This window comes from Molothrus aeneus, chromosome 7 (genome assembly GCF_037042795.1).
Source record: "Molothrus aeneus isolate 106 chromosome 7, BPBGC_Maene_1.0, whole genome shotgun sequence".
NCBI lineage: Eukaryota > Metazoa > Chordata > Aves > Passeriformes > Icteridae > Molothrus > Molothrus aeneus.
In genome coordinates, this window is record NC_089652.1 from 12235867 (window position 1) to 12380045 (window position 144179).

The 144179-nt window shown below is 43.3% G+C and overlaps 3 protein-coding genes across 8 annotated transcripts in view; 2 read left to right on the top strand and 1 right to left on the bottom strand.

Annotated features, from left to right (window-relative positions):
• Positions 1–284: 284 nt before the first annotated feature.
• On the bottom strand, positions 285–37293 carry ALS2 (alsin Rho guanine nucleotide exchange factor ALS2). Of its 2 annotated transcripts, none has more exons than XM_066553416.1 (34): positions 37244–37293; positions 33006–33095; positions 30934–31088; positions 29542–30458; positions 26852–27212; positions 25826–25994; positions 25265–25361; positions 24787–24864; positions 23657–23833; positions 21901–22072; positions 21340–21520; positions 19584–19649; positions 16975–17137; positions 16053–16184; positions 15690–15818; positions 15320–15390; positions 14903–14969; positions 14412–14614; positions 14208–14273; positions 12710–12808; positions 12044–12208; positions 9809–9920; positions 9435–9512; positions 9189–9322; positions 7105–7272; positions 6725–6842; positions 6036–6193; positions 5178–5300; positions 4503–4679; positions 4075–4120; positions 3507–3568; positions 2745–2894; positions 2392–2488; positions 285–1024 (listed from the first exon to the last, which is right to left on the bottom strand). In XM_066553416.1, exons 2-34 carry the CDS (start codon positions 33023–33025, stop codon positions 986–988), a joined length of 4950 nt encoding a protein of 1649 aa, XP_066409513.1. In that variant the 5' UTR covers positions 33026–33095; positions 37244–37293; the 3' UTR covers positions 285–985. The 2 variants fall into 2 exon arrangements, with proteins under 2 accessions (XP_066409513.1, XP_066409512.1); XM_066553415.1 differs by having other exon boundaries at positions 7105–7293.
• Positions 37294–38842: 1549 nt separating this feature from the next.
• Positions 38843–73034, top strand: CDK15 (cyclin dependent kinase 15). The gene is made up of 13 exons (XM_066553747.1): positions 38843–38953; positions 39817–39966; positions 40115–40212; positions 40778–40857; positions 44059–44153; positions 44941–45003; positions 46991–47114; positions 47680–47800; positions 52743–52836; positions 57768–57831; positions 64835–64883; positions 67491–67630; positions 72925–73034. The coding sequence occupies exons 1-13, from the start codon at positions 38843–38845 to the stop codon at positions 73032–73034; spliced, it is 1299 nt and encodes a 432-aa protein (XP_066409844.1).
• A 66315-nt stretch (positions 73035–139349) lies between these two features.
• The window catches only part of FZD7 (frizzled class receptor 7), a 10745-nt gene continuing 5915 nt past the window's right edge, over positions 139350–144179 (top strand). For 2 of the 5 annotated variants that reach the window (XM_066553428.1, XM_066553430.1), the window contains exons 1-2: positions 139350–141629; positions 142061–142140. In XM_066553428.1, coding sequence (XP_066409525.1) covers positions 139925–141629; positions 142061–142101 — 1746 coding nt within the window. In that variant the 5' untranslated portion in view covers positions 139350–139924 and the 3' untranslated portion in view covers positions 142102–142140. Of the gene's footprint in view, positions 141630–142060; positions 143561–144179 lie in introns of those variants that run through there. The other 3 variants (XM_066553425.1, XM_066553426.1, XM_066553427.1) reach the window with 2 other exon arrangements.

A 144179-nucleotide genomic window follows, 5' to 3' on the forward strand; every position in this document is an offset into this window, starting at 1 on the left:
AGAGCTTGGCATTGGTGCCAGGAGTTCGCTTCTGAGGCAACAGCTCTGCATGCTAAGCTCTGCTTCCCAGGAAGGGACCGGACATCACCTGCTGCTGAGGAGGGGAGTGAGAGAGGAGCCTGGTGGGCACTTGGTGTTAACCAAGGCCAACTCAGCAGATCTGTGTAAGAGCACCCTTCACCCTTCTCACCTCTCCCTCAGCCCACAAGGGCTGACAGAGACAGCGTCTGTCCTCAGGGTAAGCAAACTGAACACTGCACAGCATTTCATTCAGTGCCAAAATCTGAAGTGGTCGGTGCCTTTTATTTATTTCATAAACAGAAAGAATGGTAAATGCCTGTATATTTACAATTCTAGTAAATAGGGAAGTCCATAACAGTGTGATTATTTCCACAACAGCACATGAATACTGCATTCAGCAATGCTGTTCAACACAGATACCTCAAAACCGTTATCGCCAAACAGACTATAGGTACCCATTATAAATACTAACATATTTCTATTTTCTTAAATAAACAAACATACAACTTAATTCAGGAAGACCAAATGGTTCCGTGATGCAATTCATTCCCTTTAAACATTTCTGCTGACAAACCAGGAATAATAAAAACAAACCCACTGCTTTGGAAGCCATGCGGCCCAGACTCTCACATGTGTTCTATGTAGGTGCCATGCCTTTGTGCAGCATGGTTAATGTAAAAGGAGTAAATTATCTTTCTGTTAGAATAGGAAAGTATTTCTTCTTGGTAGGTACTTGACAAACCAAGTCTTTAACTTCATCACCACTTCACAGAAAGCTTCTGGCTGCAGTCTTGATTCAGTTGAATCTTAGAACTGTGAGTTCAGAAGAAATAACTGAATATTTTCATCTGTAGCAGCAAAACTATAACCAAGGAATTTCTAAGGGCCATTTCAGGAAAGAAGTGGTTATTAGTGAAGTTCCACTGAGCAGATTATCCCACAGAGGCAGGTTGTGAATGATGGTCTAGGTAAGCTTTTCGTGTTGAATCTGGTAGTAACATGCCTGAATTAAAACAAAGTTCAGATTAGCACAATTGCCAGTTCACAGCAAAGCATCACACACAAAAAGGTTGATTTTTTTTCTATGCAAGAAAACGGAGGACAAGGCTCTCTACAAGCAGTGATGCTACAGTGGCACTCAACACATGAGAACCTTCTGATACGTGAGCTAGCAAAATGAGCAACAAGAGACTAAGTTACAAATTACATCCAACACCTAATCAAGCAAGATAGCATGATTTGGGACTTAATACTTTCACAGCTCCCACTATGCCAAGATGAAAGCATATTTTTGGTTACAAGTCTCTCTTTGCCCTTTGACAGAAGGACTCAAAAATAGAAAATATTTTTTACAGGACCAGGATGCAGGGATGAAGCATTTCAAAAGCACTCAGAGTGAAAAGCAAACGTTTCCATCACCCTGACTGCCTGTTGAGAGTTATTCACTTCTTAATGCTGGCTCAAATATGCACTGGCTCAGGTCAGCCAGGATCAGAAACTTAATATAATGTCTCAGACAACATTTGCACTCATGGCAAATTAGATTCTACTTTGGCTTCCACCATGTAGGTTCCTTAGTAAATTTGAACCAATGCAAACCTTCCTTTTTGGTCACATTATGAAACTAATAGGTCTTTAAAAAAATCCTCTGGAACTCAACTTTTTTGAGTTTGCACAGACAGAAAATACAATCATGATAACCTAACACTTCAGTTTAAGATTTTTCCTTAAACTTGAGATTAACAGCCTCCCTCCAAAACAACACCACTAAAAGGCTCCACACTGCTGACTTGTCCCAAGATCCACGTGATAAACAGTTTTGAGGTACCAAAACAATGTATTTCTATTATGAATGTCTTAGTGTATAAGAGGATCTTCTTCCAAACACACTCTCTTTCTTTTCCCATACTTAAAAAGATAAGAATACTTAAAAAATGTGGAGAGTGACAGAGTGGTTTTTTTCCCCCTAAAACTGCATTCTTGGAAAGTCTTGATGTAATGTTAGACTTAAACTTTAATGGAATGGCTAATCTCCAAAGAAACACTTCATTTAAATTTTTATAGGGAGAGTAAGGCTTGTTAAGTTGCAGGGGAATGACAAGTGAGCATTTAGAACACTCCAACAGTAACCAATATTATTTTTGAGTAATCCACATTTGCACATTACACCATTTTTCTTAGAGGTACCTGCAATTAGGAGGTTAGCCAAAACTTTACATTAAATTTCCTTGCCTATCCTAGTAAAAAATTTCAAATAAAACCGAAGAAGTTAAAGCCTAATGTTCATATAATTGTCCTAAGCTGATCTTCATTGCTAAAAGCTGATTATTTCCAAAGAAAGCCTTTAATAACTCTGAATAATTTTCATACCTTCAAGGTAGTGAACATGATGCCTTGCTCCCCATGCTGGAGATAGGGATCCATCAGGTCTTCAATTAAGTGCACCTCAGACCCCAAATTCCTTATCCTGCCACATGTGAGAGTGGGAAAGTGAACATGGGAACACAAGTTGCCAGTATAATGCTTCTTAATTCTGAATTCAGGGCCTTTTCACAATAAAGACTGTTCAAGACTTTTTCAGACCAAAGCAAACAGTGAAATTGGAGAATTTATAGTTACAAAAAGCCAGTAACTAATCCTATAACAAGCAGCAGGAGGGTTTAACACAGAAGTCCTTGTCCTGCCTATGCTCACTTATGACTGATGCCACCCTTGGTGCCTACCTGGCTCGTAGCACCACATAGAGGAAAACAGGAAATAAGTCATCCATGGACCACAGAAAATCTTCCTGAAGGGTCTCAAGTACACTCTGGGAGATCTCTTCAAAAGTCTGCTGGATCACCTTCAGTTTGTCAGCTGGGGTAAATGTGGTACTGTTTGGAGAGCAAAAGCAAATCAGGATAACAGTAAGAAGTGAGAGATCTGCATCTAAATTAGGAAGGGCTTGCTGGCCAGCGTGGCCCTCCCTGTGCTCATGGAGGTCAGTCAGACATTGACACTGCAGCAGCCAGGGCTGCCAAGGCTGCACAGGACCCACGTTACAAGCACCACACCAAGGCAAACTACTGCAAGGGAGACTCTCTTCACACTTTTATGGTGTTTTAATATAGTAGTAAAAGGGGAAAAATTCCTTTCTAAAATATTCCTAATTTCTTAAATTCTTGCAGAGCAGACAGAGAAAAGCCTCCCATGCTCAGGTCACTTGACCACAGCTTTTTGGAAATTCACATGTGTCTTTGATAGACATCCTTATGCCTTTGATTCTAAATGGTGCCCTACACACCACTTTCAGTCATGTTCATGAGGCAACACTTCATTCCCCAGCAGGAGAAATTGCATCTTTACTCAGAACTGGAAAATGTCTTAGTGACTTCTTTTACAAAGGTGAACAAAAAAGGGTGACATGTAAAGGATCCCAGTCAATAAACCAGATGCTACTGTAGCAGGAACAGTGAAACACTGAAAGACAAATGACAAAGAATTACCTGATTTGCTGTAAACATTCAACAGCAGAGGCAAAGCAGGCATCTTTTGTGTTTGATGATACCTGTGTAATCATGGTAAGACTTATCAGACAGGTTCAGCACCCCCACTGTTCAGTGTTGAGCCTCTTTCAACAAGATAATGATTAAGAATGTAAACTATACATTTTTTCTAATTAGAAAGTATATAATGATATAACTGTCTTAATTAAGCAGCTTGAAAATCTCCTAGCTAGACTTTCATTCTCACACTTTCATAACTGGAGACCAAGCAAAGGTCTCTTGAATTCATTACCAAGTCAGTGAGTGAGTGACAAAGCTGGCCTGATGGCCACTGTAAGAAATCACAGAATGGCTGGGGCTGGAAGGGACCTCTGGAGATCATCCAGTCCAGTGTCCCTCCTAAGTCATTACTATAGTATTTAAATAGTAGGCAAACTTAAGGGAAATATAATAACATGACATATCTTAAGCAAAGAGCCTGGCAAAAAATTCTTTGATCACTTTGATGATTTCAGTTTCTTGAAAGAAGCACCGGGCAAAACATGTAAACAAGGCCCAATGAACATACCTTTCTACTCTCTCCAAGGATGGACACAGTTCCTGGCCAAAACTTCCTGCAAAAAACCGAACAGAGTCCACTGAGAAAATGTAGTCTTAATGTATTTTTCGCATTACAGGAATGAAGTCATCATGTTCTGAGACACAACAGCCCTTCCTCCAGGATCAACTACACCTCCCACAGGTACCCAGGAAGCTGTAATTTGAAATGTCTCTGATTTTGGAGCAACGTCAATCTTTACCTCTTCTCATCCCTTCCACCTCCCTGTTTTGGAAGAGGGAAGGTCTGATTCACTGTCAACCCTTCTAATTAGCTTGAAGATGTGTCTAGATGCATTTAAATCAGAGAAAATACTTGAGAAAGCTGGGGCTTTGTTTTAGTTGCTTTACCTAATAACGTGCCATAACCTGTTCCAGTTTCTGTTTTGCTGTACTCACGCTTGCACCCCCAGGAAGCTGAGAAGAGCCAGATCAGTTTGTTTGTTTAGGCGCAAAACGCATTCCCAGTAAATGTCCTCCTCACGCTCGTTGTCCAAGGCATACAGCATAAACAGAGGGGGATAGAGGCGTGGCAGTAAAACAGGGAGCAGCAAGCCAAAACTGGTTACCACATAGCTGCAACAAAAAAACCACAAGGGGTGGTTTGCAAAGGAAGACATAAAAAACCTAATTATCTATAAAAATTGAATGAAAATCATTGGAACAAATCTTTCATATAGCACAAGCCTATTCTATGAGGGATAAGAGTAAAAAAATAAGTACAAATCCATCAAATAGCAACTCTGATAAGATTGTAAATTATCTCCAGTGCTCTTATCCAAAATGCTTTTCTGAAGCCCAGGCCCAAGCCTTAACTTACTTACCCATAACAGACAAAAGCAAATTTTGTTTTAGGTAAAGAACCACTGCACGGACAAACGTGAAATGCTTATTACAATCATAACATGGAAGTTTGCTTATCAGAATCTGTCATCAGAACCCAAGGGGAAGAAAAACCACTGCTTAGATCCATCAGTTGAATTATTGTTTATCTTTCTTCCCCCAAAGATGAAAAAAAAGGCAACAAATAAAATAAAGGCTTTGTTAGTTTTTATTTGTTTTTCCTTTATGTACCCTGGCTCAGGAGATTCTGATCTGGAATCAGATTTCCCACTGCAAAACGATCGCCTTCCTTTTGGCTCCGTTGTCAGAAATGGAATTGTGCTGCCCTCTTCCGGGAGATCAGGAAACAAGAACCTAAAAGGCAACACACGTACAAGCATTTGAGGTCACATCAACACGTTTCCACAGATCTCAGCACACAGGCAAGACTGGAGAGAAAAAAGACAGCAAAAATAATATATGGTGGGCTAAGACAGCACAGGTAACACACACAGAGTACCAGCCTCCTGGAGGAAAACGTAGGAAGGCCAACCCCTACAAGGACACCTTTCCTACATTAACATCACTTCCCTCCAGATGAGGCTTCTAATTGTTAGTAATTTGGAGTATTTCTGCTTTCAGATTGGCAGGACACAATTAAAGCTGTAATTATTCTCAAGAATCTAAGCCAGCTCTTCATAGGAAGACTGTTCTGTCATTGTTAAGAACTGTAATGCCATATTGGTAACAACTTCATGGAATACACTGGGATTCCCTATCCTCACTAGTGTTCTATACCCTTTGAACACTGTCTTTGCACAGCACCAATATCCACAGACACTAAACTGTAAATCCATACTCCAGGTGAGCTGCTTACAGCCACATTTTGAAATACAATGTACGATGTAACACACTAGGTGTAAAGAGTTTAGTTTTTCCATTTTCGACAAAATATTCAAGACTCCTTAGAAAGATAGGAAAATACAAGCAACCCTCAAAATAAAGTAACAATGCCAGCACCTTTGAACTGTACAACACTAGACAGCTTCAGTACATGGGGCAGCTTTCATGAATTCAGCAGCAGTTTGACTTGGAAATGAGTCTCATTACCTGACCAACTGGAAGATGCGTTTGAGGTAGGACTTGATCTCCCTTACAGCCTCCTGCAGCAGTCGTCGATTGGCTCCTACACCAACATAGGTCATTCTGTAGACAGCCACCAGAGTTTCCACCAGCTTGCCCAAGGGATGCAGAGGAGTATCACAAGCCTGAGACAATGAATATTAATTGGCCAGTCACATAGGTCAATGGCAAACAGGTTAAAAAAAATGGAATCCAAGACAGATGGGTAAAAGATCCAACAACAGGCTTTTAAGAAAATATTACAAGTATCTCAAAAATGAGCTATATTTAACAAATTGTCATTTGGATTATAAAATTTCTGTGTCATCTAAACACAATTTATAGAAGTCAAGGCAGTACAAGAACTTGTGCTACTACTTGGACTAGTCATCTGCCCAGTACTCTTAAAATCAACATGCAAAAATTAGCAAGTATTTCAAGATGCTTTGCTGGGATCCAACATTAAAGAATGAAAACAGTAACTGAACAGAAAGTGACTTTAAGAGATCATTCATTAGGTATTCAATTATTTTAGTCTTAGTTGTGGACTTCAATACATTAAGTGATGAGCAAACATGAACTATGGATTACAAGAGTGCAAATATGGAAGTAATTAGAAAAGCTATTACAAAATGAGCTTGTCATGCCTTATTATGTGAGCATTTCAGTCACAATACCTTTATCAAATATTTTTTAATATTTTCATATTTTTCCAGGGTGAAGGCACCAATGTGTTGTGGAATGAACTCCAAACTTTCCAGTGTCTGAGTATGTGAGCGGCTCAGTAATTCTGGGCTGCAGTTTAAAAAGACAGACATTGTACAGGTTGAGACACACAATGGGGAAAAACCCCTGACATTAACAACTCAACTAGTAATAAACATCAGCATGTCCCTCAAAGGGTTTGTAGTGCAGAGCAGTAAGGTTATGATTTCACTTGGGATTTGCTGCTGTTTCAACTAAAACTTTACAGCCAGTTTCAAGTTTAGAGCTGAGTGCAATTGCAGTTTCCCTGTCCATCCTCTTTTGCTTGGTGACACATTCTCTAGGAGCCAACCTGTCTTTGTGCTGCCGTCGGTTGGTGGTCAGAGCCACCGCAATGTTGTCCCAAGCCTTCCATCTGTCCCCCTGGCCAGGGCTCTCACAGCCAAGCTGGTTCCAGCACTCTTCAAATACTGCCTTCCATTTCTCATCAGGGGACACTGCCAGGATCCCAAGTTTCCGCCTAATAAAATGACCAGTGGGTCTGTTAAAATCAAATAGCAATGAAACAGCACATTGAGCTTGAAAACCACCCATGGCTAATGTCAATCTCATCTCTCACACTGTTTTACCAAAAGCTGAGAAACTTAACAGACTCTACTGTGAACCAAGTTTTATCACTAATAATAAACTTAGAGCCTACTACTAATACCTACATTAGAGGACAGCTATGAACCTTGTTAGTTTTACTCTTTCTTGCAGCCTTCCAGGAAATGGTACAACAAAGGGCTGGTGCTTATCTTTATCACTGGTATTCATTCAGAAGTCTCAGGACACATTTGTACAGCAAGGACACACACAAGTAAGTCCCAAGTATCTCTCTGTCCTGGAGTGTACAAGTAGCACAGCTACCCACATAAATACCAAAGATGGCTACACAGCTTCTGACCCTAGAGTAGTAGCTACACATAATGCTGCAGGGCATGTTAGGGATGTGCTGACAGAGAGCAAAACCAGCTCAGGCATCCTTTCACTGCCAGACAATGCTCAGGGATCATCTATAGCCAGAAGAAAACAAGAGCTCTTCTTTGCATGTATATAAAGATATCTCAGACATATAATGAAATTTACGGCTTTGAAAAGCTTTCTTGAAACAAGTGCTGTCAGGGTTAACAGGTCTATCTTGATTTAAATCCAGTGTCAGAAATTGTCAGATCTCTCATTAATATTTCTTCCAGCATATTTGAGATGAGAACTAGCAACACAGGTAATTTCCCCATGCTGCCAGTTTCACAAAGCAGAAAAAGTAGGCTCTAAGCCTTTTCAGAAATTATACCAGAAGATTTTCAACTTGAAGACAGTCAGAAGAGGATAGATGAAACCCTTATTTCACAAGCAATCCTCAAAAATATGTATATACATTTATTCATAGACTCCCTACTGGGGTAAAAAGCAGACAGCTGCAAAAGCTGCAAGTGTTCAGTTCAGCAGGGAGGCCTGCTTAACTTGCATGCTGTTGTAGGTGTCAGCACTGTCAGAAGAAATTACCAGTGAAAGCTTCAGGAAGCCAACTGACAAGTAATCTATGTAAAAATATTAGAGCTGTGTTTCCCATTTTAATCTGAAATTTCAGAGCATGTTTCCAAGACACTGAATCCCATACAGCAATTGCTAAACCATTACATGGTGCTACCACATAGCAACATCTCACCATCAACTCTTTACTTTGCTTTCTTTTACTCAAAGATATATCAATTAGAACTTCAACATGTTTTGGTTTTTTCCCCCAGAAATAATTAAGCAAATTGCCCTAAGGCATCTGCTATACAGAGGGGTTTATGGATACTTTTCAAAGTGATCTTTGCCACGGTATTAAAATGCTCTTCAGCAAATCAGCAACCTTCTATTTTCTTACACACTGTTTGGAAGAGGTGGAGGATCTAGTCAATTCTGTCCAAATATATCCCCACTGGCATTGTAAATGACACACTTAATTCATTAATTTGCTAACTAAGTAAGTGGCAGAAGGCAGGGAGGTCTGTGATTAACTTAACCATTCTAATGGAACTTAAGTCTTTCTCAGGAGCTCAGAAGTCAGCAGCAGCTGTGAACTCAGGTTCTATCAGTCAGCTCCAACACAAACAAAAAAAATTTAGACTCCTACAGCACAGTAGCAGCACATCAGCTGTCCTGTAATTTCATGCCACCATTTGCATATTCAAGTAGTAATTAAAACAAGAATAACTATAACAATATGTTTATCTTACTTTATTTCTTGAGCAGCAAGAAAGAGGAAAAATGTTTTCATAATGTTTTCACTGTTTCTTTGGAAGAAGTATTTTTGACCGGTCTTTGAAAAAAGACAATTGTTCTGTTCCTAAGTAATACTGAACCATATTTATTATTTAAAATAATAATTATTTATTATTCAACACTCACAGTGCTTTAGGCTTGTCCTTCTCATTCTCATACAAACTAGGTTTGAAGTAGGTTCCTGTGATTTTTATTCCAGATCCCCACTCTCCACTGAAGAGACCTTCAATATAATCTCCATTTGGCAAGGTCAGTGTTCCCTTGAGAAAAGATAATACAAAAATTTAACTAAAATCCATTTGGGAACCAAATGCCAACCTTTTTATTTTCTTGGATGGTTAACAGTTTACAAGTGACAACTGTAATACTGACCTTTCCACTCAGAGTCCAGTTATCTGAAAATTCCCCCTCATAGACTGTATCATCCTCAGAAAGCAGAATTCCAGTCCCCTACAAAAAGAATCACAAAGAACACAAAGCAGTAATTATAACAGAAGGGCAGACCACAGATCTAAAGATGCACTTTAGAAAACCTGTTATTAATTCTTAGCAAATGGTAATTTTTAAGCTCTTTCTGAAGTAGTCCTAGGTAAGAGCAGGGACAATAAAGGCAATTCTAAAAGCATGGGCAATAGAAGATTAGAAGAACAGAAAGCTTCCACAGCCTAACACACGCTTGTGTGCCTCAGAAAGCTGCCACACTTAGAGGAGAAGTCCCTAAGCCCAGGGTCTGGTATCCAACTCACCATCATTTTGTTGCTGCTGAAGGCTCCTTCGTAATACAGTCCAAACTGAGTAACCACAACACCATTGCCTTGGCAAACATCATCTTGCCACATTCCCATATACTTTTCTCCTCTGAAGAAAAATGAAGTGGGAAAAACAGAGCCTAAATAGTACATCTCTAGTCTTTCTTTGGCTTTACAGCCACAATGACCATTACAGAAATCATCAGAAGAGCATCATAGAGCACTTGCTTTGGGTCTGTCAGTTGAGGTTCACCAGACTCTTTTTGATACAAATAAATTAGTGTGAACTTTCTTTCCCAATTCACATTTCAAATTGGCCATATCCAAGCAAGCTGATAAGCTGAAACAGTGCTGCAGCCCTGTTAAGCCCACTGCACGCCCCAAGGAACTTGAGCAGCTTGTTTTGCCAAAGTCTTTATTTCTTTTACCTAAAGTTTGATGGCTCAAACTAAAGAGAATAAAAAAATCAAAAGAAACCAAGCTATTCTTCTTGGGGAATAGGAGGGAGACCTAGAAAGTCATTTTGAAATATTAAGAGGACAAATATTGTAAAGAAACACATCATATTGTACCAAGTTTCTATATAACAGCCTAACAAAGGTCACAACATAAAAAAATTATTATACAATTAAAGATTGCTTACAAATAAACATCATACTCTTTCAGACTATTTAAAATACTTTTTTTTTCTTTATAAGTGCATAGATGTCAGGCTAGAGTTGTTTGAAACTTAGTGCAAGTCTCAAATATTTCCAAACAACCTATTTTTCCAGTTGTTCTGAAAGAGAATGTGACATTTTCCCCATGCAATTAATAAAAAATTAACTTCTCAAGGCCTTTTTTTCTGCTTTTAGAGGGAAACTAGTCATTGATTTGATACAATTCTGCTTGTTACCAAGCATTTTCCTTTAAATGTACCCAGGAAAAACTATGTTTATAGTAAAGAGAGTAAGCCAACTATTACACTAAGCTCAGGAGTGCTTCCCAGCTGACTGGCCCCATAGGGTGGCAGGAAGCTTCTCTGATGATTCATCCTGCCAGCTACAGAGGCCTCTGCTGGGTGAAGGCCCCTTGGAGAGATTCTGCATGCTCAGCTACTGGGATGGAAACTCAAAGTCCCACTTGTTCAAATAACTGTTTTGCAAAAATGACAGCAGGCAATAGTGTCTGCAGATATTCCTTTTTTGTCTGGGCTGCAGAACAAGTGCAGAAAACAAATCCTGAGGACACAAAGATACACAGATTACCTCCCTGAGACCAGAAGCAAAACTACATCAGGGCAGCTCACTCATGTTTGAGTAGTTCTGGAGTGAAAAGCAAATGCCACACTCCTCCTTCACCATGAACTAACATTGCATTTACAAATTCTGGAGGTGAGAGGATTTGCAAGAAAAGCTGGTATCTATTTGTCCTAGGAAAATAAATGACTAAAGAAAGTACGCAGACACGTCTTGGCACCACAGAATAAGAACAACCACCAGCCCTGAGCAAGACTAAGTGCAAAACCAACATGAGGAAATACCTACAGATGTTACAACAGCTCTGTTCCAGAAAAACATCTCCCCTTTACACTCCAGACTTTTGCCTGCTTGGGTTTTCAAGTGGGCATTCAGTTAACCAACAACAGTTCCCTGGGCATTCACCAAAAGCTCTTTCCAGAAAAACAACCATTAAATTGGTGACAGAAAGACAGATTATATTGATGTGTACTCAGGGTTCATTTACTGCACATATTTAGTGCAAGTCTGTCTCTGAGACCATCATTTCAGTAATCTGCCCTGAGAGGAAGCATCTTCCCTCCACTGCATTGGCAGAATAAGCCAATGGAAAACTTGAGCATGAGTTGAAGTTCATGAGCACCATTATCTGCCACTGAACAACCCAGTCTCATAGGCCTGAGATGAAAGAATACTCCTCACGTGAATTCTTAACACTTTCAGCACATGCACAACACAATGCCTCAATAAGACACCATACTCAGAGCTAGTTTTCAGGCAGGAGTACGAGAGAAAACAAGACAGAAAAAAACAGTGCAATCCCTCCACCACTCACTCCAAAAGCAGCACCTAAAAGCAGTTCCTAGACTCATTTCTTTATACCATCAGCCCAGAAAGCCCAGCAATTAGGAAGAAAGAAAAAGACACGCAGTATTCCTGGTAGTCACAAATCAAATCCTTTCCTACTCTTTTTGCAATTGCATACCCGAGTTTTAAGGATTTCCAGAAGCATTACCTTGTGATATCATCAAAAACTCCATAACCACTCTTCTTGTCCATTATCCACTGTCCAATGAACATACTGGGAGAAGAAGAGGTCAGCTTCCCACTGCGCAGCAGCCCGTGCCCGTGCCGCATGTTATCCTGGAAACACCCTTCATACACCTCACCCGTGGCATAGCTGCAACAGCAACAACACAGCAACAGCTAAGAGTCCTTCAACTACTGCTCTGCTGGGGGGCTGGTTTGGGAGTTCTTGGGTGCTTCCTTCCCCCAAACAGATAAACCCTCTCTTTTTCCTTCTAGGAATTACATTACATCCACACCAAACAGCAACTACAGTTAAAGTATGTTTGGGATAAAAGTGATCCTTGAATACAAGTCTTTGGATGCTTTATTGTTTTAAAGCCACTCTCTGCCCAACAAGCAAGGCCACTGGAGGTGACACTTATCTCTCAGAGTAAAGAATCCTCTCTTATTGCCAGGTGGCAGCAACATTAGAGCAGACATTAATAACTGACCACTGTACAAGTTGCATTTGTGAGCAAAGCAGAACATAAGCTACACTAACTACAACCACAAGTCTGCAACGTCAGAAAGCTACACACAGAGCCTTGGTCAGGGCATCAGCCCTGCTCTCCTGCAGCCATGCAGTGCCAGCAACACACGTGCCACAAGTTACCTGTACACTCCGTGCCCACACATTTTGCCTTCTTTCCAGTATCCCACATAATGGTCCTCTTTATTCAGTGCTTTGTTAGGCACTCTGTACTCCCCATACCTGCCAGGGCAGAGATGGAACACAAGCAGCTGTAACACCAGCACATTTCATTAACAGAGCAGATACACATCACAGAGCCATTCTAAAATCAGAACGCTCTCTCTCATTTTTATGCATCTTTAACTACAGCAGTCACAGATGATAGTTTTTGACAAGAGAAAGTAAGAATTCAGCATCACTAGATAGTCAATTTAGTCCATACTGCTCTCTCCTGTTTGATTGTGACATGTTATAAATACTGCTCTCACAGCCACAATGCAGTGTTTTTCTCAGGCCATGAGTCTTTTCAAATCATAAGACTGCTTCTACCTTTATTATTTTCTTCAGCTCTTGATAATTCGAGTACACTCTATTCCAGGGAAAGATAAGGGCATGTATTACTATAGAAAAGATTTTTTCAAAATATGCTAGCTTCCAATAATGCTCAGTGACAAGGAATATTCACAGTTTCAGTATACCTGAAAAGAATGAGATACACAACTGTATTTATTGATTTTCATCTCCTGAGGAGATCAAAATCCAGTTCTGAAGGTTCTCCTCAGAATATGTCCTCCCAGTATGACACTGCTGTTAACTGCTGGGACTATAACATGCATGCTGAAATACAAGTATATACATTTGATAATTTCAGCAATTACAGCTAAATACTAATCCATTTCTTTCTGGCTGGGGCTTGTTTGCAGTATTTCCATCTCCAACAACCCTAAAATCTCCAGGATTAGTTACTTAGTTACAAATGACCAAAGCTCTAATCTTGTTTTATAGTTTGCCATTACACCAATAGGCCAGAGGAATTTTAAAAAGCAGTCTGCAGTCAGACCCCATTTCAATTTCCCCTCCAACCCAGTATTTTGAAAATACATCTCAAAGTCAGTAAGACTTCTCACATATTTTTATCCTGCCCAATACAGGCATGTCTGCTCACTAGATGCATATAAAATTGCCTTTGGAAATAAATTAATCTCTCAGCCTCAACGGTGTTCTGAGCAGATTCTTAGCAATGAAGTCCACAGATTAATTCAAAGCTGTGTAATATATTGAGTTATTTTCAAGTGGTTTTATTTGTTTCACCAGATAACATGATAATGTTCAGACCTTCCATTCAGCCTATTTTTAGTCTCCTCTGTACTAGTTATCTTCATCATCAAGATCACATACTCTCATTAGTTTTCACCCAAACCCTGAAGTCTCAATTCAAGATTTTGTCTCTTTGCTAAATTACTAAACCTTTGCTCTACCAGAAATATAGCAAAGAAAACACTAGAGAAGATGCATCACTATGTTGTAAGACAGGCCAGTAAGATTCACTGCAAAACCTTTAATTAAAAAGGTTTTTTTGTTTGCTCCTAAAACAAAAAGTATTTCTTGCTTGGCTCCACAAGTACTTAGGATATCTTACCCATCCTCCAGCCCAGTCCGGAAAGTCCCAGAGTACATTCGCCCATCTGCCCATTTTAGGATCCCTCTGAAATACAAACCCATGCAAATATGTAAGATAATCTGTTCATTTTGCACTTTACAGATACCTTCTGTGAGTGAGCCTACTTATTGCTACAGCAACCACTTCATTTTGGTTTCAACAGCTCCATTCCAAAGCTTTTACCTTCCATGGGGTTTTCCTGAAAGCCACCTCCCATCATAAACAGCATCCTTGAATCGAGGGTCCTTGTAGAAGGTGTATTTGGCACTACGAGAAATAGGAGGTTCCTGTCTTGGCACATTCCCACCAGCTCCATACAGGATCATGTCAGAAGTCCCTCTAAGGGCCTGATCCACTGCTTGGCTTATTGCCCTCAGCCACTTGGTCTGAAACAGAAAGTGGTTCATGACAGAATTTAGGTAGCACCTGTCTTTGCACCGGCTCTCACTTTCACAGCAAGCACAATCATGCCACTGGCACTGCTCAGCACAGTGCTGTGCACTGTAACAACTGCTACACTCAGGCACCATGTACAGCCAGCCTGCACACTCGGCTGCAGAAACATTTCATTACTGGGGAATACTCAGGCAATCCTTCTCCAAGTTTGATTTCACAGCAGGGGAAAAAGCCTCATCTGTATCACTAAAGCTGTGTTAAATTGTAGAAATGCCCACCTTTTCCTGCGGAGTTGAAGAAACAAGAACAAATTGCTCTTCAGGTGTTGTAATCTTCAACCCGTTCCTACACAGGGAAAAAGTACTTTAATCTGTGAAATTCCATCCTGAAACCCCAACGTTTCTTAGAGCATTGATATTGTGTTTTCTCTTCCCTACCCCAGCTAGCATTCCCTTTAAGTTAGCAATAAAAAGAAGCAAGCAGAAAGAAGACTTGCTTCCTTCTCGACCACCTTATTCTTTCTGATGTTTACACAACTTTAAGACACAGAAATACATTTTCTGAAACAAGAAAAAAGGGTAGATATGGCTGCAATCACTGCATTCCACTCCAAGTTCACAGTAATTGATTACAAAATGCTCATCTTCTCTCCCAAAAGATCAGACTGTTTCAGTATCACAAGCAAGAATACTCACACATTACCAGCCTCTTCTGAAAGAGCTTCTACCCAGAGTGTGGACAAAGGAAAGATATGGTGTGTTGAGAACTGTAGGAAAGGAGAAGGGAAACATCACCAGTTACTGATCCATTAACCCGGCCCCATTTTTTTCCAAATGATTTATTTTTTCCCCTTTGTTTGAGAACTAGGAAAAACTGAGCATTAGGGACTCTTTCCACCACTTTGCTTCAAGCAACAGCCAACAGAAACCATGCCAGCCACACCACAGAGCAATGCAATCAAATGTTAAAAAGACACATAATGTCAGATTTATTTTTACACTGGAAAAACTTCACTATATGAAAAATATGTGGTGTTGTTTTGTTGCTGGCTGCAAGCTGGCTCACCTGAGCATGTACCAGAGCATCATTGAAGAGGATGAACCAGTTCACAGAGAACCTTCCTGCGTGCTGCAGGGACAGGGCCCGATTGCTGCTCTCACAGATCAAACGCCGCTCTGGCTTCCGCAAGGAGTCCTGCAGGGAGGTCAACACAAAGTGACACAATCCCACTCCTCACTGACTGTGAGTGAAGCTGGTGCTTTAGTCTTTCACAGTAAAGCTTTCCAAACCTTTCCAAAGTAAAGAGCACTACAGCAACACCAGCTGGAAAACACAGCAAGTGCAACTGGGACAGAAGCATCACTAATAGACACAGGCACTAAGAGCAAGAGATTCAAGCTGCAGATGGACCGGAAATCATCACCATACCGTCATTTTCCCAGGAAAGGTCTTCCAGAAGCCAAGGGTGTATTCTGCTTCTTTCATTTTTCTGCTAAGATGGACAGCAAGGTTCTCATAACACGAACTAGAATCCTGCAGCTTCTGGTATTCTGGAGATGCCTGTAGGGCACAAGGTAAGGCAGAGCTGAGGGTGCTGCTGATCGCCTGTACCAGCACCACCAACCAAGCTGCAGCACAACTGCTAATTTTATTAAATCTGCACTAAGGGCATGACAGTTGGTCTGGGTAATAAGCAGAGCAGACAGTGATTTTTTTGGTCACGTGTTCTGTTAGTGTCCTGATAGTTTTTAAAAATCACAAGAAGGTCCCTGAATGTTACAAGGAGAATGATTAATACACAATTACATGATCTACTTTCTTGCAGCTTAACAACCTGTCCCAGAAGTAGTGCTCATAATTGCAGGAAAAATACTCCAAATTACTAATTACAATATTGGGCTAAATGTACAAGTAGTTACTGTGCCTGTTTAGTCATCTTTTATTTCAAAACAAAGTAATTATACACATCTAAATGGGTGGTAAAAGTCTACCTAATATATATGTAGTGTTTTTTGTAGAGTATTACAGCCAAGGGTAGCTGCAATGATGCCAGATGAAACTGAAAAGCAACAGGCAAACATCAAAACAATGTATTTGCAATTAAGCACTCAGGCACACAAACAAGCTCTGGCAGAATAACAAGTTTCTACCTGTCATGTGATTTGTGCAGGTGGTGTAAGATTATGCAAATAAATCTACAAGATCTTCCCTGCAGCAAATACAAGTTTGAAGTAGCTCCTCTGAGGAATAAACTGGTTTTAATTACCTGGCATTTGCTTCACACAGTTACTTCCAAGCTATAAGTTTCATGTGTTTATTTATTGCACTATAGATAGAAAAACCATCCTACCACTTCAAAACACGTGGCAAGCTTTAGCAAAGTTCTGGCATAATTATGAAGTCGTCCAAATGGCATGAAAAACAGAGCATTCAAAACTTCTACTAGCTGGAGGTTTTCCTCATTCTTCTCAGACAGTTTCTGTAACAGCTCCTGGTTTTTACTCAAGAAGTCCCTAAATGATGGGACCATTGGGAAACAGAGGGATGAGAGAAGAAAAAAGACATTAAGACATCAGTGATGTTTTATGTAAATGAGCGCAGATTGCCCCTTTTTAAATTATCATAAACCAATAAAAATTGTAAGGGCAAATGCACGCTGCTTATTCATCTATTTACAATTTAGTTTGAGGAAGTACAGCAGTAAAGATATGTAGCTAAAACTGCAACACAAGACTTGTTTTTTACTTCTAATTTCATATGCTCAGTCATCAAACTAGCTGAAGGAAGTTGACTATGTTGCTCACTTGGAGTATAACCAATTGCCTTTTTCCTCTTTACCACTTGATGAGTAAAGAACAAACAGGTGGGAAAGACATCCCCATTGTTTTTAGAGTAGTAAGTTTCTAACGCTCTTGATTCATGCAAGAAGGCCTGAAAGAATCCTAACTTTGCTCTGGTGCACTTCCCTGAATGTACTGAAATAATTTCTTCTCCCTCTGTTGTTCAAGGCAACTGAGCAGTTCTTCCCCTAACTACAGAAATTACATCCTTCCCTCAGAGAAAGACAGGAAATCTGTTCAATCCTCAGTCTGATTTCCAAGAGGGAGAACTAATCTAGTTCAGATAAGAAGAGGGAAATGATTCTGAAGACAATACATTAGCACACAAACCCAGGATTTCCTCATTAAAAGGAAAGCACACCTATTTTTCCCTCTCCTTTGCTGTAGGTGTGTGCTCACCAGTGCTGGCACACAGGACAGGTGCACTGAAACACATCCAGCTGGGAAACAGTTAAACCACAAGTAGCAAGAATCAGGTGAGGCTGAGAAAGCAGGCCCCAGGGACAGCAAAACAGATCAGAGTTCACAGCAGATTCCCTAAGAATGCTACATGATTAGTGAGATGCCATCTCACACTAACTACTGTGCCTTGTCCAGGTCTGCTAGTGGTACTTAAAAACTCTGTTACTGAACAAGCCTTAGGAACAAAGTCCTCCTTTGAGAAAAGACTGTTTTTCCTAATTTTAAATTTATGCCTCTGGACAGCTTGCTATTTTTAATTTTGAGATCCTCACATGGAGGTTTCTCTGTTGAAAAGCATCAAATAATAACAGACAACACTCATTGCAGCTTGTCTACTCTTTTAGAGGACTTCTCAAAAACCTGCCAACTATGGAGGCTTCCATTGAAGCTGGCACCTTTTTTAAAGTCAGGACTACATCTAATGCATTCATGCTGCAGAACATCCGTAAAAGATGGGCTGACACCATTAACCATTTACTTAAGACAGTACCCCTCAGGGAAGGAGTGGCGGGAAATTCATCATTAGCAGCAAAAATATTCTTAACTTTCCTTTGCAAGAAGCAGGACAAAACTTGCACACATCTCTTTCCTGAAATGTTATTTACCTAATGAGACCCTGGTTGCAGTAGGAGAAGCTGTGACACCCAGCAGTGACAACTGATGTGATGAATTCAGCACTGGGTGATTTCAGTATGAATTATAAACAAGCTTATACTTGAACTAAGATTTCCTCTAAGTCACCCTTAATTCCTGACCAATGAAAAAAGATTCTCAGTGTCTCTCAGCAGGGTGATTCTGTATTTAGACTTTGCAGAATCTTCTTTGTCCTAGGTACCAGCATTTCCAGTAACTTCCAGTCCCATAATTTACACTGCATTCAAAGCGCTCCATTCAAAGCACTAACTGAATTAGTCCCCGTTACAGAATTTGTGAAGGAAAGGCAGCAATTCCACAGACAAATTAAAAATTACCCTCCGTACAACTTCTTCAAAGCACTAGGGTGAGAGACCCAGCGTGATTACTTTATTTCCTAGGCAAAAACTCTACAGAAATAAGAAAAAAGCTTCAGGATCTGGAAACCTCAACTGTACTGTCTCAGGCCTTAAAATACAATTCCTTCCTCACATTTACAGCATCTATGCATGAAATAGGGCAAAGAAACCTTGAGAGGCAGAGAAGATGCACATGCAGAAATATTTTTGCATCATTTTAAAGCACTTCCATAAACTTAAAGAATTCAAATGAAATTAATTCATCTAATCTACTGGAGCTAATTTTCTTTGGTATTTTCTTGACAGCAACATTTGAAAGAATAAACACTAACACTGAATAATGATGAACATTTAACCTCATTTATCTAAAGTTTTAAAAAATCATGATCTGAACTCTGTTTCTTTGAAGGACCTCCCAATAACAAGCTTGTTTTTCCTCCTTTCTCCACCTTCAAGATGAACTAAATGAACTCAGCAGCATTTTAACCTAAATTCTTTATCACAGTTAAGAGGAGGTAGCTTTCTCTTTATTTGAAGGAAAAGGAATTAGTGTACTTAAGTATGCTGAGAGCAAGTCTCTGCATGGTCATTACTACACACATACACTCTCCATTCTTTACAGTTAATTGATAAAAATGTTCAAAAAATGGTAAAGGTTTGCTTACATTGCTGGCTTTGCAAGGAGCATAAATCCTCCCATTACGAGGAAGTTTGTTACTGAAGTACAATACCTAATATAGGGAAGAAAAAGATTTTCAATTAGAAAGTGAAAACATCCCAGAAAGCAGCAACTGTTGAAATGTTTATGATGACCTCTGTAATATCTTTTACTATACAAGTTACAGAGTACTTGAGCAATACTCTGTTACTGAACACTTGGCATTCACCTTCCACATGGAGCACTGAACAGGCACTACTACACATTTCTGCTGCCATTAGCACAATGCAGAGGGCTTACTTGAATTTTATTTTTGTTTCTCTCAGATTTGTGTGTGTACAGAATAAACTACCTGTTTGAACCATTTAGTACTACTAGCTTCTAATTACAGTCAGGATTGAAATTTCAAGAGAGGAATTTTCTCTTTTCCTGCTATTCAACATTCTATGACTTCTCTCCACCACCATTAGAAAAACAAAACAAAACCACCTTTCTCCAAGGGAAGAGGTCTTTGCTTAGCCCATTTAACAGATTATACTTGTGTTGCCTGACTGATCCTTGAAAGATACTCATGGTGTAACACCAAGGCTCTGATGCCATACACATAAAAACATGTAAGCAATAGGGAGCAAAGGGGGAGAGCAGAAGACAAGCAGTAATGAGAACAGAGATTAGGTACTTCAGTCTTTGAGGAAGAAAAAATTAAAACCTTCTATTCTGAGTAATGAGAACCAATTTTGAAAATCTAGGTTACAAGAAAAATTCAAGTTGAAGACTAAGTAAGAAAATGAGAAAACACATATTTAGAATTATGAACAATCTATATGATAAAGATGGAAGCTTCTTTTAGGGTGATACAGCATAAGTTTGTCACTGACCTAGCAAAAATGTTCTTGGTTGTGTCTGTGTTCAAAAAAAGTGCAATTAGTTGTCCATCAAACTGGTACTGCATAACAAAGTTGACAACTACTGCATAACAACTGAAGTAGATAATCTCAAAATTTTGTTTCCTTAGATATTTTCAGATATCTGGTAACCAAGGCTACATTCAGATACAACACTTTTAGACTTTCTGTTAAACCATTATTTTTCACAAAAAACTGTAATTATTAAGTATGATGAGGCTTCTGTCACATTTAAATAAAATTGTCCAGAAACTAGAAGTTACTGACGGGAAAGACAGAGAACAGGCTGACTGCACAGATCTTCTCTCCCAAATGCATTAAGCCAATAAAAACAATAACTAGGAAAATCCAGACTTAATTCTCAGTACTAAAGCAGCTCCAGCTTTTGGGTGACAGGTGTAATGTCAGCTGTTTAGCAGGCATGAGGACAGAAGAATTTTCGTCTGGAAGACAATCTTTAGTTAATGACTATTGAAAAAGCATTTTGTAACCTCAATAAACCCCCACAGGTAGCTTGAATTAGCAGCCTAGCAATGGTAAGTCTTATCACATTATACTACAAGGTTCTTAATAAGAGATGAATATTTAGGCTTATAGGCAGCAACCAAAGAAGAGTCTGTACCCAGAGTTTTACACAAAGGAAGGTGATGCTGTTCATGTGCTCCACTGGTGAAGACTGGGAAATACATCTCACTACAAAATGAATCCATTTGTGTAAAACTCCACACATTTCTAAATCACAACAATGCAACAGTCACATAGCTTTCCTTGTGACCTACTTTCCCTTAACTCAGGGCTTGTTGCAGTCAGTAGATTAAGCCTGCAGAGACTCAAGATGAGAGGGAATTGGATACTTGCTCAGTGTAACTATCCAAAAAGAGACTGGAATGCTTCAGGATGGCCAAGCTCCTGGCTTCTTTTACTCCATGAAGAAAACTACTTAAAGAAGCTCCATGTTGACCAATGAGATAGCACAGCTTGCTGAACCTGCTTGCCATTTCCTGCAACAACTGGATTGTATTTGCATTGCCCAAATTATCTGTAACAGACCAGAAAGCAATTTAGCTTACCTTATGAAAGAGCAGCACCCATTAACAGAGAGAATCTCAACATGGTGCTGTTTAAATGTTTTATCAACACTTTCATCTCATGGATACATTATCCAGAACCAGAAATTCAACAGTTTTGGACTAAATACAGATCAAATAATGAAGGTATTTCAGGTGAAACCATCAGGAAAGTGCAAATTTTAACAGAATGAACACTGTCAAAATGCAACTGTCTTTCACCTCTTCATCCAAACAGGGGAGAAAGCAAGAGCTTAGTTTTGTCTTGAAAATATCTTATTAGGTTTAAATTTTGCATAACAGAAGCTGTAGGGGGAACAATATTAAGGAAAACATTAAAATAAGGTCTTACCTAAACCTAAAAGAGGTCTAAGAACCTGAGATTTGATCTCACTCAGTCTGAAATAAAACCTTCTCTCAGTAGCAGCCAACTCATGCAAACTGGCAATATATCCCATTACATTTTTGTCAACTAAGGCCAGACAGTTGTCACCACCAGCTATCACATTGCTTATGTACCCTATCTGAAAGATGAAAAAGAGAAAAGAAAAAACAGCAGCTTTAATGTTTTTCTTTTTACACCCCAATTTAAAAATAGAGTAATGCAAATAAAGCATATTTTGAAGAGCTAAGTGGTAGTAATTGATGGTAAGCATTAATTACCTTCAGTGACAAACAACCCATTCAATACAGGAATGACAAAAGTTGAAGATACATTTATAGCCACTGCTGTTCATTTTTCTGACTCTGACAAAACCAAAAGACAATAAATACATAAATCACCTTTTAAGGTGGCTCATACAACCATTCCATGTTTAAGAGACAGTGACCTTCAATTCAGTACATCATACATTTCTTCTATTAAATACGAAGAATACAATTTATTAGAACTATGACTGTGCTCTAGACAGGTCCTTTCTGGACCCAGAATATGCCAATTTATTGACAAGAGTCCAGTTTATTGATACTGCAATATTCCTAACAGTAGTACTTGCTTTCCACAGTAGTTCAAAGCAGAATTCTTATCTAAGGTCAGCACAAGTGCCACTGATGCATTGTGGTGCCTCATGAATTTTGGCTCACATGCAAAAGTGAGTAATTCAGAGTTTGAGCTCTACTTTTATTTCCTTGATTGCTAAATAGAGGATTCCTTTGACTCCTGAGCCAAAGAAACACTGAGCCAAAGTTGTTCTACAGGCAACCAATTCTTATATGCAAGAGCCTACCAGTCACCCTTGAAGAGAAGGGAATGGCTAGCAACAATCTTACAGAAGGCATACAGGTGTGTGTGTCTGCATGCACAGACATAGACCCGGTGTCTAAGTCTCTGTCCCTCCTCAAAACACTTCCCAAACAGCTTTTCTGCTCAGTTTAGGGAAATAGCAGTCATACCCAGAGGAGCTAAGGCAGAGACACTTTCTACCCTCACAATTCCCTTTTTGTTATCTTAAACTCATGTTGGTTTGAAACCATACACAAACTGGAAGAGGACATGTAATCACAGTTCACACTGCTACCTCATGCCAACCTCAAGGCACAGGTAAGATTCAGCTTCATGAAAAAAGCTGTGAGGGGCACCTCCTGTCTCCCATTGACATCAAATGCACATTTTTGCTCAGATTCCCCTTTGCACTCATGTGAAAGGGAAGGGTAGGGAAGGAGAAGGCACAGAATTCATGGGGACCTTCTGCCCAGTCACAAACAAGAGGCAGAATGGAGTTACAGAACAGAGCAGCCCACGGCCTCAGCCAGTTGAGAGACAAGCAAGTGAAGAGCAGTAGCAGTGAAGCCTGGACACAAAGACTGGTGAAGCAGAGCACAATAAAAGTGTGCATTTCTGCAGCACACACAGACGGAAGGAAATGGATTAACACACTAGAAACACCTCCTTGTCCTTCACACAGAAGGGAAGGCCAAGAAACAGGCAGGGGAGAGAACAATACTAACTCAACCTCCCCTCTGCCCCCCATCCAATGTGCTCCTCGTTTGACTACTAGGAACCAACCATGTGGCTTGACACCCTTACAGCTCATCAAGCCACCCGCACCGTGCTGTTTCCTAAGAGCATCAAGTATGATCTGTACTGACTTAAAGGAAATAACACTCACCTTACTACAAGCTACTAACAAAACTGGACTCTTAGTACAGCTATTTTCATTCAAATTATTTTCTGTTGATGTCTCCTGGCCACAGTAATATAATCCAGGCTGGAAGTCTTTCTCATCTGCTAAGAAGAGAGAATAATCTAGTCCTGCTGCTGTAGTCCAAATACCATCACCGCACACCTAAAATTCAGGAGGAAGGAAGACATTAAAAATCATCACTCAAAGCTGGAAGGAGAGAAAAGTATGTAACTCTTCTAGTCACACATGTACATAATACACCTGCCAAGACAAACTACTGCAATAACCAGCCAATTTTTCAGCTTCAGTGTCTCATAACAAATAAACTCTTAGCACATATACTGAAAACTCTTTCCAGTTTTCTTTCTAATGGCTGATTTTTTTTGCCTTTCAGTTACAAATCAGTTTTATTTTTAAATGAGCATCAAGTCAGTTTGATTAAAGTGGAGCACTATTCTCCCCTCTACATTTAAGTGGGATATCTATATAAACTTGGGAGACAGTCTGCTGTACATTAATTTCCATTAAGCCTAAGCAGAAAAATTATGCAGCTAGCTTTCCATTAAGATGAGCACTAGAAAACATGGGAAAGGCTGTGGTCTAACCCAAAAATTGTTATTTTGCTATTCACTCAATATGGTGAAAAGTGCAAAACAAAGAGAAAACCCACTGCCAAAATTCTGCAAAGCTCCAGAAATAAGGAAACGAACAACAAATGGGGCTGTGGTCCAGCCAAGCTAAAAACACTAGAAACGACTGTTTAGAATAAAAACAGAGTTCTGAAGTATTCAGAAGTTTCAACACTGCAACATCAATATCAGAGAAATCAAATACAAGGTAAAAGTGAAATCTGATAGGAAGATACAACAGTCACATTTCTCAGTTCTAGAACTTCACTGTGGTCAAAAACCAGAGGAAGTCTGTGAAAATGATTTCCTGGGTAGATTTTCACAAGCTCACCTAAAGATCATTTCACAGCATAAGCCAAAGAAAATCAAGGGCTCTATTATTAAATAGCACATAGATCCATGAACAGGTCCTTCTCAAAATTATTCTGCATTCACTTGTACAAGAGACCCTAAACTGAAAGAAGAAAACCACAGAAAACAAAGTACCTTTGCAAGACGAGGGACGGTTGTTGGGGAGTTCAAGTGACCAAGCTGGCCAGAGATATTACTGCCCCAGGAATACACCTGCAAGAAGCAGTGCTGAACATCAGAATGTACATTTCTATACATGGAAACATACTGAACTGTGGTAGTATAACACATCAAGTGCAAACACACAAGTCAAGGCTATAGGAGTCATGTACTGAGAAGCATTTCCTTCATTTTCACTGCCTTCCTACATTCTGAGATTGTCTTCTCACATTCAGAAATAGAATGCATCAAATCAACTCACAGCAATCTTTAAACATAATGTTGATGGTACATGCAGAACTTGGGCAGAAATACAATTTACATTCCACAACACTTCCATGCTGCCTCCCACAAACAGGAACAAAAGTTTAGAAGCAAAAGAAACTAAAAACTAGAAAAGACCAAACATGATAATTATGTCAGAGAAACAATAAATGGTAACAGTGACTTGTACCTGGGATTTGGCAGTGAGTGCTAAGGAATGATGGCCACCAGCAGAGAGGTGAATCACTTCCTTACCATCAAGGCTTTTCACACACAGTGGCTGAAGCCTGTCATTCCCCAGAACCCATAAGGTGAGGGAAGAGGGGTAGAATGTGGGAAAAAGAAAAAATATTATCAGAGGTCCTGTTAATGTGGAAACACTCAAGGTTTTATTTCCTTCCCCAAAACAAATTAGAAAAAACAAAGATATATGGAACCTTCTGGCAATAAACCAGCTTAGTCAAAATGATCAGGAAGGGCAAAAGTTGATGACAGACCTCACCCCAATTTGGACAAAGCCAAAATATCACCAAAACTGTTACTGATTACAAAGGGTAAAATTGGAATTGATTGATGCTCAGTAACAATACAGCATAAAACATGTGACTTGGAGAAACTTAGATCACAACACCTGAAAGAACAAGCAGACACTGCATGGCAGATGTTTAAATTTGAGATGCTGAGAGTGTTCAATACTCAAAATTTTCTAGCAATCTACTGAATAAAAAAATATTTTTCAAAGAAATCTCACCTTGGCAGAACATCACCATGCCCTAGCTGTCCTTCCTTGCCCTTCCCCCAGCTCCACACTTCTGTTCTTAGAGAGGGCAAAAGAGCATCAGCTTCACCACTGTAGGTTGGAGTCAGAGCCACAGTCCTCATTTTTGCCCGTCCTACCTTCCGTAAGAGCCTTGGGGAAACTGAGCAGAGGCAAGAATGAGAAAAATTTCTGATCATTTTGGTAAATGTATCACTCAGATTGTGCATTATACTGTAACAGCACTACTTAATAGCAAGTGACCAAAACTTCTTGAAGCAGTTTTAATTCAAGCCTGAGAACAAAGGTTGACAGGTAAGACAACAGGTTATGGATACAAAGAGGTACCACAGGTGCTAAAACCAGGTAGATATCAAGTAGTTTTTACCATCTTCAAAAGTATAGCAGACATATGAAAACCATGCAGTTATAATGAAGCAAAGGAACCAAAACAAACTATACATTAAAGTGTTCTGAAAAAAAAGATATCCTTGGAGTGAACAGAAGACTTCAATCCTTCCTAAACCTCCCCTCAAATCCAAGATCAATATAGAACTAAACCATATATGCATTCAGAGCAATTAACAGCACTAAATTCTGTGAGGGAACAAAGTCATTAACTTTGAAGTTCAGCAGTGGGAACTGGAATACTTACAGGTCTCTGGCTCAAAACCAGCTCAGTGCAGTGCAGATTACAGACCACAGATTTTTATCTTTGGCTACAAAACCACCATGAAAGATCATTTGGCAATATGACTCCTCCAATGTGCTCACTTTACCTTATTTTAACAAGAAAGACTATTTGTAGACCCACTGTTTTTGGTTTTTTTAGCATGCAGTATCTGCTAGTCTTCACTCTCTCCACTGCTTTCAAGCCTTAAGGTATCATTTAGAATTTCATACACACCTTTGAGAGATCATTGGATTTGTGTTTAATAAATATTTGGGGTTTTTTTCACTTACAAACCTCCACATTATTATAAGTTTTCCAGTGTTTTTTCCCCCAACATGCTTGTTTACCTTGTGACAACAAGCCAGGCAGGGAAAGCCTTCGACTCCCTCCTTCAGATTCCTCTTCTCTAATATCTACTAAACTGGAACTCTTCTTCCCCTGCATGGATTCCAGCCTGACTTGCTCTTCTCGACTGTCCTTCAGAGCTTCAGGCCCCGGGGATCTGCTGCCCGACTGAGATCCTGGCTCACTCGAGGATGTGCCATAGAAGTTCATGACTTTCTTCAGGGACAAGGCTCCAGCCTCGTAGGTGGCAGCAACTCTCACCCCAACTGCTGAGGCACACGAGGCCACCAGGCTGTTCAGGGTGGATGTGCTGCTACCCGGGGGGCCAGGGATACAAGCACTGAGCTGCTCCTCTTGAGATGGCTAAAACCAAAGGGAAGTGGGAAACTATCAGAGCAGGCAGCACAGTAGGATGATGATACACATGCACTCTTCAAACCATGGGCCAGACTGAACACCATATAGTATCTATTATTACTGTAAATTATAGATGTATTTTAACTGTATATAATATAAATTATCTAGTTTTTTTGTGTTTAGGTGTACATCTATTGCTCAGAATGATTTCTTAAAGGTAGCACCAAGCACCATTTCTTAAAGGACTCAGCTTTGTCTGTTGCACCTGCCTTGTAGCTCATCTGTAAGAGACTGTAAGTCTGGGGTTTTTAAATACCAACAAAAAAAGGATCTTTGCACACAAATCTAAGAAGGGATATAATTTTAAGCTTACTACCAACTTCTCTGCCCCCAATGAAAGAGCATCCGTGAGCACGCTCCATTTTGAGAGATACAAGTTCTCTTTTCAATAGGGTAAAAGGTAAACAGCAATTCATGGATTCATTTTGCAAGGCCTATCTTAAAACCAAACTGGGCTGTGTCTCCTTACACCGTTGTTGTATCTATATAAAGCTTAGTCAATAACCATCAGGTCACACAAGGGACAAACTGACTGAAGGCAATTATTAGCCCCAGCACACCTGTAATTGCCTGACCCACCAAATAAACAATGCCCAAAATGACCTCTGACAAATAGTTTGAATATTAAAACAAAGACAGCAAAGTCCCATTTTCCCATCTAATACACAGTGGAAAATGGTATTATTGCAAGTACTACAGCTCATTTTCTTCTGCCAAAATAAAAACAATCTTTGGCTTTAAAGTTTAGGTTGAAGGACTGAGATTGGTTCTATTTACTTCATTCTATTTCTAAAAGGCATACCTAAGCAAAACAGGAAGGAAAACTTCTTTTGTGTAGGAAAGCAAAGAAAAATGAAGGATTTCACTAATGCCGAAACGATACATTAGACCTCATCTCTGCTCTTCACCTTTATGCCAATAGTGGAAGATTCAGTGAATCAATTCCAGTCTTGATTCCTGAAACTGTGCAAGGAAAACAGTGCTCTGGAAATATGCCAGGAATAAGGAACTGAGAAAGGAAGCATGAAACTATGTGTTTCAGTCATTTCTCAATGCTGGAGCTCTTGCAAGAGTCTGAGGAGCCCACAACTGCTAGAATGCATTCATAATAGCAAAAAGCAAAAGAAATAGCAAATGTATTTACACAACATTCATTTCCCTAAAGGAAGTTTTCCTCAGAGTAAAAATGCATAATTTGCTGAACTACTAAGTTACTGGACAGATTTTAAAACTATGTTGTTTTTTTTGCCATCAGAGGCAGTAACAAAAATCAATTATTTTTTAGGTATTGTGAAATTTATTTCCCAGAACCACTGTGGAGAATACTTTACTGCAACTACTAAAAAAATAAATAAATTTATGTCTGCACAACACTTTAAATGACAAAAGAAGTTTTCAGTGTCAGTTTTGCAAATTAGGCCACAGAGCAGCAGGGCTCCTCACAGGACAGCAGTTAAGTAAGGACTGCCAGACTGCACTGCGAGATTCTGGATTAGTTTTCTGTCTAGTAACTTTTGGGTTCTATCTTCTTCCTTTTGCCCCTAATTACACTTTCTATTTTTTTCCCCTCTCTAAAAACCAGAAAACAGTATTTTGTTAGGGAGCCACAAAGCCCTTAAACCATCATGTCAAGCATTTTCTGAAGCTTACTAAGAGATGAGTACTTGACTGTTCTGCTATAGCATCAAAACAGTGTTGTTAAATCATTTTCCACACTACAGAGTAGTACTTACACATCTCCCACCACTTTTTACGAGTTTGTGCCGCCCTTACATTATTACCATTAGAAATCTTTTGGTCAAACCTTTTAGCAATCTGCAATCCAGAATTTTAAACTGATTGAGAAATTAGATGGATTTGTGAGGGATTTGTTCCAGGTACAGAAATTAAACCTTTACCTTAAAGGTAAATTGGATGAGTACCAGTAAGATCCACTGAATCTTTCTGCCCCATACAAATGGAAACCTACGTATTAGGAAACAGAGCATGGAAATTGGCTTATGTGGTTCTGGTACTGCAGACCATGAAGAGGAGAGATTAAAACACTGCCAAGGCTGCCCACAATGAAGGCTCACAATTGAACAACAGTGGAGAACAAAAAAATCTTCCACTTAAAAGCTGAGGACCATCAGTGAAAAATCCACTTGGAAACTATAAAAACACCATAGCTATATTAAAGTAAATTTTTCAATTGTAAAAAGAGTAATGTTGTCACACATGCAAGAGAAGTTATTGCAAATTATAACTGTGGTGTGATTTGTGATTAGGTACCAACCTGTTCAGGCTCTGTGGAGGTGTTTTTATTCAGGCTCTCATTTAATGAGTTATCTGACAAACCAATTAAGTACTCTTTCCCTTCTTTTTTGTCCGAGAACAGAGTATTTCCCGAACTTGAAATTCCACTATCTTCCCGTCCATTGCTGCTGGAAAGGCCACTTGGTCCATCAGATTCTAAATCCACAAGCCTGTGTTGTTCCACAAGTTGTTTCTGACAGTTTTCACTTTGGCCAGCTGTTACACTTTTGCCTCCAGGGGTGTCCGATGAGGGACAGAAAATGTGGTTTTCTGGCTGGTTATCAGACAGTGCTACACCCAGTGGGCAGCAGTGACTATCTGAAATGATGACATGATCTTCCTTGTCTGTCATGGTAATGAGAGGTTGACTGCAGTGATTGCATCTCTCTGGGATAGGCTTCATTTCCTGCACGGGGAGACATTGTACCAGAGCCAGGCTGTGGTAGGCTCCACAAGCAATCTGGAGCACCACACGTCCTGCCAGGTGCTCTACCTTCTGTGGCTTTGTCACTGGGAAAGTTGTTGTTATGAGGCCGAGCTGGCAGCCACTCCCCCAGGCCCATATCTCTCTGCTCAGTGACAGTGCCAGCGTGTGCTCCTCTCCACATGCCAGCTGCAAAATCCGCACGGACAGCAGAGGGCTGGTTTCAGAGTCACAGATACTGACCAGCTGGGGCTGGGGCACACAGGGCTGATTGGCAGCTGCACACTGGCCAGCAGAGTTGTCCCCCCACATGTACACCACGCCGCTCTCTGTCACCGCTCCATTGTGGAAGCTGCCGGCTGCCACTGTAATTATACGATGGCCAAGCAAAGTACTCTCCAAGACAGGACTGTTAACACATTCCTCAGGTCCTGATCTCCAAGGCAGCTTTCCAAAACTGTAGACCTCTCCACCTGGGAGGGTGGAGAAAAGAAAAACAAATCCTAGTATGAGTGTGAAACCAATTGTTAAACCAATGCAAAAATATGAAGACTGCTTCAGACAAACAGACATGAATTCCTAGCTTAGTCCAGGCTCGGCAAAACTATAGCTATTGATATAAGAAGGCTGCTGGTTGCTCTCTGCAATTGCTGCTGTTAAGTTCTACACCTCACATTAATGTTACCCTGTGCATGCATGCACTGTTAAAGTAAGTAATGCTTTTCTGCAAAAAATTCGATTATACTCCAGTCAAGTGAGTTAAGTGGTTTCGTTGGTCCTTTCTAATTTAAGAACATACTGAAGGACATACAAACGCGTATGAAAAGTATAAAGTACAGTCCTCATCTTTCCAAACACAGATCTAGTATCACTTCTAAAAGAAAAAAAACTTGACAATAACTGAAGATTGTTACTGCCCCAGATCATTACAATTAAGGTGTTTATTACCTTCTGTTAGAAGTAACCCATGATGGATTCCAAGGGCTGCCTGTAACACTGTCTTTCCACTGAGGCCTGGAAGCCTTTCTGGAGTCACAGAGCAGGAACCAGCCTTCCAAACATAGACCAGGCCTCTCTCTTTGGCTCCTTCTGCCTCTTCAGAGCTACAAAGATTGCATGAAATTGGAACACAATCAGGATGAAATTTTCTATGGTTCAGTAATGCCTCTGTAGGAAAGGCTTGGTAGTTCAGACATTAGCTTTACTTTCAAGCCAACATACTTAAATTACTATTATCAAATTGTAAAGTAAATGCTATTTAAATGAAAAGGTGTCTTCTGTTTGAAACCACAAGCTTTTTTCTCATTTGTACTTGACCATGTACCAATTGCTCCCATTAATAGTGTGTTTAAAACATTACACCTGTAGGAGCTCATCCTTTATACACTTTCATTTCTACCTCTAGAGATAAAAACGAGGTTTTGATTGTTTGGGTTTTTTTTCCTTCTTTGTAAATACTTAATGAGTGTCTCAGATTCAAATGAGCCAGCTATTCAAATCAACTGAATCATGAAAAAACAAATATCCTGAAATAGTGTGCAATTATCAGGGCTTGTAGGAGTGACTGAAACTATGCAAACTTCAACACACTGTGGCTTGAATGCTCAGTCAGCAACTTCTCCAACTCAGTACAAAGAAATTCCTCAGAATTTTGACAAGCCCACAGTTTTAACAATTTGCAGAATGCCTTGATTTAAATACAAAAAGTTATGTTAAGCATCAATATAGACTTGCTTAAATTAAGACTAGACTTAAACTTAAATTGAGTCATGCTTAATTCCTTAGAATTTTATACAGACTAGACTGTTATCTACTCAGAAAGAAAATAATAGGTTTAGATCCTAATTAGACAACAGCCAAGTCACTCACTCCCTGCATAAATCAGCTCTTGCACCTTGACGTGAACTTGTGGAATTAAATATATTAAGATGGCAAGGGAAGCTTTGACAGAATTAAAGTCTTTGTCTAGAAGAAAAGGCACAAGAAATAAAATGTACTCCAAACCTGTAGCAAACCCATAAAAAAGCTATTCTGATACACCACACTGCAGGCAAACTCATGCAAGTAGCCTTATTCCTGCAGGCCATGGATTTGTTAAACTATGTATTTTGTTAACTGTGGTGCACAGGATGAACATCTTTATACAATCTGCCTCTGAAACATTCAAGTTAAGAATAGCTAAGAAACCAAATTATCTCTCCTAGTTCCAGTGTCCATCCCAAATATCTTTATTTCTCTATAAAATAGAAAGAAAAGAAAGAAAAAAATTGAAAAGGTGACAGTCTAGAACTCTTCTAGAATTCAAGTAAATAGTCCATAAAGCAAACAGATTTAAAATGCAGAGTCCACCTTGCACTTCAAATACATAGGACTTGTGTTTAGAACAGAAGTAAATTTAAAAGGAACCAATCAAGGAATATATACACAAAGAAAAAAAAAGGTTAAAAGTTTTAATTACAATATAAGGATATTTCACCTAAGATAAAAATACAGATTTTACACAGATGAGCAAAGCACTCCAAAGGACACAAAATTATAATATTGAGAATTTTCATTGACATGTTGTACATCAGATCAGTTCAACACCCGATATTGGTGCTTTTATCCGTTTAACAGGTCTTCAGAAAACAGTGTAAAACAAATCTGGACAAAAATATCTGACCTCTACCAAGTATCTCAGTGCAAGAAAAGTCTACTGGAGGGCTACTGATCCAGAATCAAAATTCACAGGGGCAGGTACCAGACAGGGTGTACTGTTCACTTGGGACTGTTACTTTCAAGTTTGTAGCCTATGGCTATGGCTCCAGAAATTACAACCATCAGCTTAAAAAAGAAGTTGCTGTTGTAGCAACTTTAGTGTTCCAGACACAACTGAATCTAAGATAATAATCTTCCCTTTAGTGGAAGTTTCAGTACAAGTTACATAAAGAGTATGCTGATATCACCTAATTTTCCAGGATGGCCATGAGCTGCTCTATTCCAGGGAGCCTCTATGGTTTCACCTAGCTGCTCATTCTCACCTTCTTTCCTGTGAGTCCATCTGTCAGTGGCAGCACTCCATCACCACCAAATTGCTCCTCTTTCAAAAGGAACAATATAATTTTCACAAACTGAAAAACATAAAAACCAGCTATTTAATCACAAAGAACATAAAACAATAACAACAACAAACCCCCAAAAACCTCCAAAGGTTTAGCTCCTGCATTCAATAAATAAACACTTCCACACTGCCAGAGCAGTTCAAGTATTTATATTTAGTTCACTCACACTGAGTTGGCAGACAGAAGCTAAACAGCCAGACTTGTCCTAACTACTCAGCTCACAATGGCTCTATTGTAAGGACAGAATGAACAAAACCTTATTCAAAGGCAAAAATTCACATCAATCTCTCTATACAATTCTCATTACACTACTCAAAAAACACCAAATTGATTCATTTTCAGTCATAAGACAGAATTCAATACTCAGCTAAATTTAAGGTGAACAGATTTGAATGAGCAGAAAATGATTAGGAGTTGAATTTGTAACTTAATTCCTGAACCAAATCACACATCACCATTAGCAGGTGCAATAGTGCCTGGGCAGAAATGCAGACAGCAGAGTCCAAAACATTTCTTCATGCAAACTGGTAGCAGAGTGCCCACGGACATAAAGACAACCGTGGACGGCAAGGGGAAAAAAGTGGCTGCTCTAGCTACAATTTCATCCTTTCAGATTTTGCATTTTGCAAGTTCACCATCGCACCTTTCCATCCTCATGAAGATAACTTTGTACTACTTTTCTTGGAATAAAACAAAGCTACAGTTAATCTTTGTTTCCTATGAGCTGTTTGGTTTCTTTTAGTATTAAAAGAACTGTGATTTGTCTTGATCTACTGCCTTACTATATGAAGTATTTCAAATTTTAGTTACGTTAATGCATGTGTATAATCACATTTATCCAAAGTTTCACATATAAATGCTTTAGAGCTGTTGCTTTATTATAGTTGTGCCTGATATACACTGTAACAAAATCAGAAAACAAATAACTTAGTATAAGAATTAAGACCCAGAATAAGTCATCTGAAGCTTTTGTATGCAGAAATATATATGGCCAGTCATGAATGCAACAGACAAAACATATTCAGACCTGTAACTCTCATACAGAAGTTTCAGAGCACACTTGGAAACAGTAATCATCAAGTTGATAAATAATTAAAATAATTAACAAAACCAACACTTTCAGTGGAGTGCTGTGAATAATGAATTACCAAGGAGACCTTTACATATAGAAACAACACAGCATACAAACAATTCCAGTCCTTCAGATATAGGACCCTAAAAAGAGTGATTTGGGCTTCAGAGCTGGCAAAGAACAGACCTCAAAAAGATAAAGACTTGATAACATGGTATTGTAATAAGTCATATGCACCCTGCTCTAAAAAAACCCCAAAAACCAGAGCATACTTTCTAGGAACACAGACACACGAGTCACCAGAAAGGTACTGCTTTCAAGACAGCCTCTCCTTCCTCAACTACAAAACCACTTACAATTGTAAAAGTTAACTTTTAAAATATTAACAAAGGAGTCTCACAAATACAAGGGAACTGTCTTGTGATGCTTCAGCAGCAGAGGTGTTGATGAAACATCAAAGGAAAATGGAAGTGAATTTGGAACCATAATGTGTTCTTGCTCAGAGCAAGTAAATTTAGGGTTTTCTTTAGCCTACTCAAAACCACCTAACTCTACAATTCATTCTCTTGAAAATGCTACACCTCACCTTTGTGAAGGACTCTAGCTTCAAATAAAATGACTCAGTGGATCACTGAATCAAAGAGATGAACATTTGATAGAGTAATTGAAGTATCAACAAATATACCATTTACATTGCATATAGTTATTTGAGGTTAAGGAACTTGAGGCCTAAAATTCTTGACTTCTAGAATTTATGGACTTTGTTAAGGACTCAAAGAATTTTTTTCATTTTCATGAGCCTCAGCTGCAAAAAAAAATGTATTGTAGCTGTCATGAAACCTTCTGACTGTAACAAAATAAAGTTAAAGACAGGCATTTGATTAGCTGTTATGCAAGATCTCCCTTCAAAGCTAAATTGAAAAACTATTTACATAATTCTTAAGTAAGAAAGCTGCAACAGTGGCAAATTAGAAACTAAGAGCATGATAGATATTCTTTTCTTTACAGAAGCTCATACTTCGGGTTGCATTACCAAGCATTTCTGCATATAAGGGAAAACAAGAGTCAAACTGTCTTCTTTCCACAAATGCAACATATTTAAGGCATTTTGAAATCACTTTCGAGTTCAGTTCAAGTTCTTATTCACTCCTAGGACAGCACAACATTATTCCCATTTCACAGCTAATGCAAAATGCAAGTTGCTTTGCCACAGCTACAAACTAAGTAAAGTAATTGTAATAGACGGTTTCTTCCTCCCAACAGAAACATGTCGTTTTCCTTGTTTACTCTCACATCACTTCTACATTGTTTCCTTTCCACTGGGTTTACCTGAATTGTTATTAGCTGTAGCACTCATGGAGGTGAACACCCAGGCACAAAACAACCCTGGTGCACAGAAGCTCAGTGTGATACCAGCACCTTTACTGCTCGGCCCATACTTTTACTGTTACATTTTTCTTTCAACGCTGCAAGTGGAAAGCAGCAAGGAGTGCCAATTACGAAATGGATTTGTGCTACAGACAGATGGTCGCTGGCATGACACTGATGTCATACTCTCCACTTCCAAAGTTAAAGGCTAATTCTCCAGAAATCCAACGCTGCCACATCATACCAACTGCCACGGTTGGGAATGATGTGGAGCAAACACTTCTCTCATTATCATGAACTGCGCTCTTCGCTGACCAGTTTTAAGCAAGCACCACAGATATGAAGGTAACCTCACATTCACTGCTGAACAGCAACAGCTGGTATGCCCCTGACTTTGAGCAACACTAGAACTCTCATGAGCCTCATGTGCTTATTTGCCTTCTAGCCAATAAACACTGCAAATATTTCTACAGCTTTCATACATGTTTACTTACGTATTTCCAAGCACATTTTTAATACATTTGTTGCATCACATTTAGCAATAACTTGCAGGACCAAGACTGCACGTTTGTCATACAGAATTACCTACTCAGGCTCTGAAGAGGTGATGTCCAAGCTTCCTCATTCAAAACAGAGTTGTCAACATTATTTACTGTTGGCAACTGTGGCTTACATACAACGTGTGACTAGTTAAAGAAGCCCTTGTGTTTTGGTCAGCATTAACCACTGCTTTTAACATTGTGTGATTAAGATCTGCTCAGAACAAAACAGAACAACTGGCTACTGAGAGACAGTAGAGATCCCTTTGGATGAGGGTGAGGGTGCAAAGCTTTTAACGCCAGGTCCAGCGAATACAGGATGGTAGCAAAATAAAGCAGTAAAGGAGCCGGGGAAAAAAAAAAAACTAACACAGGTGAAAATTATCTGCTACAGTATGCAATTAAAAATTTAAAATTTACCACACTCGTAAAGAGACAAAAAAAAAATCTGAATTTCCTTCTGCCCCTTTTTCTTTTGAAATTATACCTTAATTTTGCACATTCCCATGTGCTTCCCTGTCTGAAGACGGTTCACTGTGCAGAAACTGAAAGTGGTAAGTACAGCTACTTTACATAAGCTGCTGCCCTACAACAGCAGTGATTAACTACAAACCATCTCCGACCATTCCGGTTGCTCCCTGTTTTCGTTCTGGAAGAGGAGGCCTGTGACAGTGCCAGGACACCATGTCACCTGTACAGGATGCTGCAGCCGCAGCAGTACCATCACCCAATACACTCCAAAAGCCGAACTGCATTAACCCCCGAGCAAGCAAGGCACGCATAGGGACAGGACCTTTAAACGCAAGTGGGAGGAGATGAAGGGCATGTCAGTTACAGTTCGGAGTCTCTTTCCACCAAGAGGGAGGGGACCTTTCAGACCCGACAGAAATACACCTCGATATCTGTGCTGTACCAGCCCATCACAGCGCGGTTGGAGTTGGACACCCAGGGTCGGTCAGAGTTGCTCTTCGGCTTCTCCCCAAGTCTCAGGGCGCAGCCGGGGCAGTGCAGGGCCTGTCCCATGTGTCTACGGTGCCGCCGGCCGCTCCTGTCCCGCAGCGCAGGTGCGGCAGGCGCGGGGAGCGCGGCCGCCCTCACGCGCGGCTCCCCCCCCAGGCGCGGCTCCCGCGCGCAGCCCCGCGCGCAGCCCCGCGCGCAGCCCCGCGCGCAGCCCGCACCTGTTGCCGCTGCGCTGCCCGCAGCCGCGCGCTGCCCGCAGCCCCTCGCGCCGCCCGGCTGACTCACGCGGGGGCGCACGACGCGCAGGGGGCGGGGCCAGCGCTGCGCGAACGCCGACGGGTGCCTGCCCGGGACAAAACAGGCAGAGACCGGAGCGACACGTGGTTGTGTGTCGGAAAATATTCGAGGCGCAAATAAAGAGCCCGGGGCCGGCCCATGCGGGATCGGTGACAGTGACAGCGCCCGCCTAGCCCTCCCTGCTCTGCAAACCCGCCCGACACCGCTGCTTTAGCGGGGAGCGGGTCTGCGTCACAGCTGCCCCAGGCCCAACGTGGAGCGGCCAGGTGTGAATAGCTGTGCTGCCACGTGTTTGTGCGAGCCATGCACACACGCCTAGGTATGCTTTTCTATAAACATAGATTGCACAGAATACATTTAAATATGCACACATAAATAGACCAATACCTGTATATATGCCTATGTGTGTATATACACACATGCTATATATATATACACTTTTTTTTTAATAACAACAATCAGCAAGTATGAGCATGCTTTCTTCATTTATCATCTCTGGCTACCTGTCAAAAGTTGGATTGCTTGTCTTTGTGACAGTATTTCCACTCTATTACCCAACTTGCAAAGGCTGGGTGGTTTGGTTGCAACAAGACACAGGAATTGTTCCTGCCTTCCCAAGACATTTTCACTTTAAAGAAATAATTGTGCTAAAGCAAAAAGTGTTATTCTTGGACATCTAAACAGTGAAGCAAAGGGAAGATTTCATGTGATACATTCAAATGAAAACTGAAGGACCTAATAGGTCAGCATAAAAATACCACAGGACGATGTCTGCTCCCTCAGCCCTTGTCATTTTCCCTGTGTGGGTTGGGTGTTAGTCCTAGGAAGCTGCAGAGTGAGTCCTGCTCATGCAGGACCATAAGAAGGGGATTTTTGGCCATCCACATCCAGAGTAAATCCACTGTGCATTCCCTGCTCTACAGTGGGCAGGATTGATCACTTTGCTCTGGTTATTCTGACATATGGATGAGACCATCAGCTACAGCTCATTGCATCCCTTGGATGCATAATCCAGCAGGGACAGACAGGTCCCCATGCTGATGGAAATGCCAAAGCAAGGGCAGTCAATGTACAGCTCCTGCAGAAAGCACAGCTCAGCCACATTGCTCAGAAAGCTCACCCAAGACCCCAGAAGCTGAAGTCTGAAGCCTAGAACTGCTACAGGCAGGGAGGGAAGTCAAGGTCTGCTCCTGTGTGAAACCTATCCCTTCATTATCCAACTCACTACACTGAGAGTTGCTTAACTGAAAGAAATGTGTACAAGCAGAAAGTTTGGATTTATTAATTCTCCATCTGCAGGTATGAAAAATGTTGGCTGTTTTTGGAGGGCATGTACCAAAGGAACTGAAATCAATGGAACTACTGCAGAGGTGCATTTGGACTTTCAGAAATCACAAGACTCTTTGAGGCAGAGACCTCATGCGAGTCATATGAGCTGTTATTACAGACACAGAGGGATGAGGAGGAACAAGGAGAAAAAAAGAGATACAGTTTAATTTAAACAGGACAACATGGGAGACATGCTGTGTGTAAGTGCTGTCAGACCAGGATGCAGCAGCTGCTGTTCAGAGGGAAGGAGCTCCCAACAAATCCAAGGCCTTCAGCACATGGAAGCAGTGACTACAGCAGAGGTATTTATGCCATATTTTCATACTTCTGCATTGAGATAGGGTAAGCCTGGGTGCTTCCACTTGTGGGAGTGCAAAGCTGTCACATTTGCTTTTAGCCAGACAGCATCAAACTTTGCAGCTTCAGGCTTGTGAAGCTAAATCTACCTTAGATGACAATAAGTGCCTTTGATGTGATGAGCAGGGAGAGAAGATTGCACTCCAGCAAATTCTATGCCAATGAGAGATTGTACAACAGGGAGGCAGCCAACAACCTACAGTTCTGGAGGAGGCAGCATGCCACAGATTGCAAATCCTGTGTTGACAAATTATAATCCATTCAATAGAGCTGCTTGGGAGAGCTTGAAGCCTGCTTGCCATTCACTGCTACCTTTTTATGGTTGAGTAGTGTACAGCACTGTTATGCTGTGTGGGCCAAATTAACAGGCTGTGTAAATTATACAGTGGTGAGGAAGGAGGTGAGGGGTGAGGGATTAAGGGGGAGGAGAATACATAAATGTAAACTTCCTGAAATTTCACTCCTGCGTTTGAGTTTTGGTCCCTGCCCTAACCGGTTATTTAGAGATGAATTAATGCAGGGTGAGGGGGAATAACATGCATTTAGCATGATGCTGGCAGAAGTACCCTCTGCAGTTAAGGCAGCTTTATCTTTGTGTGTTCTGAGTGGGTGCTACCATCTACCAGCACAGGAACACACAGACAGTTGCTCCCCTTACAGCCAGTACTGGAGATCTATGACTGATAGAGAGAGAGATGAAAATGATGTGTATTGCTCAAAGTCACTGCAGTCAAGGAGAAAGAAAAGAAACTCATCAGTAGAATGGAGCTTGCCAGTGACACAGTTTTGTCCCCTTTTCCTATGCCAGCTGTTAGATGTAACCAGAGCATCCCTTTCTCTACCTCCTCTGCAGCCCCTGCAGCTCCACAGCCTCCAGAGCTGGAGGTACAGCACACAGGGACCTTGGAGTTACACTGATTCTTTCCAGGAGCAGGATGTTGTGGAGGGGTTCAAATGGGTGGGGTGCAGCATCCACAGAGCCAGAAAGGAGATATTTTATCCAATGGTTATTCCAGCCATTAATCAGTCCTCAATTACTGAATGACATGCTGGTAGCTTCTTGTTGTACCCAGCAATCTAAAACACATACCAATTTCTTCATGAAGCAGAGACAAGGCATCCCATTTGGAGCTGCCACATCCTATATACATCTAGAGAAGCTATGTGAAGGATCCTGTGCAACTGTGTACAAGGGGATCAGCAGGTGAGCAATACTGCCTTCCCAGTGCTTGCTGAAAACACCTCCTATGGCAGACAAAGGCAAATCAAAAGTCCAGTTTTGCCTTTAACATGATATTTGCAAAGCCTCATCCCCATTTTCAGGAACTCCTCCACTGCAGCCATGGAGGCATCACAAAGACTCTTTGATCCATAGCATTGTGCCAGGAGATTGTCTGGCTGAACCAGGGAGGGAGTAAAGGTTTTCCTTGAAGTGAGTGATCTCTGCATAGTTGAAAAATTGGGCATGAGCTCATGCTGGCATCACAGAGGGACAGGAAAGCTGTGAAAAGGTGGAGTGGGGCCACTGCTCAAAGCCATGCTCTAGCAATACCTGGACAACAGCACAGTGCTCCTTTAGCCAGGTGGGCTGGCTCTCAGCTCACTGCTAAGGAACACAGGATGGAGGAGGTCTGTAATTACCTTTGAGTTTGGCCTGGGTGGGTCAGCAAGCCCCAGAAATTTTGCTTGGGTGTTTGCTTGGGAGGTGGTTAGTGTTACCATGCCAAGCACTGAGAAGCTTCATGTGACTTTCTACTATGACCTGACAGGATCAACAGCCAGGTAGTGGCACTGAAAGTGATCAAGCTGGAGGCAGAGGAGGGAGTGCCCTTTACAGCCATTCGGGAAGGTAAGACATAGAGGAACATCACTCTTGAAGAGCATTTGTTTTAACCTGGAAAAGCTCCATGATGTCTCCCTCAGTCCTTTCTTGCTTATTCAATGTGCCAGCTGTCCTTCTCCCAAAATTCTCAGTTTCCTTATCCTCTCCATGAAGACATGGAGGATGTCTTCATGCTGGGCTGGACAGGCATGCAAAGGACAGAGACGGAATCTCTAGTGTATGCACTTGTGAGAGATGCACCCATGTCTGTGATAAGCAAAGTGCCAGCTGCAGCCAGAGCATATTCTTTCTAGCAGTGTCAGGGCCCCCTTGCACCTTCTGCTTGCTGCCTCCTTTTCACAGCTGCTTTCTCTCTCCCTCTAGAAACTACACAGCCTTTGCCACTGCTGCACTGGGCAGTTATAGACTTGTTACTACTGCCATAACATTTTCCTAGCCAATTCCTGGAGCATCACAGATCCCAGTCTGAAGAGAGATACTTTCAATAAAACTGATGTGTAATAACATCTGTTGTTTCAGTCCAATGAGAAATTCTTCTTATCAGTCAACTTTGTAGAGCACTGGGCAGATTTCTCAATTTCTTGGAGAAAGAAATGCTTTTGTGCAAGTACTTGATTTTGGCTGAAAGTATTTACATTTCCCTACAGAATAAGTTCACAAGCCTGCTTGACTGAGGCTTCTATTTTCATCTGCTGTACAATCCCAAGAAGACCATAATCTGTTTTCTTCCATGCACAGAAATATGCAACTTTGTGCCAGTCTGTTTTATGGTATTAGTGAAAGCTATCCATGTAGGATGACACACATTAAGGTTTTTTCATTTCTTACTGCACTTGTGAAACTAGGGTTAATCTTGTGACAGGGATGAAGAGTCAGGGACCAGAAGTGCCAGCTTTCACAGAGCAGCACCAGCACAGGAGGACTCTCATAGCAGTCAACTCAGAATAATGAGAGAGGTTACTGAATCCACTCCAGGTTTATAACTGTAATTAAGACAAGAAAGTCCTTAGTCCAATTCTGTGTGAAAGCAGAGACACACCTAAATATGCCTATTTAAAAAATGGCTTGTGTTACGTTTCCTCATTTGCTGTGGTGCTTTTGCTCTGCATTTACACTTGTAGCTCACCAGTAAAATAAACCTTAAAAGCTTTATCTGCATTGAACTAATGATGCACCAAAGATCAGTACCCCTTTAACATGCTCTACTGGGCAGGCTGAGAGTCTTAACTTCATTCATTATGGGAGGAAACAAGGGTGATCCTATGAAGGGTCTGCTTTAAGTAGGTCTTTTGTGCGCTGCTGAGCTTAGCAGCATCTGACACCTCAAATTTACAATGTAAGTCAGTAGCAAAAACAAAGCACAAGATTTATTAAGGCGGCGCATTCTCTGCTACCCGGGAGGAATGTGCTCCCCTGTCAAAGAGACGCTTCACCCCAGGAAGCCCCGCAGAGACAAAATGCGTTTAAAGCTCGGTTCTGGCAGTAGCACCTGACACCCCAGCAGGGGGTTGTAGAAGCAACAAAGTGAGGAGCAGTTCCCAGAAGCCTGATTGAGGCACAGGCGCTGAATCCTCCATTTTACTGTGGACCCTCTGTGCTGCCCCTCTGGAGCAATAACTCCGGTCATATGGAATTTTTGAGGTATCACAGAGTCAGATTATCATGTTCTGTAGCAGATGGCTCTAGCCAGAGTCTTTTTACTAGATTCATAGGCAAGTGTGAAGCATGTTTAAGGTCCATACTGCTATGCACTGGGAACATACTGGTAGTAGCTAAATGGACTAATATCAGTGGCAGAGGCAGTTTAGCTGCAGCAACACCAAGCTCTGTGCAAGAACTACTTTGCAATCCAGTAGTGGTGCTGAATCAGGCATCCCTTACTGCTCAGTAGTCTCAGCAGTGACACAGGCTTGGGCCACAGCTGTGTCACACAGCGTAACTCTGGCAGTAGGGCTTTTAGAACCAGGTGCGATTGTTACAGTCACAAAAGTCAAAGTGCTAATCCAGTATAAATTTGTTTTGCCTGCATGAAACTCTTAAAATATCTCATCTTGTGTGAAAAACAAAAAAGCAGCTTTTAATTGTGACCAAAACTATGCCTCCCACAGCTGGCCCATGCTCTGTATTGTGTGCTCCAGCTAATTCAGCTGAAACAAGATTGTATGCCGTGCCTTATTTGAATGAAATTTGTAGCACTGCGTGGTCTGACAGCAAACTAATTTGGTTTTAATCAGCAGCAAAAAGTGGGTCTGGAATAGCTCTGAGGCTATTCTGCTATGTCAGAAGCAGAACTAAAATCTCAAGTCAGGGACATCTGCTTTTTCGGAGCTTTGGGGCTTCTCTCTGTGTAGTTTGTGTTCCCTGTCTGTGAACAGCTGGGTCAGATTATTCAGTTGTGCCAGTGACCTACAGGCAAAGTAATCCCAGCTTCACCTCTTCCCCACATTCCTCCTCTGTACAGTTACAGCTATATTGTCTCACCCCTAAGGTAGCAAATGATTAAGCTGTGCACCCTGAGAAGCTGAGTTTCTGCTGAGAAGCTCCTTTCATACGTGTTCTGCCTGGAGCCTGCTCTAACATAGCAAGCCCAATGCACGGCCAAAAGGCCCAGAAGGCTGCAGCTCCTGCCTTAGCACAAGTCAGTGCTCTGTGGTCTATATGGGGCCAGAGACTCTTCCAAGTGCTGCCCCCATCCACACCCTGGATGTGACAAGGCTTGGCAAAGGCATGTCAGGACCTAAGGACCAGGGACACACAGTTGCAATGATGCTTTTGATAGTTAGGCTGAAAGAAAAATGTGCCTAAGTTTTATAAATACATACAAGTTACTATTCACTCAGTAACTTCATTCTGCTGCATTCTGGCTCTGGGAACTCCCAGGTCCTCCCTCTCAGCATTTGCCTTGAAAAAATTACATCTCCTCAACTTATAAGCTGACACATGGGAACTGTTACCTGCTCTTTCTGACAGAGGCAAGATCCCACCTCTGAGAGATGGATGGGCTTCTGCCAAGCCTGGAGCACGGATGCTTGCTTCTCTGCAGAGCTGTTCCATCCTCCTTCAGGCTCAGTAGCTGCCACTTATTACAGAACTGCCAAGTCTGGACTATTGCTCCCCAGTTGTTTTATTTTTCCTGCCTTGTTTTGTGCACAATCTCCTTCCACTTCCAGCAGCAGTAAAGTTGATCTTCCTTTTGTATTTTCCCAGCTTCTCTTCTCAAGTGTTTGAAACATGCCAACATTGTACTGCTTCATGACATTATCCAGATGAAGGAGACACTAACATTTGTCTTTGAGTACATGGTGAGTTCATGTTTTTCTAGCTTCCTGTGGAGCTAGTACTGGGAAGTATTGGGAAGTGGCTGCAGAATGAATTTACTGCTCTATGAGACATCTACAAAGAAACAAGTTGTAATGCTGTAGTGCAATGATTGATTTTCCTTCTTGATCTCCTGCTTTCCAGCCACACAGCCTTAGTCTTTTCTTTCTGCATACACAACAGCTGTATGCAAAAATAATTCCATGTCTTGTGTCCACTGGGGTGACAGACATTATTTACCTCCATTTCTGCCTTGCCAACACAATAAAAGTACTGTTTTTCAGCCACAGCAAGGATAGGAAATAATGATATGAGCTCACATCCCAGCTGGGGTCAGATTTGGCACTGACCCCTGTGGCTTACCATGACCAAGCTGTGGATTGCTCTCATGGGGAGACCAGGATACCAATAAAATTCTCCGCTTGAATCTTGCTACTTCTCCTGCTTTTGCAGATAGTCGAACAAATGATAAAGAAAATAGAGAGGCTATGTCTTCTTATTGCAGCTTTATGGTTAGTTCTGGCACAAGTATGAATTCTGTTTACCAGCAGCTTCAGGTCACAAGTGCTGGGTGAGATAACAGGTCAGCCAGGTCACTGGTGTGGCCCAGAAATTAAGCACATGCTTGTGGGCTGCATCAGACCAGATGTTCACCCACGTGAAATACGCAGCTTTCTAGCAGTTGCATGTTTTTCCTTTTACAGAAGAGGCATTGTTGGTAGAGGCATTTTACAGCAGAAGCTTTGCCTCAAGTTTTTCTCTTTTATTTAGCACACAGATCTAGCACAGTACATGGGCCAGCATCCTGGAGGACTCCATTCATGCAATGTTATGGTGAGTTCCTTAGAAGACTTGTATCCCTTAAGGCATGAGGAAGAGTTATTTTCCACTATGTATGGTCACTGTAAATTACTTACTAATATTTGTTACATGTATGACAAAAACTTGGGAGAAAATCTACCTTTGATGATATAACAAGCTCCCTCTCAGTCTCCAAACCTTTTTTCAGTTAGCTCCTCTTCCTATTTTCTGTGCCAACAAGCAGGCATTCAGCTTTTGAGAACAACGACATCTTGTGGCAAAGAAACCTCTCTCTACACAATTTTTTGTCCTTTTATCGTTACAACACATTATTCATCTCTCTAATTAAAAACTCTCATATCTCACTCTCTTCTCATTTGGAAATATCTTCATATTTGCAGTCATTTAAGTCCCTTTTGTATCTCCCATACCTTTTGTGATTGACTGGATCTGAACACAGCCAAACATGTACCCTTACTTTATAGACTGATGTTATAATAGTCTCCTGCTCTCCCTTGTATGCATCTTCACATTTAATTAACTTTCAGGACTGCTGCTGCACGCTGGCTTAAGGTTTCAGTGCAGATGTCCTCAGTGAATGCCTGGGCCCTTTTCCTGAGCAGCTTCAGTTAATTTATCTTACAGCTGTCAACAATAACTTTGTATCTTATCAAACTGCCTATTCATTTGGCTTTGTCAGATCTCTCTGAAGTTCCTCACTGTCACTTGTTATCACAACTAATCTAAATACTTCTGTCATCTTCAAATGTTGCCACATTGTTCACATCTTTTTCCAGATAGTTGTTAAGCAACACCAATTCTGATGAAGTTTTTTGGGGCCTCAGATTTTAAACATCCTTAAAGCTCAGCTACATCTGAGATGCAGTGTAGTAGTTTTGGCACAGTTCTCAAGGGTTCTGCTACCAGACATGCTCATAAAGCACATGGAGCACATGGCTGTAAGATGTACTCCCTGGCATTTCTGTGAATAAACACTAGCCAGCTGCTCTGCTTTCCTGTCCGGAATACTCACTGTCAGCAGGAACTGAACTGCAAATTATTTACTCTTCCTTCAGGAGGGTCATCTAGCTTGCTTCATTTTTGCTGGCAAATGCAGTTTGTTTTTTCTGAGTGATTCCTATGGAATATAAGTATGCAGTATGTTACAGGGACAATTGTCTGGTACAAAAATGACCTATGGGTGTCACTGTTTTTCCTCCTCTTCAGGTTAAACCTCTGGTGAAAAATATCTTTTCTCTCATGAAGTCTTACTACTTTTGCTTTCTATCCACTGTCAAACTTCATACCTTGTTTCAGCCCAACTTATTTTACCCCAGGCTTATTGAGACTACCATGATGGTGGGGGTTAGATATTTATTTCTTGGCTTCCTTTCTTCCTTGGTTTCCTTCTTCCTTGCTTGCTTTGTTCATCATATCTGATTTGCTGTATTTTTAAAATCAGGTCCTCATGTTATCTCCCAGCTTGAAGCCAACAGTTCCCATTGCCAGGTCAGTCAGTTCCCTGCTCCACTGCTGGCATGTGCAGTGGCCATGGAACCCAGTCAGCTGGTGCCATCTGGCTCAAGGGGGCAAACCTTCAGCTCCTTAGGTTTTCATTTTGTTTGGCTGTGTGTCTTTGTGTCTTTGTCTTGAGCACTGCAACCAGCACAGCTGCTGTTCTGAAAGCTGGGGTCTGTGTTTTGGCAAGCTGACCTCGTTCCTGCAATCAACAGTCCATTTCTAAAGAAAAGTTAAATTTCCAAAATGAGCATTTATGGACCGCAGTTAAACTGCCCTCCTGGCCAAATATTCCACCCTGAAAACCTCAGAAAGCTGTAGGGCAGTCATAACCCACCACAATTTTCTCCTCCTCAGCCAGCTCTACTCATTTTTGGGATTTTTACTGGTTTCTTACTTGCTTTGTCTCTGCTTTGTTCCAGGGTTCTCCTAAAGTTCAGAGTTAATGTATCAATGCAAAGTCACACAAAATCATTTCAGTTTTTTTGTTGGCTTTTTCCAGCTCTTCATGTTCCAGCTTTTGCGTGGCCTGGCTTACATCCACCAACAACACATTCTTCACCGAGATCTGAAACCCCAGAACTTGCTCATCAGTTGCCTCGGTGAGCTCAAATTAGCCGACTTTGGTGAGTCACAGTTTGGATACAGCTGTATATCTGCTCAGACCAAAGCTGTAGCATGCATATAGATCTGTATCCACAGCCAATTAAGGCAGAGAAACATAACCTTTGCTTGAACTTCAGGAAACTATTTCTGTGGTCAGTCCAGCTTTTCTTGTATTTATACTGATAGGTGCAGGGATTAAACTCATTTAAGTCAGAGCAATTACTGCCATGTAAAACTCATTCAAGAGAACAAAGAATCAGCCCCTCTCTGTTCAGAAAATAATGTAATGTGTGGAGTCCACAGCAATATGTGACCCAAAAAGCTTTCTTGGCATTGGTTTGGGATAGCTGCTTCAGTCTGAAATGATAAAGCCCTGCAAAACACAGCCTATTACTTGATTTGATCTGCCCCAGAGGTATATTCAAGAAACACTTTCTTTGTCAATTGCTTGTAAGCTGCATTGAGATTACTTGTGTTTAAAGAGAAAATGATGTCCTGTTTCAAATTATTATCATCTATTCACTCTACAGGTAGAAGGACTGTCCTAACACATTTTTTGTTGGTTTGTTGGGGATTTTTTTGCAGGCCTTGCTCGTGCCCAGTCCATCCCCAGACAGACATATTCCTCTGAAGTTGTGACACTCTGGTACCGTCCTCCTGATGTGTTGCTTGGAGCTACAGCTTATTCTTCTGATATAGATATCTGGTACTGACCAATATCAAAGCTCTGGGGTTCCCTAGGAAAAAATATTTTTATCTGAATTAAATTAAATCAGCCAAAGTTACACTAGTTACGGTTGTAAGTAGAGGAATTAACACTTCTGAGCAGTAAATTTGTGAGCAGTGTGGAGTTTTGTAGAAGTTTCATAGAGGGTTCATAGAAGTTTTTGGGAATTATGTCACTACATCTCAGCTATGGATTGATACAAACCTCATCTGATAATATTTATGAAAGATATGCATCTTGTCTGGTAACATGTATGAAGCATTTTTGGGTCTTGCAACAGAACATTTTGCTCAATACAAGTGTATCTATGTAGTCAGCTGAGCCAGTAGTAACTCTCTGCAGAAATGGCTTTGTGTGAAAACAATGGATCCACAACTGGACCATCAATTACTTAGGCCTTGGTAACAGAATGTGGCATTAAAGGGTTTCTCGATGAGTATGGAGATAGAAAGGTGTCTGAGATTTTAATTATTTCTCTGATACTGTGTCCTTCTTCTCAAAGACCATGTCTCAGATGCAGTCTGTATTTCACTCAGGAGAAGGGCTGTGTCTGTTAAAGCCTTGTTTCCTTGTGAGCTCTACCCAAAAATCTTGATGTGTTTGGGAATCAAAAGGAAACAAGCTGCACATTCATAGATGGGAGAGGAGTCTCTGAGAGTGGGCAGAAAATAGCAGGATGAAGGCTTTGCAGGGTTCCAGTGGTCTTTTGGACTGCCTTGGATGGTAGCTGGGCTAACTGTAAGGTTCATCAACCTTCTGGCTTACTTCTGCACCACCTGAGCCCACTTCCAACAACACAGTCCTGACATGCTCATGGGCAGCGTGCAACTCATGAAGTTGCAGGAGACCTTCCTTATTCTGGCAATTTTACATCTGTAGATGGTATTGCTGCTTCATCCTTTCTTCAGACAGTTAATCTTCTGCTTGTACCTGTCCCACCAGGACTTACTCTTAACTACTGCAGAGTCAAAGGCTGGGAAAGGGTAGGAGTGCAGCAGGCTGAAGAATGTGCAAGATGGCTGGCTAAGTTTACAAACAGCAAAGCTCCAGGTCTTCACAGGCTGTATCTCCCTCCAGAGGTCTGCAGCTTATCAGACACTCCAGTGACCCAAGTCTGGAGGGTAGGTCAGGGAAACGGAAGTTTTTAGATTGTTTACTTCCCTAGGACTGCTGCTAATTTAATTATTTAAAGACTTCTCTAAGGAGGAAAACCTTGCTAAATTCTAATGGCTTCCAGCTGCTAAGCCAGTCTAAATAGTCCTGTCTACTACCCCCACTACCTGTCATTTTTCCCTCCAGACAGTCTCTCAGAAATGTCTGCTGAGTTTGAAGAACATGTCTGCCTAGCAGATTAGAGGGCTTGTATCAGGCATAAGCCTGTTGGTTTTTTTCCCTGAAAGCTGACCCCTGTCCAAAGGCAACTATGCACAGAAAACATGTCATTTCTGCCTATGCAAAACCAACATCCTCACTGCATAACTGTGCTCTGGTGTAATGAATAGCAACGTAGGAGTGGTGTACAAAGATCCCAGCCCTAGCAGCACAGTGCTCTCCGTCTCACTGAACTACATCCACACTATGGGCACCTTTGTTATAACGCCTCCTTATAATAACAACATTCCAAGTGTTTGCCCTGAAGAAAGATGTCACGCTGAGAGAATAGAGACTACTTCAGTGAGCTCTATTCAGTAACTTCCTCTAACAAGAGTCATTTATTATCTTGATGTACGCTGCATTTAAGTTCAATTTTTGTCTATTAGGAAATAATGTGAATTCACACAGATGTTACTTGTCTATTGGGAAGAAAGGAAAAAAAAAAACTATGTCCTTTGGATGCTGCAATTTACATGAAGGCAGGTCAGAATGCCCTTGGTAATGGCATGAGACAGTGGGTGTCAAAGCCTTGGTTTAAAGAAACCAATTATAACAAAATAAAACATTATTGCAATTCATGCATAGTGTGCTTGAGCAGCAATACTGTCAGTGGGAGGCACATGGGAAGTGAATGAGGCCTTGAATAGATGAAGAGATATAGAAGGAGACTTGGTCGCTCTTGGACTAACTAGAAAAGCTGCTTTAATCTCTCTGTATCTCTTTTCTCTTTCTTTCTCCCTCACTATCTCTTCAGGACTTTAGAAGATTCAATTAAGGGATTTCAGGGAGATTACACTGCATATCAGAAGGACTTTTCTTTCTTTTTTTGAAAAACACCAAGTGCTTTATATACAGCCACATTAATGGCTGCAAACATCATGAGTGCCTTAAAATGTCTTTTCAGTCAGTCTTTCCTTGTATAATCTTCCATTAAAAAAAAAAGAGAGAAAAAAAAAACCACAGTGGTCTTCCCTGGTAGATTCATGTAGAATAGGAGTTTACATGCAGTCATTTAACATGGACCTGCCAGGCTCACTACAGCCTTCTCCTCAGCCTGGTCCACAGCGCCCCACTATGGCAAACTGGGAGATATTGGCTAAGGGCTCCACTGTACAGAGCAGGCTTGGTGATGAACAAGAGGAACAATATATTTCTGGTTGAATATAAAATTGCCATCTCCTAGTGCCAACAAAAACTCCCAAACATGGAGGGGGAGCTGTGGGATGCTGTAGAGATATCTCAAATCTTAATCCTGATGAGCACCTTTCCGCTGTGTGATGCAGCACTGCGGACTGAGGGCAAGGTGCAGTGTTCAGACCTTCCCCAGGGATTGCAGGTGGATACAACTGTACTGTCTGAATCAGCTCTGCTTATGCTCCCTGAATATCTCTGTAACTTCTCCTACTACTTTAACTGTCACTGTTTTGATTCATGTGCATATCTGGCACTTGCTAAAATATCATGTCTAGGCCTCTTCCCAAAAGACCCCTCCCTCTGCCCTATCTCTTCCCAAGGCAGTTTTATAGAACTGAGACCCTCTTAAAAACTTATAGACTGGAAGGAGTAAGAAGACTTGAGAAATTAATATTAGAGGAGAAAGAAGGAAAAGGGGAAAGCAAAACAACCCCAGGTCTAAGTATTTAGAAACATTTAAAATTAAATGCTTTTGAATCATCCTCATTATCAGAAGGACCCTCATAATGCCATCAGAGCTGTAACTGTCACTCTCAGAGGGAAAGCTGAGGCCTCTACTGCAAGGCTAATATGAGTACCATTACTTTCCAAAGTTCCTGCTCTTGCCAGTCTAATGGCCCTTTCTAGCTAGGATATCAGAATGCAAACTGTGGTAGAACATCAGCATCACTTGTTCCAAAAACACAGACAGTTGTTTCTCTTCCCCCTCCAAATCAAGAGTACCCAAATTGCTTTGACCATGCACAGTTGAACTTGTGCAATGCAATCGGCCGATTACAGCAGCCCCTGGGGTTGCAAAATAGGGTGAGCCACTTGGACACATCCATCAGCTGTGAAAACAGTCTTGGTATGCCACTGGGCTCAGTAGAATCTATCTGTGGGCTCCAAAGTAATGTCTAATCATGTGGTAGTGCTGTGAAACACCAGGAAAACTCTTTGTTGCAAAAGCTGTGGATTTAAGTTTCATGATGCCTGGACTCTGTAAGAGGATATTAGACAAGCAAAGAAGCTCATCTCACAAGTCTTGCCAAGGTTAGAGCACAGGAAGCTAAGGGAAAATGCAGCAGAGATGTTTATGAAAACAGTGTTAGATATGGATCTGCAAACAGGCTTGGCACCACCTGGTGTGCAAAGATGACCAAAATAAATACCACAGATGAATTCCGTGCCAGGGTTTCAACTGACCACAGCCAGGTGGGAAAAGCAACTACAGTATTGCAAAAATAAGGTGCAAAGGGTAACACAGGAGTACAGGCGACCAGAACAGATTAGCAGTTATTGCTAAGCAAGTGAAAATAATACTTTCAGAGCTTGTAAGACAAAGCTGGGTTGTCAAGAGTTGAGCCTAAAGGACTCAAATATGATATAACCAAAGAAGAATGAGACTGAAACCTGAAGAGTTCAATGGAGCTTAGTGAAAAGACAGAAAACGTAGAAAAAAATTGAAGGAAATTATTAAAAAGTAAATGAGTGCAGTTTTACACCATATAGTAAGTGATGAGAATAGTTGCAAATAGGCAATTCTACCTTGATCACAACTATTTCATCTTCAATGCCATGAGGACTAATCCACCTTAGCAAAACGAAGCAATTTGGCAGGTGTTGGGTTTTTTTAAGCTGTCTGGTTTGTTTTAGAGCAAGTGTAGAGCAGGGGATGACATAAAAATAAGAATATTTTAACTTGCTGTTATGACCAGGTTTTTTTTGCTATGAAATCTTACCTTCAGCTTTCCAATGAAGAGCTAATTGCTTCTGAAGGAAAATGGCTATAGTAGTGAGTGCCTCTCAGTTCTTTCTGCATCTAATATATCCTTCAAGCCCATGAAATGTGTAGTACCTCCCTGTTTATCTTTCCTACTGTAAGTACTCCAATTTTGTACCCTTTTCTTATGGAAAGTCCATGCACAGGCTTCTGCCACGATCCTTTTTTCACATAGTTTGTAACAGGATTAATGGACAGAGACCTGAAACCATGTTTTGATACTGGAAAAGAAAGATAGTGCTTAGTGGGCTTCTTTTCCAAGGATATCACCTGTCTTGTCTTGATGGTGAAAAGTGAATTTATTTTTTTTTAGTGGGTGGTGCTGATGAGAAAAAGGAGATGGAAACAGACATGTATGGAACCTTGACCCCTTTGGGTTTTGAAATCCTGGAGGCATGTGAATGTAACTTATCTTTGGTCTGCTCCCTTCCTGTTTCTCTTGTGCACTTGTATCAAGATTTCTGCATTTACAAATCAGAATTCCTAAATTTCCATTCCAACAATTATCTCTGCCTCTCTCCCTGCCCATCCTAACAATCATAATATATATATCATTTATGTGAATGAGCTAATACCTTGGGTTTCTTGCAGGAGTGCAGGCTGTATATTTGTGGAAATGATCCAGGGTCAGCCAATATTTGCAGCAACTTCTGGTACTCATGAACAACTGGAGAAGATCTGGGCGGTGAGTAAAATACACTCTGAAATGGAAGAGAAAAGGAATCCATTGCTCCAGCCTAGTTAATTTTGAAGTCCTAAGCATAGATCCTGTGAATAGCAGAAATAATTTTGTCTAATCTGCCAAATTCATAGCAGACTTTGTAACCCATTTTAATTTGTCAACTTTCTTACAGACTCAGGAGTAAATCAAATTACTTCCTTTTGATGTTTGTCATCTCATCAAAAATTTAAAGCCAATTAAAGTGACATCAAATTGGAAAAGGCATAAAAGGTGTGCAGGTACTGCAAATTCTGTTGCTTCTTTTTAAATCCTTTTCTTACTGTAGGATACAGCACACCACATTCTCTAATACTGCTCCAGAATTACCTTGAAAATAGCAAGACCCTGAGGTTTGTCAGAGATCCTTCTTCATTTTAACTTGGCACATTTTGTATCGTCCAGTTCATGGTACGGCTCTAGAGACTGATTTGGCATAATGGAAAGCGTGAAATTACTTTATAAAGGTAGCAGTGAGTGAGAGCAACATATTTGGGACCTTCCTAAGTCGTTTTCCCTGCTGGGGAAGCAGCAACACAGAGGCACATTCCGAGGGCAGGTGGCAGAACTGAGGCAGTCAGCAGCACTGACAGGTTCTGTGCACTCCTGGCCACTCGTGCTGACCCTGTTACTGACTCAACAGCGAGGTCATCCTAAGCATTCATCTTAGGTCTTGCTGTAGCTATCACTTGGTCTGCTCAGCCTGGACAAGAGGAGTCTGAGGGGAGACCTCACTGCAGTCACAACTTCCCTGTGAGGGGAAGAGGAGGGGCAGGCACTGATGTCTGCTCTGTAGTGACCAGTGACAGGACCAGAGGGAATGGCCTGGAGTTATGTCAGGGGAGGTTTAGGTTGGATATTACAAAAAGGCTCTTCACCCAGAGGGTGGCTGGGCACTGGAACAGGCTCTCCAGGGAAGTGGCTGCAGCCAAGACTGCCAGAGCTCAAGAAGTTTTTGGACCACACTGTCAAGCACACAATGGAATTCTTGAGGTGTCCTGTGCAGGGCCAGGAATTGGACTCAATGATCATTGTGTTTCTGAAACATGGGTTTTTAAAGGAGAAAGTACAGAAAAAATAAAATTCATTAAAATAATGAGAAATTACTTCATAGCCATTAGACTGCATAAGTCAGATTTTTAGACTTGAGTTCAGTCCATTTAAATAAATGCTGAATTTCTCTTTCATAGAGAGTGGGGGGGAAAAAGAATTATTGGGGGGGGGGGGAATCCATACTTGGCCAACTAACAAGGTTCAAAGCCAGGGCAGGGTCCAGCTTCTCAGAGTGTGAATGAAGGCTATCCTTACACTTATGTCTGTGAAATCTCTGGATACATTTCCTGTGGGTTTGCATTAGAGGATTATAGCATTATCGTAATTTCTCTGGTATTATAACTAATACCATGATTAACAGGATTTGTGCCACAGAAGGCAAAAAAACCCCTTATTTAAAAGTCCTGAGGAAGTTTAAAGAGCTATGAAATAATTAGTGCTTTTCACAGGAGGTTTTATGATATTATACAGCCTGGAATGAGGCTCTGTGTTAGACCAAGATTTCAAAGCTCCTTAGAGGCTTTCGATGTCTAGCATGAGAAATTTTGCTGAGTGTGAGGTTCAGAATGGAGATTCCTACTGTTTTCTCATAGTCAGCTCCTTTCATGTACTACTAGTAGAGGCACCCTGCACTGGTAGAGAGACCATCTGCATTTATGTGCATGAGTCTCTATCACCCAGTATGCTCATCTCCATGTGGGACTGTTGGTTTACACACCATATAGATACATGGTTGGAAAATCCCCATTCTGTGAAATGTGTTTGTCCTGTTGAATCATCAGGACTGACTGGCCGTCATTTTACCAAAAATTGTTCTAGAGGCAAGTGCCACCTAAAGCAGTCTCCATCTCCCATCTCTATCCCTGGCTGCTCATTGCTGGTCTGTGTCACCTCTCACTTGTGGGGCTACATGAACTAGGGACCCTGCAACTTTGTTTTCTGCCTGGCTTACTCTAAATGAGAACAGCTTCTTTGCCCTTCTCATCCTCTGGCTGCACAAACAGTAGCCCTAATGAGCACTGGTACTCATGAAGGCATGGCCCAGGAGCAGGGCCAAATGTGAAGACAAGGCTGGCAGTGTTGGTTATAGAAGTGTGGCATGAGTGAACAGGAACTCCAGCATCTCCAGTTTGCTCATGGCATGGAGAGCAAGCAAACCTGACCAACTCAAGATTCATTATTCAAATTTTAAGAGGCCGGGCATAGGATTTGCATGCAAAAGCTCCATCTTATTGATTAACATCATGCTGAGCTGGACTTCATGAGGGCTGGATTAGGCTACAGAATGGCACCAGGGTGCTTCTGCTGCTGAGCCAAACATTGTGCCAAATGAATGACTACAAGGCTCCTCAACACAAAACATACAATAAGACTTCCCAACAAAATTAAACAAAATCAGCTAGGTTGATTCCTTCAGCTAAGTCATCACAAGAGAAGCAAGCAGTTAGAGGGCAGAGAGAAAGAACAATGATTTACACCATCTTAAAGCTCTTGCTGAAATACAAGCACTGTAAAAATGTTTCTGGCTCAAAACTCTTTCTTCCCCAGTGGTCTGAACTGACCTGCACCAAGACCTTTCACTATAGAGTGTAGAGAAGTTGTTTTGTTTTTTCTGATGACATGGACAAGAGAGTTAACATCTAGATTTAGGGTGGATACACAACAGATAAAACAATTGTCAGAGTATAATTAATTTCAAATAAATAATTGTAACACATTGTCTGATTTGGTAAGGAATCTCACTAAAGGTCCAGGGTGGGAAAAAAGAGAAGAGAAGAGAAGAGAAGAGAAGAGAAGAGAAGAGAAGAGAAGAGAAGAGAAGAGAAGAGAAGAGAAGAGAAGAGAAGAGAAGAGAAGAGAAATGAAATCACTTGCCCCATTTGTTTTCCATTGGAAAACAAAAAGAGATGCAAGTTTACAGGTTGGAAAAGTATCTTTTGTAATGAAAAGGATCAGAAAATGCAAATATACATTCATATGGCATTGAGTGATTGGTGCTCTGAACACTTTCACTCCCCAATGCAGTAAAATGTAACATTTGCTGTAATCCTTATGTAGAAAAGTATAAGCACACGCAAATAATTATTTGTTTAAACTCTTCACCAAAAGAATCAGAATGCTGAGCTGACCCTGTCAAGTATGATTTTACCATGCACTGAACTTACCCAGTTTCCTCTGATGCCTGTAGAACTGATGTTTGACAGCTCACAAGAAACCTTGAAGAATGAGGGCCCACTGAGCAGGGCTTCCTGGAAAGCTAACAGGATAGCAAAAAGAAAGCAATTTCTGGATTCAAGTTCAAATTCCAACTCTCTCTTTCCCGTGCATACAGAGTTTGCTTTGGGCAGACTTGTCCTAGTCACATAATATACCAGTCAAAAAGGCATCCTCACCCAGGGCTGCCAAATTACCCATGGTGCAAACCAGCTTCCAACGTCCCTAGTTGGCTGAACGCTGCACGACACCTTCTCTTTGGGGAGCTTTCAAGCTTCCAAGGTGATTTTACAGGTGAGAAGAGACAAGGATCATCCCCCTTAGTCTTTGCTGTGGCAGACTGAGCCCATGAACAGTTTGAAACCGTGGGCCACAGCAACTGCACGCCGTGCTAACGTGTGCCAGTGATGAGATGCACACCCTGTTTGTGGCTGTCTTCTCCAGGCAGCTGCAATTGTCACAGCTGCTTCCCAGCTGTGAGTGAGAAAAATAATCAACTACCTGATGCTTTACAACTGCCACAAGCTGGCTTTATAGTTCTTCCTTCTTTAATGTGTTTTTTCACTGATGCCTGTTTTCTTGCAATCTTAATACAAATTTTGGGGAGGCCAAGTTCCCCATGTCATATATCTCAGCTCACACTTTAAGAAACAGGAATTGTCTATCATATGCAAAGGGTAACTAATGTGAGACAAATCTAGTGTTGGAGAATAGAAAGTAAATAAAAACCCTGAGACTTTTCATGTTAAAATTTCACTGCTTTTTAAGGAAACCTGATAATTCTGGGTGTTGTCTGGATGAAAGCTTTGAATGCTTGGAGCTAGCAGTACTGATTTATACTACCAAGGCACATGCTGTGAATTCTTCTTAAATATTTGGCTTTACTGCTTTAGCACACATCATCAATAGGCACAGGGCACTTTGCATGCATTAACTAATAATAATAACAACACTAAACATCTGCAATTGCAGAAATTTGGATATGTCACACATTTCAGCAACTAAAATGAACTTGAAGGAGGCTTTACTGGCCCAGACTTTGCTCAGTGAGCAGCTGCTGCTGGAGCCCACAATCCTCAATAAAAGCCAAAGACACTGCTGAAGCTCTGTATCCTTCAGAGTGAGGCTCTGCACCGCTTTCTAGCTCCAGCTACTAGACCTGTCTGCCAGCTTTACTTTTTTACCTCAGAAGGCAAGGGTTTCTCTCAGAGCTCAGAGCCTGTGCTGCTGCTGAACATACCAGCTGCTGCCAGTGCAAGTGGGCACAGTAAGTCCCCAGTGCAGCTCTGGTGTGGCAGGACACCTTCAGCACTGAAAAAGGCTCAACAGTGTGACCCCTGGGCTGGCAAACACAGGCAGCAGTGACACCTGGCAGTGAAGCTGCATATGCCTTCACTGATGTTCCCAGGAGCAAGAGCATTCAATCTCAGCAGGAGCCTTTCTGCTACATAATCAAGTGCTAAAATGTCAGTGCCCTTTATGCACAGTGGTAGATCCAGCACCAGCCAGGGCAGTGTGATTCTGCTTTACAGGGAAGGCCAGTCACTCTCCACTGAGAATGATTCCTCCAACTCCACACCAAGGCCAAAATGGGCAAAAAGAGGTCATTGCTCTTCTCACTCCTTTTGCAGGTATTGGGGGTCCCAACTGAAGACACCTGGCCAGGATTTTCCAAGCTCCCCAACTACAACCCAGGTAGGATTTAACTCATGAGAAGGCCAGCTTTTTCTCAGAGCCACTAGCTACTCCATTGTTGGGTCAGTAATTCTTATTATGAAAAATCCTGTGCTTCGGTGTTACTAAATCCCTTGAGCTACGTAATGACAGTGGTGTAGGACCTACAAAAGGACTGGGACTGGCTTAGTTTACAAACAGAGGTATGTGTGTGCCAAAATTGCTTCACTGAGTGCTGGTGTGTGTAAGTCTAATGGAAGATTTCATTGCTCCAAGTCTTACAGTGTATTTAGTCTCCACTCCTCAGTGGAGTGGAGCAAAGGACTAATGTCTCCTGGTTTAGACTGGAAAAGTTTACAGGCACCTGGAGATACAGTTTATCTGAACTTTCCTTATTTTTATGGAGATTGGTTTGGGGACCTTTAAACCTCAGCTTTAAAGGTCACTGTCCCTGATTTTGATGTCGGCAAGGTGAGAAATCTGTGTGATTTACAAAGCTGGATTCTTTTATTTCCACATGAGCTGGTAGAGAAGTCTGTGTCCTGAACTTCAAAGGGCCAGTTGTCTCTTATTTTGATGTGGGCAGGTTGAGAAGTATGCTTTGAAAAGCTAGCTCAGTCACTCTCCCTCTCCCTCTCTCTCTCTCTCCCTTTCTCTCTTTCTCTTTTTGTTTAATGTTTTCTCCTGGGAAAATATATTCAAGTGTCAGTGAGGGGAAAATGATGAGCACTGATTCTCAGCCTCTCAGCAGGATCATTCTGTAAGAGAAATATTAAAGTGAAATATTAAAAACCCTAGAATGTGAAATTCAGCCATCCAAATCTAGCCATTCTCACTCACTTATACCATAGGAGAGTGGTGGGGGGAGCCTGTCTATCTGGACAGGGAAAAAAAGAACAGGGGGGAGAGGAGGAGGGAGAAGACGTGCTTTGAGCAAGAGGTTTACAGGTTTAGTAGAGCATAGTAACATCTTTTCAAAGAAGTGGGTGTTGCTCTGTGACCCAGTCCAAGATGCCCCTCCTTTGATTCTGGTGCATGAACACTAAACAGCCCCCATTTTCACATGGTAGCCGAGATTGGCTGAACAATAACCTGGTCTCACAGTCGAAAGAACTGGAATCTTTCACACAATTAGCTGAGACACATTAATCAAACCAGCGTGAAATGGGAATGTGTCGCTGTCCACAGCAAGTTTAATTTGGATAGCAAGCAAGCACAGAGCAGACAGCTGGAGGAAGCATTTTCTTCTCTAAGTTGTAGAAGGCCTGGCTGGATAGTCTACAAGTTGAGAAGAGTAGTCTGGGAGATACAGAAATGCTCATGTGTGGGAGGAACTAATCACGAAGAAGTTTTTTATGCCAGCCATCTGCTAATACAAAGCCTCACACATACAAACTCTGAGTGATGATGGTTAGGTATCCTGGTGCTAGGTAGAGGCACAACCTGGAAATGCAAGCATTAAGGCTATGTTACCAAAGAAACTTGCACAGACAACAAAGAATGTGAAAGCCTAGAACTGCTCTGAGTAGTGATTCCCTCAGCTCTGTTTTGTCTGAGTAGCAGTGCTGTCCTCTGCTGCTCTGGAGGGTGCCAATGGCAGGGCTGGGAAGGAGAGGACAGGCACCTGGACAGCAGGGCAACAACCCCAGTGAAGCTGAGACATCATAAGCAGTTTTCAAGCCTGACTTGCTTTCAGACTTTATAGAAAGTTTCCCTAGAGGACTCCAGAGGGCCAGAATTGACCTCTGCTGTGCTGTGATACTGGAATGCTGGTGCCTTTGTGGCAGGACCAGGCAGAAATGCAGGACTCAGAGGACACTTCTGTTGGAGCACCCCACGGAGCTGGCAAACACATGGAAGATGCTCTGTCAGTGTTAGGGGCAACAGCTGTGTTAGCTGGAGAGGCAATATCCCTTTCCCCTCTTGAGAGCCTAAGGGGCTGCGAGCTGTTCCAGCCACATATGGGAGCCAAGCACTTGGCTCACACCTGGATTACACAAGCCAGTCTGGAAGAGGAAGGCTAGTCTGAAGTTGGATTATTTGCCCTACTCATGAACTAAATCAATTCACTTTTTGATGAGACTGCTGGTAAAAAGACAATTAGTCTCTTTGTTTAAAGTTGAATGCCATTTATATGCTTCTGGGCACTTCCCCTCTCTTCCCTGAAGCACAAATGCTGTTCCCCCCCCAGGACATGCTCAGCCCCAATACCGTCTGTGGAGTCAGCCTGAGCAAACCTTCTCTCCTGAGGTTTTTCCCAGACCATTTGTGCGAATCTGGGTGCCTGGGTTGGTTCAGATAAGCAAACAAACTTTGGAGCTCTTCTCCAAATCTGATGGTTTGAATTCTTTTAGCTAGTCCTATTGATGTTCACACTGAGCACAGGCAGCAAACAAACAAACAGGTTCCTGCCCGCGGCAAGGAATGAACACGGGCAAAACAAAGCACTGAGGTGTGATCCTATTCTCATTGAAGTTGATGGTAAAACTCCCACTGGATTCAGCAGCAGTAGGCGCAGCCCCAGACTGAGACTGTTACTGGAAGGGTTCCTGGGCCAGGTGGGTTAGTAGGAATCTTTGAAATGAAAGCTGGAAATCTTTAGATGTTTTTCTGTCACTGCTGTGGGCTTGAGCACATCCTGCTGCAGTCTGGAAAGGATAGAGCATGGGCTCTGTGAGTCAGGCACACACAGGGCAGCTGGAGGAAAAGCAGCTCCTCTGCCTCCTCTATGGGCAGCTGGCAAGGGATGGAATGTGCAAAGGCGTTTTTGACTGCCCTGTGCCCTGGTGTCTTGCACAACGTTCAAGAACACCCTCATGCCCATTCCCTACAGTTTGCCAAAGTCTCAACCTGACTCCAGGTGAATGGGAAGGATGGGTGAGTAACCTGTTTGTGGCCAGCCCTACAGCTTGTGATGTCACCTTCTCTCTGCAGGAGTGGCACTTGGGATAGGGAATTATGTGCAGTCATAGGGCCTGCAAGCAGGTTGGAGAGCCATTCCCTGGAGAACAGGAAGGACTGGGAGAGCTCCTGCCCCACATCTCAGCACAGTCGCTGCCTGTCTCCCTGGCTCCCCGGGCTTACCAGCCCTACCCATAGTGACAAGGCTTTGCCCTGTGCTTGTTCATTTGTTCTGTTCCCTCATTTTGCTTCCCCTGAAAGAGGCAGTTGCAGCTCTGTTAACACTATTTTTGAAAGCTCTCATGCTGAGTGAGCTCAAATCCTTGCATTAATCTACTGCTGTGTTCATTTCACTGCGCTGAAAAGCAGTGAGTTTAAATCCCCTCTAAACACCATTGGTGACACCAGAAGGCCAGTGTTTTGATCCAGCCCCATTAATGGTTACAAGTTTGAATCTAGACAGCAGGGGTCAAGGGCAGGAAAGGATTAGGAATCACAGCCCATGACATTAAGCTAGTGCTTTTGCCAACCTGGGAATGCTGGAGCGCCCAATGTACCAAGTTAGTTTTTATTTCCTTTTCCTGAAATTTGGATTCCAAAGAATGGGAAGCAGTGCATACCTATCTATAACATGATGAACTGAGAGTGAGCTTTACTCCTTGATTTGTTGCACAGGCTGAATGATGAACTTGCCTGTGCCAGGTAATATCACCTCACAGAGCAGATGCAGATTTCACACAAGGCCTTTTCAGATGCATCAATGACTTTCAAATAAAACCTAGTTTTTCATTTTTCTGCCGGCTTTGGTATGCTGAATGAGATTTAGAAGCTTTCCAGAGTCAACTTGTGCTCCCAGGTATGTTTTCAGTATCTGCTGCGTTTCCAAAATGTCACCAGCAGATGGAGGCAACAAGCAGCACGCCCTGAAATACAAACTTCCCATGTCATTTGTGAAAATGCAGATGAAGTCTGCATTCCGAGTGCTTTGGGGTTTTTTTGTAATCTCACTTTTTATGTTGATGTTTCATTTAACACATGGGATGGTTGAAAACTGAATTCTAAAACGATAAAATTTTTATTGTCATAATAAACTGCATGTGGCTTTGATCTCAAAGGGAAGAGCAGCACTGTAACTAATGTGCAATGTATGCTAGCCAGGGTGTAGGGAAACTTCCCATCTGTGTGGCAATGGGCACAGCCTGCAGTTTCCAGCCTGCCACACAGACAGAGCTCTGCTCCTGTCCTGAAGCCACAGAGATTTCACTAATGAGAGGAATTTTCTCTGTGAGCCTGCAACCCCACTGCCTTCATCCAGCAGCACTTGGCATCCCTTTTCTCTCTCTTCATCAATTAGGAAAGTTTAACTTTTGTCCTCTGGCTTGCTTGCCTCATTATCAGTTCATTAGCCACTTCCACCTGGGTTTTCAAATAGGAAGGTATTTCCTCATTAGCACACTCTACCTTGCATAAGGATAGAAAATAACAAACCCACCGTGCTACCTTTCAGATCTACTCATACTGTTAAAAAAGCCAATCAGCCCTACACAATCGCATCATTTTATGTCTACATCATCACTGTGAGATGATTAAATCAGAAGTTCATCCACTTTTTTGAATGATCTAAATATTCTTTATCTCTTACCTTTATGGAGTAGCTGTTTACAGTGTTTTACAATTTTAGATTGCTCTTAATCTTACAGTAGGGAAAATATTTACAGTCCTGTTTTTACCCTGCTCAACACAATGGGGCCTCGGCATTCTCTAAGGATTTGTCTATATGGGGTCAGTCAGGAGATTAATCTGAACTGATTTAAACTGCATTAGTTAACTGCATTAAGTCCTTGAGCAGAGACACACAGTTTTCTTACCCATATCTTCCATTTATAATCAAAGCTCTGTATACTCAAAGTGGCAAATTTGGCAGTCCTCACTCAAGCTGAATTCTTCACTGAGAGATGAGTTTGGACAGAGACAGGAGTAGTTGGCTCGCTGGCTCTTACACTACCCCTTGCAGATAATTATTAATCTCCAGGTTACATAAAAGATAAATTTAAGTCAAGAGGCTTGCTCAAGACAGCAAACTCTAATTCAGGTATTCCTTCCAGTTCCCAGTAAGCAAGCTGATATTTCTATTTCTAAGACACCTCTATTTCCAAGACACCTCTATTTCCTTTTTGGAATGTTAATCCTGAAAATACACTCTGCAAAAACAAAGCGACATTTCACTAAGATATCATTGAAACGTTTTGCCCTGCCGTTACCAACTCAACATGCATTTTTAAAATTCTGTGTTAAACTCATTAAAGAATATGAATGTTAAAAGATTTCAGTACAGTACTTAAATAATCTTGACATTTTTACTAATATTTAATGAAATTGATATATTGTCATAAAATGTTTTTATCTCACAAATCAAATTTTTCTGACAGAAAGTTACCACATCTGAAAGTTTTTGGCCAGCTCTGTGAAGAGATAAAAATTTCTACCTCACACAGAAAAATTTTTTGCCTTTCCAAACCACTTTTAAAATTGTTTTTCTTCTATTCTGTCTGGAAACTTTACATGGGTAATTTATTTTTACACTTTTGTTACAGTCAAGGGGGCAAAAAAAAAGGAAAGATGATCAGTGAAAATGTTACTAGTGATCCAAGAGCAATGTTCTGCCAGTCCTGGTGACTTATTTAGGAAGGGAGTATTCAAGATGCTAATATATAACTTCTATATATTGGTGATATTCCAGTGCTGTGGCACATAAACAGCCATAAATCTCATCCTAAGTTATATTCCCATTTACTGCTCTAGAAATTACCTTAGTATTTGGGTGTAGGAGAACAATTCAATTCTGAACTGTTACTTACCCTGTGAGAGGTTTAACAACCTGGCTTGCCTGGTTTAATGGTGCAAGATTGCTGCTGGAAAGGTCAAGGGCTGGAAGTTCAGTCATTTGCACTTTTTCAAGTTGTCTGTGCATCAAGTCAGACATAGGGTCTGGCACTCTGGAAATGGCCGTGCAGGCAAAAGCAGAGGGGACTCCCACCTGGACTGCAGCAGGCAGCTCCTGTCCCTGAATGAAGTGCCTGCTGCTTCCTGGCAGGCAGGGAGGGCAGATGCTCTGGAAAGGTGCAGCATTAACCCCAGCCAAGCTCTGAGGCTGCTGGCAGCAGATCAGTGGTGCTTGCCTCCTGGTGGTCTCCCTGCTGTGGGGAATGCTTGTCCAGGCTGAGCTGGAAGAGAGGTGGACACCACCCATCCTGTTCTCCTTCCCATGACTAGAGTGCCACTGTTCATTCTCTGCTGTCAGAAACAGTGCTCAGGAAAATGTAGGTGGGTAGAAATTGCAGCCTTTCTGATTGCAAAAAAAATCTCTCTGTTCATCATCTCCACGGGGAAATTTTCCAGGCTTAAGCCATTCATTCGTATCTAAGCCTGAGAAAACTCATGCTTTACAATAAAGCATTTGAGGAATGTATTCCTCTATATTTACCACAATGTTTAGAAATATGTCCTTGAAAAATATCAATTACACAGACTTCACAAAACTGCAAACTCTGCTAAGTTCCAGTCTAATAGAGATCACAATAATCGTGAGTACAAAGCCTCCATGAGCATGGTTAACTGGGCAAACAACAAACACAGTGAGGGCTGTGGGCAAGAAGAGAGTGGGATCAAAGTGCTTCATGTCCATCCCCAGTGTTACTGCTGCATCCATGTAGAAAAGCCCCATGTACCCATGGGGGCAATATGTGAAGCTCAGCAGCCCCTTGGAAAGTCAAGACAATTGACTGGGGATTCAGGCCTGCAAACTTCTTTTTGCTTCCTTTGTGTGAAGGCTTTAGGGACTGATACTGCTTTTATTGATGTCAAAGCTAAGACTCACACTGTAACAGGAGGAGGTCCAAGGCCTATACTCACAGATATATGAAAGGGTTCCAGAACTGGAACAGCCTTATTAAGATCAATGCAGGTATTCAAGTCCTATAGGAATAATGTATATTTATAAACAATAAGATGATAGATTCTATAGGGCCCTTTGAAATTCTGAGCACATTTTTTGTAGGGGCTCAGAGAATGGGTTTTGGCTTGATTTTCATTTAATCTTGTGGTTGCATATTACACTTTCTAGAACTGGTTGCTTCCAGGAGACCTCAGAGACTCCGAGTCATCTGTGACAGGTAAGCTACCTATAACAGCAATGTCAAAATTGCCTCTGGGTTTATTTGTTTCTTTGTGCAATCATTTAACTTGAAATGAGCTCTTTTGGCAAGCTCAGGAAGAGCAGGGTGGCTCTGTAGTAACAAGCAGATCTAACATCAGTTAAGCAACTGATTTTGAGAGATCTCAGCAAAGGTAGACACATAGTGGGTTTATTATTCTCAGAGGAGTAGTGATTATTCTGAGATAAGCAGTGATTCAGTGACTTTGTGTGCAGCTTTCTGTGGGGCACAGTTCGATTGAGAAGGTCATACTTTCCCAGGCCCTCTTGCCCAGACTGAGGACAGACTTCACACTGTCCCAATTTTCATTTTTGAAAACAGACTGTAGGAATGTTGCTCAACAGCAGTAAGGAAGACATGCTAGGACAGCATTTTTATGAGACAATGAAATAATCTTGTGATTAGCTAGGAGGGGGAAAATCACATTCTTAGTGGCCAAAGCTATGAGATGAAGGCCATGGTTACACACACAGCTTGACCAGAGACACCAGCACTACTGAATCACTCCCTAGTGTGCTCAGGGAAAGGAGTGTTTTTTCAGGCACACACACACACACACACACACAGAATGTATATATGTATCACTGAAAGAAATTTATAATCAGACAAAGTGCCCTAACCTAGCTAAAGGGAGTCATTCAAATCAAATCCCCCTAAACTGACTTTGAGGCACACAGCAGGTTTTATAGATATGTAGGAAAAGACAAGACAGGATTTGTCCTCAAGGTTGTGTACATGAAGATGCCAATAATCAAATATCCTTTGAGGACATAACCACATGTTTCATTGCTGTTTATTATCTGTTCAGCTGATTGCTTGGGCTCCAGCCCTGCTAGGAGGGAAGTGTGCTGCTCTTCAGAGCAGGATTTCCCAGATGCTGTTCTAAATGGCTGAACAAACATGCTAAAGTTTTCAGCAAAGCACAGGTTACTGAAATGCCAGCCATTGTCACGCACAGCTTGAGAAACACAGAAAGCTCAATATGTCCCAAACCCTTATAATGCAGGTCCTGGAACAGAAGAAATTCTCTCTCAGCCTGAACAAAGAAATAAGTATATTCCTTGTGACTGTGCTATACTGCACTTCTGCTTTTTGGCCATAATCCCTTGACAGACCCCATTTCAGGTCAAACCAAGGGGCTGGCCTAGCACCTCCATGGCAGAGCTGTGGGCTGAATATGGGCCAGCTCCAGCTCTGCCTTAGAGTCCTGGTGCTGCCATGGCCAAATAACTGCCTTGGAATGCTCAGCTTGGGAGAAGGAAAGAGCTGCTTCATACAGACTGCTCAGCCATGACTCTCCATGGACAATTAAAAAATCAAAAGGGAGCTCTCCACAGAGCTTGGCCACCACCAGGAAGCCTGAGCCATGGTGGGAGGCACAGAACTGTGTTGCTGCCCAGAGTGGGAGCTGCAGCAGCAGAGACCAGGGGGCAGAAGGTCTCCAGCAAGACCCTGCCAGGGCAAGGGCAGCCTGTCATGCACTCTAGCAAGAGGCCTCAGACAGGATGCTTTGGCTCCCTGTCCCATCCCCGGTCCCCAAGGAAGGGGAACTTGAGTTGTTTTTCTGGAGGTGAAAATTCAGCAATTATCTACCACAGTGAGGCCAGATACCTTCTACAAATTTGTTTCTCAGGATCTCTTTTTCTCCTTCTGTCTTGGTGTTTTTTCCTCTTCTTTTATATTTTACATTTTATCTCCTCAAAACAAAAATGTCAGCATGTCAAATGTCCTGTATAGGGAGGGGGAGTGCAGGAGCAGGGGGATCCCAGCTCCTGATGTCACTTGGAGGGGAAGCACCGCTGGGGGCAAGGGAGGAAGCACAACAGGCCATGCTCTGAAGCTGAAATGTGATCAGAACAAACAAACAAAGTAAAAGCTGTAAAACTAAATGACTATTTTTATTTGTTTCCTTGTTGGTTTGTTTTTGCTCTTCCACTTCCTTGTCCCCAGCTGTGTGCTCCTCTAGGGAGCAGCCACTTGGCATTGGTGTTTGCTGGGCATGGAGCATATGTGTATTACATTTATTTTAAGCACTCATTCTGAGAAACAGATTCTTCTCTGTGAATCCCCAACACAATTTACAACCAGCTGCACTACTGGTACTGGGGTAGGAGAAGAGGAAATGGTATTTTCTTTAGGTTTATTAGGTTTGACCTCTAGTCTTCTCATTGGGCCAGTCACGTTATTTTTTTACAATTGTATTGTCACTGTAAACTGATACCACCAAACTCTGATATTACAGTTACAACATGTAAAATATAGTCTCCTCAGCATCATTTCCCCTTTCACTTACAACCTTCTTTTTAAAAACCAGAAATTGGTTTTCAAAATTTGTCTGTAAACATGAGTTTGAGCTGAAATCCTGGATGCATATGCCCCAACGTAGTCAAACTCAGATGGAAAAGCAAATGTCCTGCAAAGCTGTGTAGCTGGGGTGGGTTTATCCAGCTCCCCTGTGTCCCTCCACTATCTTCGCCTCAAGCTGAGAAGGGCTGGGTCATGCTCTGGTGCCAGCTTTCTGGCTCATCCTCATCTCCTGTGCTATTTTTTCTTCTGTTTCCCTAGGATGAGCAGGGTGCCAGCAGCAGAGAATTTGGCCTCCAGGATGCTCACAGCCTTCCCTCGAGGCCGAATCTCTGCACAAGATGCGCTTCTTCATAGCTTCTTCAGCCCTCTGCCTCCTCATCTCTACCAGGTTCCTGCTGGTAAGTTAACTCTCTATTTCATCTCACCAAGAAAGAGCTGCTGCACGTGCTATTTACTGTTTCCTCTCTATTTTTGAAAGTCTCTGTCATTCACCTGGATGTCTCTCTTTTCTGCCTGCACTCCCTCCCCACTCCTATAAGCTGCAAAGTTTACATCCTGTGCCAAATTTGACAACTTGTTTTTCTGTTTTCTTCTACTTGACCACTGTGTTAATACTAGAAGGAGACCTTGATGGGCTGCTACCATGGTGCTCTGCAAAGCAGAGGTGTATATGCTTTGACAGGTTATCTCTCCCCCATTCTGTAACCCCAAGGGCCTGGACATTTCTCAGCTCACACTGTGTGTTCAGTGTAACTCACCCGCTGGTCCCTCCTGATGTCCTGAATTCCCATCTGCTCAGCATGGTGTGCTAGCCCCAATTCCCTTGGACTGCTCCTCCCACTCCCTTTTGATGTTGAGACAGCTGTTCCTTGTACCCTGTCACACCAGCTCTCCCTCAGTTTTACCTTGCTCCCTTCTCTTAAGCACACAGCTGCACACACAGCTGTGCCTCTCCTGGCCTGAGCTGACAAAAAATACAGGGTCTCCAAGCTGCAGTTCTGCTCCTCACGAGGGAAAGCAAGGTCCAAAGGGACCTTGCATTCCCAGTTGCCTCCTGGGCACTCTGTACACTAGTTACTTTGGTGGTGTTTTTAAAGATAGGGGCAATTAAGAAAAAGCCTTCATGGACTGTGTTGTCAAGCTATTGGAAAACCAAATTTCTGGCTCCTGCGACACATCCCAAGTGGAGAAGCAGCCAGCTAGCATCTCTCCCAGTCCCCCAAACTGCTGCCCTTCAGAAGGTGCTCTGTGTGTGTATGTGCTTGAGTGAGAGACATCTGCATTCCTTTTCTGTTCACCCAGCCACAGAGCACAAATCTACTTTGACACTTTTAGAAAAATGAAAAGATGGAATCTCACAGGAGCCTGCCTGTGCCGGGGGGGGAGGAGGGGAGCACGCACAGCAGGAGGGAAGTTGACTTTTCTTTATACATATAGGGTTTTTTCCATGCAGAGTTTAAATTATGCCTGATAAAAGGAGTTTCGTGGATGTTTCAGTTCTTTCAAACCCTCCTGGCTTCCTCCCAATTAAATGAGGTTTGTCAAAGCCACAGGGCTCTGCTGCTGCCAGAGAGGCGGACAAGCACTTCCCGCAGTGACATCTCCAATCCCCAAGGGAGAAGATGAAAGTGTCAGTGCTGAGAGAGAGAGAAAGAGGGAGAGAGAGAGAGAGAGGAAAAAAACAGGTACAGAGACAGACAGTGTGAGAGAAAGGGAGAGAGTGAGGAGAAAGAGAAGGAATGAGAAAACAGATTGGCATAATGTGTCAGTCTCTCCAATATGCTGCCAGTGAGGGGACAGATTCCTTTCACCTGGGTTTAGGCACCGTCCCATATTTATTATCCCCCATATTGCAGCAAGAAGTGTCGTGCGGACAGGAAACTGCATGGTGTTATCATAGCAACCAATGTGCTGAGAACAGAATCAAAGTGCACAGGGCTGAAACAAGTACAGTACGATCATGCAAGACCATATTCATGAGTGACTCATTAAGCCTGTAAAATTTAGGCTATTCTGAATAATTCCCCATGTAGCCATTCCTATTGCCATAATTGTTTAAGACATTTGCTCTCTTGTGTCACTTTGGCATAACACTCTTTTGGAATTTAACTGTATCATTTTAAAATTCTTGTTGCTATGATAACAGTGCAGATTTTAAATATATTCTGTTCGACTTTGTTCTGGAGGATGCTGGCTACTAGTTGCCATCCTCTGAAAGGGAAAGTTAAAGCAGAAGGCAGAATGTGATCTGGAGATGAAAGGTGAAAGAAGAGGGGTTTAATCCCAAGGTGTGTAAGAGAGTAAGAGGGAAACAAGGTTAGAAAAAATAAAAGATTCTCTTAAAAAATTATTCTCTGTTTTTATGAAATAATTGTATCCATAACTGTCCTTTATATAAGTTGTTATGACAAGCTGGAAGCTAGAGGATGTTTTTCAAAGGTCAGTTCCTGGGAAAAAAATAATTGGAGAAATCACTGTTTCGAAGTTAAGTACCCCTCCAAATAGCAGGTTTCTGATTCCTAGGGAGAATGTTAATGGTGAGGCTGGCTGCTGCCCCTGGGAATAGGGAGAGGGAGCACAGGGCTCTTTGCTTCCTCGAGAGCAGCTCCTACAGAGTGGAACAGGTTGCTGTTGCTATGCTCATCTGAGCACAAAGTGCTGGGAAAAAAGAGTAGCCCGTGCTCTAAGGGAAGAAGAAGGTTCTCTGTCCTCTGAGTGGGACTGGCCCACAGATGGGCCTCTCCCACAGCTGCTCATTCCTGTGCCTGTAGCTCTAGGAGGGGATTCCTGAGGTCCAGGTTCAAACCTTGCTCATCATCTCGGTGGCCTTAATTCTACATGTGCCACCAGCACCTCTGCATATAAAAAGAGAGAGAGGTGCAGGGGTTTCTTCAGCTTCCTTTCCTTTAGGCTAGTAGCCTAAGGGGTGGCAGTGATGACCTTTGTAAAACCAGAGCATTTGCTGTCCTTTTTCTGGCCAGAGCCAATCCTGAGACAATTATCTTTGTGCAGTGCAGCCCTGCATTGCAGCAGCTCTGATAAAACTTCATTCTAACCCTTTGCCGCCTGCTAAAGCAGAATGTTTTCTGTCCAATTAATCCCTCCTGGAAGAAAGATGAGATCCTTGAATCAAGAAAGCATGAGCAGTGCTCTCAACTCAGTGTCAGTCCTGAAGTGCAAAAGGGCCTTCTGAGGAGCTATCTCACTCTGTTGTCAGACAGGTCAGACACAGTAACAACTGCAGCCTATTATTCTTAGTTATAGATTAGGTTTATTTTCCCTCTCTTTTTCCCTCCAATGCTTTAGAGCAGACTTGCAAGAAGGGAAGGTAAGCAGTGGGATTTGGGGTTATCAACAATGCACTCCCAAGAAAACACACTGCAAGAAGAGCTCTGGCCAAACCTCACAGGCACAGGGGCCAGGGAGGCCTGAGCTGGCAGCTCAGATCCTTTCCCCACCAGACCAATGCCCAGTCTCACGAGAGACCTTTCTCTCAGTGTAGGAGATGCTCAACCCTGGCTGTACCCTCGGCACCACAGTCAGTAAATTCCAGTACATGCTCCATCAGGACTGTGTGTTGCATGGATGGGATCTCGGCTTTGACTAGGAGGTACTTGCTCTTTTGGGTGCAATTGGTCTCTAATTGTTATCGCCCCCAGCAACACAAAATCAGTGCACCAGGTGATGAGGACACTATACCATTTCTCCTGAAACAGCCCACTATTCAGCCTTTCAGGGACAAGGAGGAGGAGGAGGGAGGCTTGATGTTGACAGTCATTTTAATGTCTGTTGCATCTAAACTAAGACAAAGCAAGTCAGTAAGTTTGGGCAATGAGGAGGTTAAGGCTGCAAGCCATTGCCTACTAAAAATCCCATTACTGTTGGGATTAGCCAGCACTGGGAAATGTTATCGCAGGGGACATATAAAGAAGAGCTGGCTTTCATCATCTCTTGTTTGGGTTGGCTGGTTTCCCTTGGTTCTCCTACATAGCTAAAAGGTTCATACAGTTCATACTTGATTTTTTTTACCACTTTGCTTTGTGACCTCTGTACACAGCAAACAGATATCCTTCACTGTACGTCAGATACAGACACCTAGAAAGTTCCTACCAGGTGGATGAGTCTGGTTTATAATGTGTCTTAATATGGGAATAAACCAAAGCTGGTGATGAGCAGGAAATCAGCTGCCCCTCCTAAGCCAGAAGCATTCTTATCTGTGAGGTGATAAAACAAATCTTCACTTAACTCAGGAAACCACCCCCCTTCACCTGGTGTGATCCCCACAGTGGAAGATGTGCTTGCCTTCATACTGACAGGACATGAAAGTTTTGTATTGTGTCATTAAGCCACCACCCTAGGAAAGCTGTTGCAACATCACAGCAGATGCTTGCCAAGTGCACAGGGCCCTGGACATGTTGCCCTGTTGAAGCTTTTCCCTGCATGCTGTCCTGGGGCAGCCATTGTGTTGGACACTGTTTAGGAGCACAGAGCAAAGGGGAAGATGGGAAAAGGAAAATTTCCTTTGCTCACTCCCCAGCTCCTGCTCTTGCAAAAGCAACTGGCGCAAAGTTTGGCCCACATGACTTGTGGAAACAAAGTCCTACAGACATGGATCAAATGCTCTGACTCCCATTGATCTCAGGCCAGAGAATCTCTATAAAGGTCTTATTGTTCAGGGAGACAAACCACTCTTGGGGGGAGTGCTGTTAATACCGTTCGTGGAGGCAGACACTATTGCATCAGAGGTTAGCAGATGTTTTTCTGTGTTTTGTCTAATTGCAAGTTATAGCTGAGGTTTCTTTAACTTCCATTTTCCCTTTAACACTCTTAAATGCAAATCTGAAAAGATTTAGTTGTCTTGTTTGCTGTGAAAAGACATCCAGACTGGAAGTCTCACATAGTAATTTCCCATCCTCAGGTGCACTTGTGACTTCACCCAGTTATCAGCAGAAAAGAGTAAATAGGGAGGTAGTGATCAGATTTCTAAGGCACAAAAGTTAAAGCTAAGTTTAAGATTGTGACAGCAAGCAACCATGAGCATAGGAACTCAATTAGCCTGAAAGACAACTATCTCATTATCTTTCCTAAAATGATATAAATACATAAGAATATAAAAATTTAAAATAAACTCTCTATTGACTGTCTAGATGACTGAATTTCACTGCTCAATTTCTTTAAACACCCACTTTAGTATTTATTTATTCTAAGCGTGAAGCAGCTACGATAATTAGACTGTCAGATTTGGTAAGTTAATGAGGAGTCACTGGAGTGGAAGGTTTTGCATTTGTGAGATTGCTGAAGGAGAGAAGCTCTGTGCCTTCGCTCTATCTCTTTTTTCTTTTTCTTTTTTTCCCCTCTGCTGGGTGGGAAGGAGAGAGCTTGGCAGTGCGCAGATCCATTTGAATCCTTTTGATTAGTGGGTTGCCTTCCTACCACTGTTCTACCAAATAGTATTTTGCTGGTTGCTCCAAGAAAAAGAAAAAGAAAAAAGAAAAGAAACTGCAGATGAGATTTCTAGAGAAGAGTGTCTAGATTAAAGAAATAATTTTCCAAAAACAATCAGAAGGAATGCAGCTGTAAGAAATGAATTCGTTTATATTGCAGCTAATGTCACAGGAGAGCATTAAGAAAGTAGCATAATGAAGGAAAAGGACCCTTTTGCAGCTTTCTCTTTAACCTGATTTTTCCACAGGACAATCAGTGCTCACAGTTCCAGGGGTGAGACTGCAACCTGAAATCTGTGACCTGTTTGCTTCTTATGGAAAAGGCCGTGTCTCAGGAGGTCTGAGCAAGTTTTGGTAGAAACCATGGATGATTGAATAATTGTTGGGTAAGCATGTAGTTGCCATTGTCAAAGCAGCTGCCATCACCCTTAGGGCATTAATTCCTTCGTGTATTGAAGGTGGGAAAACAGATTTGATACTCAGGGCTGGCTCCATGATCACATCCAGAGTGAAAACAAAGTGGGAAATCTCATATTCAGAGAGAAGAGATCAGCAAGCCAATGGCTCCCAATGGACAATGTTCAGTGGTATCATGGGAGGTTTGGATTTGTTTTGTCATATTGCCAAGTCTCTGCCCTTTCCTCCAATGCCTCTCCAGTCAAAGTATTGCTTCATTTCCCCATTGCTTAAACTGACCAAATTGCTTTGTTCTCCTTTGTCCTTGCCTACTGAGTTCATATTTCATACCTTACTTGTTTTGATTTCACACACATTGGAACTTGAGTGGAGCTAGGCAAAATCTCCTTATCTTGTAATATCTTTGGTTTTAATTAATCACTATTTTAATGTCAGGTTTCAAAATTATGCTTCAGCATCAAATTTTTCATCTTTTTGTTACAGAAGACCTAAAGGTCACTTAAAATCACTGTTATTAAAAGAAATTACCAGAAAATATCCTTTTATTATATCCTGTCTCTTTGTTTACTTTGTGCATTTGTTAGCAGCATGTGTCCTGTCAGTGCCACTGCTGGGTCTGTGCTTGCAGGGCAGACCTGGAAACTGATTTTGAGGCCAAATTAGTTTGACTGTGTTATTGTCTGCCAAGCTAAGAGGCAGCCTTAGGATAGCAGGACACACCTCAGCTACCCATCTGTGCTTTCAAATGCATGTAGATGCTGTACCTGCTATAGGATCAGGTCCCAGCACACAGTGCCTGGTCTCACAGCCTCTCTACCCCTTCTGCCCACACCATGTAGACAACAGCAGGCAGAGGGGCCAGCCTGGAATCCTTTGAAGAAAGACCTGACATTGCCAGTGCTGTGACCAGATTGTGTTTTGGAAGCAGCTTGAATGCCTTCCCTGCTCACCTGCTCAACTGAGTGCAGACAGGATGGCTTTTCCCTCTCTGTGATCAGAGAGGAACTAATCCTGCCAGAAAAGCTGGCTGTCAGTTCCACTAAGGCTTCTGGGGCAACTCACTTGAGGAGGGCACTCATGCATCAATGTTCTATGAACTTGGATTTGGCCCATTTTAAATGATTTAGAGAGCATTTCACAAATATATCATTTAAAATAGTGAAAGCTTGCAATAGTAGGAGAAACTCTTAACATTTTTTGTTATATATTAACCTGTCCTCAAAATGATTGTGTCCCTTTTTTAGCTGCTTACAAAGCATGCTAGACAAGCTTAAATGTCAACTCAAGTTTTCTTCTGCAGTTCATTGCAGGAAAACATTCTATTTGTGATGGTGTTCATATTATTAATTCTCTTTTTAAAAAAGGTATCTAGATTCAGACATGCAAGCAAGGTTACAGTATTTTTTTTCTGTCATTTTAATAGGCTACCAATGGAAAGTGGGGGCTTCTGTATGCTTTTTCAAATCTAATGAGAGGCAGATAGGCATCTAAAGCACAACAGCCTCACGCTGGCACATGAGAGAATGGAATTTCCTGGGAACATAATGAAATTGGCCAGCCTTCCTTCCTTTGCCAACCTAACTTAAGTTACAAAAATAGACAAAACCAAAAAACTAAACATACTGGGCTCCATCTTGAATCCATGGGCCCTGAGCAACACACACAACGGACTAAACATCATCACAGACTCCTCCTTGTTCTCCTTCTGGTTTCAGGAAAAGATGAGATACTGTCAGTTGTCTATCCCAGGGTGATATATACTCCATGCCAACACTCCACCCATTTTCTGCCCTATTCCACCCACCACTTTCCCTCTACCTGCTGAGGAGGAACATATGGGTCATTGGAATCTGCTACTGCTCTCGTTCTGCCTCTCAAAATAAATATTCAGATATCTAATGCTGCACCTCCTACATGTGTGTGATACTGTACCAGCTAAGTGTAGTTGAATCTACAGGAAGAGAAAAGCCTGTTTTAAACCAACTGTTGACAAGCAGAATAACTGAAGGCACTAGCCCTGCAGAATATTTGTAATTGGGATTTATTTTTCTTTTTGATTCAGGACTTAGGCCATGGATCTTTCCCCTCATGGAGTTAGTTCCTCTGCAATAGGGGCAGACTGTACCCTCCCTTACACCAAAGACCTTTGAAATAACTCCTTATGTTGAGAAAATGAAGAAAAGTCTTTGAGATTATAAAACAAGGACACAGTTTGAGGGGTGGGGTGTGTGTTTTTCAAAAGTCACCTTTCAGTAGAAGGGAATGAAATTGTGCAGATGTCCTGCCTTTTGTTTTTCAGAAAGCAATGTCAGAAGGATTGACTTGGCAACGAAGAAGCAACAGCACAGTCTGGACACTGGACTTGCAGAATATACTCAGCCATGTGTCACTTAATAGAGAGCTCCCTGGACCAGAAGATCGATGTACAAACAGGACAGATGGGGACTGACAATTGAAAGAATGTAGAGGCTCATCCAAGGCTTACAGAGACCTGTCATTCCTGGGGTATGCCTACAATCTCCTTCAACAAAAGAGCTCCTGAGGGAAGGAGGGGATTAGTCAAAAGTTGAGTGAAGTCTCCAGGGAAGATGGTTTCTTGGATAGAGTTGTCAACAAAAGGAATTGTTTAAGACTATTTGTGATAATTTCCTAGAGGGAGCTTCTGCCATTACTAACAGGATTACCAGCATACTGGTTCCACACCAGCAGAGCATTAGACATGTGCATTGCAGACTGGTTGCTTAGAGCTGAATTCAGGGGTCTTATACAGCATCCCAAATGTGTGCAGGTGTTGATGAGCAGAGGGGAGATGGCAGAGAATTAAGATGCAGCCAAATGCAGTCCATTTTTGGTCCAGCTGTTGCAGAGAGTCCTGGCTCATTAATGAGTTTCCACAGTGTTTTAATCTCCTTGATCTCAAGGCTGCTGACAGACCATAAGAAGGAAAGCTAATCTGAGGTGAGTGCTGATGGGGATACATGGGGAAATCGGAGACCTCTTTCCCAACTGCAGTTACTGTGAAATTTCTCATAGAATTCTTCCTGGAAGAATTGGGAAAGCAAGTAATTTACTGTGTTCAAGTACTAGTCTGCTTGGTTTCAGTTTTCTCAGATACTTTTTCTTAGCTCTGGGACATAGAAACCAGTAGCCTTGGTGTAACCTCACAGTACATCTGGGAAGAAAAGGAAGACAAAGATAAATCGCTGAGGTGCAGACATATAAACCTTCTTGAATATTTTTATTCATCTAAGTAGTGTCACTGGCATGGCTGGAAGAACTCTGAGCAAGAATTATGTAGAGCTTTGAGGCACTGGAACAAAACCAGTCAAGGAGCCATGAGTGGCAGCCATAGAAACAGCTGAAAGGTGAAAAGCTGAAAGGAGCTTTTAGTTAAGAGAGCTGCATCTCCAGCCCCACTCCAGTCCATCGTTTATCAAACACACACTGCAGATCTGGGCAGGAAGCATCACAACAGTTTATGTTCCCCTTTGCCCTTGCTACAGGAATGTATAGATTAGCTATATTAAGGGGGACATAGACTGTCTGCAGGCACTGCTCAGTTAAGAGGACAAAATTTTCCTTAGGTTATGTTCCTTAAAATTCTCTGCCTTGATGCAAAGGCAAGCTATGTCCCAAAAGTCTTTCTACCTGTAGATTGCATGGACTTGGATCTCCCAAACTTGGATCAGCCACTCTCAATGACCTGACCTCTCTTTGCAATACTGAACAGAGCAGCTGTACATGATGCCCAAGTTGGGATAGAGGTTGTTTTACATTGCTTTCGCATTCTTGGAGATGTCTGGACTAAGAGCAGTGAAGAAGCAGGGTCTCCATGGTCTGCACTGGGCTGGTTGTGGCTGGATGTCTGCTCCTAATTGAGAGCAACTAAATGTTCAAGATATGTTAAATGAAAGGATTTGTTATGCATGGGCAGTGAGGGATCTAATGATGAGAACTGAGTCACTTTTCCTCATGGCCTATCCAGAGCATCAATTGTAAATTTCTTCTGCCCTGAAGCAGTGGGACAGAATGGCTTTGCTGTTTTACATAGCTGCCACCCCATAATGGCCATGCCATTGCTAAATTTAGCCATATGCTAAATTGCCAAAGAGTCAAATGATACCTTATAATTCTGTATCTAGAGGGGCAGAAAGCAAGAATCACCCTGGATATGCTGCAACCCAGCAGTCTTCTGTTCATTAACTCAACATTGTAGGCCCAATGCCTAAAATATGCCAGATCAGACAGAAACTGACCCCAAACTACTCCTCTCCTCAACTAATGAGAATACTATTTACATCAGGAGTACTGTCTCAGTAGATTTTCCATCCCCTGGCCTGCACAATCTCAGGGGCAACAGCCTTTGGGGAAAATGGCTGTAGTGTTGTAATGAGTCAGAAAGAGTAGGAAACAAGAAACATGTCTGAGTCCATGTACCCAGTTGGTGCCACCCAAAAAGGCACTTCTGCTTCCCCCGTTTCCCTCCCTGCTTCAAGCTTTACAGTCTTTCTCTTTTTCTCTCTGTCACCTTTGTAAGCCCTTGAAGAACTGATTTAATTCACTAAACAGATGGAAGACTATGAACTCTTTTGCTGAGTTAGTTTTTCATTGTTTTAGTGAGCTGAATCAGATTATGCAGGGAGGAAAGTACGAGACTTAATCATGGATGAGTGGGGAGTCAGAAAGGAGGAGGTGGAAAAATCCATAAAGTTCATATTCTCTTATCTCCAACCTGCTCACATCTAGTTCCTGTGGTGTGATCATCCCCTGTCACATTTGAATGTCTGATGTTGTTTTGAGACAACTGAATGGGTTCTGGCAAGTAAGTGCTCAGTACTGCTGTCATTTATGTGGGCCTACCTCAAATCCAAATGTTTGCTGTTGAATACCTCACAAGAAGTCCCAGACATTAGCAGAGAGGTGCAGGACTGACCTTTACCTTTTTTTTTTTTTTTCCCCAGAAAATATTTTCTTTTGGCAGGGGCAAGATGCTTTGGTAAAGCAGGTGAGAGTTTATAAAGTGCATGTAAATGGAGATCATTGTGCTTAAGGGTCATCAAACTGTTCCTTCTCATCACCTAATAAAAACCCAAAAACAAATCTGAGGTTTTTGAGAAATCCTTTAACATCCTCCTTTATGTTAAGAGAATTTAACATCAGACTTAAATATTTGGTTTAAAAACATCTGGAATTAAATGAAATAACTTCTTTCCCAGGCAAGGATTCTGTTTTGTTTCAGCCTGGAGCAAGTTTGTTGGCCAGATTATATATGTCCAAGAAAAGATCCAAGGGCTTTAAAACTAGCAAACCCCTGTCTGCAATGGTGCAAGTGGGCAATGCTCTTTAAAGTGTGTGCGGGGGAGGGAAATGCCAGGAAAATCCCCCTCACAAGCCAGAACTGCATTTGGGGAGCCCAGATGAAAGCTCTGATGCAGGTCATGTGACAGGTGTCACTTCAGTAATGATATTGGGGCAGAGATAAAAGTGCTCGCCGGCTGGTCATGTGACATCGCTTCATTACTGGCACAGCAGGTGGTCGGAGAGACTCAATGCCTTTATTTTTTATTATTTTTTAATTTTTTTTTATTCTGTGATAATGAGAAAATGTTTAAACTTCCATCCCCGTGTTTAAACACTTCTTCATGCTGACAGCAGCAGGAGATCCCTTGATCAGCTGTCAGATGGGAAAGTGCAATTTTTCTGGAAAGTAAACAGCGTGTTTGCCAGTTGGAAATCATTTTCTGTTTGTTGGGACTGCTAGTCGTGGTGTGATGGAGCCATGTCACAGCATCTGACAACTCGGGAGTGGGGAATAGAAAACAGGCTGAGAAATGGAGTTTAGACTCTGCCTCTGATAACAGCAGCTTGAGATTTTTGACACTTCGTTATTGTTATTGTGTGGAAAAAAACACAACTTACGGTTGCTATGAAACTTCTAAAGCAGCAGCTCAGTGCCAGTGTGAATGTGTGGGACCTCCTAAAAGAAGCTCCTGCATTTTAATAGAAACTTTCCTAGGAGAAAAGCAAAAAGGACACAAAGGAGATGAGTAGGTGTGGAGATGTGTGGGGGTGAAGGTGGTCAGATCTCATTCCTGGCTTGCAAGAAGAAGCAAAAAAAAAGTCTTATTAGAAAACCTGACATGGTTCTGATGTCAAGTAGGCTTGGGTAACCCACTGGGAATTCCAGGTACGAAAAGGAAGGCAAATGTGGTCACAGGGTCATGCAAAAGAGCTCAACCCCACCCTGAGCCTAGCTGAAGTCAGAGGCGTTATGGTCTCTTTCGGAAGTATCCTGGAACCCACTAAGTAACTTTAAATGCTAATCACATTTTGTAAAATTTTCCTGTTAGGCAAATACCCTCTCAAAATCAATTCCTGTTGTGAAAAAGGAGATACAGATATTATACACATAATTCTAATTAAAATTAGAATTATGTGTATAATTAAAATTGAATGTGCCTATGCAGAGCCATACGCAATATTTTTCCTAGGCAAACAGAGACAACATCTTATGTGCAGAATCAACAAATCAACCTGATTTCAACACCGGGAAAGTTAATTACTCATAGCACGGCTTGAATCACTAAAAAATATTTGCAGCAATTATGTTACATGAAATCCTTGGTAGCCTCCCAACAAATGCTTTCCTCTGCTGGCTGCACTGCAGCATCCTGCCTCTTCCTAGAGATGCCAAATAAATCTTCCTGCCTGTTACACCGGCCGGTGGCTCACCCGTACCCCAAAAGGCTGCCCTGGAGCCTCAGTGCCCGGCTGTAGCTCCGCTGGGGCCAGTGGGGCTGGGGGCCAGGCTGCAATCAGGGACTGGGCCCGACCAGCAGCAAAAACCATCCCAAGCGAAAAGATCAGATCAGAATCTGGCCCCCGTTGTTAGCAGTCATTAAAAAACATTGCACTTTTAATAGGAGCTTATTCAATTAGCAGACTAACAGGCTCCATCAGATAAGCTGGGGATTTCCCCGGGAATCTGAGTCACATACGCTGAAGCTGCTCTGCACTGTATGATTAACCCTCTCCATGCAGAGCCAGCATGAAGAGACCAAATCCCAGGAAAGGGATTATTTTTGGGTTTTTAAAGGAGAGAAGGAGCCCTCCACTGCGCCTCGCAGCCCCCGGAGGTGCCAGTGCCGAGTGAGTCACACACGCTGCAAGGACCCAGGAGGATCACGGCACCAAACTCGCTGCTGCAGACAGGAGACTCGCCTGATCTCCGATAAACACGCTGACATTTGGCAGCCTGACAGCTTCACAGTCCCATAAGAGGCTTCCTAATTAGAGCCTGGGTGAGAAATAATCCACAACTTGAAGTTTGTCTCTAGCTTCCTTGCTGTACTTTTTTTCTCCTCCCTTTTTGTGCCTCTTTTCCCTTTTCAGTGTTTTCTCTCACACATTCTCAATACATCCCCTCCCCGCAGGCGGAAGCTGTTTGAAACACCAAGCAGGATAAAGGGTCACTTTTGCCTGTCCTCTCAGCTCAGAACAGCTCCCAGCAAAAGCACCCCTCTTACATTCCAGCTTTGCCCTTGAAGGAGACGGAGAGATAAGGCAGGGGAAAGGACAGTGCATGGTGAAGTTTATAATGAGGCAAAGTAAAACCCATCTGGAAGAAAACCAAACCAGTCCCATTCATTCCTAGTCAAGCAAGTAAGCCAAAACTAGCACTCCTGGCGGAAGGAAAATAGGGACTCTGGGGCTCTCTGGATCCAACCCTGAACTTTGCTTTTCTCTTCAGCAAGTGCCCCAAACAGCAAGTCATGGCATCCTGAGCCCTCCAGCAGGAGCCAGGATCTGAATTTAGCACTGTCTTCAAAATGTACAGTACCACAATGCTGCTGTATCAGGGTAAGACATCCAACCAGCTGGTCATACAATGAAAAACACTTTTTAGCAATATGTACTGGTACACAGCCTGACCTTTTAAAGGTAAATCATATTCTACTCATTTACCCCATCACATGTATGTTCTCTGAATAATTCCAGAATAGTTCTTCAAATGAAATACCCTATGGAATTGAGATTATATCAATATTGGCTAAGAAAGACAAGTATGACTCTTTTACTGTATTTATCTCTTAGAGGAATATTTGCTGATAGGGGATTGTTCTCTATTTAATATTCCAAAGTCTTTTCCAGGGTAGTGAGACAGAGTAGCCAGGCTCTTAAAATACAAGTCATTGTATACACTGCAACAGTTTGAATGCGGATACAAACATCAGAATTCACTTTTTATTAGGAGGTTGTTCTCCATATGCCCTGGATAGCCACCAGAAACAGGCAGAAACTTGGGATTCTCCATTCTTGGCCATACTTTACATCAGACAGCTCTGTATGTTACTGGTCAACAGGATTCTGGATGATGGCATGGGAAAAATACCTACAGGTAGTTGGCCATTAGCTCTCTCCAGAGCAAACAGACTTCATTCAAAATATGCAGTTGAAGCTATTTCCAGGACAAACATATTTAATGCTGAGATACACTGGAAGTTCTCCATCTAGCATCACTAGAGTTCAAAATGCGTCTTACCCAGAGGACTGGGGGTCCCTGGGGAGTACCTTTCCTTGAAGTTTCACTTTGGGGGTTTGATTATGATTGCTGATGCTCAAGTGCTTCATGTATTGCAGATGTCTATGTATGGTGCAGCTGTGAGAAAAGAACTGTGGTCCCACACCTTTGTACTAGGGAGAGCAACCCTGCACAAAGACCAAAAGGACCATATGATCATCTTCACCTGTAACATCTGTACTGCTATAGTGCTGAGGCTGAGAAAATTGTTTATCAGAATGGTATTTCCAACAAACAGATGTTTGTGAAGTAAGCAGAGATACCTCCTGAGGTTTTAATATTAATAAATTCTCGGAACAGATTGTAGTTGTGTGTTTTCTACCATCCCTCCCTATAAAATGAAGCTTGGATCAGTATTTATAGATCCCAGCCCACCCACTTGCTTAGAACACCTCTGAAGCTGTGGGAGATGTTGCTGCATTCACAATCAAATGCCATCTCCAGGGTCAACACAGCATCATGGCAGAATTCTGCCTTTCAGCATGGTAGAAACCATGGAAAACATTAGATGATGTACTGGACCTAAAATATCTGGCTCCATTCCTGCCCTGATATTTTTTGCATGACAAATGAGTATAGACAAGAAGAAGGAAGAGAGCATAGAAAAGGGGAAAGCTGTCTTGGAGGATTGAGTGAGGAGGAGATGAGGCAGAGCTGTCCCTGAGTGACTTGTTCCTTGGGTACATGTATTTCCTTGTGGCTGCAAAGTGGGCACAGGGGTCAAAAGAACAGCATTATATATACACATGCCTGTTTGAGATGGACCATTTTAAAATTCAGGAGAATCAGATGTCAAGAGCAGGTGTAGTAGCACAGGAGAAAAGAAAAACTGTGATTCTTTCCAATTAAACCTCATATTTCCTGGGTTTAGAATCTCAGTCATTTAAATCTATTTTAGACTAAGTCTTAGAAATAGAAGTTGGCAGCCTGGAGGAATTAAATTTTTAATAATTTTATTTTAAGAGATTAACTCAAGTTGATAGATTTAGAGCATATTTTAAGTTTGTTGGTTTCAGATGTTTAAAAAGAAATTTAAAATAAACAAACAAATTCTAGTAGAAAATTTGGCAAGGGCTGAATCCTTTGGGCAAAATTTTCCCAGGAGAAACATAGATCTCTGATAAGCAACAGAGGAGATGCTGTATTTCACAGCTGCAGTGCAGATCTGAGGCCTCTCCAGAGACTCCCACACGCTAAACAGGGATTTCTTTAGTTTAAATGCCAGATCCACTTTGGTCCCAGTGAAACTCCAGAGGGGCATTATCTAGGAAAATGGGGCATGCTTAATCCACTTTATCATTAATGCAAAGAATAGTCTCAATATTTGTGAAAATCAAAACCATGTGTTATGGAAGGTCCTTCATATTTTGAGTGGATTAGGCCCTATGTGCCAGCCTTGGCTGGGCAGCTGGGCCATAGTTTGTCTGTTTGCAGTGTCTCACGGCAGAGTCTGTAACGAGGCAAGCATAAGCCAGATTGCTGGCCTGACTGGGCACTTCCCTGAAGGATGTGCTGGAAAATTTATTTCAGTGACTAAGGCTGGAAGTGTCACAGCTGCCAGAGGAAAACAACAACTCTTAGCAATGCAGTCTCACTTTGGTTTCACCCTTCTCATCAGTAATAGCTGTTGCATTTTTTTTGCAGAATTTTCTCTGCTAATTAAATCTGGACCATTTCACACTTTGACTGGATTTAAAACAAAAAGGTTGAAAAAAAGTATGTCTCTGAACAGAGCTCTTGAGTTTATCACCATGTGACAGTAGTGCCAAGGTCAACTAACCCCATGATGAAGTCTGGGAACAATTCTTACGAGCCAAACATGATGCTGCTGCACAGATCACCATGAGATACTGGTGAGCTGAGGGCTGAGCTGCAGGACCTGCATGCTGCTGTTGGTGAAAAGCCCCTAGATAAACCACATCATGCTTCAATGGGAAAATGCTGGAGGCTTCCCACTTGATTAGATGTCTGTTTTATACAAAACCCTCTCAGAGCCATTCAGCTGGACACAGACCTGAAAGATTTAATGACATTGAAAGAACATGGTCTGCAAGAGACCTGGGAGCAGGGATGCTGACCATCCATTGCAGATCCTGTGCAAAAAGAGATGAAAGATGATTGGAGATAGCTGTGACCCCCAAGCTTGGGACCATGTTTGAGGCTCCTGGAAGCAGAATAAGGATGCCTTGGGGGCTGAGTGAGGAGGCAATCTGAGAATGTCTTTGAAGGTGGCAGAGAGAAACCCAGGAAAGCAGCTGCCCCACTGGCAGAGGAGGAACCTCTATCATTTGGACATGACCAACGCAGGCAGTCAGGTTGCTAGCCATCACCATGTCTTCAGGGAGCTGCCTGCATGTGCCAGGCTGCATCACAGTCTCTGCCAGGGCAGGCTTGCTCCCTTAATACAGGTGAGGAAAAAATGGGAGGCCTGGAGAGAAGCAGTCCATGAGCAGTGAGGGTTGGACCCTTCACATCCAGCAGTGCCTGAGGCAACTGCAGAGACAGGACCCTGAAGGGGCTACTCCGGGGCCGTGGCCTGGGGGGGAAACAGCCCCTTTGACCCCAACCTTTAGTACCCTTTCATAGCAGGCACTGCTATGCCAAGTCCCCTTTGGTTTGTAAAGTGAGGGAGAGAGAACTTAGCTTCATCTTACAGATTTCCACCTGCCTGCCCTGTGGCTCCAGATGAAGTTTTGGAGGGAAGTGGAGCAGAGAAACCTCCCCAGTCGTGAGCGTCTCTGGGCAATGCTCTCTTTTGCAAGGGGTGCAGAACTTCTGCAAATCTGCACATCTTTCAGAAGGAAAAGCCACATCATCCCCTTCAGCTGAACATTCTGCTTCCTTCAGACAGACCCAGCTGACACTGAAAGGCAGCCTTAGGCGGCTTTTGAACCCACCCAGCATGATCACCACATTTATCAGGCCTCCAAACTGCTTTCAAGGGTCTGAAGATATCTTCCATTGCTAGTATGATTACAGCTCTAATGAGATTAGGAGCAAGCTGTTTCTTCTAAACAATGGTGCTATCTCATTCTAACCCATTTAGATTATAATCTGCTCTTCCAGATATTAATGTTTTCATATTAATGTAGATCCTTTTATCCCTGTAGCTTAGCACTGGTTTCTGATTTATTAAATAGCTGGCTCCCTCTGGACTAGAGGAGCAGGATGCTGTGTTGTGATGAGCTTAATAACTCCCTGCTCCCTATTAGTAAATCACAGTCTAGTGCTTCAAATTTGCAGAGAGAATTGGGTTGACTTTCCCCTCAGTCCTTGAAGCATCTTAGTCCTGTTGTGCAAAACTACCTACTAATGATCTTTCTTAAATGAGCCAAGTGCTCTAATATGGGTTCAGCCCACTCGACTGAACTTTTACCAGCAATCTGGGGAGTGAGGGCAAGAGCAGAGTTAACAGATTTCACTGGCTTTTCCCATCAAATGGTGCCAGGGCACTTTTCTGGAGGCACTAGCAATATAACATCCAGCAGAATTAGAGTATTTATTATTTTAGAAGAGCTCATGTTTTTTTAATATCTCCAGGTTTGGAGAAAAGGTTGAAAGTAAGGGCAACCTATTTGCATTGTGAATAAAGTTATCTGCCTCCTCCACCCCTGCCTCTGCATCCCTGACTGGAATATGCAGAAATAAATGCCTTCTAATGATCCCTGGGGGGCTGAAGCTTTGATATGGATCTTGCCAGGGGTATAGTGGTTGGGAGAAGTTCTGCCAGACTGAAACCCACATGGAGTGGGGGAGCAGGCAGTCTTCCTCTGAGTGGGAAAGAAGGGAAATTGGATTATCTTGCTAGCAGTTGGTGTTTTTCTGTCTGCAAGAATTTACAGATGAGAGGCCCCAGCTGGGAAGTTAAACTCAGCCCTCTGCAGACAGCAATGTGTGTTTTCCTCATCTAAATAAAAGAGATGATCCCATCCAAGTTTTGGAAAGGTTTTTTTTCCTGCTTTGGCTGTGTGCAGGGCAGGTGGGTAGAGAAGCAAAATTGCAGGATTTGAATTTCAGTTTGGTGGCTGTTGAAAATGTAGAGTATGTGTGGCCATGTGTTTGTAAACACAGATTACTCTTTGGATGTGACATCTTGCTTTCAAGGAGCTCCCACAGTAGGCAGAATCACAGGAGTACAGACTTCAGTTCCCTCAGACAAATCTATTGTAGGACACTATTTTGCAGTTTACAGCACACTGAATAAGCTCAAAAAAACCCAAATGCAGCTGAAGCCTGTTAATAGAGAAAACCTGTTTAAATGGGCTGCTTTCTGGGAACAAATTGTTGAATAAAAAGAACACCCTGGCAATGGGAAAGTTTTCTGTGTTGCCAAGAGGTTCCATAAAAAGACTATTTTAGAGCATTAACCCATTCCCTGTAGAAGGCAGAGCACAGCAGAGGATCACATGCTGCCTGGGAAGGGGCAGCCCAGAGATGGGATACAGCAGCCAGACAGGGCTCACAGCCCCGGGCTGCGGCTCAGGTGGGCTGGTGCCTGGGGAGGATGCCAGACCAAGCAGCTTTTCCCCTGGGCTGTAGGCACAACACCTTCCTAACAGAGGGGATACCAGGAATGTGAGCAAGCTCCCAGGCACACAGGATGTGCCAGGGAAGGAGCAAAGGGAAATACCAGATTTTTTTCCTCACAGAGAATGACAGGATTCTTCAAGAGAGCTATTATAGACAGAAAGGAACCAAGACAAAGTGCTGCTGTTGTTTTTCAGTTTTAGGATGCCTCACAGTAAGTTTCCTAAGGCTCCAGCATCCTTATGCATCAACTGCAAAACCCCAGTGGCAGCATTTTGGGATGATTTGCACTGATTACTCGAGAATTGCTGAAGGGGTTTTGAGAGAGGCATTTATTCCCCTTGCTCCTTCTGTGCAAACTGTAGGTCAGGCCTGGCACACAGGAGAACACTGGGCAGGCTGTGGTTGTGTTTTTGGAATCAGGGCTACTTACATCATTTTAAGCTATCCTGCTCCCCTTCCACTCCCCGTTGCTTCCTTGCCATACCCTGCACCACCAGCTATGCCAGCATGCTGTCTGTGTAGCACATGGTGAATGAGACCAGAGAACTCATCCAGATAAAAAACAACTCTAGGGAAAAAAATGTTTATTTTTCAGCTGTATTGGTTCATGCCCTGGGTCACTGCACAGCAGGGAGACTCAGGGATGAGAGCAAGTGCTGAGGATGGGATCTGTAAACTGTCAGTCAGTAAAGGTCCCCACCATCACTGCAGCTTTCTACTCCTCTATGTGGTGGATTACAGTTCATTTTACTTAGGGCCTTTTCTTTCACCCAAGTTTAGTTTTCTAACAGTTGCAGATATGTGATTCAAACTACAACAAGAGCTTGAGAGTCTTCTTATCTCACATAACAACCTTGGAGTGTCAAGCTACATCTCACTGTGTGGCTTGCTGCAAGAATCCCCAGGATCCCAAAAACTTAAAAAATTCTGGGGGGGATTTGGACTATATGGCCTTTAAAGGTCCCTTCCAACCCAAACTATTCTGTGGTTCTATGTGCCACCATCTAGCAGCACTGTGTGTGTAAATCCAGTCACAGGAACAATAGAGCCTTCTTATTAGCATGCTGTACAATCCATACATAGCTCTTTCCTTTTCAGCTTGGTTTCTGGTCACAGGGATGCAGCAGCTCTGCTCCCAGCTCTGGGATTAGTGACTTCTGGCAGTGAGTGTAAGGGTCTGCCCCATTCTCTGCTGCAGGCAGAAAAACCCCAGTCAGATCTCAAGAGGCACCTTCTCACCAGGCTGCACGAGACTTGTCTGCCTTCCATTGCAGTGGGCTACTTTTAGCACCAACTGCTTCAGTACCAAAAGGTGTCATGGAATTTTAATGGCCACAGATGGCCACAGCTTCTGTTTTACGTCTTATCTGAGCCTCAAAGCAGCACCACAGCAGCTCCTCTTGGGAGAGGATGGGGAGAGAGTGGACTCAGGTGGGTGGGAGCTGCCAGTTCAACATCTCTGCTGCCTGCAGCTCAGCCTGGATTTTCCTTTCCTAATACAGAACCTGTTGGCTACATGCAAATATGATGGAGTCAGGCAACAGAAAACTGTAGGTGAATATCAAATAAAATAGTTTTGATCCATCTCCTCGAAAACATTCCAAATCCATGTCCTTAGGGTCTTTGAGGCACATATTAGCTTGAACACCTTCTTTTTGTACTGTATGATTAGATTCCCACATTTTTCTGTAGGCAAAGGAAGCATGCCCAGATACAGTTCATAGCAACTGTGCAAATTCATTTTAAGTCATGGCCAGATGTTGGCAAGAAGAGACTGAAGAAAAGCTCATGCTATTTTCTCATTTAAGTATATAGGAAAATGGATCCTCCTATCCAGCTGTGAGCTTTTCCAGAATACACCCCAGAGTGCAGCTGATGAATGTGCCTCCCACAGCACATAGGGTTTGATGCTGTTCCAGACATGCTTCATGGGGAGTATTCCATTCCAAATAATTATCAACTTGAATAGAGTAAGTACCAATCTATGCAAAACCCACTTCGTCTGTTGCCTGGGAAGAGATTACAAAGCACATTTGGCTATTGTGTGCATGCTTGTAAATTTTAAAGTCCTGGGTGAGATCTCTGTATCTGGAGAGCATCAGAGGATCTTGAGAGCACTAAGGAAATGTGGAACCCAAGTCTTTCTACTTCTTCCTCCCAAAGGAGTCCCAGACTGTATTCAGTAGAAGTCACCATCTTCAGTAACTCCTAATAAATCCTACACTGGCTTTAGATTTGGAGAACCCACACAGGAAAAACCTGCTCCCAAACTCTCATCTCCCATCTTGGTTACATTAATTTCTCCTTGCTGTCCTTCCCTGACATCCATAAGGCTCCACCTCCAGCCCGGACAGATCAGTGTAGTGCAGATGTGACTCACACAGAATCGCCACTCCCTTGCTCCCAGTCCCTCCTCTGTGGCACCACTTTCATCACACCATGGCAGGGCCTTCAGGCTCCTCACTAACCATGCTTTCTTTTGTTCTCCCAAGAGATCTTCTGTTCCACTGCCAGTGGGATGCAGCTTTGCTTCTCCAGTGCTAGTTGCTTATTTTCCTCATTGGCCCTGGACTTCCAGCCACGGTGTTCTAGTTTCCAGCTGCAACTCCTCCTCTCAGCACAGGCCTTGGAAGGTCTGCACAACAGCACCTTCTTAGATACCAGTATCCTTTGCAGTGACCATAACAATCTGCCTAAATTAGTCCCAGGCTTCTATACTTCACTTTGCCAGAGGTTTTCCTTAAAAGAACTGGAACAGTGGCTTTTGAGGTGCATCTCAGTTTTAAAGACCCTGAAGGCAAATGAGACAACAACCTATGTGTAGTTTAAGCCCACAACAGACTCATCGAAGACACAGCAGGCTGGAAAAGTCCCCACTGCGCTCTGAACATGCTGCCAGCTGAGTTGCAAGTACAGATTCCCCACACGTGGTTGAGGTCTGCAGCCTGGGCCACAAAGTTTCAAGCTTTAGGCTGCGGTTTGATTAGAAAATAAATCTGACTTGGGGGTTCCTGTATTGATCAAAAATGCCACAGCCATATGACATGAAACATGGATCTAGCACTCCAGCAAGTTAAACACATTCAGAAAATTTAGACCAGTCAGTTTTTTCACCACAAGGTGTTGGAGTAGACCAGTTCCTACACCACACGACCGTCCTGCCAAATCAGCTAAAAACTGTCTACCACAAGTAGACATAACAGCATAAAGTTGCATAAATTCTGTGTTGTGTGCTTAGACTTCTTTGACAGAAATGCACTTGTGTGTATGGGATTGACCCAGGTTAACTGGGGACTGCTGGGTGATATGTCAGATCCCACATCCACAGTGCTGGTAAAACTTCATCCTTAAGAGCATTGTGGGGTTATTTCTTGCAGGACAAGGCATGATTTTCAGTGTTTGCAGCTGCATAGCTAATCCTGCTGCAAAAGCTGATGCAAAGAGGTTTGTGTGGGCTGTAGGCAACTTTGAGATTCCAATAGGGATACTGGAGATGGCAGCTGTTAACATTGAGAAACCTCCTTCTGAGATGAAAACTCTTTGCAGGCAGACTGGCTGCTCTAAAGCACGTCACATACTGTGAGTGAACTGTGCAGTCTGCAACAAGAATATTGTAACCAGTCACAAATACAGGCAAAGGTGAGAGGAAACAAGCAGGAAACAGGCACAAGCAGGAAACTTGTTTCCTTGTGCCAGGAAATGAGCACAAGCAGCAGAAGGGGATGTGTTTTAAGGATGGGAAGGTGAGTTGGGAGGAAGTGCCCGAAGCAAGGGATGTTGGCGTGGGTGGGGTAGTCGGAGGAAGTGGGGCAGCCAGGCAGAATGGGCACTCAGCTAGGATGGGATGCACAGGAATATGGGGTTCCAGGATAGGATTGAGCACTCAGGAGGTCTGGGGCTGCCCAGAGGGGATGGGGTGCTCCTCCTCCTTTCCCTGGCAGCCTGGGAGAGGGCTGCAGAACTGCGGAGGCAGCACTTATGTCTGCAGGGAAAGGAAAGGGTTAACTGGATTCAGATACCTCCTTCTCTGTTGAACTCATTGATTCATTTTCTCTGTTCCTATTTCTTTCTCTCACTTTCTTCTTCTCTCTCTTGCAGACTGATTAAAAACTCTTTGAGTTTGAAGGTTTTTGTGTCAAAACAGCTCAGATGCCAGCTGGGTGCCAAGCAGTGAATATTCATGGTATTTAAATGTGACAGTGCGGTGGGGGCTAAAGGACGGGCTAGTTAGCTCTTTTTAGATGGAGATTAGCTGCCTCTTTGCTCCTAATCACCACTGTTGTTGAAATATTACAGCTTCTGTTACAACTATTAATGTCCTAAATGAAGAACAGGCTCCTCTGAATAACATCAAACACAAAATGGTCACTTCCAATTTTAGCCTGTTTCTCTCCTCTTAGTTAATGTGTGTTTTCATTTCTGTCTGGGGACCTGTCTTGGTACCATACGGTGGGTCAGCTTCAAACCTTGCAGGAGAGGAGCTAGCCTGGCCTGAGGAGCTGCTGGAAACCAAAGGAGCATTCATGTCTCCGGAGAGGTCAGTAGCTGGCCAGAGGCTGTTATTTAGCTCATGAGGATGGGGGCTGGTTGGAGTTGGGAATGGGCACCCAGCTGCAGGTCAGTCCTACATGGACAGCCATTCAGCATCTTCAGGTGAAGCCCCTGTTCCCTGCACAGGATGGATGAAAGTTATTTTCCTGCACTAAACAAGAGTGCAGGGAAGTGTGAGTTGAGGCCCATCACTGGAGTGGTGTGCAGGAGGGCACCGTGCTGTATTGCTCTCAGGGCTGGTGTTTGCCAGGGCCAAAATGAAACCCTCAGCCCTAGCTTCCACCAGGAACATTGTAAATGGTGAGGTAAGCCAGGCTCCTATTTGAGCTGTACTCAGATAAAACTCCCACTAAAGTCAGAGGCTGGATAAAATCTGTGACAGGGTGGTGTGAGTTGGTCCTTTCATGGCAATATCTGGAGGGAAGCCTGATGGAAAATACTTTGCAGCAAAAGCTGCCCAGATGTCCAGTGTGTGTTTGGCCATTTGGAACCTCTCTGCATTCATCCCCAAGAACTGCCTGCCGTTATCCGAGAGCATGCCTGGCAGTGTGACGAAGAGGAGGGAAAACCCATGTGTGGTCCTTAGGCTCTGGCAAGAAATAGCAGAGCAGAACACCAGGCTATTGATTTCATGTTTGCTTTAAAAACAACCTAAGTGCATTCCTGGAGCAAGGCTGGCCTGGAAGCCTAAATAAAATAATATTCTTCAGCCTTGAAAACTGACACTAGACTTCAATGGGTGCTTTAAAGTCCTGCCCCCAGACTAAGACTTGCACATTTCCTAAGCTCTTGTCTACACACAAAAATGGTGCTACTTTAACTAGATCAGTGTAGCTAAAGCAACACATCTCTCCTCCTTTCCATCCCTTTCTCTTCCATGCGTGAAAACTGTTAAAAAGCATCCTTATTTGACAAAACCTTCCGTATTAGAGGGAAATATCTTTTTACGAATACAAAATTTATTAGTGTCAGCACATCTAAGTAGGACTAGAGATAGCATTACTGTTTTGGTAGCAAAAAATGACATCCATAAACAGCATGCTTAGTCTGTCTCAGAAGGGATGCACAGAACAAGCCTACAGAAAAAGGCAAGCAAAATTGCTCTAACCCATCTTCCCTATGTCCTGCACTCCACAAAGTGCAAATGATCCCATCTGAGATAGTCAGGGACTTCTGGGACTCTAACGAGGCTGTACAGTATCTGGATAAAATGTGTGCACAGTATTTATAATGTACAGGCAACACCACCGAGCTCAGACCTTCCACAGCATAAGCAGATCAACAGGAACTGCATGTTAGCTAGGCTCACTAGAAAGCAAACAAGAAATCCCCTAACAACCAAACAGAGGCCACAATGCCACAATGCATTCACAGACACAAAAAACAGATTTGCACTCTGGTCTGTCAGAAATGCTAATTTCCATGGATGGTATCAGAAATATGTGGACCTGACCCTTTGAAATTTTTTCCTTATAGGAAAATTGCATTGGCTACCAGTGGGCTCCTGAAGAAAAAGAAAAAAAACCCCAACATATAGGATATAATACATTCCCTTCTAAAAGAACATCAGGACTATGGATTTCAACAAATTGGATTTGATATTCAAGACACTTTTGAGCAATGCAGTAGTACAGGAAAACCAATATGATTTCTCATTGGTACCTTTGTAAAGGCAGACTGGTAATAATAATAAGAAGCATCATCATCATCAAACTTCTAACTTTTCTCTTGATGCTCTCAGGATTTTCCTGCATCAACCCTATTCCCACTCCAGCTGAGCAACTTCGCAAATTTCTAAACACTGTTATTCAAGATTCGCCAGTTCTGATATCCTCAGTAATAATATCAAAGTTCAGGTGCCCTATCCATTGAAGTTAGCATGACCTGAATGGCATTAGATTTCCCTTTCAACAGTGGTTGTTTCATACTTTAGGAGTAAATCAGATGGTACTTAGCACATAATCCTGGTGGAAGAAAAAACTAAAGACAGATGGATGTGGCTCCCAACAGGCAGCAGTTTGAAAACATGACCAAATACATCAATGGTCCCAGTCTGCTCTCTGACGGAGAGTCAGAGTGCAGAGTCGGAGTGCCTGAACATGCATATCCACATCTTTCTTTCACTACAGCCATGTAATCTCCTCTCTCCCCATTTTCTAGTTCACCCAAACCACACAGTTGTCTTCTTTGCTTCTTTACAAGTCTCATCTTCCCTCTCTCCACTCCATCTGTTCTTCTTCAAGACTTCAACTGCTGACCCCATGCCCTGTTCAGTGCCTTCGCCTTCCTGCTCCCTGGCTTCCTTTGTGTCCTTTCAGCAATTCCGTCTTTATCATGCTGATCTCCCCTCCACAGCAGAGTGCTACAAAGCCTTCCCCAGCTCCTCCAGGGGCACCACTCTTTAAAGCAATCCCTTCTCATTGCCAGGCTCTCTCTTTATCAAATGCCTCTTGAGCGTTTGTTTCACCTGCCTGAATTGATAGGTGCAGACCAATGTCCAAATTTGATTTCTGGAAAGATTAATAATGAGGAATTTTTTTTTATAATGTGTGTGGGTGTACATTACAACAGACACTCACAATTATGAAGCTGTCTCAGGCCCCACTGTCTCCTGGTGTTCCAGGTAGCCCAGCTAACAGAGCCTTTCCTGTTCTGTTTGGCTGGGAGGTACATGTCTTTTCTTTCTGCTTTGAAGCTGGCTTCAGGCTGGGTACTTGCCCTGCACACTGCAAGCTCACTTGGCTGTTGGCTGAAGCAAAACTCAGTTTAGCTGGGAGAACTCACACAGAGATCCCTGAGCTCATGGTGCTCCTGCACTGAGCAAGCTGCGAACGGGCTCTGCGGAATATCTGAAGATTAATCTCATTAAGTCCTTAAAGACCATCTCCTTTATTTTCCAACTTCCAGAAGCAAAAAAAACACTTGTCTGTTAACAGCTGCTGGACTACTTTAACATTGGGCTGATGCAAGTTAAAGCAAGGGCTGAGGCCACATGATACAGGAAAGTTTCTCATGAAAAAAGCTGGAGGTAATCCATCTCCTCCTAAGTGAAAGCTGAGAATAGGTGGTAAATATACAAGCATCTCTCTCCTTTACTCACAGCTCAAAGCATCCAGTTGCCTGCATTCCTGCTCATCCTGGCATCATGCCTTCTCCATATGCATCTCCAATGACCCTGCTTCCAAGAATGCTGTACAAACTGATCTACTGTTCATGCACTCATTTTTAGAAGTATTTTCATGAAAAATCAGAGAATAGAGGCTACATGAATGAATATTTCCAATCATTCACCCCCCACCATATTTTAATTTTCTTGCCTTAATCACTCCTTTTTGGCTGTCTGGCACATGTCTTAGCACAACAGAGACTGGGGAAGGCTGAGGTGAATCCCCCCTCACTTACAGCTTACCTCAGAGGCTGAAAGGACTTTTCTGTATGAGAGCACATAAGATCAGCACTTCTGTCTAGTCCATTCACCAGAACAAACAAGGGTATGCCTCACACCCAAAACCCCACTTGGGTATCTGTGGCAGAAGGCACAACAGTGACAGAGGTGACAGACCTCCCTGGTATGTGCTTGTTTACTGACTCTGCTAGCGTCTGTCTGCTCTTCCCTGTGCATGAACCCCCAAGCCTGGCCCTTCCCACCAATTCAATGATCAGCTCCATCTTCATTTTAAGTCTCTATTTTTATTTTCCTCTTGCTCTTTCTGCCAACCAGGACACTGTTTGGTTACTTAATAAACTTATTATTTCAATTTTTTAGCAGAGTTTGTATCCTGTTATGGATTTGTTTAATAACATTACCTGCATTTGCAGGAGGGCCAGTTAACTTCTCAAGGCATTGCCTCACTACAGATCTGCCAAGCAACATCAAGCAAAAGCAGGAAACTGAATACAGGGATTCTGGATTCTTTTCACAAAACCAAGGGCTGGCTTTTCTCCAGGGAATACAATGTCTCCACCTGTCCCTTCTGCCACTTGGACCTACAGCCGGGCTCTGCAGGGAGGAGCTCTGAGTGAAGAAGCCCTGCTAACAGAAGGTTGGTAATGGCACAGCTCCTTAAAGCAGACCCAGCTTCAGGATCTAAACCCTGGACAGGATTAATTACCCAGCAAACAGCTTGTTAGAAGCTGTTTTGGCACACAGATAAGGAGAACTGTAATGGAATCTGCCAATTAACCAGCCGATGGTGCTGAACTAAATGTGACCCCATCGTTAATTGTGGTTGTTTCTCAGCAGTTTTCTCATCACATTGGGTGCTCAGGAGAGGAAAGAGAAAGAGGGCTTATCCAGGTGCTTAATTTATTTCTGCTCACAAACAGGAATCATGGGATATAAACTTCATGACAATTACATGGCAGAGCTTTAAATCTTATTACATCTACTCTTCCTGAAAGAGAAAAGAGATGAAAGTCTTGGAAAAGCAGAAAATCCTCACACTTTTCATAGAGTAAACAGCTGTCCAATATAATGAAGCCTTCTTAAAGTAGTTTACCTGAAGGTAAATTTTCTGTGTGAGTGGTGTGTGAGAGGAATTCCTCTCACTCTATCTTCCACATGGCCTGTGGCCCATCTGCACCGTGCAGAGCAGAACAGAGCCAGTGCTCTCAAAGAAAGCTGACATGAAAAGCTCAGGATGGCCTCGAGCTACAGCTGTGGATCTGGCTCCAGACTTCCCCCCAGTTCAGAGGTGTTTGAATCTCAGCCCCTTGCAGAGCTTTTCAGCCAGATGGAAGATCCAGGAATGACTTTCCTTAAAAGTTCAAGAGGGTTCAAGAGGTTTTGCTTTAAATCCATCTCTAGGGATGACCTAAAGCAGTCAGTGATGCAGAACAAAGGTCTATCTTCTTGTGGCTGCTTCCCTAAAGGAAATGCTTGGACAATTCTTTGTAAGGAATTAATCTCACATGCTCCTGAACAGCTAACCCCTCCCTGGAGTAGGACTGTATTGAAAGAGTGTCAGTCACAAGAACTAGCACATTAATTGCTAACTATGGCTTTGCTTCCTGGAGGATGTGGAGTCTGCACTGACCTAGCCACAGCTAGACCCCTAACATAGCCTCTGCCATTGCTGCCTCGGACTTTAGGTCTGTCTTCTTCTGCATCCAGTCTGGGCAGTAGCCAATGTAGCAACTTAGGGCAAAACACGGGAGAGGAACAGGATGGAAATCCCCCCAGTTTCTTGCAATATAGAGCAAAGAAACTCCTTTAGCTGGAGGTTGCATCCCAGTTTAGCATCCCTATTTAAACTACATTCATTTTTCCAAGCCCTTTGAACTCATTTATTAACATGTCACTGACTTGTGTCCTGTGGTAACCAGTTCCAGGTTTGTGCATGCGTTGATAAAAAAGCTGTTCTTTTTTCTTTCCTTTAAACTTTTTCAAGATAACTTTGTTCCTTGTCTCCTAGCTCCCATGCTGTGATAAATAGCGAATGATCATTCCTTATTCACATCTCTGTGCACATCACAACTTGACCGATCTCCAGTGTAGCCCCTTCAGCTGTCACTGTTTCAAACTGAAGAGCTTCGTTACTGTCCCTTCATAGGGGAGTAATTTCTTACCTGTTGCCTCAGTGTTTGTCCCTCCAGACCAACAGCTCTTCAAAATGTCACCCTGTGGCTGCTCCCAGCTCTGTCCCTGCCTCTCACCCCCAGCCAAAAGCCCCTGTCACCCTGCAGGACTTCTGCCAGCACTGCCACACTTTCTCTCATTTCGCTACGTCCTCTCTCAGGGAGCAACTGCAGGCAGCATTCAAGACACATATGTACCATGGATTTATACAGCAGTATAATGATGTTTTCTGTTTTGCTGCCAGTTCCTTTCCCGGCTGTTCCCTCCTCCCACCTCCAGTTTGACTGATGCTGCACAGTTTTCCTCCCCAGGATGGCTCCAAATCTCCCTTCTGGGTGGTAATAGCTAATAAATACTCATCCACTTATCATTGTTTTTCCCCACATTACTTCTACATACATCAACATGGAATTTCATCTGCCATCCTATCACCCACTCACTCTGTATCCTGCAGCTCTTTGTTCATTACAGCTTATTACAGCAATCTCATGGAAAAACAAGCTCATTATGGCCGAGAAACTCACGGCTTATTCCACGGACTGAGGGGCTGCCTGTGTTGGAGGTGGCGCTGACTGCTTGAATTTCTTCCCAGCTATTAACAGAGGGCCCAGTGTGCACTCCCATCCCCTACCCAGAGGGGTAGGACTGATTGAGGCTCCTTCATCAGCCAAAAGGGCAAAGGATCACATGCACAACACACCATTATTTCCCTACTGCTGGCAACTTTCTCCCTACAGACTGCTAATGGCAGTCACCTATCCACATCCCCCTCCAATGCTACCCTTTCCCAGCACCACAGCTTCTCAAGAGAGGGAGAGAGATCAGCTGAAGCAAGACCCTTCCCAGCACAGCTCAAACCTGCACATTAAGGATCCACATGGAGCAAGGAGAAGTGAGGTGCTCTGGGCAAGGCTATCAATATTTATCATAACAGAAAGGTAAAGAACAGCAGGAAAACCCGAACCCTTACTGCAGCAGCTACTTGGACCCATTAAAATGGAAGAGATCAGTGCCAAGGATGCTTTCTCCAGCTGTGTATGCCATGCAAAAGCACTTCCTCACCTTTTTTCCCAGACACTTGTACGTGGGGTAACCTGGGGAGCAGTGACCTCATATTACTCTCAGTTATGTTTTATAATTTTATGCCACTATTTCTGGTTATAGCCTGTTATAACCACCTAAACTGTTCCTCTACTTTTTGGAACTCACAGCTGGCAAGCACATGGGCATATATAATCTCATTTTTTTTCAGGCTCCTTGTTATCTATGTTGCCTTTTTTTTGTCATTTTCTTCACCAATCAGCCTCTCCAGTCCTACAGTACTACATTTCAGAGCCTCCCCCTGTATCCTCATGGATTTATCTATACCTTTCGACTGTGATACAGCCCAGGACTGAAAGCAGTATATTTTGTTTGGGATGTCATCAGGCATTGAGAGGAACCAGTGCCTCCCTCAGCTGTGGTTTGATGCCTTTCCATACATAGATAAGAATCTTGTTGGCTACTTTTTTTTTCCTACCATAACACACTGTAGACGCACATGATTCAATTTGCTGTCTACTATCACACTCCCATCTCTTTTAGCAAAACAGCTTTTCAAGCCCCTCTTCCACTAAATCACTCTGGGCCAGCTGACTGAAATGGTGAATTGCATCAGTTAAAGACTTGGCCTTTTGTTTGGCATAAGTCTTTTTGAGGCTAACCAACCTTCATTCCAGGCCAAATCTCACTCCACTTCTTGCTCCAGTTGCTAATCTTTGCAGTTTCTGGGGCATTTTTCTCAAGGGAACAGTCATAACTCCCTATTCTGATATCACTTGTGCAATTCCACCCACAGAGCCCACAAGATGACTGAGTACCAAGCACCTCTAGAAACCTTTCCCCCTAGAATATTGCATTTCATTTCCATCTGTTTATACAATGTCTGTACATGGTGTACTTCTACTCAGCAGTCCAAGTATGAGAATTGCTTTCCAGAATGACTGGAAATGTGGAGTTCAAACAAAGCCATACCTGACTTTCCACTTCTCCGCTTCTGGTTTCAGTGGTGGCCACGCCAGTGTGGAGGCAGATCCCACGAGTGTCACAGCAAGGTCTGTAAGAACTGCTCCATAGCTCATGTCCACCTCCATCACATGCTTTCCAGGTTTCACATTTCATCCAGTCCTATAAAACAGGGCTAGTCCTACAAAGCCCTTCCAGAACTAGCTCTGCAGTGCACGTGCCTTTTTGCCAGATGCCCAAAATATTGCACAAGCGTTTCCAGGATTTAGACCCAGATAACAAAATTATCTCAGCCTACATCTCCTTACCAGCAGTGGGAGGCTTCAGGGAAGTGGGAGACTTGTCTCATTGTGTTGTTGACTGGCTCTTTGTTGCCATGAAACCCTGAGATTAGCTCAGTCGATTAGAGCATAGCGCTAATAACATCATGGTCAGTGTTTGATCCCCATATGGGCTGTTCACTTAAGAGTTGGACTTGATGATCCTTGTGGGTCCCTCCCAGAATATTATGTGATTCTGTGAAAGGATGAGATGTTATAAGGGTCTTTTACTTGCTCTTGGAGGACTGCCATTCCCAGATGAAGGGAAGAGTTTGGTAGAGCCTCCTAGCCACATAATACAATGATCAGATGGAGAGCTGGCTGCAGTGTGAAAGAATAATGGGGGATGACAGAGGGGACAAGTTATCTAATCACCTTCTTACCATGCTTGCCCTGAGAAACAAAGAGAATCCTTCCCAGCCCATACAGTAGCCAAAGATATGTTATCCCCTTTATATCAAAGAAACACCCCATCCTTCATACAAGCTCCAAAACGTTGTGTTCGTATTGTAAAACAGCTGCTGCAGAGGTAATAAAGCATATTGGTTCTGGGACAGGCAGAGGAGTTAGAAGGATCAGCAACCTGTGCTGCTGGCAGGGCAGGGCTGAGAAGCCTGACAGGGTGCCTGCAGGCTCCTCCTCCTGAAAATGAAAGTTAATTGTACTGTGGTCACGGCTTGTGTGGCTCCTGGGGAGAATGTCACCTGACTGTGCAATGAAAGACCTAACACAGGCAAAATTTATTTCTCTGGGTCTACTCTTTGTATTTTCAGAATGGCTAGGTTTAAAAGCAAGTAAAGAAATTGAAACACATGGGTTTGAAATGCTAAGCCTGACTCTGTGAACAACTTAATCCAAAATAAGGCAACACAAGTGGGGAAAAATTTGACTTTACACAGTCATACATTTCCTGATCAGTTTTTAAGCTGTCAGGAGCTTTCTTGGTCTTTGCTGAGAGTTAGGGCCAGCAGGAATTGATCACATTAATTCCTGGGCTGCCAAAGTGACCACGTGAACTCCGCTAAACTGAGCGGCACCTTAGCTGTACTTGCTGGTAACTTCGAGAGCAAGTCAGCTGTATGGGTTTACCAAGGAATTCCAGAGATTCCTGTTTACGTTCCTGTTTATCATTCAAATCACCTTAACAATAATTAGCACAGATAAGACAGATAGTGTGGGACAATAGATTTCCTCCACAGATTTCCTTTATCTTCTGCAAAAGGTAAAAGGTCTGCGAGACTTTCACACCTCAGTCTACTTCAGTCTGTTCTCAATACCCATACAAAGACAGTGCACAATGTTACTGCTCTTTACAGCAGCTGTGGGAAGGCCCTGCAGTCTGTGCCATGAAGTTGTTTCAGGATCCAGACTCCCACTTGGACTATGGCTCTACAGGAAAGCAGACCCAGCTGGAGGGAGCCCAGTGCCAGTTTAGTGTGAAGCACTATTTACCAGAAACACCTGAGATGTTGCTTGTCAGCTCGAATTTACCCCAAAAAAGAAAAAAAATAAAAGAGGGAATTTTGTCCCTGTAGACTTGATGCTGGATCAGGTACTACACTATTTCCCAAACCTCCTCCTCCTTCCCTGCAGCTAACAGAGGCCAGTACCACGTGCTGTGCAATTTAACTTCCTAGGCAGAAAATCATTTGGGCTCCCTCCTGATGCAGACGCAAGTCGTGCAGCCTCGGGAGGCATTACCGAAGGTACAGCCATGCTCTTAAACTAAGCACCTGCATGCTGTGCAGCTGCACTGGGCGGCTCCTTCCCCGGGCTCCCTAAAGTCCCCAACATGTGTGATTACTTGGTAGCAATGAAGGGCTTCATCCCCTTCACGATCTGGCTCCTGCCCCCAGGGGCTTAGCAGAACATATTTTAAAAACCCTCCTGGGAGCTCACTCAAGCTCTCTGTTTACACAGCAGATTGGTGGCTTCTCGTTTGAAGTCAGGATTTAAGCTGTTCTTTCTAATTACAGAGAGACTCTGAAACCTGAGAGATCTCTGCTGCTGAAGACTAAGCACAGAGAAAAAAAAAAAAAAACAACCCAGTTGCATAGGCAGAATAATGCTACATCCAAACCCTAGAGTTTGCTATAAACAGAAGGCCCCTGCAGCAAAATAGGACATATGCTGTTATTCGTCCCCTATAGTCTCTTTTCATCATGCTATTTTCTGTTCATCACCTCTATTCCTTGCAAGTATCACCAGCACTCAAGGACATTTGTTCCACTTTGTCTACTACAGAGGATAAGGGATAGTGAAAACATCTAAATCCCAGTGAACTTCCCTAGACAGATGAATGAAAGCCAAAATGAGTCCTCTCCAAACTGATGGCTGCCATGGGATATAGCTACATTAATAGATTGATTATACACTGAAATTCATTTGAACTGATCAGTCACTAATGTTTCCATTAGGAGAATAAAAGAGAATATATTACCACCCCATTTCAGAAAGGCAGTTAGTTTTTAAATGATTCTTTTGTAACTCTTGTATTTCTAAGAGGCAGAAAGTGATGCCCCAGTGCCCCAGTTCCTGTGTGGATGTTCCTTCACTCATCCTTGCAAGAAGGGCAGGATGGAAGATTTGGGGCAAGGTGGGACAATGTTCACTCCCTCCCTCAAGAGCCCCTTGTCTCTGACCAGTGCAAGGCTTCAGCCCTTCATTACAGCATCCTGAGCCTGCCTGGAGCTTCCAGACACTGCTATCAGCTGTGCTGAGATGGGACACTACCTCGATTCCTTTGCTGTCACTAGCAAGTGTGATGTTTTGGCAGTTGACAGAGGAGGCAGGAGGTGGAAGCAAGGTGAGAAAAGACTCTGGGAACTTTCCCAGCAGCACAAATCCACGGCTGATTGGTTCCCATTTCACCTTGGGAGTGTGAGCTAAGTGGGGGATACATTAAGTGGAAGGTAGAAAGTAACACGTTTGAGAAAAGCTGAAACACAGGGGTCTAATCACGTTCTGAAAGCAAGTCCAGTCCTTTCCTCATGGAGTCTCCTCAGCAGAAGAGAATTGCTCTCTGCTGCCTGAGGGCAGTGCTTGTCCCCTTGGCTCACTCTGCACTGAAAGGCCAGCACTTCAGTAATCAGATTAAGAGCCTCAAACAACAGCTGTGTTTGTTCTCAGATTTAAAGGCAAAATAATTATAAATTATTGTTTTCCTGTAAATTAAAAGACTGTTTCCTCTTCTCCTGATTTCCAATTTGTTCCCTGAATAAATACATCACAGCATTAACTGCTTGGATCATACTGATCTGTGCAGGCTTCATAACTCTTACAATCTCTTATCTGAAATTATTTAAGGGAAGGGGCTATAAATCCCTTTGAAAGTGAATTCCTTCCAGTGTTATCCACCATTCAAATGGATATAGGTTGAATAATTGGACCTGATTAATTAAAAGCTGCAGGGCACCGGTGGGAAAGACTAATGTAGGTCTTCACTGAACACCCTCCCCCTACATTTCTGCATTATTTTAAAAGACACAACCCCCACTGCTCTGGCTTCATTTGCTCTAGACCAAGTGACACCAGAGCAGGATACCTGTGTGCTGTGCATGACATGTTCCTTTTGCCCTGCAGAACAAATGCAGCAATCACCCCACCACCATGCCAGCACACCGTTGTGGCAAGGGCTCCTCTACTCAATCTGAGGGACTCCTTGCACATATAGCAAGTGATACATCTTAGATGCTCTGCCTCCTCAGGGCATCTATCCAAAAATCATTACATTAGCAGCCAAAAAAATTATGACAGGAACTTACGTTCAGTGTCCCATCCAGATCACGTGGTGGACACAGCTGCAATACCATCTTCCTGCCCACTGGTACGGCCTGAGAACGTCCCTGCTGCAGAGAAAACACCACTTAAGTGTAATGGTATTTATGTGGCTGAACCAAGACAAACCATGAATTAAGGTAACACATCTTGAAGGTAGTCTCCCAAAGCAGTTATCAATAGAGCTACTGAGGATAAATGGGATTTGAGTGTAATCTGCAATGCTGAGGCAAGGCTAAGCTCACATCCTGGTTCTGCACACCAGGGGTGTGTGGAACCTGATGGGATCAGCTCATGCAGAAACAGCTGCTTTCTAATTCTTTTCTTTTTAGGAGTGAGCTTTTCTGCTCTCTGAAACTGTAGATAAATTCTCATCGGCAACAACAATATCAACAATTAACACTGTAACACATTCAAATCCCTGGATCTTCTTGTGCTAAACAGGACTCTGCCTCTTCAGCATGTGGGTGGCTCAGTAGACTTGGCATAAACAATTGGCATTGGTGGGGTATCACAGTAGGGCATCATGTTGCTGCTCATCAACTATAGCAGCTTCCACTGTGTGCCACAGGAATAGGCAGGAAAGTGTCTCATTTCATCCAGTTTTTGTGTGTGATTGTATCAGCATTTTTCTGAGATGCAGTTAGTTGGGTTCTAGTAAAAAACTGTCACTCCACCTTTGAATAGATGATAGTAACATTTCACGTATCTCCAAAGAAAGAGACATTTGCCAGAGATTAAATCATAAACCCTGTCTCCCTCCAGTTTTAAAGTGCATGAAGTAATAAACCCTGCATCTCTCTGGCAGTAAACATCATGGCAATCAGCACAGAAAAGTCTCCCTGAAATACTTCTTGTAAATTAAATGACTGAGACCTTGCCTCAGTCTAAAAAGCATGACAGAAATAGACAAGAATGACCAAAGGCTTTCCAGTGACTCTTTCCTAACCTTTGCACACAGTCCTTTTCCTACAGACATGGGAGTGGGAAGAAGAGCACTGAGTCCCTGCCATGGAAACTTTTTGCAGTGCTCTGTGCCCCAAGCAGAGGAGAAGAAGCCTCCTGTGAGCTACCAAGGGACCAAGACTGCTTTGATTTTGCTGAGGCAAATGTACTACCTTGATAGTTCCCACACTTGCTACAAGGGCTGCACTGATTTTCCATGAATCAGATAAATTAACACCACCAAGATCTTAGCCCATTGCTTCCCTCTGCCCCTGGTTCTGACAGCCCAGCACAGGTACAGCTCATTTTGTTTCCCCTCATAGTGCACATGGGGTCCTGGATGGCATCTAGATCCTGTTTCCCCTGGTTTTCTTCTTTTCAGTGAGTGATCTTTTCTTTTTCTGCCTTTTATTTTTTTTCTTGTATTTAAATCAGCCTGAACCCATGACAGGCTTCTTGCTTAACAGTGAATGACCACTGGATGTTTTTCCATGTTGCCTTGACATGAGCTACTACATTTTGGTGGATGACTTCTTCTATCCTTATTATTTCTAAATCTCAGTACATTTGACAGCTGCTCAACATACTCCACATGCTTAATGGCTTCAGAGTAAGACAGAAGAGAAATTTCTAAATATGGGCTTAGAAGCCACCTGGAAAAAATGAGTAGCTATTTTACAAACCAGTTTGAGTAAGTCCATAGATTTCCTTCACACTCAAAAATATGCAAAGAAATAAAAAGAATTAGCAGTTGTGATCACACTTATGAAGCAAATTCCAGAAGCTGGAAACAGACTTGCTGAGTTGAAGTAGAGCATGCACTCTTTGAGGGCTCTATATGTGATTTACAATATTTGTCTTTAACTGCAACAAATTTCAGCTCCTAAAATGGGTAGTTCCTGAGAACCCAAAGTCTAGCAGCAAACAGCTGGGCAGAAAGAGCAGAAAAGCCTTCCTACAGTGTATGTCATGCAAATGAAGCAACTGAGAACTTTGAAAACCAGAAAAATACATCAGCAACATGGGGTGTCCTGCCAATGCCACTGACACATGGCATCTTAAACCCTTTGCCTTCAGATACAGTATTTGAGGCCCAGACCTGGGGTGCTGAGGGAGCTGAGAAAATAATCAGCAAGGCAAGGCTGGCTCCCAAACCTACCTCTGAGCAACTCTCAAGAAGGTAAGGATCAATTAGATGGATGGTGGGTGCCGTAGAGATCTGCTGCACACAGGAAGAGAGAAAGCTACAAGATTACAAGATGTAGTCTCAGCAGTAAAGTGCTCGCCAGTTAGAATGGTTTCCCCTCTCTTCTCATCGGTTACTCTCTGCTGTTAGTCCTGCTCCTGTTGCCCAGCTCACCCTTTCACAACCAGCCATAGCCCTTAGGCTACCTGCCAGCAGGCTATTCTTAATCACAAGGAGGTAAAGAGAAGGCACAAAGCCAGCCAGTCAGAGGCATATTAACCAAGCTTCACAGGCAGCAAGTCCCTTTCTGCCCCCTCTGAGTCCATTCAGGACATGGATTCTTGCTATGCAGACAAAGACCTTCGGTATTTCAAAGCAGAAAAGGCATCTGTGCTTTCTTTTGTCTGGGGATTTAAGCACCAGTTACATGTTTGTCCCAAAAATTTTAGCCAACAAGAGCTTTAGTGAACAAAGAAACACAAGCCAACCTGGACTGGAATGAGGCTGGAAGGAAAGCAGATTGGGTTTCCACAGCAGTTATGTAGGAAGCCATCATTAGGTGCTGCAAAATGCTCTCAGAATTTCATGTTGGAGCTGAACTCGATATAATCAATGCCAGCTGTTCCATCAGTTTCAATAAGATACTTGTCAGGCCCTTTGAAAGCAAACCATAAATTGGCACCAGTTTTCCCTTTCTGAGAGCAGCTGATGCTCTTTTTCCCTTCTAATAACACAGGTTCTCATTTTCTGATGGATGTTGGGCTGATAGCAGAGTCCTGGTGGTAACTGGTCAGTTGGAAAACCTAACAAGAGACAAAACAGGAAAACCTTGCTTTCTACACTGATTACTCCCAAGTGAGTTGCTGAGACTCAGGATTTCCAGCAGCTTACCCAGTGCTCAGCTTTCAAGAAAATGCAGCAGGTGCAATTCTCTCTGTCATGCTACAGCACTTGCAGTAACATCAGCAGTAGTAAAAATGAGAGGGGTGGTATCAGCAAAGTAACCAACCAAAACCAGTTGGTTTTGAGCATCCTTTCCTTAGGCTATCCTGTCTTTGTTACCTGTCATGGAGCCATCCTGGTTCTTGCTAAGTAAAGCAGGCTGCCTGGATGGTGCAGAGCTTCCAAGCCCTACACTCTGTTTAGTTTGCCTGCGAAGAGAGATGCCTGGTAGCAGAATCTGGGTTCAAACTGATGTGTATCCAATGTGACTGGGGCTGAGAGGCTGGAGCAGTACAGCATGGGTGCACCAGGTCACCCAGGACACAGAGAGGTAAAAGCAACATTTTTTGCTCAAACTGTAGAAGCACAGGAACAGATGCTCAGTCACACTCCAGTTCCCCTGTGGCACACAGAGTTGGAAATGTAGCCAGATCTCCACTCCTAGAGGAGAAATCTTTACCATTTCTGTAAGAAATCTTTAGGAGCAGCAGTGGCTCTAATACAGTGTTTGATTCAGGCAGGATGTGCTGTGGGGCTGAGGAGAAAGGATACCTGTAGTAGAAGAAATCACCTGAATCATCTCTGTAAAATCCAACTACTCTGGACTTTGCAGAACAGGTTTTTGGACCTGGCTGTGATAAGGAGTGGTTTGTAGAGTCATCCTGAGACTGTTAAATGACAGTAGGATTTAGCAAAATGCTACAGACAGAAGCTCTGCATGAGAAATCTCTGTTTCCAATTAGGACAAATGTTGAGGTCCTTCCCCAGGGCATTCTCCCTGTGATTCTCATAACAATTTTTGTGACTGCCTTCTCACAAAGACTCAGGGATTTAGGTACCTGCTCTATTACAGATACCTTAATTCCTATGACTTTGGAAAATCTTGACCACCATTGCAGTTCATACAGCACTGAAAAGCCGAAATTATAAGGATGACTTAGCTACAGATAGTAATGGTATTTAATGCTTTAGCCAGGCAGACTAGGCAGTCTAGGTTAGAAAGACCTCTCAAGAAGACCCTCACACCTATTTACATCCATTCTGCACAGGTAAAAAGGCCTTACAATTTTATGAAGGAGCTATTTCCTCTCAGAAGGCTCTGAGTCTCACGTTCCCAAGGGTTGTTTACCCACCACTGCTCACTGGTTTGGTCAGAAAGGTGCATGAAATAGATCAGCCTTCAAGCCAAGGCATTCCATAAGGTCAGAGTAGTCACAGGGATTTAATAATATAATTAAAAGCTAGTTTGCTTTTCAAAGCAGTTTTACCACTACTACTCCTAGTTTAGATGCCACTAACTCTTTTTTCTTAATATCTTGACATAAACAGGCCTTAAAATCCTTTTCCTACAAAGCTTTGTGCTGGTCCTGGGCTCTTTGCTTCCACAGGGTGTATGTCTGCTGCTGAACCTTGTGCCAGGGAAGGAGCACTAGAAAGAGCAGGCTTAGCAGAGTGCCAAGTGTCACAGCCTGAGAAGAAGCTGGTCACTGATAGGGATGAAGCAAGTCGGATGGGAGCTGGCAGGGCCCAGCTGCTGTGCCAGCTGCTGAACAAACCCTCTTCACTTCCCTTTGCTGGGCTGCCTCCCACACACTGTGCTGACAAGGGCTGCATTGCTACATCCAACACTTCATTCTGTGCTTTGAAAGTCCAGAGTAATTGAGTGACAAATTCATTCTGCCTTGCATCTCAGCAAAGGGTTTTACTCTAAAGACCCTTTCATCTTCTGACCTTCTCCTCTCTGCCCTTCCTGAAGCCTGGCTAGCCCGAGGCCCAAAAGGGCACATGAAGGGGCAACTGAACCTTTCCAAAAGTTACATCCTGTGCTCTCCTAGCCTGAGCTCTGCCAGTGCAGTTGGTACCTGGGGGAAGCATATGGCTGGGAACCACCAGCATATCCAGACTTCCTGAGAAGAAACTAACCCCTCCACAAACACAATGGCAAGAGCCCTCCTGTTCACAGCACTCCCATCAAAGCACAAACTCTTCTCATGCTCCACAAGCATGTCTGGATTCCAACCCCGTCAACCAATGCTGTTCCCAAAGGCAAAAAATCTAGGGTCTTACAAAAACACTGCAAACACATGACCTGGCAAGGTCCCTACCCTTCCCTGCTTCCATATTGGACACAACATTAGACAAGCTTAGAATAAAAAGTGGAAATGGCAAGGATAATTATTTCAGGAAACACATAACTCTGGCTGCCCATACTGATGAGCGTTACATGAGTCAGTTGTCCAACTTCTTAGTTCTGATGAGGCAATTTCTTAGAAGCATTAAGAGTAATAAAAGTTTAAAAATAATTAAAAATATAGAACTGTCACAAAAAATTAGGGGAATGTAGTATGGTCCTTAGGTATACAACTCCCTGAATTTACTATTATTGCCAGTCTTGCTAGAACAGTAGACCAATCCCTCTTATACTGCTTTGGTTTCAAAAACTTTATCATTCACATCACCTCCACAGAACTCTCCCTGCAGTCTTGCCATCTCTTTTGACATATGTTCACATGGAAGGGAGACAAAAAGTAGGAGAATTTTGCAACCATCAGGATTTCCAGTGATGGATGCCCAAGTGTTTTTTCCTTAGAAGGCATGTGTTTTCCTTCCTAATCTGCCCAAGTATCTCCTCCTTTCTCTCATGATCCTGTACTCTCAGCAGTTCAGCAGAGAACAGTCCTGTGGTTGAACACACCAGAAGCAAAAACAAGCAGTTTCTGAGATATCCCCCAGCTGGGCTACTACTGACTAACTTTGTGGTGTTTTCCCTCCACATTGCACAGACAACCTCAGGAAGTGTTTTTTTGTTTGTTCGTGGTTTCATTTTAAAATGCCCTGTTACATTCTCATGCCAGTATGTGAGATTCCTCTCTGCCTCCCTGAAATCCCCATGTCTTTTAAACTGATGCTTTCTTTCTTCACCTTTACTCTAACCAGCCCAATCCACTGCGTAGATGATCTGTCTCCCAAGGTAGTTCCATGTGTTCTGTGGCCTTTCCAGAGGAGGAGGGGGGACAGGCTGCCTGGGCAGAGCAGAGAAACACCTCAGGAGTAAAGGACAAGTGTTCCCTGTGCCTGTGAAGAGCTTACAGCTCTTTCACAAGGGAGGAAGGAGTGGTTGAGGCCATGTCTCTTCCTATGCTCAATACAGAAAGCAAGTGCTCTTCTACTGTTACAACCTGGGTCCTAAAAGGCAAGGCTGGACTCGCCCAGCCTCAGCTATTAGATGCAATTATGACATCAACATAAACTCCAGAAATGCCTGCATTTCATGGAAGACATCATAGATTTTACCTTTGCAAATTTCTATGAAGAAAAATATAAGTATAAATTGAAATATACCTTTAAATTTATGTCTTATGCAGCACTATATTACTTGCCTAGTAGGTATGTATGCATAATACATATTGAATATCATACAATCATAAATATTAGAGATAGAGCTAACTAATGTATAGAAATTACTTTTCTCTTGCAAGGAAGCTAATTATTATCAGGTGAAATGCAAGGGCTCTTTTTACTAGCTTATAGCATTCTGGAATGTGGATTTTAGTCTAAGAAATTATGGCAGGATCTGTTCTGAGGGTATAAGACTACTTTGCTCCTCATACTTTATTCTGTGTAAGCATCCAAAAGAAGCCATCTGGTCCGAAAGATGGCTATGCTATCAATTATCTGTGAGGATGTATTTTCAAGGGAAATTATATCCTTTCAAGGTTTGGCTAGTTTGTTTAGACAAATTTACCAGTGGAGAATTTGCTTTTAGGTGCCTTAAGTGTGTAAAATTTCAAGTCTGAATATTTGTGAAATAACAAAGTTTAAAAGGTCAAACAGGAAACTGAAAGGAAAGCTGGCTGTAGTCTGTATACTGTCAATGGTGTACATTGTTCTGCCAGAAATCACCAACTGGGAGGTATTCAAACCCCTAGATAAGTATAGAGAGAATGCCACAAAGAAAGACATGTCCCCTGTTAAGTTCCTGAAGAGCAGAAGCCCACAGGGTAGGTGGGGAGACTAACAAAGGAAAAGTAGAAATAAGGATTCTGCTCCTATATGCACTGCTGGGAACTGCTCAAGGAGTTCAAGTGCTAGTACAGCCTCTGGGTGCAGTAGCCCAGGGACATTCTTCCCCAAAACATGGCCAACCTTAGCTCCAGCATCTACAGTCACACCTCAATGATGTCAGGGAAAAGAGCATTGCACCTTCAATATTGACTGCTGATGTCTCATCTATCTTCTTTTGGAAGACTGAGAAGCTGAGGCCCTCAGCACAAGCACAGCTGGCTCAGCTGGGCCAGGTAACAGAAAAACTGAGAGTTTGAGATCAAGAGTCAACTTTGCATGTTCCCCAGGGTGCCATCCCTGCCTGTTGGAAATGCCCCATTAATCTCAATATATCACAAGTGAATATAGTGGTGACTCTCTGCATTTCTTAGTATAATAAATAAGGCCTCTTGGCCAGAAGGTAGAAGGATTCTTTTTTTTTTTTTATTTTATTTTTTAACTTTTAGTAATTCTGATCTCTTTTTTGGTTGTTTAGTTTGTGGGATTTTTTTGTCATCATGCAGTACAGTCTTCAAAACACTGATAGCCAAATATTTCTGTTGAAATAAACAACCTAGTTTTTAGCAAATACCTGCAATCTCACACTCTACACATCTACAGCACTCCATGAAAACTAAATGACACGACTGCCATCTTGTTCAACACCGGCTGGGAATAGTCAGCTGTAGCTCTGCACAAAGAATAGTGAAAATGAAGAGTAAAGATCAGTTTTGAGAACTTAATAGAGCCAGGAAATTATTAACTACCTCTAATTAGTGATACATATTTATACCTGGAGCTACTAGCTACAGCTGCTTCTCATTCTCGTGTCCTGGAAGAACTATACTGCTGCCATCACCTTGGAGTGATGAGCACCAGCACAGTCCTGAGCAGCAGCACTGCAGCTTGACAAACCCTCTTAAACCGCCTGTTATCTCCTGGGAGTTTTGGTTGAGCCCTTGCTGCAGCAAATACACATCTCTGTGTACTAACATCAACCATTCACTCCACCCAGATCCTGCAAGCACAAAGTTTAGGTTCTGCCTAAAGATCTCTTCTTCTGAACACAGTCACTTACCTAGCTCAGAATTATTCTCAGAATATGGAAGTACATGTGGTTTTAGGGCTCTGGACCAAAACCACTGCAGCCACCTAACTTAAGATGCTGATCTAACATGAATTTACTCTTCAAGCCTGAATTGTTTGAAGACTTACAGAGGTTTATCTTTGTGTGAGCAAGCTTTATGCTGGATCAGGTACTTTTGGTTCATGCCACTCTTCCTCTACATGAATAAGACATCACATTTCCAGAATAAATTAGGGAAACATCTATCACCAGTTCAGTTGGGTGGCATGGCTTATCTGGATCAAATGTCTGCTCTAACCTATGGAGAGACCAAACCATCAGCATTAAAACCCACCATACTCCCACCTTCTGACCTAGCAATGTTCTAAGATATTGTTTCCAAAGACTGAGGTGGTTCTTTTCCATGCTCATCCAGAGCCTGTCCTGTGAGTTTTACTGCCATTAGCTATTGCCACCAGCAGCCATCGAACACAGGTCTGACCAGGTGATCAGCTTGAATGTGTTCCATCCACTGCCTCAATTCTCCATTCATTAACGGTGTGCAGCATCTCTCACTCAAAGTCTTCAGTCAGTACATCAGATCTGGAGTGTACAGCACCCAGCACTGACCTTCACAACCTGATGAGATACAGCAGGCAGGAACTACAGTACTTTGCTCCTGGTCTGACACCAGTTCATAAGATCACCTTGGGAAAGCCATGTCACCCCTCCTTGCCTGAGTTTTCCCAGCTGTTAGATATGGATAATAATGTTCTTTGAAGTCTGTCCAAATCCTTTGATAAAGGTCAAAGATTTTAAAACATTATTCTTGACTGAACAGTCTTCAGGACATGAATTGCATCTTTGGCATGGGCAACCTCTAACACACCACAAGTGCTAACACTGCCCAAAGAGAAAACAACAAACTGCACTGGCTTATCACTACAGGCACTGGAAAAATACACGCTGGTTGCTGATACACTCTTGGATTTTGGCAAGTCTATGTGTTATTTCTGAACACAATCACAACTTGCTTTGAGTTCAAAGAATTGTTCAGCGCTGCTCAGGGTTATCTAGGAGGCAAGTCAACCTCCGGCTGTATTACCCTGTGTCCTTGGGAATATTCCTCTGGCTTGATCTGAAGCTGAGTGGATTGTGAAGACACACAGCTGGGTTTCTGGGCATCCTCTTGTACTATACATGCTCCAGTCAATGTATTTTACTTGCCAAGAGAGTTTTAATTTTCTTATTTAGAAGAATGAATTGCAGTAATGGGTGTCTACATTGGCAATGTGCAATCTTTTTGTTTGTTTGTTTTCTTCCCTTTGCTGAAAGGTCATATAATATTTGTACTAAGCAGTAATGACCAAAGGAGCATACACAGCTCTAACTCAGAACAGAGAGGGTCCTTCTTATGTCACTGCTGTCAACTTAGGACAAAAACTGCGGTGAATAGGAAAAAATAAATAAATCTTTTGTTTTCAAAGCTAAATAGCCAAAAATGCAGCTAGAAAAGTTCCATAAAGGTTTAGCTTTCAGCAACACATAGCGGAAACAAAGCTCATTCCTCCTCTTGCTGTGCCCCCTGACCTCAGAGTTTTATATGTCACTGCCTAGAAGGCCTCTAGTCACGGCAGCCTCTGTGCATGGCTTTCCCAGGACTTTAAGGGTTTTCCTTGGGGGATGCTTGAGTGGGGAAAAAAGGGTTTTAGCACCAGCCTTCGATTTAAAATAGCAGGGGGAGTTTACTTATTAATATTCATGAGAAGGGAACAGTCTGCTTTTTGTTACTGCAGTCGTTTCCCATGCAAGGTGGGTTGAGAGGGAGGAATACATTAAGGAACATATCCTACTGTCACAAGTACCACCACCTTTAGAGATACAGAAATCAGGAGTCTGAGCAGAGCTCAGATGGTAAATATTTAACAGGGAAAGGACTTGCCTCCTCTTTCTGCCTGTATATATTAAACTCATTCTTTCATTTTAACAAGGGAACTGTGTTTTCCTGCTCTCTCAACCCCCACCCCTGCCCCTCACTTAAATTCTGGGACTAAGTGGATAGTTCACAACATGCTATAAATCCCCTCCACCAGTAAGCCAACTGAATGTATTTCCTTGTTTGCTTGTTTTCTAAAGTCATTGCTAGTCTTTCTCCAGTGGGAGATGTGCATTCTATTCACTGAGGCACAAGGAAGAGCAGGCCTGGTTCCCTTGCACTTATACCAGAAAACTGGGATAACCTAGCTGAAATCCATGATTCTTACACCCATCTAAAATGGGCATATGAAGAAAGCACAAATGAAGAATAGTTTTTCAAACACAGATGCTGATTTGTGGTGCCTCTGAATTGTGGGCATTCAGCTCAAAATGCAGAGCATGGTCTTCGCCTTGACATCCTCAGTTCTTCTGCTGTCAACTCCACCAGCACCTGGGTTCAGGGATCCCAGAACCAAGAATGATTTCTGAAAAGTACAGTGAAGGGTTCAAAGCCTCCTCTGTAAAGATAAGCAAGGACTTCTTATTTTCTGTGCTATCATGGGGAAAATACACCAGCTCATTTGGCAAAGTCAGCTTTATTTAATAACTCCTTAGAGACAGGAGATTGTGCTACACCTGCAGTTCTAACATCAAAAGTGGATTTGCACAGGAGCTGACAGACTTCTTTGGCAAGAAACTTGTATCTGTACTCATGACCCTATAATAGCAAGGCAGTAGCAAAGTCGCTGAGCATTACCATTTGACATTTTCTCTTGCACTGAGTGAAATAAACTGTCCTGGCACAGCCACACTTCAGCTGATGCAACCAGCACCAGACTGAGCACCAGAGCAGCGAATATGGGAACTCCTGGGACCCCGCAGACAAGAATGAGCCCTGTGAGCTCATACATTTGAAAATGAGCTGATCATGAACAAACCATGGCAGTGCACAACTTAAATCATGTCTGGATAACAAGACAGCATCATCACCCTGACTGTAACCTTCTCCCTTACCTCCACAGAACAAAAGAGCATTAGCAGATCAAAATGGCAACGCATGTGGCCTGTGTAGGGACCCCTCTCTCACAGAGGGCAGCAAGGGCCACACTCTGAGAGCCAGGTTAGCTCTGCTGCCAGCTGCTGGCAGGGCCTGGGGTCAGGCTGGATTCAGATGAACTGTGATCCCAGATCAATCTCACTGTTTTGACAGATGTCCTTAGACTAAGTACAGTGAAATGAATTAGTACAGTCAATTTCACCTGGGGGAAGGATGGGATAATGAAGAAGAGAGGAGCAGAGAGGAATGACCAGTTTCACCACAACAGCTGTCCCTGTCCCAAAGACCCAGTGCAATATCCCTCTATCTCTTCAGCATCCAGCAAAAAATTTTGCCAGTGGAAACATGTCAGCTTTGCACTTTTGTGAAGATAAAGCCATGAGATAGCTGTACCAAGAGAAGTGGTTTTGCCTGTACAGCATCTTTTCCCTGGGAACTGAAACATTTCACATTGGCAAAGGACATCTACTGTCAGAAGCTTCATTTCCATTGCTTGGGTAGCAAAACTTCAGTAACTCAGATAAAGCAGATAATAAGGCCCAGAGTTTCTCACTGAAGCCAGAGAAGTGAGGTTAGGATTTGGTTTAAAGGTGGCATGACGCATGAGAAGACATTGCATGGAGATGGGAATTTGATAACAGCCAAGAGGAGTTATTATCACCATGCCAGTCAAGGCTAAGAAGAAAAGAACTTTCTGAACATGGCTGGGGAAAGGAGGGTCTCCCTGACCTTGGCTGCAGCGTGCTCACAGCCCAAGCAGTGCATGCCTCACTGGAGCTCTTGCTTTGAAGAACTGTGCCTGACTTCAAGGTGATTGTGAATGCAGAGCATGACCCATTTTAAACAGGTAGGCCAAGAAAACCTCCATCTCTCTGCCTTTAGGGACCTGTTTCAGAATACTGAGAACTTACCTTGAAAATGTTTTCCATACTGTTTGATGTTGTGGAACAGTCAGTGGGAATACTGACAGCATTAGATGTCTGGGTGGCTTATTGATTTGTTCTAGTTTTATTAAATTGGCTAAAGTTCATTCAGAAGTCTCCATTCCCCACACACAAATACTTCTTCTGAATGTTGCCTTGAGAGGAGTAAATGGGAGAAAAAAAGAAGGGAACTTTTAAGTTGAAAAATTTATCTAAAGAAATCTGTGATGTGAAAATGGACTTCATAAAAAGTATATATTATTTATATCAATAGCATAGTCTTCTGGGTTCAATACCTCTAGCTACTTAACTTCTGCAAAAAAGTTGAGTTGCTGTGTACATGATATTTCTAATGACATATGCACACAAATCTGTGTTTCTGTGTTCAGAGGGAGAGACTCCTGAAGAAAATAAGAATGATTCTACCACAGAAAGAAATTTTCCTTTTGTCAACCAAGTAACTAAAGAAAAGCTTAGACCGTTACCCTATTTTTGTAAGAAAATTGAGAATTGTGCTCTTGGTAACCTATACCCATGAAGTAATGACAGACAAATTAAATGGCTGAGGTCATGCAAGACCAGTCCAGACCTTTCCCCTTCCCCCAACAGTAAGATGAGAGCCCCAGGCAATTTCCAAGAAACTTTACAAATTGAAGTAGAAGCTGTGAAAATGGCCAGTGCTCAGCAGCTGAGAGAAGGACCCCAGGATTTCACACGGACAGGGTGTGAATGGCTCAGGTCTGGCAGAAGGAGCACAGGGGAAGAAGAGGCACAGTGCTGGTGTTGTCAGAGCCCAAGTGCCCCTCCAGTGCAGGTGGGACAAAGGTATCCTACATATCTCCTTGGATCAAACTCCTGATTTATCCATTCTGAGATGATCCAGAGAAAACTGTCAGAGGAATTATATCTGCCAGAACAGATAGGTAGAAAGTAGAAGACCTGAATTTGATCCATCTCTGCTTCTGTGCTGAAACAGAAATTAATTTCCATGTTACTAACTCTAATGAGACCATGTTGTTATGGTCAGATTGAGACATCAGGAGAGATTTGAAGACTTTTTTCCTCAAAAAAACCCTTCTACACCACCTCTGGTTTCTAAGAAAAAGACCACAGATTTAATCTGTTAAAACGTCACTATTCTTTTCTCAAAAAGTAGTGACGTTAAAACAGCTTATTAACCTTCAGCAGACAATTTAAAGGCACAAGTAAGTTAAAATGTATCATTCTTCCTGCTGTCTAATTCTGGATATATTTTAAGATGCATTTGTGTTTGAACGGGATCTTTTAAAAAGATCATTAATTGAAGCTGTCTGGCTCTGTCATCCTGCCCTCCCATTCTCCACCCAATGAATCAGTAAATTGTAACAAGAGAATCTGGCTAAACAAGTTCCTAATTCAAACGCCATCTTATGGACAAAGAAGTCTTTGAAAATAGTATCCATCATCTGGCTCCTTGCGATGGAGCGGAAAGTTGTTTTTATACTGTTCACAGAATTCGTCTCTCCCTTCAGCGCCGTCAAATGTTGAGTGTGGTGCGGTATGAGAGAGGGGAGTCCAGGGAGAGCAGAGGGAAGGGGGAGGCCTCTGTCAAAGAGCTCAGGGCAAGCAATTTCCTGCCAATTAACACACAGCTAGTTTTAATATTTCTCCCAAGAATAGAGTTTCAGATAAGGAGAAATTTTATACTGGTTGATTCCAGGTTACTGATAGAGCTTCCTTTTCTAAGGTCCAGTTGTCTTCTCGATGGAGTGACTGGCTCCAGTGCGAGCACTCCGGGGTCTCGAAGCGTGCACAAGCCAGGCTGGCTTTGATCACAGGAATGAGATGATGGGCAGGAGAATCCCACTTCCCAATAGGAGAGATCTCAACAGCAGCCCCTGAAGCTGAGCACACAACTTGTCATGGCTGTTTTTGTGTGGGTGTCACTAAGCTGTAGCTCTCCCTGCGAGCCCTGATTCATAAGCCTCTGCATTCATAAGCAGAGTTGCAAAGTTCACTGTGCAGTACTACAAAACTAAATGAATTAATCTGTGTAAAATGATTCAGAGCCAAGCACTGTACTATCCATGATAATACACTAACCAAACAAAATACTCCTGACTAGCAATTTATAAAACTGATTTCAAATGTGTTCATTAATGTCCTTATAAGGAAAACTACTCCTGGCAAGGTGGCAATTTTATATGTTTTTCTTTTCCTTTTCAGCTGTTGGAGTACCTGAGCGCAACAGAGCACATGGCATCAGAATAAAAGACATTTGTTCTAAGAATAAATGCACAGGGCATTTTGTGAGGAGACCAGACCCTTTTCCTTTACTCTCCTGCATCTTGTAGCTTCTTTGAGGAGGCTGGTGGGAAGAGGTTAAAGGTTACCTAGAGCTGCCAGTGAGAGTGAAAAATGGTGGATAGCACCCCTGTTCTTGACTGTGAGTTCCTTTATTTTCTTTTGTCATGGCAATACCTTCCCAGGGAAGGCCTGAATGTTGCAAATTAGTGTACCAACTTATATTTATAATCACCTCTTCAGGTGCAATACTGAGCCAGCTGCTTGCATGAACAAAAGAAACTGCTCAGTAGTGTCTGTGTACTGGTATCTGCCACAAACTTTTTTTAGGCTTATCGAGTATCTGGCTCATTATTAAACAAAAACACTAACAGAATTTTACCCCTTTTTCTGGGGAAGTAAAGATCTTTCCCTGAAAACTTCAGCCTGATACAAATTATTCTAGGAAGAAATCTCAACTTATACCAGTATATCTAAAAGTGATACTATTAGAAGAACATCTGATAAAATCAAATATGCAAACTGAGTTTGAAGAAGCAAAAATTGAGTGCTGCTACAAATGAGAGAGAGATGGGGCTTGGGGAGAGTGAATTCTGCCAGAGCTGTGTGAACAAGAGCTGCAGCTTTTATTTCCCACCACATGCTTCTTGGGCACAAAGGAAAGCTCCCTCTGATAGGAAAAGATGATGATTTTGGTGACTGTGCATGAGAGAAGTCTCAGGAGAAACATTCAATTCTTGTGCTTGTTCAGAAAAGAAACCTTGGAAACTTGAAACAAATTCCCAGGAATGCTGTTGTCTGTTGTGCTCAGGCTGCCTCCAAGTACACAAGTCTTCCTGGGAAAGAGAGTGCTCCATGGAAGACTCCTTCCAGGTGAAAAAAGCTGTGGTGTTCTGCAAGAATTGTCACCAACAAAGAATTGCAGAAACTCAAAGGACAAGACAAAGAGATAATAGACCATTGTTCAGGACTCTCTATGTAATCATAGACAACACAACTTGAGCAGGAACTGAACCCATCCTGACAGATGGTGGTCCAGCCTCTAGTCAGGACAGGGAGATTAGGTTAACCCAAACAAGCCTGGCCTAAACAAGCTGGTAAATCAGGAGGGCACATGAACCAAGGCATGAGATCTGATTCAAATCCTATTGTGGTGCAAAAATTTCTTACTCACTACCATCAAAGCTGACTGAACAATATACACACAGACAAAAAAATATATATATTTACATGGGACTCGTGGCCAGACAAGATCCTTATCAAGCTATACTGAAGTATTTAGCGTGAGTTGCAGTGAGGTGAAAAGAGCTCAGAGCAATGGACCAAAGAGGCTGCCTTGGGTGCATGACTAAGTAAAATCTGAATGGCTGGGGATCTGGATCTAGCTAGAAATGTTGACTCCTTAAAAACTACTCCTCAAGGGGGTTTTTTGTGAATCTGGCCAGTGTAAAGATTTTCATTTTCAACACTGACTGGAAAATCCTGTCACTAAGGAACTATTCTCAGAAAAAAAAAAAAAACCCACCACAAACCAAACTTGCAATGTTATGTCAAAACAGACCAACCAACCAACCAAAACAGCTTTTAGGTAACAGAAAAATGGAATTTTTTTTTTTTGTATTTTATTTATACTCCAGTGTCTATGGTAGCATAGTGGTCCAGAGCAGCAAATGCAAATCCCCTGTGCATCCCAGTGAGTAGGAACTGGTTTACTTTGCAGAGTAGTTTTGGTGTGCACCAGCCCAATTGCTCATGGAGAATGCTAAGCCAGAGCTGTTTGGATGCACAACTGGATAAGCTGCAGTCCATAATGGAAACCTGGGCATCTGAGTCAATGCATGGTTCTTTGGAGAGCTTCAAAACACAGCCTTGGTGGGAACATTTGGTTCAAGCAACCAGACCACTCATCCAAAGAAAAGCTCCCAAACTGCCAACAGGTCAGATGAAGGGTTTTGGGACCAAGTAGCTTCCATGTACTGATCCACTCATGTTGCAGTAAATAACTTTAGACACAGCCTGACTGACTCAAAAGATGCCAAGTGTTTACTATTCCCTAATGAACAGTTCCAGAGCTGTTATTCCAGCTCACAGCAAATTACTACAGCCAAAGTATAATAAATAAATCAGTGTTTACACAAAGTCATGAGGAAAAGTGCAGCAGATTAGACACTCATTAGAGATTAATTTCCAAACTATAGACTGAACAAAGAACTGATGTGATAAAAAGTTTTCACTTAAACCCACAAGGTTTTGGTCATATTATGCAAACAGATAATGCATTCTTATTGGCTTTTCATGTTTAGCCAATCCTGAATAAATTTATTAAAATTAGAGTTTTGCTGTGTATTTTCTGTTTGATTAGTAGTGGAACACTATCATTTTGCCATGAAATAAGAAGGAAAAGGTGAAATTCAATGTGATTTTAAAAGCTGATTTCAAAATCAGCCTGGAAAGGTCTTTGACAGGTTCTGGTGCTGTGGCACCTGTGGTAATTCAGAGAGCTGATCAGTCCATTCAAGTCCACACTCAAAATGGTTGTTTTTCCTCCCTCTCACAACTTAGAAAGAAGTCACTTGTCAATGTCAGACTTTACATGTAAAAAGTAAAACACTGCACCAGAGACAGAATTGTTCTTCTGGAAGGCAGAGAATTTTCTTCCAACTATTATTACATAAATGGGATAATAAAGACATCCCAGAAAATTCAGTTAGCTTCAGTTATTATTTAATACAAAATACTGCAAATATTTCTTCAGCTATGATGCAGTTCTTCATCATACCCCCACTATTTTGTGTGTTTACACAGTTCAAGCACGTGTGTTCACGCCACGTGAACAGATCTGATGCCCACATGGGGAATTCTTTTTCCTTTTTTGCATATTGGATTGTTCCAGTTGCTAAAAGCTACAATCTGCTGAAGATGACCTATATTTACTGCATTATTACACTGTATATTGCTCTTAGAAGGCTGGGACATTGCATAGTATAGCAGAGGTAGGTGTGTGTTTATATTATAGATTTCAGCAGCTTAATTTCAGTAACAGAAGGCAATAGAATGGTAGCCAGGTAAGAGACCTGTTATAAACACGTTACTTGAAGAATAAAAAATAATAGTCCTTGTTCTTTCAGTCCCAGGGAGCTAGGGACGTGATCCTATTAAGCTACATACAGTTACTTCATTTACATGAGACTGTACATCTTGATACTCAAGAGCCTCCCTCTCTTTGGTGCAGAAAAGCTGTATGTCCAGATGATTTCAACAAGAACAACAAGGGCTTTGCATGTCATAGACTCAACCAGTGACCAGCAGTGTGAAAATGTAAAAATGGACTTTGGAGAACATAATGCTGTCCCTACAAAATGTCATTAAGGCAGGTAAATTCTTGATACCAATTTTACACAAAGATGAGAAAGGAATTCAGATTTAGCTTTGTTCCAATTCCACATGCTTCTGTAAGCAGCTGGGCTCTAGCTAAGCACTTTGATTTTTTTGATTGGAAGGTGATCTCCAGTGAACTGATCATCCTCATCTTTTCCTGCCTACAGAAACCTCTGTCCTTCTTACAAAGAAGAAAAGCTGAGAAACAAAAGGCTCTATTTCCATTGTCTTAAAGCAGAACACTCATGATCTGAGAGTAGCCATCTGCAGGGATGAAAGGGAGGTTGGGTGAATGAATCACATACAGAACAAAGCCAGCCAAAACTCCACCAGAAAGTAATGTTTACACCTGAACAGAGCTGCCCAGAGAGAGGAAGGAACAGACTGAAGGCAGAATGCCTTTCCAGCCCGATCACTAATTAATCTAATACTTGGAATATGATTTTTCTCTGTTTCTGAGAGACTTAAGGTGGTATATTCCTAGGAGACAGTGGAGGGGTCTGGGTCAAGGACCTCTTTGGCAGCACTCTGGCAAGAAGGGCAAGCTAGGGCACCCCAGCTCTCCCCACCCCAGCTCCAGGCAGCAGCCACAAAGCCAGGCCCTCCCCTTCTGAATGACCCACAGCTGTTCATTCAAGTTGTCTTTTTTGAAAGCCCCAGCTGTGATCTGAATGTAAAATATAGAGGAGAAGTGACTTCAGAGGCATTTAAACCAGGAAATTCTTCTTTGACATATTTCCAAGCAGGATTTTTAACTTGAATGGGTGATATGTCACCACTTACCTGAGAGGACATGAACTAAGAGCAGGGCATTCCAGCCCTGGGAAGGTATTCACCCCTCCTAGTTAGCAGCTAGGACTTTGGGGAGTCTGTAGGAATGCCCTGTCTCTGGCAGCCAAGTCGCTTTGTGGGGCTGCAGGCTGACTGCAGAACAACAACGGGCTGGAAATGTTGATTTTTTTGTCATGGTTGTTTGATTTGTAATTCCAGCAAGCAGCCACACCATAGCCCAATGAGATTCCTTTAGTGCCTTCTGACTGAGTAGCCAAAAGCCCTACCCTGGAGCCCAGGACAGGTGACAGTGCCTTTTTTTTTTTTTTTAATCCTTCTCATTTAGGGAAGTTTCAATGCTGGGATGCTGGGTGGTTGGCCTGATCCAATCTCCTGGCTACTTGGAACTGATCAGTTTCAGTAAGAGAATTCAGAGTCCCAGATACTTTGAATGCAAATAAATGAAACTTTTACATACAAATTTGCCACTAAGCAAACACAGTGACTTAAGAGGAGACTATAAACTGGGAAAAAGGAGAACACAGAGTGGGAAAAGTATTTCAGATGTTGATCCTGTGAAGACCTTTACACTAATTACTTTTGACAAACACTGAGAATGAAAGGCTGCATCAATATGCTAACATTACTCACAGCAAAGCGTGGTTTTAGACTGCCACACCATTCATCTTCTGCCTGATCTCTCTGCATCTTGCAGACATCCAGCAAACAGATTAGAGCATGGCTAACACGTCTGGGTTTAATTGGACATGCCCTCTTCTGCCCACAGATTTTGTCTGGAAGGAAGGGAGACTCTGAGGACCTTCATCACATTTATGTGGGATTTCTACAGGTCCAATACCCAGCTGGAACTGCTACGTGGTAGCAACCCCAGGTAACTCAGTGTCCAAAAACCACAGATGTTTCCACAGGATCTGCACAGATCAGCTGTGGAGACCCTGCAAGCGAGTCCAACGCTTCCCACAAGTGTCAGAGGGGCTTGTGGTGCAAGTTGGAATCAGCTGTGAAGCCAGGGCAAAGTAAATTCAATGTTTCCCAAACCAGTGGGCTTGTGGTGCACGTGCAGACCATCTGTGCAATGCACAGATGATCTTCTGGCACTATCTTGTTATGCTTTTTCTTGACAATACTTTGCCAGCATTCTGCAGAAATATATACAGTAGTTCTGGACTAGAAAAAGAGCCCAAGGAAAAAGATCTGATATGAGCCCTGGCCACTATTTTTGCTATAATTAAGAATATATTTCTAAGCTTGGGTCCTAACAGCTACAATGTAAATACATATGCACCCAGACGTGCCAGAAGCTTCAGGCTAGAAATCCCATGCTGGTACCATGAAAGCTAGCTTGGTATGAAGGCTGCAAAAAATATCCTTCTGGGAATCTGTTATGGGATGGATAGGGGATGTTTAGCTGATGGATGTGAACAGAAAGAAAAGGTTACCAAGTTTCACTTTTGTTAGAAAGTAAAATGCTGCAGAATCAGATTTTTGGTGGACATCAGGGTGAAAAGGAAGATGCAACTAAACCTTTCTAGCCTCTTTCTTGCTTCTGAAATAACTCAAAAAGCCACTTAGAGAGAGAAGAAACTGCAGGACTTTTAATCATCACCAGCAGGTCTTTAACCTCACAGGAAACAGAAAAGGAAGGACATATTGTAAAATATCCAGACAGACTAAAGGTCATTCTTCTTTCCCTTGGGATGAAACATTGCATCTCGCCTTAAGGACAAATATGCATCTACTATATACACACTGTCACACAGAACATCCACATCTCTTCACTGGCACTCGACAGTGGCACAGCAAGTTTACACTTTAAAATAGAGATAGCACAGCAGCAGTGAGCAAGCAAGCAAGCAACAAAACAGGAAAAAACCCAAGACACTTCTTTACAGTGACAGAAAGATTGACCCAAGCCAGAAATATTTAGTGGCTGTGTAGTTAAAATCACATATACTACATCAAAATATTATTCTTGTGGAGTCTAAGTTGAGAGGTAGGAAATTAGTCTAATTAAGCAGCCCAGAGGAGAATACACTTTCTAGACTCACCAACATTTTCACAGATTTTTGGCAATTCACAAAACCTGCAGGACACACAACAACAGCACAGAGTAACCAGGCTAGCTGGGATAGTTACAGGAGGCTGAGGGGCAACCAAATATGTTGCCCTTGCCACACCTTTCACCGAGGGAAAACATCTTGGCTGAAGGACAGCTGGACACTTCCCTGTCTAAACACATTCCTTCACCCACAGACAATTTCTTTAGGTTCTTGCAGTCAGTTGATTCATTTTTCAGCATTTAGTCTAAGACCTAGGAGGGGCCACCAGCTGAGAGTTTGGCTGCAGATAATTCACACATTTTCCTCTTTCTGTCTCAAAAGCCTGAGTGCCAGCAAGGGCTGCTGGTGCTCAGAACCCAGTGCTTGCTCCCTCAGGCGCAGCAGGGACTGACCACTATTAACAGGGCTGCTGGGATCTGCTTGCCTTTCTGAGGCCACCATGTCTTTCAGGGAACCAAAAAGGCTTCCACTTTCCATAGCTAGAGGCACAGAAGAGAGATTTTCATCTCCAGCACTTTGTGCCTGCAGGAGGATGGAGATGGGCCTTCCAGCAACACATCACTGCAGCTAATGAGAAGGCACAGGGGCAACTGTGGGCAGAAAGGAGGAGGTTGAACACGAGGATGGTTCTTGCTGCAGCACTTCAGGACTTGTTGCTTATTCTTACATGCTGGTAATATCCTTAAGCAGCAGGAAAAAATAATACCCTGTAAAGCTTCTCTTAAATGAGATATTATCAGCAAACTTACTCTTTGACTAATTACATTAGTTGCACCAGAGGGTTTAGGTTGGATATCAGGAAAAATTTCTTTGCTTGACAGGGTTATCAAGCATTGGAACAGGCTGCCCAGGGAAGTGCTGGAGTCACTATCCCTGGAGGTATTTAAGAGACATGTAGATGTAGCACTTCAAGACATGGTTTAGCAGTGGACTTGGTAGTGCTAGGGTAATGGTTGAACTCTAGGATCTTAAAAGTCTTTTCCAATCTAAAGGATTCTATGATTCTATTTATAGACATAAGAAATGACGATTCAGAACCACTAAATTAAATTATCAAAACCAGTAAAGGGTGATGTCCTACCAGCTGTGGGCCCAACTCTCACACCCTCCGTGCCAAGTCCTGCATAGGAGTGTGAGAGTAAGCAAGCAGAAGCAGGTTACAACATCCTTAATACACAGAAAAACTACAAAACACCAGGTTCCCAATCATGCCTAAAAAGTACTTGAAATCCTGGAGATTTGCCTGAGCTCAACCACCCAAAACATGAACATTTCAAAATATAAATTGTCAGTGATGCCCTTATTCTACTCTGAAGCTGGAATCTGTATGGTCCTCGTTGGTGCCTTGGACAAAGGTGACCAGGACTCAGCTGCACACTCCAAGGGAAGGAAGCAACCTAGGAGAGTCACTGACAAAGGCTATCTTGAGCAGATGAGCTCAGGGACAGAGGCCTTGTCAGGGTGTGAATAGCCCATAGGGAGATGCTGCTCTCTCCACCAGAGCAACCCCACTGTGCAGCTGCTGTCCTTACACAAAAGGCATGCACCATCCAGGCAGCTGTGCCAGGGAGCGTGGAGACAGCTGTTCAGATGAGCCCTAACATCTGGGGAGAATGGCAAAACCCATTCAACACCCCCCTGACATGGAGAGGAGAGGCAGCTCCCTCCTCCTCCTCTGTGTTCCTCTCCTGCAGGGTTTACAGCTTAGGTGGGTTCCTCTTCTCCTGGCTGGGAGAGCTGAACCACTCACTGAGGGCTTTCAGGGAGCCAGGGCCATGGCCTGGAGTGTGGGACAAGGCCAGGACAGCAGAGGGAGGGCACGGGGCCTGCTGTTCTAGCAGGATTGAGGGGATGGAGCTGCTCAGCATTCCCTGCCCCGTCACACCTTCCCTGGGAGCCACAGGCTTAGGGGCTATGGAGACAGTGGTGCCACCAGCAGCCGGTGTCTGCCGCCTTTGAGGCCTGGTGCCATTGTCCCAGGGACTGGCACCGAAGCTGTTAACTCTCCCTGAGGGGATGGCGAGCTGGGGATTTCACATCTTGAGGAGGCTGGGCTTTCAGCAGCCACACCGCAAAGGGTGGGGGACACAAATCCCTTTAGAGAGAGCCTGAATTGCAGCACTGCTGAACAGCTTGAGCTGCAGAGGGGCCAGAGGAATCTCTCACTACTCCACACCCTGTAAATCCTTTGCTAATTGCTTTATTGCCATTATTTGTGAAGATAAAGGAAAAGGATTAATTAACTAAGAAAGAAGAGCACACATCTCACTAGATTGGCTCCATTAATTGATATGGTAGGGAGAAAAATCAATTAACAAATTCTTTTACCTTCCTGATCAGTCTGGAAACAGAGCTGTGGTGCTTTTTGGAAGGCAGCATTGAGAACAGTAAAAAACCAGTTCACTCTCCCAGTCAGCTAGAGTTCATTCATCTGGCAGTTTGCAGTTTACACTACTTAATCTGGTGTAAAGGCTGTGTTTTGCAGATATTTTGCAGTTCTATGACAAGAGGCTGAAACATAACAAAGTCAGAGACATGAAGCTTATGGGCACCAAGTCTCTAATTTTGCTGCCTCGCTCTTAGCAGAAGAGTACTTGATTGTATCACAAAAAAAAAAACCCTAAAAAACCAAAAACAAAACAACCCCCAACCAAACAAAAAACTCTAAAAATAATTTTAACATGGACTTTGGTGTCCCCTGGCATTGTAAGTTAGATCATGATTTTCTGTAATGTAAGAGAAGGAGCAAAAGAAGTAGAATATCACATTTTGCTTGTCTTCTTGAACCTTTGCACAAATTCAGAGCTAGACTGAGATGCAGGAATCTACCCAAGATTCCTTTTGTATGCCATATTAGCTGAAGGAATGGTCCCCCAGGATAAGGCCTCAGAGGAAAGGAAGCATTTGATGAATGAGGTTAAAAAGGTCTCCATGTAGCTGTGTCATGCCTCAGTAAGGGCTTCTCCAGACAAGAATGATAGTGGTTTCCACTGCCTACACAAACAAGGGAGGCTATTCAGCATCTGTGTTGCAATGCAATAAAAAAACAAATAACCATCAGAAACCCAGCTCACCCTATTTCTACAGTTTCATCTAAAGCAATCGGAGTAAACTAGATATAATGTATTCAATTGTTTAAGCACTATAAATCATTACTTTGTGTTAAAAAACAAAGATGGGGGAGAGTTGTAGTTATCAACTGGGAATTACACAATTTGATTCTGATGTCTTGGGCAGCGATTCTTAAGTTTCACTGTCACTGTCTCCCAGGGACGAAATTAGTGAATAAAGGAGAAAAAGATAGTACAGGCACTGAAACAGAGAGAAAAAACTGCAAGAGAGGGACAGAGCAAGCTAATAAATAAAACAAGAGCCTGAAGGGAAGAGCTGCTTTGTCAGAATATAAATATTTCCCTTCCCCTTTTATCTTTAATGTGGTGCGAGGAGCTTATTAAGGGGAAGTGCAGCTCCGTCCCTGGAGTCCATCCACATAACCATGTAGGGAGCTCAGTCCAACACAACCAATGCAGCCACACACAAACTCTTCTCTGCTGGAAACAAATGTAATGTACCAAGTAACAAAAGGGAAAGCAGGAACCCACAGTGGTCATTACAACTCTTATCGTGCCGGCCCTGGGGCTGCTTTACATTTATGGGCACCAGTGCTGCCAGGGGCCCTGGTCAGGGAGCTCTGCTCTCCTTGGGTCTCTCTTGCAGCCTGGAAGAGCAGACCTTATCCTCCTGGTACTGCAACACAGTGAGAAACAACGTGGCAGCTTATAACAAAGCGGGAGGGTGTGAATGAGTGTGCAAAGAGGGAAACGCTGCAGTGTGAAGAGCCCACACTGCACACTAAGCACTGAGGAAGAAGCTTTTCCTCCTAACCATGGCTCAGCACAGCTGTGGCTGGCAGCCAAGGCAAGGCCTGGCCTTCCTGCAGCGCCACACTGGGTCCCATGCACAGAGAGAACAGTAAAGCATAAAGCAAAATTTGGTATTAATGGCTCCTCTCTCTGAGATCTGGTTTCCAGTAGTGACTTGGTTCCCCTTCCCAATGCTGGCACCAGCTTCTCTTTGCCAGCCCTTCAAGGTGTTCGACCATATGGCTGCACAAAGCTGCACCATCAGTCAAAGCCTCCCAGTCAGGAAGGGGACAGTTTCAAATTGCTGCCAGCAGTTCCTTTCCCACTATTTTCCTTGCCTGAGCTGTCACAGATACAGGTGTCAACCTGGCTTCTTTACTGCTCCATTCTTTTCATCTACCCTTAAAAAGAAGGTGGGGGGAAAGAGCAAAAAAGAAGAGCTTTGCATTTCCTCTACTCAGGGCTTAAAATGGAAAAATGAAGGGAATTCATTATTGGTGCTTGCTGATCCCTCCACCCCTACTGTTGCACCATTGCAGCCCTTTGAGCATGACAAAATGAGCTCCCCAGGCTTGATTATGCAAGCCACTAATTCCTCCTCTAGGCAAGGGGTGCTTGAGTTCCTTTAGTACAATTTAGGTTTACCCAGCTTTTGGTTTTGTTTCTGTTTATAGAGGCAAACACTTGGCACGTTTGCATTAAAAATAGACCTGATTCTTCTTTTAGCTGTATGCTAGTGAGCAGGAAGAGACTGTCACATACAGACTGCTTTCAACTATTTTTCAGAAACATTTCAGGTTTTCTCCCACGATGCTTCCACATGAGCTCCTATCTCAATTATATTTTTTTCATCATGTTTGAAAAACAGATGACTTCAATTATTACCAGTAAACGGAATTTTCTTGAAAAGGCTTTCAACAAGTAATTATTTTCAAAAGTGATTTTGATAAAAATGTAATGAAAACCACATTTTTTTAAATCAATACTTGTAAAGATGGACAAAAGCAATAACGCATTTTTATACAACCCCCATGCCAGCTCTTGGATTTTTTTTTTTGCTGGCCCTGTTAGGAAACAAGCTCTCAAACCTTAGGGAATTATTTAGCAAAATACCATTTGTGCTGGCTCTCAACTGCCTGGCTTCAGCTGTAGCTTCCCTGGAGCTGGTAAGTGCCTCTGAAAAAGCTTGAAAGTGGCCTAGGTTTCCTCACCACCCACAGCCCTGGTGGTGAGCACCCAGAATCTGAGAGCATCTTAAAGGGAGAGTTGGTCTAGCTAAAAAAACCAAACAACAACAAAAACAGACCAGTTTTAAGACATGCTTTTGAAGCAAATCTAATTTTTAGATCTTTGATGTCTTAAGCACAACTACCCTAAACATTCTTGGTAAACAGAGCACTGCTCTGGAATACTGCTTAGCAAATTTGGGGTCTGGTGAATAACTATTATTCAGCTGCTCAGGTTGCTTCAGAGAGCCCAAAGTCACCATATCTGTGCAATACCTAGGGACCAATGCCTATAGACTTCACTCACAAAGAGCTAACCCTTGTGGTCAGGGAGAGTATTGAGTCACAGACACAGATGGAAATCAGATGACTGCTGCAGCTCCTACCACCTTGCCCTGCCACCCCTTCTGCAAGTGGCTACCCCTCTTGCAGGGATCTCTGGGCCAAAAATAACATGGTTCCAGGAATCCCCTCAGTTTGCAGCTCAAAGAAGGGGAGTAACCTGGTGCCAAATCTGAACTGCTCCAATACAGTGAGGCATGAAACAACAGTCCTACAAAGGCTCTGAGCTGAGCATAGATGTCCTCACCCTGGAGAAAGCAATCTCAGGCACAGGGCAAGGATGTCTGGGGACACTCACCATTTCATCTTTACACAGGCTATTTCATTAATATACTATTTCATTCTCTACTATAACTTGCATTAATAAATCTCACTGGGCAGAAAATGCCTTTACTGTTGTGCCTAGGAAAGCACCAAAGATAACACTACGCTTGGATAATAACAATGATAATAATGCAATGGTGCATTTTAAAAGTCTACTGTCTCCCGAGCCAGGAGCCACTGGTGTGATGCTGCCTCATTCAAATTCAGGTAAAAACAATTGATAGCACCCCACAAATTCCCAGAGATCAGCAACCTTAAAAAAATATTATCAATGTCTGTTGTCATATATTGCAAAGGTTCCATGTTGCTAGAGTTTTGTACCTCCTTGATGTTTATTGTAGACAGCTCCTCTAGGCACCTGCCTCTTCCTCCTTCTTCTTACAGCAGCCAACTAACTCCCATTCCCCCTCAGCCAACCAATCTACTCTTTTATAACACTCTTCTTATTGGCTACATGTGTGTCCTGTTAAAATCAGGCCTGCTCCTAATCTTTAATAATTAAGCCAGCTGCAACTCTTTAGGGGATAAGATTACTTTCTATACTACCTTTATTTACCTGTATTCTATTCCCCTACAAATGTCCATACAGAGTTTCCAGAATTAGCACTCCTTCACCATCACCCAACACACCATGTGGGGCAGCTTCAGGATGCTAATGGAGGACTTGTTTGCTTTGCCCAGAAAGTAATTATTTTAATATTAGACCTCATTTCCCTACATTATCCCCTCCCTCCCACTCCCCAGCAACAGCCTTTATGAAAATAAACCAGTAGGAGTTTGGCAAAGACACCAGAATTAACATTTCTCCTTCAGCAGTTGCACTTTAATAGCTATCAGCAGTTGGAATTTCAGTTTTCACACCCCAGGCAAAATCCTGCACCTACAGCAGCACGGAGCTGGGAGGCAGGGTCAAACAGAGGGATGCCACATATTGCTGTTCCCAGCACCACTTCCTACAGCACAGGTCCGGCCGCGACGCTCGCTCCTCGCCCCACGGCTGAGACCCGCCCCTGCCCGACATGCCCGATGCCCTCGAGTGCAGCCCCGGGAGCGGCACTGGGGACGGGAACCCGGGAGCAGCACTGGGGACGGGCTCCTGGGAGCGGCACTGGGGACGGGAACCCGGGAGCGGCACTGGGGACGGGCTCCTGGGAGCGGCACTGGGGATGGGAACCCGGGAGCGGCACTGGGGACGGGCTCCTGGGAGCGGCACTGGGGACGGGAACCCGGGAGCGGCACTGGGGACGGGAACCCGGGAGCAGCACTGGGGACGGGCTCCTGGGAGCGGCACTGGGGACGGGAACCCGGGAGCGGCACTGGGGACGGGAACCCGGGAGCGGCACTGGGGACGGGAACCCGGGAGCGGCACTGGGGACGGGCTCCTGGGAGCGGCACTGGGGATGGGAACCCGGGAGCGGCACTGGGGATGGGAACCCGGGAGCGGCACTGGGGACGGGAACCCGGGAGCGGCACTGGGGACGGGCTCCTGGGAGCGGCACTGGGGATGGGAACCCGGGAGCGGCACTGGGGATGGGAACCCGGGAGCGGCACTGGGGACGGGAACCCGGGAGCGGCACTGGGGACGGGCTCCTGGGAGCAGCATTGGGGATGGGAACCCGGGAGCGGCACTGGGGATGGGAACCCGGGAGCGGCACTGGGGACGGGCTCCTGGGAGCAGCACTGGGGACGGGAACCCGGGAGCGGCACTGGGGACGGGCTCCTGGGAGCAGCACTGGGGATGGGAACCCGGGAGCGGCACTGGGGACGGGCTCCTGGGAGCAGCACTGGGGATGGGAACCCGGGAGCGGCACTGGGGACGGGCTCCTGGGAGCAGCTGGGGATGAGAACCCGGGAGCGGCACTGGGGACGGGCTCCTGGGAGCAGCACTGGGGATGGGAACCCGGGAGCAGCACTGGGGATGGGAACCCGGGAGCGGCACTGGGGACAGGAACCCGGGAGCAGCACTGGGGACGGGAACCCGGGAGCGGCACTGGGGACAGGCTCTCCCCCCGGCCTTGCCATGACCAGCACATGCCTGCTCACTCACATCAGAAAGGAAACAGCAACCTGCCAACCTTTATAATTTCCTTCAAAATCCTTGTTAATTTTCTTTTCTAGGGGTAACTTCAGCTCCAGGTGAAACCCTCAATCCTGTTTTTAAACACTCTCGAGTAGCACAAGCTTAGAACACTTTGGAGTGCTACAATATGAATATTCTCAGAGACAGTGAGTGTATATCTTTGCAATTTTAAAACCGTTGCTTTCTAAAATGCCTCATGAAGACTCACTTACTTTGTAGTATGGATCCCTGCCTATTGAAAATTTCAATATAATTATGAACAAGTCCACCATTAAAATCATGGCTTTACTGGACACGTGTAGCAGCTGACCAATAGCTTTATGACTTTCTATCAGGTCAATAAGCTACAATCATTGAAAGAAAATCAGCTCACCCCAACAACATGGTTCAACAAAAGCCCCTCAGCAAACCACATCCAGCTGCACTCATGTAAGGAAAGCAAACGAGAAACAGTTAAAATTTGAGCTTGAGAGCTGTACAGCTGTCTTTGAGATGCTGTGAGTTTTCAGTTCTCTCTAAACTTAAGGGCATGAGCTGTGAGAGCAATGAGAGCAGGATGTGTTATTTTTAGAAGTCAGGAGTGAAACAATCCACTACATCAAGCACATAAGAATTTGGCAGCAAATTAGGATTTGAGAGCTCTGATTACCTTCTCCAGACTGAGTCTGTGGATTATTAAATACTGTAATGTGTTTTAAGTCACAAGCATTTTCCTAGAATTTTATATAATTTAAAAACAAACAAAACAAAACAAAAAAACCCCAAACAACAAAACAACCACCGAAATCCACCAAAGATTGAGATAAAAACCTAATACAAATATACACACATTCACAAAAATTAACTGAATGCCCATTGTTCCAAGCAAAGAAAAGAAATTGTAACTGTGGTACAGGCAGATGTAGGGTTGCAAACAGCATGCAGATTGAGACTGAATTCAGAGCAGAATTGCAGATGTTACTTTGAATTTCCCAGCTTTGGTAGGTGCAAACCAGACATATGAGCCCATATGAGAAAATGTTACATGCAGCGGAAATCTATTTCAGACAGCACTGTTTCTTTAGCAGAATGGGATTTCTGTGATGCTTTGCTTTGCTCCATCTGCTTCTAATTATTGCTCAATTCAAACAGCTATTTCTGCATTGACTTGCAGGAATCTTAGAAGGCACCTTCTACGTAGGCAAGAAGCATAGCCCATAAATAATTTCCAAAAGTATTAAAGAGGGGAAGCTTCATAGCTTTTCATTCCAATCTGACTATGTGGTATTTAAATAAACCTCTGTGGCTTTCCAGTAACATAGTAGGAACTCCCAGGTGGCAGGGCTGGGGGAAGAGAGGGAGGAGAGCACTAAACATACTAATGAACATGTAATTAAGAAAATGGGCCCTCATTCCCTGCAGAGACTCCATGAGGAGGGAACTTATTTGAAGTGCTGTTTTCTGGTTCCCCTTCCTCCATGTAAGGAAATCAGCTGAATATCTCCAGCACCAGTCACAGTACCAGTGGTCCCAGCTCCAAGAGAGTGCAGTCAGTGCAGGCTGATACCACGGTAGAAATCATAGTTTGAAAGCAAGTGATTAAAAAAAAAGGTAAAGGAGAGCATTTGATGCTGGACCATAAACCCCAGGATCCCAGTTTCTCAGGAGAGCTGTCTGTGAACATTGGTGTTAGCCCTGTGCCCCTTGCCCTTAAACAGCATCTCTACACTGAAATGCAGTTGCGTCACTGCAGCCTGGGGGCCCCTGTGGAAAGGGAAATTCTCCACATGGCAGCATCATCCATCTCCAGGCTTTGCAGGGATGCAGCAGGCAGTAGCCCTACACAGCAAACCTTCAAGTGCCCTGGAAACAGAGAACCACCACAGCAAGTGGGTCTCTAAGTATGACTGCGACCAAAGGAAAAAATAATTCTTTATAACAGTTTAAATGTAATTGTGGAGAACAGGGGTTCATTTGTGCAAGCCCATTAAGAAGAAGGAAAAGTAATTAAAATGTTTGTTTCTCTTTCCAATCCAATTTTGAAAGTGGAGTCGTTAAGGAAATTTCACCCTAAACATAGGATGGTAGCAGTGATTGGTAATTTAAGCATTCATGGGAGGAGACAGGATTTTGTAAACAGAGGCTTAGGAATTCCTCAGCCTCTTTAGACATCTGGCAGATTCTGTATTGAATAACAGCTCTTCTTCCCTTGTTTTCTAAGCTTTGGAAACAACATGTTTCTGGAGGCTGCACTCATCTTTAGTGAGTCTTAACCAAGCAAAGATAAACCATTTGTTTGAACATCAGGCAGTGGCTTCCTGCCTGTATGATTATTAGATGGTAGAACCACATCCCAAGAGAGATGACAAGAGTCCCATTATTCCAGGCATTTAAAATTAGACTAATTATACCACTATCATAGTAATAGCAGGACCTAAAAGATATAATGGATCGTTCCCATCTCTTATTTTCGGCTAAATCCAGGTCTTCTACCTACATCAACAAAGACAGGCTTTGACGAGTATCCTGCTGTTTCCATTGAAACAACTGAAAACTCAAACAGGACTGCAACTCTTCAGCCTGTGCATTAAAGAAGATTTAAAATATAACCTCAAATAGATGAATCTATAGAAAGACAAAATGAAACCCAGGTTGGGCATGAATGACAAAAGACATATCACAATGCATCTGACCATTGCAGCAGCCCTCACAACCAAAGGTTATCAACAGGACAGTGATCAGAGCAACCAGTCACTAGGTCCACACCAGCTATGGGGCTAGAAGCAATACACAATTCAGTGTTCAAAAATATTGTGGCACCATCTGCAGTGAGCTGGGAAAATTTATGCATAAACTTGAGAAACTTGGCTGTTTTTCATTAAAGTTTTACATACCTCAGTTGTATCAGCCTTACACTGCTAGAGCTGCACACAGAAATGCTCCCTGGTAAGAGACTGGTTGCCTTAATGGCAGCTGACAAATGAGACAGCTCTATGGAATTGGTTGCCCCAGGGAAGGAGAACCAGTTTATTTTAGCTTTTCTGCAGGGTTTTGTAATGGTGCAGCTCCTTCAGGAAGGACACAGAGATCAGGTGTTAGCATTTGTCTTTGGCCTCAGAAACTGAAGGGGGGTTTATAGAAGGTGGAATCGCACAGAAGGAGCAAAATCACTGGGTTTTGGAGGAAAAAGGGATGTTAGATAGATAGTCCAGACTAGGTCGAGGATCCATAGTATGGACAAGAGATCTGAGGGAATATTGTTCTGGGAAGAGGAGCCTCAACCACAAAGACATTAGTTAGCATCCTGAAACACATTGCATGGCTATGAGAAAAGGTAGGTATGGCTATATTTATTTTTGCTTGGATCTCTATTAGTTTTAGAATTATAAAGCAAGAAGTGCCTCTGCTAGAGACCTTTGCATATCTGTGAGTCATTTTCACAGACACTGGGAGAAGCTCAGGATAAACTGGAGCATCCATGAGACTGAGACTCCTGCAGAAACCAAGAGGAGGTGGCCAGCCCAGGGAGCCTGGGGCAGGTCCATCCCAAGCAGTTCTTCTCCTGGTGCTGCCCAGGCTGATATATCACATATCCCAGTGCATACAGAATTGGCCAAAACCAGCTACAGCAGACTAGAAAGTGTCTAGCCAACACACTAGGTCAGAAACACCTTTTAAGATTTAAAGGATCAGCAAGCAAGTTTGCATGTGCCTATGCTACATCCAGATTTTGTAAAGCAGGATCTTCCTCGCTGATGGAAAGACGACAGCAGACACAAATGTCATCTTTTCCAACTGTTTCTGGAATCTTCCTTTCTTTATACTGCTGTATATTGCACCCAGACATAATGATGACAGGGCCTGGTTGGTAATACTGCTGCCAATAGAGAATTTGTCTTGTTCAAAAGGCACCTAGCCTGAGAAACTGACATAGGGAGGGATTTCCAGGGTTCTATACCAAAGGCCTTCTGCAGCCCTAAACCCTTAGAAAGCGCATTAAATTCAGTTTAAAGAAACAGGGGATTTCAAAGTATCATGAAAGGGTTAAAATGTAACTGATGTCCTCAATGAACTGATGAGTGGGGGATGAGCAGATCAGGTTTTGTTTTCTTATTCACGGATCTTAGAGATAAAGGCAATCATCAGCCTGATAGCTCATCCTTGTGAATGCTTTCTAAAGTTTCCCCCCCCCCCGTGTGACCATAAATGCGGAAGACAGTGCTACTTCCCTGTATCCTTTGGGATACTACTTCATAAACTAATAATTACTTCATAAACCCGTGATGCAAAGGGCTTTTACCTTTCTCGCTGTGGGAAGCCACATCCCCTCCAGCAGCATCCCCTTCCTTTTGTCACCTGTGCCCTCCCCATAGTTCTTTTCAATCAGTTTCTTATGTCTTCCATCTAATTTCAAATTAAGGGTTCCGTGGTGGGCGGCAAGGTTTTGCTTTTCCCACTCCCTGCCCATGAAATACGAGGCTCTCCCGTTTCACTACAGAAAGACTGGATTTCTTTGATGAGCTCCGACAAGATGTAATTTAGACTAATCTATCAGACTGATAGAAATGCAAGCAGCTATAATACTGTGAACTTATTTTATTTCTCATTATGCAAATAATTATGTAAAATAGGCAAATGCATAATTTCCCCCCCCAGGCTCCAGGCATTTCTCCAGTAAGCTTTAGGGAGTGCAAATTTTGATGTTCTTAGCTCAATAGCCTGTCTGATCATGTAAGACTGTATGTAAGCATGCTTCAAAATGTCGAGGTTAAAAGTGTCATAAAAGTTATTTACTAAAAGTAACTGGACAAATCTCACAGCTCAGGCGGTGGCACCGCACTTTGGCAGTGTTGGTTAGCAGGAGGTCAAGTGAGGTGCAGTCCAGCAAGTTTCAGTGGGTGGAAAGGACAAGGGGAAACGATGGCCTTTGTTCTTCTGAGGGCAAGGAGGACTGAAAGCCTTGCAACAGGTAGTCTGAAAATGTTCTCCCTCAGGCACACAAAATAAGTGGTGGGGCAGGGAGGGGGTGTTTTGTTTTGATTTCCCTCCCCCCATGGGAAGAGTTTTCTATCAGATGGGATAGGAAACAATGAAAATTATATTGGCACCATCTAAGGAGGTTTTAAAAGAGCAGGAAAAGACATCATGTAGGGATGCCACTCCTCACTTTGACTCAGCTTGGAAGTTGAACTGGATTTATTTTTAAATGAGTAAAAAGACAGATAATTGTTAGTTCCTAACAATTCCTCCCTATGCACAGTAGTCTAGTCAGACAACTCCAGAGCTGGTATCAACACCAGAGACTGTAAATTTATTCTGGAATCTAGGACACGCCAGGATTTTGCTTGTGAAGGTTTACTGCTGGCAGACCATGCAGCGTACTTAGAACATTAGCAGTTAGGAGATTTTTAGAGAAAACTTTCTGAATTGCTCTGTGGTTGCAATAGACAACTTGTCAGATGCTGCAAGTCTTGTGCAGTGTGTTTGTTCTGGGTGACTGATAACCCGGCTGCTATGCTTACTGTGCTGACGAGGATCCCTCCTGTTGTGAGAAAATTTAAGTAATTTTGCAGGTTGCTGTTTGAACTGTAGTTGATGGTACTTACAGAGGTTCTGGATTCTTTGGACTAACCTGTGTTCTAGAATCATGAATTCTTTTCTTTTTTATTTTCTTTTCTTTTTTCTTTTCCTCTTTCCCTTCCCTTTATTGTCCCCTGAAATCTGTCAGGATGTCTTAGATCAATATAGGAGTCTGGGATTTTCTTATACCACAGTGTGTTATTGTGAGGCAACTGCCATTGCCTCTCTCTGTGATTGTTTCCCATCTCCCCGTGGGTCTAAACAGAAAAAAGATCTTGGAATTTGGTAACATACCCAAGAGACTTTCTTCATCCATTTTAGTAAATCCTGTTGCACATTCCTGCCATCTGGGATGACCTAGCAGCATCATTCCATGTGAAAAGTTTACTCTCTTCTCTCCCTAAGAAATAATCTAGGACATAATCCTTCCTTTCTGCCTACCTTTTCACTTTTTCCCCCTTTTGCTTCACTTTGATTCTACATTATATTCATAAGTGTAAAGGATGTTTTTGTAGCACGTATCAGAGATCACAGTCATCTTTTTGGTCATTCCATAGTTTGGACGAACAACTCAAACAAAAACTGAGGGAGTCACTGATGCCGTTTGCCCTGTCTTGTAAATAAATGTGCAATTAAAGCCTTGCCACTTGATTTGACCCACCTTACTCTGAATAGTTCCTGTCACTGTCTCCCCATTGCTGAGAGGAGTTTCTTTACATACAGAAATCAGAATGAGGAATCCATGGGGCAGAAAGTTAGAGGTTGCTTTACCTTCTCTGCATTGTCATTGCCTGCCAGTGAAACATCTCATATCATCCAAAGTTTTTCCTAGTGAATATCACAAAATGCTTTGTAGAAGAAGACAGTCACATAAAACAAAGCAAAAAAGAGAGGCTTTTAGGTGATTATTACAGATTGAGGGGGGTAGAAGGGGGAAGGAGGAAACCACCCCCCCCCCGCAAACAAATGAAGTCAAACCAAACCAAAATAAAACCCAAACAAATGTACAAAAAACCCAACAAAAACAAAAAAATAAAACCAAACCAAACCCACACCAAACAACCGAGCCAAACCAGATCAAAACAAAAAAACTGCAACCAACCCCCAAAAAACCCCAAACAAAACTATGGAAAGAATAATTTTACTGAAAGCTACTAGTGGCCAAAAACCAAACAACAAAGCAGACAAATTCATGTCCCATGCATGGTTATTTAGGTGAAGAGTATCACAAAAATATTCTCAGTCAATAGGTGTAGAAAAGCAAGAAATTTTTATAAAAAGCCTTAAAAATCGGAAAAAGTGAAGTTCCTCTAAGGCACTCTTAAACAGCTAAAACTGAGAGAGTAGAGAAGATGTTTCTTTTCCAGAAAGAGCTGTTGCAGCCCTGACTAGCTAGTCCTTCCCATATATAATTTTTTATATGCACAGTATTATTTTTACAAACATCTCCATTAAGAGAAGTAAATTCATTTTAGCAAGCCTGCTTATAACTGTCAACTTCTCTTAAGAAATGTAACAAAAGCTGCAGCACCATGGTCTTATTGGCATGAGGACACATTGTTCATGAGCAGTAGAGGATATGGAAAACATTTGTCCAACAATTGCTGTTGGAGCTCCCTGAGCCAAACAGCCAAACCCTGCTCACTTTAACTGCCCTGGAGGATGGTACGGATCGTTGTCTTTGCTTAGCTGCTAACAGAAGCACAATCCTGAGCAAAGGAGTGAAAGTAAGAATTTGAGTACTGCAGTTCAGGGGGACCTCTGTCCTCAAAGGGAAGGATAGGGTAAGTGGAATAATACTTAGCTTGGGCCTGTGTGTGAGCACAAACTCTCATGGGTCAGTGAAGCAGAAGCAGGCCTTGTTGCAGCGCTTTTATCAAGCACAGCCCTTCTGTGCTGCCGAAGACACGCTCTGCCTACACAGAGGCTGGACGGTCCCAGCTCCCTGTGCTTTGGCAGCGCACCCCAAAACACAGCTATGCTGCAAACCCCACATTCCTGTCCTTAGCAAATGTATGCTGGTGCCTAGTTCTAGATCTTCTTGGCCTAGCAGGCCAGTAACAGGGGTCTCCCCACCTATGCCATTTTCTCCCCTGCAGGCAGGGTACTTTCACAGAGGAACTCCTGGGTTTTCACTGTTTAATTGAGTCTCTTAAGGAATCGCAGTAGTGCAAGTGGGGATTTAAAATATCTCCTCTTTGCTTAGGTAACGCTGGACGTTTAAAAAAGAAGCTGCCTTCCCCCAGCTAGGGCTTAGATCTGCATGAATAAAGCGTTTATTCGCCAGCAAAAAGCAACGGTCATGCTGCGATAACAAATCAAACCCCCCACGCTGGGGAGGCGATGGCGCACAGACACGAACATCCCAACTACGCAACAGAATCATTCTGCATATGTACTCGGGCGCTGCGTTTGGAGGTTTTTTCCCTTACTCTATTTTTTTTCCTTCTTTTTTAATAACTCCGGGCACAGGCAGCTGTTCGCGTTTTCAAAGCCTGCTCAGAAAGCAGCCAGTTAATTTTAGTTTGCTAGGGCCACCCTGAGCGAGCTGCCCACCCCCCGCCTTCCCGGCTGTGCGGGGCAGCGCGGGGGGTGGGGGCCCCGGGCGGCTCCTCCCAGCCGGGCCCGGCGGGGATGGGAAAAGTTGTTCCCAACTTTTTTTCCCCCTGATGCGAGCTCCTCCCCCTCCCCTCCCCCAGCACGGCCCCGCCCCCCCGCGCGGATTGGCGGGCGGGCGCCGCGGGGCCCCGCCCCCGGCGCGGTTTGTGAATGGGGCCGGCGGCGGGGGCGGGGCCCGCGCGGAGCTGCGCCTTTTTTGTGTGCCGGCGGCCGCGGGCCGAGAGTCGCGGAGCGGGTGGTGTCGGCGGGGCCGCGGGCGGAGCGGAGCCAAACGAGCCGAACCGGGAGGCGCACGGCTACCCCGGACGCACAGCCCGCAGCGGTGTCCGTCGGGAGCGGAGCGCAGCCAAGCCGCGGGGAGGATCGCGCAGTAATTGGATTTTGAAAGTTATTTAAGCCCCGAAGTAAAATACACGGCTCAGCCGGGCGCGGTAATAATCCATTTAGCCGTAACCTAAATCCCCGGGGCCGTGCAGTCGTGCAGGGAGCAGCGCCTCCGCGGGACCCTGCGCGGAGCTGGCCAGAGCCGTCGCCGGGCTACACTCGCGCCTCCTGTTTCGCCGCCGCCGCCTTCTCCGGGGAGAGCAGCTCCGGAAACTTTCGCCTAGACTAGCGCCGCCGCCGCTCTGTGAGCGCCACCGCGTCGGAGCCGAGGAAAAAAGTCGCGGAGGTCCAGCGCGGAGCCGCGTTCCTCTCGTCGCCGCGCTCCTGCCCCACCAAAGGGGCCCCGCCTCCGCCCTCTGGTCGCTGATGCCCCTGGGGCGCCGCGCCGGCCGGCTCTGAAAGACTCCCCGAGGCTCCTCAGGCCCCCGGCCGCCCCGGCGATGCAGGCTGGACGAGAATGCGGCGGAGCGGCTGCCGCCGGCTGCCCCTTGCTGGGGCTGGCCGCGCTGCTGGCCGCCCTGCTAGGGACCCCCGCGGGTGCCACGGCGCAGCAGTACCACGGCGAGAAGGGCATCTCCGTGCCGGACCACGGTTTCTGCCAACCCATCTCCATCCCGCTCTGCACGGATATCGCCTACAACCAGACCATCCTGCCCAACCTGCTGGGCCACACCAACCAGGAGGACGCAGGGCTGGAGGTGCACCAGTTCTACCCGCTGGTCAAGGTGCAGTGCTCGCCCGAGCTGAAGTTCTTCCTCTGTTCCATGTACGCGCCGGTGTGCACCGTGCTGGAGCAGGCTATCCCACCCTGCCGCTCCCTCTGCGAGCGGGCCCGTCAGGGCTGCGAGGCCCTCATGAACAAGTTCGGCTTCCAGTGGCCAGAGCGGCTCCGCTGCGAGAACTTCCCCGTTCACGGTGCGGGTGAGATCTGCGTGGGGCAGAACACGTCGGATGCCCCACCAGGACCTGGTGGTGCGGCGGGTCGGGGGGTCACTGTCCACCCCACAGCTGGCTACCTCCCTGACTTTCTTACCCCACCACAGCCACCCTCTGGCTTCTCCTTCTCTTGCCCGCGGCAGCTCAAAGTGCCCTCTTACTTGGGCTACCGGTTCCTGGGGGAGCGGGACTGTGGAGCCCCCTGTGAGCCAGCCCGGCCCAACGGGCTCATGTACTTCAAGGAGGCAGAGGTGCGATTTGCCCGGCTGTGGGTGGGCGTGTGGTCTGTGCTTTGCTGTGCCTCCACCCTCTTCACCGTGCTCACCTATCTGGTAGACATGCGTCGTTTCAGCTACCCGGAGAGGCCCATCATCTTCCTCTCGGGCTGCTACTTCATGGTTGCCGTGGCCTACGCAGCAGGCTTTTTGCTGGAGGAGCGGGTGGTGTGTCTAGAGCGCTTCTCTGAGGATGGCTACCGCACTGTGGCCCAAGGCACCAAGAAAGAAGGCTGCACCATCCTCTTCATGATCCTTTACTTCTTCGGCATGGCCAGCTCTATCTGGTGGGTCATCCTGTCCCTCACCTGGTTCCTGGCTGCCGGCATGAAGTGGGGCCATGAGGCCATTGAGGCCAACTCCCAGTATTTTCATCTGGCTGCCTGGGCTGTGCCCGCTGTCAAAACCATCACCATCTTGGCCATGGGGCAGGTGGATGGGGATGTACTCAGTGGGGTGTGTTATGTAGGTATCTACAGTGTGGACTCGCTGAGGGGCTTTGTGCTGGCACCCTTGTTTGTGTATCTCTTCATTGGCACTTCCTTCTTGCTGGCTGGCTTTGTGTCCTTGTTTCGCATCCGCACCATCATGAAGCATGATGGCACCAAGACGGAGAAACTGGAGAAGCTGATGGTCCGCATTGGTGTCTTCAGTGTCCTCTACACAGTGCCTGCCACCATTGTCCTGGCGTGTTACTTCTACGAGCAGGCCTTCCGTGGCACCTGGGAGAAGACGTGGCTCCTCCAGACCTGCAAAACGTATGCTGTGCCCTGTCCCAGCCACTTTGCCCCTATGAGCCCAGACTTCACTGTCTTCATGATCAAGTACCTCATGACCATGATTGTTGGGATCACGACTGGCTTCTGGATTTGGTCTGGCAAAACCCTTCAGTCCTGGCGACGCTTCTACCACAGACTCAGTACCGGCAGCAAAGGTGAGACGGCAGTATGAGACCCCCGTCCCCTCTGGCACACACACTCTCACACATGCATACACGCAGAGGATACTCAGCACAGGGCTAGGGCAATGGTTCCCTGAAAAGGGAGGAAGGGAGGCTTTTCCAAACTTTTCCTTCCTCACAGAAAGTTTGAAAAAAAATAAATCATTGCATAAAGGATCAGTCAAACTATTTCCAGTGGTGCTTATGACTAGCTAAGTCGGAGAGGACAGAGAAAGAGGCCACTGCTGGGACAGGAGAGTCCTTCACCCAGAAGTCTCCTTACTTCTCTCCTGCTACTCCTGTCGAGGAAGAAAAATTCCAACCCAACTAAAATCATCCTGCCTTGCTTTGGACAAGAGGGAGCGGAAGCCAGATCTGTTGAGCCACCCCTGCCAAGAAGTAGCCAAATGTTTTCTGAATTGCAGGGGCCAAACTGCAGCATGGGCAGGGTAACACCCGAGCCTGAGCTCGCTGCCTGCTCCTTCCAGCTCGGCAGAGCCATCACGTGAGTACTGCACAGCCGACTACAGCCCGATCGTGTGCTGGGGAGATGCCTCTGTTCTATCAGCTCACAAGTTCCTTTTTACCTCAGCGATACCTGTTGTAATTGTTTTAAAGTAAAAATTTGGCCCTCAATCTGTTGTTCTTGCTGCTGTGGGGAAGGAGGGGGTTGCTATTCCACACCCTGAAAAGAAATGACTTGTTGCTTTTCAGCAGAAGGCTTTTCCCCCTTGCCTTTGTTCTAGGAGACAAAGGGGGAAACAAAAGTGTTTTCTATGTAGAAAGGCATAAGCATGGGATCGGTTTTTATGGGCAAACTAACAAAAAGAAGTCGTTGAGGTTCACCCTTGGATGTGAGGAGCTCACACAAATAAACATTCCTTTTATGAAAAAAGGAGGAGGCAGGATGTTTTCCTACCATTCAATATGGGTCACTTTTCTAAGCTGAAGGAAATGCAAGATTTAGAGGGCAAGAAGAGCTTACCTGAGAGCACCTGCCAAAACAAGAGCTACTAAAATATGTAACGTAAAGATAGGATTTTTTTCTTTTCCTCCCATAAACCTGCTTTCTCTCCTGCTTTGCAGTGAGCTCACTGCAGAAAAAAATCAGTCGGATTCTGGGGACAGGAGGAATCGTTTTGGCTCACGACGGGCCCTTTGCCTGCTCCTCAGGTTCCCTGAGCTGCATGGCAATGATTCTTGGTGCAGGTGGGGGGGCTGGGGTTGGGGTTTAAAATCAAGTAGTTTCTGCAAGTGAGGAGCCTTCTCATTTCAGCTAAAACACAGCTGTTTGAGTTTCCAGTGATCAGACTTTGAAGGAAAAGCATTCAAAAATTTATCATCAAATGCATTGTTTTCTTTTTGAAATGTGACAGATTTTTCTATTCTGAAAATTTTTATGTTGACTTGTTCATATTTTATTTTTTGCATACTACTTTACCTTTATATTCACTGAAGGGTTGTTTTTACAAGTATATGTGTGTGTGTGTATATTCTTGCCTAAGGACAAAATAGGACATTCTGGATTTTTGGCAAGTCTCCACCCTATAGCTGCTCTTCATGTTTTTGGGGGGGAAGTGTCTAGAATGAAAGTTTAAAAAGAAAAAACCTGTCCAGGGTGAGGTGGCAGACTGCTGCTGTCTGAGGGTGTACCAGTAGTCTGAGCATGAGGAATGGGCCCATCAGCCAAATCCTTCAGTGGCTCTGATGTCAGACTCGCAGGACTTGGTTTGTCTTTTATAATGTGCACATGGAAAAAAAAAAAAACAAGCGTGTCAGACGAGTGCAGTATGTATATTTTGTAAATCTCATTTTTGTAAGAAAATATGTATTTATGTTTTTACTTGATTTTTTTTTTGGAAGGTCTGTATGAGGCCCTGCTTCACCCCATGTACAGATCACTAAATAAATAATTTTTAATACAAGGGCTCTAATGATGTTTTTTCCATCTTTGAATACTTGGCAGGTTTTAGAATGGGGGAAGCTCTGAAAAGTGGTGTCTTCTGCCCCACTTTGTTATGGATAATGCAAAAGACTTTCGGGTGAATGCAGGCTCGAAACTCAGCTGTGGCTTGAAACTGTTCGCTCTGATTACCAGCCCCTCACAACAGGAGAGCACATTTTGAGACAGCCGGTTTCAAATGTCTGCCCTCACTTGAGGTACTTGCATCCTAGCCAAGTTTTCTTCCCGTCTCTGCTTCTTGCTGAGGGCAAGCTGATAAACCAGTTCCTTTATCTAGAAAATAAGGATAATGCTCTCTTCCCATTCCAAAGAGACTTTAAGATTGAGAACTGGAGGGTGTTATGAGTGCTGTAAATTAGGTCCTCACTTTGATGGTGGAGTGTAATAGGGAAACACTAAGGACTGGGTCCTTTTTAATGGCTTTCAACGGGCAGTATTATGAACTAGTGCTTTTTTTCCCATAGCACCTTTCCTTTCTGCAATTTTGTTCAAGTGAATTTTCCTTTAATTTTAATAGCTAGCCTGAAGCCTACATTGTTTCTTATCACAGCCATCTGAAAACTTCAATGGAATGGTCTATT

Excerpts from the sequence above, each read along its gene's own strand:
- ALS2 (XM_066553415.1), bottom strand. The coding sequence starts at position 33,025 with ATGGACTCACAGGAAAGAAG. Across the intron at positions 27,213-29,541 it reads CCTCCACAGAGCCTGAACAG|CCATCTCAAGAGGAGCAGCT; the intron begins GTTGGTACCTAA and ends CTTTGGTTTTAG. Across the intron at positions 2,895-3,506 it reads GAATGTTTACAGCAAATCAG|TACCACATTTACCCCAGCTG; the intron begins GTAATTCTTTGT and ends CTCTCCAAACAG.
- CDK15 (XM_066553747.1), top strand. The coding sequence starts at position 38,843 with ATGCTGTGTGTAAGTGCTGTCAGACCAGGATGCAGCAGCTGCTGTTCA. Across the intron at positions 39,967-40,114 it reads TTGTGGAGGGGTTCAAATGG|CAGAGACAAGGCATCCCATT; the intron begins GTGGGGTGCAGC and ends TTCTTCATGAAG. Across the intron at positions 57,832-64,834 it reads GCTCCCCAACTACAACCCAG|AACTGGTTGCTTCCAGGAGA; the intron begins GTAGGATTTAAC and ends TACACTTTCTAG.